Source organism: Monodelphis domestica, chromosome 8 (assembly GCF_027887165.1).
Source record: "Monodelphis domestica isolate mMonDom1 chromosome 8, mMonDom1.pri, whole genome shotgun sequence".
Classification (NCBI taxonomy): Eukaryota; Metazoa; Chordata; class Mammalia; order Didelphimorphia; family Didelphidae; genus Monodelphis; species Monodelphis domestica.
The window spans coordinates 7,099,109-7,243,287 of NC_077234.1; the positions used below are offsets into that span (position 1 = coordinate 7,099,109).

The window sequence follows — 144,179 nt, forward strand, 5'->3', positions numbered from 1 at the left end:
AAGGCTGAGTTCAAACACTCATGATTAAGCTTCTCCAAAGGACCCTTCCTCACTGCTCACATGGCTCCAGTTCAAGCTCTAACACGTCCCACTTCAACTCATGCAACAAACCACCTCATCAGATTTCTCCTCTCCAGCTGATGTTCCACAGAGCTGCCAAAGGAATTCTGTTGCTAAAACACACACTGACTTCATCATTTCGGCTAAAATTTCTTTAAAGAATGCTCTCCACCTCCAGAGAAAGGACTGCCAGAGTCGGAATGCAAAATCAAAGCAGACAATTTTTCACTTTAGTTTATTTGGGTTTTTATTCAGAGGTTTTGGTTTTATTGGAGTATTCTCTTACAACAATGAGCAGTATGGAAATATGTTTTGCATGATAATACAGATATAACCCAGATTAAATTGCATGCCAGCTCTGGAAAGAGGGAGAGATGGGATGGAGGGAGACAATTTGGATCATATAACTTGGGAAGACTAATGTGGAAATCTGTTATTACATGTAATTGGTAAAATAAAATATCTTGACAACAGCAAACATTCTTTAGAATCTCCCCTGCCACTTCTCAGATAAAATATCAATTTTTCTGTCCAACTCCAGTCACCTTTTCTGATTTGTTTTATGGCGTTTCCCTTCACACTCAATCTCCTACCCTGGCCAACTTTCCTGCTTCCTTGCCTTTACTCAGGCTCTATTGAAACCTGTCATATACTGTCCCTTCTGACCAGTGTCTCTTAGTATCTTTGGATTTCTTCAAGGTTTTACCTTCTCTTTCCTGACCCTCCCTACTCCCCTAGGTTTTAGTGTCCATTCTCTGCATTCAGTCATCTGTTTCTAGATTTTGCCTGCCAGCTCCTACCCCATTTTCTGAAGGAGTCTTTCCTTCCTTCCTTCCTTCCTTCCTTCCTTCCTTCCTTCCTTCCTTCCTTCCTTCCTTCCTTTCTTCCATCCTTCCTTCCATCCTTCCTTCCTTCCTTCCTTCCTTCCTTCCTTCCTTCCTTCCTTCCTTTCTTCCTTCCTTCCTTCCTTCCTTCCTTCCTTCCTTCCTTCCTTCCTTCCTTCCATCCTTCCTTCCATCCTTCCTTCCTTCCATCCTTCCTTCCTTCCTTCCTTCCATCCTTCCTTCCATCCTTCCTTCCTTCCTTCCATCCTTCCTTCCATCCTTCCTTCCTTCCTTCCTTCCTTCCTTCCATCCTTCCTTTCTTCCTTCCTTCCTTCCTTCCTTCCATCCTTCCTTCCTTCCTTCCTTCTTTCTTCCTTCCTTCCTTTCTTCCTTCCTTCCTTCCTTCCTTCCTTCCTTCCTTCCTTCCTTCCTTCCTTCCTTCCTTCCTTCCTTCCTTCCTTCCTTTCTCCCTCCACCAATGCTAGTACCTTCTCTGAGATGACCTTCTATCAATTCTCTGTCTGGTGTGTAGCTACTTACATGTTATCTCCTCCATTAGAATGTGAGCTCCTTAATAGCAAGGACTATTTAGTATTATGCTTTGGCTCCCCAGCACTCAATACTAGGCTTGCCATCCAGGTGGAACTTAATATGTTTTTAATCAAATTTTAGCTAATTAAAACTATCTGATATACTAATTTACACTGAGGTAGCATGAAAGTCAGCATGATACAGAAGATGAGGAGTGGTTTTCTGAGTCAGAAAGCTCTGAATTCAGATCCCTCTTCTGATCCCTCTGGTTGTAGCTGAAAAAAACTTAGATTGGCAAGACTAAATGATTTTCCTAAGGCCACATAGAAAGTAAGCCCAGCTCTATGTTTGCACATTCTGTGCTCTTCCACCTGAACTACAGCTTCACAAGTCATCAGTCTAGGATGTGGAAGACTTTGCGATAAGTAAACAATTCAACTATTCTCTCTTCGTTTGATTTAAACCCATGTCATAGGACTCTCTAGCCCCATTCCTACCACTTTACCAGAGTGGTCTTAAACCAAAGGAATGCATTTCTAAATATGTAATTCTAAAAACTGAACTGCAGCATTGTATAAAAGAGATCCTCCTTTTTCCTTCATAGGCATGGGAAAGAAGGGAGGGCAGTCTGGAGGAAGGGAGCATCTTATTTGACAATCTGTTCTGCTTGCAGGGGAGGGCAGTTTTCCCAGTATGGATGAACAAATAAATAATTTTGGGAGCAATTATTCTGTTAAGTTACATAAAGGAATTTTGAAAGACCTGGAATTCCCCAAAGATTAATTTCCAGGCACGGACAAAATGGAGCAGTACTTTCTGTTTGTCTTAGAGGCCTGTATTTAATCTCTTTATGTGTTATTACATTTCATTTTCTCCCTGTCTACCTTCTTTCACCCCATTCCCACACCCATCTAACCAGTATTCCTTGGTCTCTATACGAAACAACACTAGACTCAAGAATTTGGCCTCTTCTTCTTCCCCTCTCTCAGTTTCCCTCATCATCTCAGTCACCTCATCATCAGGTTCAGGCTCTACTGATGTAAATTAGTATAGTTCAACCCAAGTTTTAAAGGGTAATGAAGCCTTCATAAGGCATGTAACAGGTAGTCTTTACATGGAAGCTAGGTGGTCCAGTCGCTAGAGGGCCAAGTGAGCAGTCAGAAAAACTCATCTTTTTGAGTTTAAATCTGGCCTCAACCACTTAATAGCTGTATGACCCTGGGCAAATCACTTAATGCTCTTTGTCTTAGTTTTCCCATCTGTAAAATAAGCCAAAGAATGAAGTGACAAACCACTGCTGGATCTTTGCTGAGAAAATTGAAAATTGAGTCACGATGAGTTGTATTCATCTGAAACATTGAGTAACAACAAAAACATTTACATAGGTCTCTCTGTTTTGAAAATCACAATATATATGTTGTAGCAGTTGATAACATCATGTGGTACCTTTCCTTGCCTTGTAAGACAGAGAGGTAGTCTATGTGACATAATAAGCAGAAAGCTGGTCTCAGAGGCAGGAAAACCTGAGTTCAAGTCCTACCCCTGATCCATACTGATTTGTGACCCTGGGCAAGTTGCTGAACATCTCAGTGCCTCCAGGAAATGTTCCAAGAAGACACATTGTTCAGAAAGCCTCAGAGGGTTCAGAAGTTCATGCAATGGAAGGGGAAAACTCCTAGGGTTCTATACACCACTGAAATCATGACTCTGGTGAGGAAAGAAAAAAAAAGGATTTAAGATACTGTTGAGAATATCATTTGTCCAAAGTCAATAGGTAATGGTCAAACCTGACTCTGAGTCTGTAGAAACAAAGGAATCATTATAATGATGGAAATTACAGGCAACATGGCAGATCAGTAGACTGGAGACTTGATATAGTCACATCATTCCTCCCACCAACAGTGATAACCTTTGTTGTTCAATCATTGTCACATATATCCTGGTCAGCCTCCCTGAGATTGGGATGAATCTGGCATCTTAATCTAAAGATAAGTAGCAATTAACTGGACCAAAAAAATAGAGTCAAATTCTAAAGAAAAGGGGAAAGGCTTAAGTCCTGATTCTAGAGGGGAGACCAGAAAGCCCTTCGGGGGCTCAGCATAGGATCACCAGATCTCAAATTCAAGAGCAAGTTTAGAGTCAAGAGTTAATCATGAGAGTTCCAAACCTAGGAAATCAACAGAGACAGAAACAGATGGGAAAAATAACAACAAACAAAAAACACTAGAAAGAAAAGTAGAGATATGACCATCACATTGTCACCATCACTTCTTCACTTAGTAGGCATTGCTAAACCATACTGCCCAAAGTCTGGCGGTCATTTTTCTTCCTAATGAAAGCTGGGGTCTGTCCCTGGAATATTGGGCTCTGATAAGCTGGATTTGAGCTTATTTTCTTGGGGTCATGTGACTTTCTGGCTTCCCCTCCCACTTTCTACTATGGCTACCTTTCCCCAATTAAAACCTAAGCTTCTTGAAACAGGACCTAGTTTGTTTCCTGTATTTGCATCCCAGCAAATACCATCTCCTGGAGGATGTGGACATCAGGGGATGCTAGCGGGTAATGATAGGATATGGGTCTCTTTGATTTCTTGGGATCCTCTGATCTCACCTGTATCAGGATGGGTTTGGGCAACGTCATCTCCGAAGGTCTTTTGAGGCTGAAAAGGCTGTGATGCTGCTAGAGGAGTCAGGAAATGGGTCGTCCTCCTGGGCACTTACATTCTCATTTGAACTGTGGTACTTTTGTAGCTATCTACCCAACTCATTTTATTTGGAAAGGCCCTTGAGGAGAAGAGCAAGGTGTCTTTCAAGATGACAGACTTTATATGTTGGGTTGCCAGCACAACCAGAGATGAGAAGCTAAAATATGCAATATAATTCCCATACCCCAGAAGAAAAACATATGCTTTCCTGACTGGCCAGTCCAGAGTGATAACTTCCTATATGTAAATAGGATGTCTAGGCAGCATGATGCCGTGGAAAGAAAAATGGACTTGGTGTCTGTCTAACAACCTGGGTTTGTTTCCCAGCTCTTCTATGTCTGACCAGGGACTAGGGCCAGATCACTTAATATCCCCCCACGCTTCAGTTTCTCCACTGTGCAAAGAGGAAGTGGGACTAGATGACCTCTAAGATCCTTGCTACATCCAAATCTATAATCATATGATGCTTAAAGAGCCGTGAGTCAGCTCTAATGATGCCACACATTTTAAGTGAGAAAAGCTCTCCTCACTCCTGGTGAGAAACCATCCGAAATGTACAATCTGAACTGTGTCCAGCCTGGCTTAGAACTGCATGACTTAGAGTTGAGAAGGAGCTTGGAGCTTCTCTAATCCAGCCCTCTCCCATTCCAATAAAGAAAACTCATTTTGGAAATGAGCCCAAAGTGGAATGGTTGACATTCCTATTAGGAAACATGGCTCAGTGATGGATCCCAATGAAATTTAGAGGCAGCAGTGAGGTAACAGGGATAGAGAACAGCACTCAATACCAGCTAGATCAGGGTTCAAAAGTCTTGCCTCAGACTGTTACTAGCTGTGTGACCTTGGGCAAGTCAATTTCTTGGTGCCTATGAATCTTCTGTACCCCTTTCAGCTTAAGATCTTTGGTCCTATAAGATGGATAACTATTGCAAAGTAGAAGCACTTAGGTTCTAACTTAAGACCTTCTCCAATTACTAAAGTATCTTGGGCTTGACATTATTTCAGTGACAGGAAAGAATTTTATTGAAGTCCTGGTTTGTTTCAGTCTTTCACTGCTTCCTGAAAATCTTTGAACAATGTAATATCCAATGGAAAAAGAGCCCTGCGTCCTGATTGTCCTTTTGTTGTCCTTCCTCAGTTTCCCCCTTCTTTCCTATTTTTCCTCCTTTAACCTAAAAGAGACAGCTTAGGTGCCCAAATCAAGCCCATTAGTCAGACTCCACTTACTCACCACCTAACTTGTGCTTATAATGGGAGTTTCCTGCTGACCTTATTACCTTCCATCCTGAACTGCATTTGAATAAGTGCTCCATACAACACATCTTTCCAGTTTAATTCCCCTCAATTTTAACCTAATTAAGGCAGTTGAATTATTTTATGTAAATAGGCAGTGCCATTGTCAACCCAGGACTCTTGGTGAATCCTGAGACCTTCTGCTTGTTAATGCCCCAAGGAGGTCCACCTGGGCACAAGTGGAACAAGGGACAATCACCCAGAAGTAGCTGGGAACAAATATTCCAGAGCAAAGGCATGGATTCATTCTTTCCAAAGAAAATGCCCGAATGGGAAACCAGAGGACCAGGACATGTATTAACATTCTGCCAGAATGCTAACTAGCAGTTAGCATCGCCTTTGCAGTGATTCTTATTTGACCTTCTTAAATGGATGTGTTTGTTTGGGTTTGGGCTTCCTTTAAAGAAACCCCTTTCTTCTGGATGACAAGGCTTCTCTCTCTCTCTCTCTCTCTAGCCTTCTCCCGGCTCCCACTGCTCATGGAAAGATGAGCAACATTCTTTCTTGTCCAGATTTCTTCCTGTTGAGAGAATATATTAAATCGAGGAGCTTATGTAGTGGAAATTTTGTAATCCTTAAAATGCTACATAAATGTGAGCTATTTTTATAATTATCGCTCATGTCCTATATTTTGAATGGTCTCTCATTATGGCTCTACTAGGCAGCATGGAAGTCTGTCTAAAAAGGGCAAAATCTCAGGCTCCAGGATGATGCTAAAATTGTTGCTTTATTTCTCTCTCCTCTCACACCCACAGCTCCACATTGGGCTTGAAAATCTGAAAGGCCCTTGAGTATCTCATGGGAGGCTCACCACATGGTGACGTGGATCCTTCAACTATTTTTATCTCCTCTTTATGCCTGAAGAAATCGAGATGAAGTAACTTGCCAAAGGTCACTCAAGTAATAGAAGTTGGATTTGAACCCAAGTCTGTGACCCGACTCCAAGCCATCAAAGACTGCAACTCCTAAATTCTGTGACTCTATGAAATGATTCATAAAACCAGACAAGCCAGTTGTTTATTTATGGTGGGCAGACAAAATAGCTTGAATTCTGGCCAAATATCTTATGTGTAAAGATCAATCAATCCTCTACATGAAAAGGCAGGATGCCCACCATGACCACATGTTGAATTTTCCATTTTCTTTGAAAGATGGATCACGCGCATGTGCCATAGAGCCCTAATTCCCTGCCTCCCCTCTCTTGGCCTCCCCACCCAGGCTTCCACCTCCTGAAGATCCACAGCATCGATAATCAATGGATCATTGAAGCATGTGTCTTCCAAAGACTTCTGACCGACCCAAGGAGTTCTGAGCCCTCTGCAGACAGTATCAACAAGAAACTCTCCCTGAACTTTCTTGTACAAATTTTGAGATGAGACTATAGCAACAATTCACTAAGGCTAGAGGCTTATTAAGGTATGTTTACCATTGGGCCAAGATTTTCATTATTCTCTAGGGACATTTTAGAATCCTGAAAAAAGAAGCAGAGGTTCTCATTTGTAGGCCTGGACACAAACATAGATCAACATCAGCCCCAAATTCTGTTTGTTTCACCTTGGAAAAGGACCTTCCATCTGGTTCAGGTCTCTTGTAGCTGTGATTATCTTCTGGGCTGGCATCATTAAAGAACAAGAGGACAGATGCATGAATGCAACATAAGTGGTAAGTAAGATAGATCACTAGGCTTGAAATCAGGAAGATATGAGTTCAAATCCAGCCTAATCCAGTCACAGGTGAGAAAGCTAATGGGTCATTTAGTGAAGTACCTGGTCTAAGGGTCCAGTATACCAGGGAGAAGAAAGGAAATAGTCACAACTGAGCCGAGGGCTGGATCTTTTTACTCCAACATTTTTTTTAATATATTTTATTTGATCATTTCCAAGCATTATTCGTTAAAGACATAGATCATTTTCTTTTCCTCCCCCCCCCACCCCCCATAGCCGACGCATAAGTCCACTGGGCATTAGATGTTTTCTTGATTTGAACCCATTGCTTTGTTGATAGTATTTGCATTAGAGTGTTCATTTAGAGTCTATCCTCTGTCATGTCCCCTCAACCTCTGTATTCAGGCAGTTGCTTTTTCTCGGTGTTTCCACTCCCATAGTTTATCCTTTGCTTATGAATGGTGTTTATTTCTCCTGGGTCCCTGCAAGTTGTTCAGGGACATTACACCACCACTAATGGAGAAGTCCATTACGTTCGATGATACCACAGTGTGTTTGTCTCTGTGTACAATGTTCTCCTGGTTCTGCTCCTCTCGCTCTGCATCACTTCCTGGAGGTTGTTCCAGTCTCCATGGAACTTCTCCACTTTATTATTCCTTTTAGCACAATAGTATTCCATCACCAACATAGACCACAGTTTGTTCAGCCATTCCCCAATTGATGGGCATCCCCTCATTTTCCAGTTTTGGGCCACCACAAAGAGCGCAGCTATGAATATTTTTGTACAAGTCTTTGTGTCCATTATCTCTTTGTACTCCCACATTTTTTGAGATCTAAATAAAGCAGTCTGATCTCTGAAAGGGTATATTTCCCAGAAGCTCCATCTTTGGATCATGCTTTTAGATGTGGAACTATAACAGAAGAGTGCTTAGACCTGAAGTGGGAAAAAAGCAGCTACAGTGTTCCAGGCATTGCTCATTGATTCTCACATCCTACCTGGGAGGTGGGAGCTTTGATCATTAGTTTACATTTGTGAAAACTGAGGAAACAAGCTGTTAGGTAGCTTGCCCATGGAGACACTTCTAGGAAGTATCTGAATAAATCTGAAAAGATTTATTAGTGGGTCCTTCATCACTTCAGGGCCAGCACTCTAACCAGTGCACCACCTAACCACCTAGCTTCAATCACTTCATTTTACTTGGGGGCTAACCTGAAACCCAGAAAGAGGAAGTAAATTTGTTAAGGTTACATAGGTTGTAAGAAGGAGAATTAGAATCTGATACTAGCTCATTAGACTCCACATTCCATTGTCTTTCTACCATATTGCCACAGTAAAATTGGAGGAGCTTCATCATAATCTTATCAAATATATATATATATATATATATATATATATATATATATGTCAGACAACACTGAGTGAAAGATTTCTCTTTTTGAGAGAGATTACTCGGTGCAACCAAGAAAGAGTGCACTTGAACTCATCCAAGGAGAAAATTCCTTCAAGTCCCCAGTGTAGCTAGTGGAAAATGAGGACATGATGAAGGCTGCCAATTTCTCTCATTTCCTTCAGCAACTGGAAGGGGAATTGATTCCTTCAATTTTCTCTCTGGTAACTGGAAGCCAGAACTAATTCCTTGCTCAAAGAAGACTTGAAGCTTGCTGAGTACCTAAAGGGTAATCACTTTGTAGAGTCCCAAAGGGGCTGGCGAAGGTTGGAGCTCTCTTTCCTCTCTAACTTGGCCCATCCCTCCCTCAGGGTAGGTTCTTTGGATACCAACACGGAAGGAGTCCCATACTAACTGACTTTGGGACAGAATTTGCTGAAATATTTGTAATGAAACACTATTGTATTATTTTCAAAAATGATCACTATGATAGAGATATAAATAAGATGTGCATGACTGGTACAAAGAGACATAAGTTTGATGCATGACGACAAGAGTATAGATGGAAAAAATAATAAGAACAAACAATTAAAACTGAATATAATGAAATTACAAAGACTAAGTTTGGCCCCCAAGAAAAGGGAAGACACCTTCCCCTGCTCCTTTACAGAAATGGAGAGTCACACATGGCGGACACTTTTAATGTCCTGAGTGGTTTTCCTACTTTTTTTTCTTTTCTCTTCATCTTTTTAAGCAACAACAACAACAAGTTCGTTAATAAGGGATGGTTCATGTGGAGGGAGGCAAGGAAGGAAGGCAGGAAAGATAGAGGATATGAAAATAAATAACAATTAAAAATCTTCTTTTATGGAATCATGCCCCTGTGCAAAGCTTATGAACTGTTTCCCAAACTTTATATCTATTTTTTCTTTCTTTCTAATTCATCTGTAGGATTTTTTAAACAGAAAATTATCTCCCCTCCCCACCTCCATTGAGCTTTACTCAAATGTACCCCACTGTACTTCTGCAATGTTTCCTAGATTTCATTATGTGAATAAACCTTCCTAATATGTAATGCCACTGGACCCCATTTCTTTTGCCTGTCATTTTTCTTCTTAAACAAATTTCTACCCCTACTCATAAGTCCAACCATGAGTTTCATCCTAATAGGTCTCAGTGATAAAAATGGAAGGTCAAACTTTGTACCTCTAGGATATTTGATTTGATACACGCACACACACACAATCTCTCTCTCTCTCTCTCTCTCTCTCTCTCTCTCTCTCTCTCTCTCTCTCTCTCTCTCTCTCTCTCCCCCCCCCCCTTTGAGATTTTGTCCATAATCATAAAGAAACTTTTACTATTGAATCCATCTGCATAAATCTAATGAAATTCTTTCTCTTTCATTGTAATTTCTCAGATAATATCTCTAGCTTGGTGGATGCGGGTGCCTTTAGAGTTTTCTCTCCCTCTCTCCCTCACTGGTTTCAGTTTTCAAGTCCCTTTGATTAAATTTGCAAGAATCCAAGAAAATACTTTCTTATCAGTCCTTGTGAAGTAGACTCCATGACAAGCCCAAGAGATTGGCATTACATTTCAAACCGCAGCTCCTAAGCCCATAACCTTGGATCTCGGTTGTCTTATTTGTAAAATAAAAGGGTTTTGCTGGAAAATCCATAAAGGATCTTGAAATTTGATTAAATAAATATAAAGATAATATTCCCGTAACAGTGAGCTTTCAGAGAAAGAAACAAAACTGATACACTGCTAGAGAGAACAAAGCTGATGGGGAGATGGGGTGCAGCAATTCCAAACAGATTGATGGGAAACTCAGTAACAAAATTCATTGAGAAGCTATGACAAAAGGGATATAACACATTCTACCCAGTCATGAGAATCTTGAGGTCTTTAGCAATCATTTTTAGTACTTATCATGCCAGAGTCCTTCTTTTATCCCATGCCAATGTGGAATTTCTGATAGTGTGCATGAATTAACTGATAATGGGTCTTAAGGTTTCATACATTTCTGCATTCATTGCTAAATGATTTTACTGAGAAAATTCACTTGATAATGTTTTTCACGAAGTGCCCGATATTATCATCTAATTTGGCAGTCCAGTCCTTCCAGAGGATGTGCACAGCCATATCAGTAGCTCAAAAGCAGTCAAGAAAACACAACTCTGTTTTTCTTTTTCAAAGTTCCTCCCCTTTCGTCCTTCAGAGTCTTGGACAAAGTGCGACAGAAGGACTAGAATACAGAAGTAATCGTCTTTGTGCTTCTTCCTTGGCTTTTTGGTGGCTAAAAAGATATTTGGGCAAAATTCCAAGTAGACCATTCGGGGGGGGGGGGGGAAGAAACTGCTTGAAAGACTAAAGTGTCACTTGGAATTTATTTTTCAGGTACTTTAAAAGAGAGACACTTAAAAAAATTAAAAATCGCAGCTTGCCGTTAAAGTCCTCCAACCACAAATTGTGGATTTAACAACTCTGATGGCTTTGATTCTGAGATGAGGACCATGAAGAGATGTCAGGCAGTGAACTCATCCTCAACTGAATTTGCTACCCTTGTAGACTGGATAGCAATTAAAAATCATGGTAGATGAAGGACCCTGATACACAAATACTCAACTGCATCTGTGACTTTTCTCATTGATTTAGTTATTTCCTTCAAAGGGGAAGATTCTGACCCTTCAGTACTTTTTAGTCCTATGGAACCTTTTTTCTTCACCCTCACATAAATTTGCTACAGAATATCCACTAAACAGGGGTTGCTAAGTGATCCAGTGGAAAGAATGCCATGGCTGAAGTCATGAAAACTCCTCTTCCTGCGTTCAAATCTGGACTCAGATGCTTAATAGTTATGTGATCCTGGGAAAGTTACTTATCCCAACTTGCATCAGTTTCCTCATTTATAAAATGAACTAGAGAAGGAATCGGCAAACCACTCCATCATCTATGCCAAGAAAACCCCAAATGGGGTCATGAAGAATCACACAAGACTGAAAAATTACTGAACAACACACACCAAACATTTTGGGGCCCCTCTCCATTTGTTTCCGTACATCACGAGGATGTCAACGAGCTCTGGGGTCATCCACTTGCCATCCTTCATTTCTGCTAAATGTCCCGTGTCCTTTTTCTTATCACACATTTCCCTGATAAAGTCCTTTCCCTATTTTCTTCTTTGAAATTCCTCATTTGTGGTAACCTAAATGGAACATTAGGAGAGGGGAAATGGCAGGTGAGTCAGCAAAAGGGGATAGCAGAGGCAGCAGGTGCAACAGCAGGGCCATTTTGTTCAAACAGCTTTCATGTACTCGTCAAAGACTGTCTTTTAGCTTAATGTGTATAGGCAAAGCCCCATGACCTGACGCTCCCAAAAGAAAGATGGCACAAGAGGGATAAGAGATTTTCACTGCAAGCACCAAAATAATACAAAATTGTCAAAAGTAACACACATGGGAAAGATGACCCTTTTATATATATATACTTAAAGACATCTTTACACTCCCCCAAAACCATAAAGAATATAAAAAATGATTATGAAAGTGAGATTTAGAATCATGAATATAGTGACAGAAAGGACAAAATCCCCAACTTAATCAAACATATATTCAGGAGAGCTATGTACCCATATCTTGTTGAGGCTATGTCTAGAACTGGGCCCCTTCTGTGGCCCTTTCTGTGTTGTTCCCATACCTGGGCTCCTTCTGGTAACTGACAAATTTTGCTGGGCTCTTTTGTGTGGATTCCTCAATAAAATATATGTATAGCCAGAGACCACTTGCTGTTCCCTATGGCCCAACTGTCCAGGATCCCCTTCCCACAAGAAAAGAGAAAGACTCATCAAGGAAGCTAGATCACTGGTCAGCAAGAGCTGCTACTGAGTGATCTTTGAAGGAGAGGCAACTTCTGATCTCTTTATGTTCTTCTTGGTTGGAGACAGCACAAGTTTTTCCCATGAGTTCAAGGGCAACTAGATAGTACAATGGATAGAGCACTAATTCTGGAAGCAGGCAGATCTGAATTGAAATCCATCACAGCCTCGTATAGTTCCCAGCTATAGGACTCTGGGCATGTCACTTAATCTTTATTTGCCTCAGTTTCCTCAACTGGAAAATAGCCATCACCTAACAAGATTGTTGTGAGGATCAAATGAGATAAACGTTTAAAGGGAGCACTACATGAATTCTCATCTCCACCTCCTTCTATAGCAGGTTACAGGATTTACTATTTCAATCACATGGTTGATTTTCTATGTCGTTAAAAATGAAGTATTTTAAAAAGGTACCAGTTATGGGGGGTGGAACTGGCATTACCCTATTCTATCCTGGCTGTTCAGAAGAAAAGATGTTAAGGGCCTCTGGAGAGGGGTCTACGCTTTCTCCCCCCCCCCCTCAACTTCCCCTTTCTCTCTCCCTCTGTCCCTCCTCCCATGTGTCTCTGTCTGTCTCTGTCTCTCTGTCTCTGTCTGTCTCTGTGTATCAGTTTATCTGTTTGTCTTCTACCATGACCCTATAGGAACCATGAGACCTCACTGTCACTTCTGACTCTGTTCTGTCTTCTATATAGAAGAGACAATGAGGATTGAAGTCATGAACAACCTGCCTTGTCCAATCAATCCAAGAGTAATAGAGATATAGATGTGTCCATTCATCAACTATGTCACATTTTGAACTGAACTTGGAGTTAGTGCTAGGAAGAACCTGCATTAAGATTGACCCTATTCTCCTCAAGGACTAGTTGGTCAAGGGGACAAGGTGCCTCTAGTTCTGTAGGGAATAGCTTGTACTTTTATTCTCATATTATCTTTGCAGCAAATATGTTGTTTGTCAAAGCTAATGTATATAAAGTGGTCAAATGAACTGGAGCACTCATCACTGGTGGATAATACTGTGGGGAAACACAATGGAGTAGATCCCCAAACTTCTGGTAGTATACAGTGGAAGGGATAGCCTAGAACTCTGAAGTGGAAATGTAACTTGCCTAACTCTGAGAGTGTAAATGAAGTCTGTCACTATATACACAAGAACAGAAATTCCAAGAACCCTTGGTAGAGAGTATCGATGCTCGCCCAAAATTTGTAATATTTAATCAAGGTGATTATGGTCATTGTCATCAGAGAGGTACCTCTAAGGTGTATTTGGGGAAAGACAATGAAAGGACGGAGTCACTATTTGGGAAATAAAAAGTGATGTTAACAACTGACCAAAAGAAGCCATAACCAGTAACGTCTTACCTTGCTTCCAAATTCGTTGTCAATCTGAAGGAGACAGGTGAACTAGACAGATATTTGAAGTCCTAATAAATAAGCAGGTGGAAAAATGTTGCCATGTCACTTTAGCTGAACCCAACTCTCCCATCTGAAGAATGACACTTGCAGCCAAGAGAAAGATCTGACTCAGGGAATCCCAGAGATGCTAGTTATTACTTAGAATTTGTGGACAATGGAAGAGAGGGAGGAAAATGACCTCATTTTAAAAAAGAAGGCCAGAGTAGATTCCAAACACTGCTCTATAACATGATCAATCTCCAGCCACATCCAAATGTGGAATGCTCAACACACTATTTGTAGCCCAGGCTCCCATACATAGCCTTGGTAGAACACAAGTTTGAGTTTGATGAGTGGCTCTGCGGAGGAACAATTAAAAGAAAAGTGAAGTCAAAGAATTAAATCTTGAGAGAATCTCAGAGGCCATATGGTAGGAGCATCTCATTTTGTAGAAAAGGGAACTCAAGAAAAGAGAGTTTAAGTGATTTGTCCTGGGCCACACAGGTGACAAATAAAGTTTGGATTTGAATCAGGTCCTGGGACTCCAGAGAATAAACATTTCTATCGTACCATGGTGATTCCAGCGTTTGGAGATCACCAAGTATTCACTTTAGGGAAGTGTCCTTACGAATCAGATTCTCATTATTAAATGACTGTCAAGACCTCCCTCATACAGACATAAGCACACTTTTCCACTGGAGACAACTTCAGGGATATACACATAATAATTGTTATCAACAAAAATAAAGGAGAAAGGATGGCAACTCTGCAGTCCAACTAACTACCTGTATTCAAAAAATGCCAGTGAAATACTTGTGTGACCTCGCTCAACTCACAACCTCCTTTGCTCATCTGTAAAATGAAGGGTTTGGAACAGTGGAACTTTGGGGTCCCTTCCAGGTCCACATCCATATGGATCCTATGACTAATCAGGACAAATCTAAAGCTCCACACTTGGGTCCCCCAAACCACCATGGCTAGAGGACAGCTCGTATGGAAACTGTCAAGGCACTTGCATGGACCATGAATTTCATGAAAGTCAGCAGGGCAACACGTCAATCCAAACAGCGAATGTAATTCAAGGCTGCAGAGGAATTATCCCTGGACGTACTACATCTGGAATACTTTAAAGTAATATTGTAAGAATGATATCAATAAACTTTAGCGTTTCCAGAGAAGGTGACTTGCCTGGCAGGAGCCTGAAGACTTCAAGCCCTACAAGATTTCATTGAAGTAACACATGAGGATAACATAATTTTTCTGATTCCAACTTCTCTGCCCCTCAATATGCCCAACACGCAGCTAATAAAATGAATCCCCTAATGCATAGATGGAATAATGTACTTTGAAAACCTTAATGTATTCTAACATCTTTTATCTGTGATGATAGTGATGTCACTGCCAATTCTAGGCTTCAATGGCTCCCTATTGCCTCAAGAAGATGAAACTTCATTAGCATGACATGAAAGGAACTTCAGAATCTGGCTTTACTTTCCCTTCCTTCACTGAAGAAATGATCATTTTTCTGATCTTTTCATTTGCAATTTTGGCATAATACCTGATTCCTCACTCTCCTTTATCTCATAATCCAGTCCCCTGCCAGATGTTTTTTTCTTTTCCTTCACACATCTCTCACATTTGATCCTTTCTCTGTATCCACACAGTGGCCATCATGGTTTATATTCTCATCATCACCCACCTGGATTACTGCCACAACCTATCTGTTGGTGTTCCTGACTCAAGTCTAGTCTTTTGCCATTCTAGCCCATCTTCTACACTGCTCCCAAAGTGATTTGCCTTAATCACAGATCTGACCACAGAACGCTATGATTGAAACACTATTCAACTCCAGAGGTTCTGACGATGACTTATGAACACTTCTATTCATGTTTTTATCCAGTGTTAGTTACTCTTTGAAGATTTTATTGGATTATTTAATCCATTTAAAGTTATTAGATAGGTACTGTGAAGAGTGAATCAAACTTTTTTTTGTCTATCAATCAGCAACTTTTAACTTAATCAATCAAAAACTTAAGTACCCCTCCTTAATACTAAGCAAGAGAATTTAGAGTCACTCACAAGAGTAAGTTCATACCTCCAAAGGCTATTGTCACCCTCCTTGTCTTTGCTAGGCAAATTGAAAGTCTGCAGTTGGTTCCCATAAAGTAGAGGAAGGGACAGGAAGTGATGTGGAAAAAGAACTATAAAAAGTTCTGAACTTCTTGTCCAGGGAGCTTCTCCTTTGCACTACTTCTTTGAGGGACTTCACCTTTTGGACTTCTCCTTGAATCTTCTTTTCCTTGGGAGTTCATCTTCTGAGACTCTGTTGGTGAGCTGGTGAGAAGCTGGCCCACCTTTCCTGGCTTCTGAAGAGATTGGCTCCAGAGAGGCCTTCCTTTCCTGGAGGAGGCTGCATTGGTGGAACCCTTGCTGAAGACACCACTGGGTCCTCTGGCTGAAAATGACCCAGCCCTGCCTGGGCTGAGTCAGACACCAGAGCAACACTTAGGGCAGGAGGCTAGACATTTCTCTACCCCCTTGTTACATTTTTCCATTTTTACTCTTTCCACCTCTTTGTAAATAAAGCTACTAAAAAGCATTTTGACTTAAACTATAATATTTTTATATCAGATACCACAATATTACTTTAGAACTTTTATATTAGCATAAAAACCCAAATTTTATATTTATACAGTAAATATTTCCTCCATTTGTCTTGAATATTGTTTTTCAAGTTATTTTTCTGTAAACAGTATTATGTTTCTTTAGTATCTTTTTAAGTGGTTTTCTTCTCACTGTTTCTTCACCAAATATCACCTGACATTTATTACACCTTTCCCTTTGGAGTTCTGCTCATTAGTAATTTTTTTTCCATTTTCTGCTCTCATCTGCTTATTTAATTTTTCTCTATTTTTTCTTTCAATTAGGGAAATACATTCCTCCTTCTCCTCCTGCCCTTCTACTAGTACTGTTTATTATGATTTAAAATTTTTCACTTTTCTTTCTTTTCCAGAAAGGGGTTCTCTCATTCTCTTCATTATTTATTCTCTCTGTCAACTCTAGACCCTCATTGTATAGTTCATGCCCCCTATAATTATCTAGTCTCTGTCACTTCACTCTATTCCTTTTGGAATCAAAACTTCCAAGGCAGCCAATCTGCGATCGCCCCTCGAAGCAGCTTCAGCAACAATCTTGTAGAAACCACCCCGAGGATGTTCCTTTTCCAAGCCAATGCCCCAACCCCAACAAGGCCAGTTCTCAAAGGTCATGGAGGGATACTTTCCTATGTAAGGAATCCCAAACATAAACCATGACTTTGGTTCTGAAGCTCACCGTGATCCATGTCCTCCTTCTGGTTGTCTTTTCTTCCCCATTGGTCTTTGTCTTGACATCTCCTGGAGTCCATGTTCTCCCACCTCCCTCAGGTGTTAGCAGTTTAACCAGCCACCCTTTCTTCAGGTAGTTGTGTGAGCTTTTTGGTGATCAAATCTTCTCCATCACAAGCAGGAAAAGGTGTCCATCTTTCTGTCCAGATCATCTTTCTTAAGTTATAGGAGAAGTCATCACTGGAAACAAATATACATTAGTTTAGAAAAGAGGACTTCTCTCTCCTCCCCTTGTGTACTTCCCCCTTTCTTCTCACCCTCTCTCTATGCTGTCTCTTTTCTTCCTGAAACCATGAGGGTCTCCTTTCCTTGACTTGACTAAAATATATCTCATACTCCCTTTGTCCCTTGCCCCCTTTCTCCACTTCAGGCCCATTCCCATTCTGACAGCCAATTCCCAGAAAACCTTGCTTCAGCTCTAGGAACAGTGTTACCAGGTTGTGTCTATAATGTCCCAGCCATGCCTCTTCCATGTTTCCTCCATGACTGCTACCTTCACTCCAGTCTCCTTGTGTAAATTGAGAAAAAACTCTGATCTCTCTGCGGTCACTGTGTTGCTCTTTGTCTTTAGCTACTACATTCATTCGGCCCTCCTGCATTTCTGTTTCTTCAAAGATTCAAGTTGCAAGTAATTGCTTCATTTCTGATGTTATTGCCAAGAATGGTTCAAATGCCTCCTTATTCCTGAAAATGCACATGCGCGTGCACACACACACACACACACACACACACACACACACACACACACACACACACAGCTATCTTTTCCATATTGTGACTTTTCCCATCACAGTTCCAATAGTGGTGCATCAAGTATAAGAAATTAAATGGGAATTTTAGGGGAGTTTGGCTGAAGCCAGAGACAACATGCAAAGTCACTGCCTAAAAGGAAAAAAAAATAGATCTTTCCTAGTATGAAGGGAAAGCCAAAAAATAAAGGGGATTTTCCAAAATGTTGGAGTGTCATGCATCCAAATCCTCTGTGGAAGGGATACATGCATGTATATGTATACACACATATATGTAGGCAAATATGCATGCATTAATATTCTAGATATAAAATATATGCATGCACATTATAAATAAAATCATGCAATTCTGTATGTGCTTTTACATACATATATACATAAATGTTTATAGAGATTTTATACATAATATACCTGTATGTATACTTTTATATAAAGTATATAATGCAAATATATTAACATGTATGTATATTCTCATACTAATTCATGTACACACATGAAATACACATATATATCCCTTTGTGTATATGTAATGTTTAGTATGTTTATAATATAAAAGACAAAATATATTGATATAATACCATGCCTATATTTAGTGCATTTCTGAGTTTCTAAACTTTTTCTCTTTTTCATTTGTTTATCCTTGAATGTTGTCTGTTGCTTCTGCAAAATTCCCAAATGGTATTTCATTTTCTAAATTCCAAATTTCTCTGAAGTTCTCTTTATTCTCACTTACCTTACAGTGTTCATTTTTTAGCCTGTTACATTCTTCTGGTTTATCTCTGATCTTTAATTTTATCTAGGCATCATGTCTTCAAGATCAATATGTTTTCTTAAATAGTGGACATATTTTCTTTTAATGTTCTCTCCTTCTATGTTGGCCTTTACTTCCTGTATTTACATCCCAAATTTGATTTTTTTTTTGCATTTGGGTCTTAGTTAAGACCTCATCTCTCCTGTTTTTTTGTAGTCTGTACTTTATTATTTTTTAGCTGTATAGATCATAAGTTCTGCTCTCATAATTCTCATATTTCTTTTGAATCATTTAGGAATAATATGTTGCAGTTCCATGTTCTCTTAATATTCTACTCTGACTTTTTAAAATTATCGTATCATTATCCTTTCTTTAAAATATTTATGCATAGATATTTGAATTCAGATCTGGAAATTACTTTCTCTTTGAAAGGTCTTCAATTGATTGATCTGCTTATAGTCATAGTCTTTGAGGGTTTTTTTTTTTCCTCAAATCTTTAGGTATTTCAGAACTTTAATTCCTCACTCTTCCCTATTGCTCACTTTCTGATTCCCTCCCCTCTTATGGTAGCTTTCTTTGGAAATGGATCTCAAAGTGCTTCTGTCTCATTCCATAGTGGAAATTCATAGCTCACCATCCCAATTATTTGCCTCAAGTGTCTTTGGTTTGGAGAGATACAGAAGTGACCCCAATTTGATACTGAGAGATTTCCTTCAAGCTTAGTGGACTGCTACACCCCAAATACACTCATGGTATGTACTATCCCTAGATCCTGTCCCTCTCCGCCATACCTTTTCTCTTTCCTTACACTAGCAAGGCAAAGTACTGATGCTCTAGTATGATGGACTTAACTCTCTGAGACTTTGGGAAGAGGCATGTGTTTTGATATAGTATTGAGCTTTATTTTAAGATCTGGTGTTTCTTGCCCCTTTCACTCTCTTTCTCATTTCTCCTCCAGAGGTCTTTTTTTCATGCTCAGAATGTTGCTACCATAGTATTAGAGCAAGCTTTTGCTGTCTGGTACACTGCTGAAATGCTGGGCATCTGCTGTTGCCTCATCAAACTTCTATAGCCTGGCACCAGCATTTCATGGCACTGGACAGAAGGAGGGAAAGACCTTGACTTGGATTCTTTTGCAAACTCATGTGCTGGTCCTTGAGTGAGCCTCTTACCAGTAGCATAGTTGTGGGAAGGAAGTAGTGGTGGAGGTATGTTGAATGAGCTCAAGGTAGGCATTAGCCCCTAGGTTTTTCTTTTATATTTTTTAATGTTCTTTTGGATTGGAATTCCTTAACTTCTGTGATTTTTATCCTACATGTCTAGCAGTTTCTTGTACATAGGAGATACTTAATAGTTCACATTACTGTCCTCTATGAACTTTATTTCCCAATGCATATAAACTGTAAGTGGTTACCAAACTTGGTACATCATTGCCCATTGACATGCATTCCAGCAGATCGTTATCCATGATTTGAGTGTTTGATCTCCTCATTCCTTCATTTATAAATCATTCACTTCTTTAAAAGATCAGTTTAGATGCAACCTTCTCCATAGATCCTCAGGTAACCGAGGCTAGCCAAATGTGGTCCCTCTCCAACATCACAAAGACAGTACACCTTAAGGAGGCCTACTTTGAGGAAATTCATGGGATGGGAAGTTTAATTGACCATGAAGTCATTTATGACCTGACACTCAAGAAAAACACATAACAAGCACTGGAATTCAATTGATGGTAGTGGGGATAGAGAGGTGAGAACAGATAGGAAACATATTGTCAAGGTGAATGAGCCAGATTTTCTGAGTGAGAGGATGAGTCAACTGAGTGATTGATATGAAATAGGATTTAAGTTTTTAGAAACAGAAAAGTCAAACGAAGGGGAGATTTTGTTTGAGAGGATAAAATGGGGTGAATTAAAACAAATTTGGTTTGGGCCATATTGTGATTAAGGTAGAGAAAAGTAGGAATATTCAATATATCATTGTAAAAGAAGGCATGAGGCTCAGCAGAGAGTTTGGGCTAGCAAAGGCCCTCCAATAATTAGGGACTGCTTATTAAGAGTGATGAATGTCACTGGAGTTATCCAAACTGTCCTTTTTCTCCCTTTTCCTTCAATTTTGTAATCGCAAGTACATGGTCTATAGGAGAAGGTTACTTTGAAGTTTACTATTCCATACGAACACTGTCGTCAAGGACTTTTCAATGGGAGTGCAGATTATTATTATCCATTGTTTAGCTAGCTGCAAGTCAGCACGTGGATCCGTACTTACTGATGTTTTCATAATCTGGGTAGTAATGTGAGATGAAATTTAGAGGTATTTTTGCTTCTCCTCATACCTTGGAAATGGAGCCTTTAGTGAGGAATCTCAGCCCCACAATTCTCAATGCTTTTCTCAACACCACAGTTGATTCACAGCTTGAACATCTGAGCAGAAGGTGATCTTTTTTCTGTTTTCTACAACATGGTCCATGTCCTTCTTTTACCATCTTGTCAGTGAGAGGTGAAACCGCAGACAGGTTCTGATTAAATTGCTCTTATAATGAGTGATTTGGATAATCATTCATGAACTTCTTGATGATTTCAAAGGTTTCCTTTGAAAACTATTTCATCATACTCTTTGACCCTTGGGGAATGGCTCCTGGTTTTACATATTTGTATCAGCCCCATGTAGATCCTGGATTTCAGACTTTAAGATATTTGGGGCAAAGATTTTTCTTCCTCCTAAATATTTCTCTTCTTAATATAATTTCACCCATAAAGTTTTTAAATAAATGAGAGATGACTGTCCTACACCCAGACCCCTTGTGTGTCTTCTCTCACATGGAGTTGAAGATGATCCTGCAAAGGGGGAGGTGTATATGTGAGATTTCCCCACTTCTATCCTGGTACTGCATCCTGTCAGGACAAATGTTTCCATTGGTGTTCAGAAGGAAAGACCCTCAAAGGCAATGTCCCTTAGCCCCGGGGTGGACTTGACATGCTTGCAGGAACTAGAAAGTGCATGGAGAAGGGGTCTAACAAAAAAATGTTGGTACATGTCAGTGACGAGGCTTGTGAATCACTTAAGACAAGGAATTCTCAGATTTGATAAGGATAAAGTCAATAACAAAGATTGGCACCCATATCATACACCCACAGGAGTAGGGGCCCACTAGATTGCCTAAAAAAGGGTGAACTGGTTCATGGAATAAATGGAGTGTGTCAAAGCTTTCATGCTAATCATCAGTGGGATGGGATCTATGAGTGGTCACTATATTTTAAGTCTGAATGAGATAGAAACATAGTCTCCAAATGATAAGAAAGAAAAGGAAAGGAGAGGAGAAGAGAAAAGAGGAGATAACAGTAGGGGAGAGGAGAGGGGAGAAGGGGAGAAAATAGGAGAAGAGAGAAAAGAGGATGGAAGAGAATAGGAGAGGAAAGGAGAAAAGAGGAGAGGACAGGAGAAGACAGGAGAGAAGAAGAGAGGAGAGGGAAGGGGCGGGGAGGAAAGTCTTAGCTCTCATTCTGTTTCTATAACTCCATACTGTTTCCCAAACTAGAACTCTGCTGAGCCTGGAGGGAATGTTTTTCAAGGGAGAAGTCTCTATAGAGGCCATAATTCGAGAAGTTTGCCAGAGCCTCGGGTACAGTGAGCTCAGAGGAGCTATATTCTTCCAAGCTCCACAGGTTCACAAGTCCTAGAGTTTCTCAAAATAGTGCATGGTATTGGCATGAGGCCATTCCTCCCAATATAGACCAAAAAACCTGGAGCATGTACCCCCTAATTTTAAACAGAGCATTTGGGATCCAATTCCCATCTGTTAGCATTATTCGGTTTTTTATTGTAATCCTACTGAGGTAGAAAGTCAAAATTGCAAGGGGTCCACTATCTGGGGGAGATTGTCAGACCCAATAGGAGAGGGGGACTTTCAAACTACCCATCAAAGAATTACTCCCTGATGCTCTAAAAAGCATTTTTGAATATGGACAATGGTATTCCCCATTCCCAACACAGCCTAGAGTCATACACACTGCCACTGCTTGCAAATCCTTTTTTCCTGCCTTTGATTTCCAATTAATAAACCTTTTTCTGTTCAGCCACTTAGTGTCACCCTATCACAGCCCACACTCCATTCCAAATTATGTAGAAGAAAGGCTGCTGCCCAAAGCCATGTGGGCTGGAGACTCTGTAGAGGTCATGTTGCCCCTTGAGGCATGCAATTAATTGTCAATCTCCCCTCCAATCCAGCTTCCCAACTGCCTTTCAGGAGGGGAGCAGCTGGCAGAAGTCTGCATAGACTAATGAAGAACTTGTTTATTTGGTACTTGTGGAGAGTGGAAGGCTGGCAGCTTTTCGGGATCCTCTTAAGATCTGGGTTTGCTTCACCCCAGAACCTAGAGCTTTGGAACAAACATCCCATTAGGAATGTACAGAAGCTTGGAACGTTTGAGATTTGTAACAGGTGACAGCTTTGAACATGAGCATTTTCCCCAGCCAGCACTAGACCTAGGTGGAGAGTGGGAACAAATTGTACTCTCTGGGACTCTCCCCCCCCCACCCCTTTGATTTGTATACTAGTCCAATTAAATTAGGTTTGAAATGAAATGAACTGAGGTCTAAAATAATTCTATGGGTACCACGTATCCAGAGATCTTAGCCCAGAACCATAAGAACAAGAGAGTGGGTAGAGAGAAAGGTGGGTGGGAAGGGGTTAGGTCCCCAGTTCTCACTGCACTGTTGCCTTCTCTCCAGATACAGGGGAACACTTGAGATGGCACTTCCCTTGGAAGCAGGGTCCATTTTATTTTTGCCTCTATGTTTCCCAGACCTGCACAGTGCCTGCTGTATAGCAGAGAGTTAATGAATCTGGCTAGAATGAATGAAGGTTGTTAACGTCTAGGTTTGGGCCAAATACGGCTAACAGGTTCCTCTTTTCCCTTACAAATAGTAAAGGGAAAGGGCGAATCCAGTTGGGACCCCTTTTATTGCAGCCCACAGAAAATTCAGGAGTTGTCAAGGACTGTCCAGAGGCCATAAAGAGAAAACAAAAGCAAGGAAAGAGCTTCTCTTCCAAAGGAACCGAGCTTCTGGCAACCCTTTCACATCCTGGGGAGTCAACACTTTGGGACAATGAGTTATACAATCGTCCTCCACAAAACTTGGAGTGCTCCCTAAAGACTGAAACACTCTGCAAGAAGGCAAGCATACTTTGGAGCTACTAGGCAGGTAATTTCCTCTAAGTGGATATGCACTGACCACAGAGGACTGTTATAAAACAGATAGGTATCAATGTCCAGACTCTGTTTCTCTAAATCATAGGTCTCCATTTTGTTGTTATTCAGCTATTTCAGAAATGTCACACTCTACATGATGCATTTGGGGTTTTCTTGGCAAAGATCATGGAGTGGTTTCCCAATTTGTTTTCCTGTTCATTTTACAGGTGAGGAAACTAAGGCAAACAGAGTTAAATTACTTGCCCAAGGTCACACAGCCAATAAGAATCTAACACCAGATTTGGACTCAGAAAGATGAGTCTTCCTGACTCCAAGCCTGAAACTTCCATTATGCCATCTATTTGTTTCCCTCCACTGATTCTCTAGCTGTGAAGATCATGTAGGTGGTCCCCTTCTTTATTGAATAAGCAGTACGGCTCAGTAACCAAACCCTCTCCCTTCTCTAAGTACAAGGTACGATCCCTGAATTCTCCAATTTGGAAACTTGTGAATTGGGTAGCTGCCAAATTTAGTGTCACCAATAAATTAATCTCCAAGGCTAGGACTTCTCAGTCATATTCCTTATCTGGTCATAAACCTGGATTATATGATTATGTATCAGAAAAGCAAAATCTCCCCCTTTTCATGCAAGGAATTGAGGCCAAGGATATTGTCCATGGCTTCTACACTTGAACTGAATGGGCAAGTACATGTATGTTCTGTCATATGCTTCTGTTGCTCCAAATCTCCCCCAAGAGTCCGTAGGTAGAAGGGGGACATTGCTCCCAACATGGAACTCTAGGTAAAGGAAAAGACAAAAAGGCATAGAATTTACATGCCATACTCAAGAAGATTTGGTGGCAAATTAGAAATTGTTGTTCAGAATAGGAACTACTCCGGCATGCGAAATCTGTCTCCAATTGAGATTTCCAGACCAACTCACCTTCCTCTCTCTTATGTACCACACTGCATATCTGCTGTTCCCCACACGTGATATCCCATGGCTCACCTGAGCGCCGTTAGAACATACAGGCGTCCATGCTTTGAAAGCTCTCCATTCTCCCATCTCCCTCTTGGAATCTCTTGCTCAGGTCAAAAACTCTATCCTGCATGCACTCTTTCCTTACTTGTTAGAGCTTTCCAGCCAACAGAAGAGGGAAAATCCAAACTATTGTAGGTGTTCTTCTGTGTGTCATCCTCATATTTTCATTTATATGTTACTGACACGGTAAAAAATTAACTCCTTTAGCTCAAAATTGGTTTGGTTTCGTTCTTTGTATCTCCGGTGCCTTGTATGGTGCCGTATGTGTAGCAGATGCTTAACAAATGCCTGGTAAATTGATTTTATTAAAATGAAGTTTTAGGCTTAGTGAACCTCAGAGAGTCTTTCTAGCTTTAACTCTATTAACCTCGGAATTCAATTCAATTTGATCCAGCAAATGTTACATAAACACCTACTATGTCCAGGATCTAATTTTAAGAATTGAGCCCACGAAGTGAGAAGATGACAGTTTCTGATCTTGTCTATAGTCTTCTGTGGGTATCGATTGACCCTACTTGAATTGGGGGTCAGATAGCAAAGTAGTGTCTTCAGAAAATGCACATTTAGCCCAGGGAAGCTCTCAGGCTCTTTATTCCAACTGTCATTGGCAAAAAAAAGTCTAGAGCAGTGGTGGGCTACCTTTTGGGCTGGGTGTGTCAAAATTCGCCAAAAAAATAAGTCTAACTCGAGTGGGGGGGGGTCACTTTGAGAAAAAAGAAAAACATAATTTTGTGATATTTATAGTTTAAATGACAAAAATGTATAATTGTAATGTATAACTGTATTTAATAAACCAAAACCTAATTACTTAACTTACCTGCTTAGTGACTTCTTTGTTCATCTGTCAGTCAGTTTCTTTTGTTGGTCTTGATATTATTTAACTTGTGTGGGGTGCCATGAACTGATAAGTGAGGGGGAGGGGGGATTCTTCAATTAACCTGCCTATTACTGACTTTTTTATGGCTGAATTTCATTGGCTAAATCTTGAATTGAAGGTTGGTATTTTGTACACTTTAAGCCCAAGCAAGCCCTAGTAACTCCATCTGTCAATCTGTTTCTTTGGTTGGTTTTGATATTATATAACACTGAGAATAAGGTCTCATGAAAGTACTTAGAGGGGAAAATTGTGAGTAAAGCCATTGCTATATTTTTCAGGGTACTAAAAGTGTCTGGTAATGGGTTCCAGGCATTCGTCCGTTGCATTTGGCCAGAGCCACGCCCTGCCCTATTCCTCCTCAGCTGGCTGGCATCAGCTACCCCCCCCCCCAGCCTGCCTGGCTGCGCAAGCTCCTTCTGCCTGTGTTCTCCCCTTCCCCACCCCTGCAGGAGCCAGATGCATCCCAGTCTCCTGGTGCACACCAGCCCACCACTTGCCCCACCCCTCCACCCCACCCTACCCCACCCCAGCAGCCAATGGACAGCATGTAGATTAGCCCTCCCCCACCCCCCTGCTGGCCCACAGCTCCTGGGGCAGCTCCGGGGCCCAAGGTCCACTGAGCCAGCATGTGGCCGCATGTCATCAAAAATGGCTACATGTGTCAGTGCTGACACACATGTCATAGATTCACCATCATGGGTCTAGAGTCAGAGAACAAGACTACATTCCCAAACCTTCGTGCTTCTAGCAGTATCCCTGAGCAGTGGGCATAATTCTAATGTCATCAGCTTGAGCCCCCACTGGTAAGCTTAACGTTGCATTTTAGCTGGCCCTGTGTCAGTAATTTCTAGACTGAGGGATTTACTAAAATAGTGCAATAAGAACATTTGGTGCACATTTTTAAAGTCTTATACACAGAGTTCAAGGAAAAGTTGATTGAAGGCTAGACAGCACATGTGACAAAAGCCACACATATTATTTGGTAGAACTCCTTTCATTCCATTAATGAGTTGTTAAGAAATTTGCCTTAGCCATGGTTTGTGCAGTTTTTTACTTGACTTCTTTGGGAAACTCTAAATTGACATCCAGTCTGTCCTTGGCTACAAGTGCAGATATTGCCAAAATCTATGCAGAAATGGAAGATAAAAAGTCAATCTGATACTTCAAACTCTTTGAGGGTTCCAAAGAGCTCCAGCCAAAGGGATAAAGGAACATGGTATAAGGACAAAGATAGGGCGTCTCCTTTCCCTCTGAGACTTCCTTTTCAGAGGTTTACTCGATAGCTATATCCCATACTACTACTCCCAGGAGCTCCCTGAGGGGTCTATCACTACTTTCTCCAAGACTCATTGGGCAGGATGGCATCCCTCATGCAATTGGAACATATTTCTTTTTTTCAATTTAATTTGATCTCATCAAATGAATTTCAAAGGCTTTTCAATCAGTTTAAATTCTATGATTAAGATTGGCTGAGCATCATATGACTTACTTTAAATGGAATGGGATGTCTTCATTGAGTAAATATCAATTAACTGTGCCCTAACATATAGGAGAGAGAGTAGAAATCTCAACATGTTGGGATATTTTTGTTCAGAATTTAGACTTCTATTGGTAAAGAGAAATTTTCTTGGATAGTACAAACCATGAGGATTGTCTCAAGAGTGACCCTAAATCCAGGAGTTTAAAGATATAATTTTTAAAAGGGCAATGCCGAGGAACTTGTCTCTCTTAGAGGAAGGAGGTATTCATGCACTTGGTCCTATAGTAAAATGAGTAGCAAATAACATGCTAAAGATGGAGAAAGATAAAACCTTATCTGTCTTTATTTTTATTGACTGATTGATTTGACCATGAATGATTCCATGCAAGTTCAATGATATGGAGGTCAAATGGACAGCAACTCCCAAGAACATTTGCCTTCACTAGCATTTGGGAGTTTTTCCATGTTGACAATGCCTAGATCAATTCCCTTCTGAGGGCTGCTCCATTGATCATAGGTTATTATTGGTGTGATATGTATATTCTAGACCTCTTTTGAGCATTCTGTGAATCCTTTACACCATGTACATGTTTTGTGCACTGAAATCAATTTGTGTCCTCTATCAATTTTGTGATTCTTAACCGGAGTGCTTATGCCAGCCTAGGAGACCCTGTTCTTCCCATTTCTGGACATCTCTACACAAGCATTTTGATACTCCTCTCAAAACAAACTCTGAGTTTGTTCGGAAACTTGTTGTGTTGTGCTTATCCTGAAGAGAATAATTTAAGAAGAAAGTGCCCTATTTCTGTCTTTCTTTGCATCCCCAAAGTTTAGCACAGTGCTGGGCATATGATAAATACTTAATAATAGATGGTTTATTCATAGATTGTCTGGGGAGGACCCTATGATTGGACCTAGTTTCTACTCAACCAGAGTTCTTGCATCTCTGGGCCACTTCTCAAAACTTCCACTTAGTTGTGTTTTACGAATCCCAAATCTAAATCTGACCTTATCTCATCTAAACTAATGAAATAACCTCCTATTAGATCTCCCTGCTGGTCTCTCCCTTTCCTAATTCATCTCAACACACCACTTATCAAACCATCTTCTTAATGTACTATTATCTGCCTGTGCCACATGACTCAAAACCTCCATTAGCTCCCCACTGCTGACTAAATACAGCATAAATTCCTGACCCCAGCACAGAAGGCTTTGCATGATCTAGTTCAAAACTACCTAGGCAGCCTCATTCTATATTAACCCCTTCACATAGTCAACATTCCAGTTAAATGAGGAGATCTTTTCTTCTGAGTCCTTATCCTTCCCTCCCTCATCCCTTAGCCCCCTTTACTCTCCTGGACTGGGAGGGACTTCCAGGCTCCTACCTTCAGGCTGCATTTAGGGAAGAATCTCACTTCCTCCAAGGTCTAAATTTGGTACCCCCTCCCCCTTGAAAATGGTCCTGGTCTGCCCAGGTAAAAATGATCCTTTCTGACTTCAGCTTTTCATAGCTCTTTGCTTGGCTCTCCCCTTAACCCTGAGTTGGTTCCCTCTTGTATCCTTGGTATTGTCTACTGGTCCTCCCCCAGCTTTGTCTCAAGGTCCTGGAGCACAGAATCTGTTTTGCAGTGATTCCTGCTTCCTCAGTGATGACAGTACCTTGTACATAACTGCTTGATGGAATTAACTCTTTCAGAGGTAGACTAACCACACACTCCTTGCTCACCAAATCAATGGCAGCTGCTACTACCTCTTCGGTTGAGAGGTTTCAAACAAAGCTACCAACGACAAACACTTGAGTTTCAATTGGGGGCATTCATGTAAAAGTTCCCTTTGCCCATCTCAAACTAACCTGGTTCGTCAATCATTATATAAACGATGGCATTCAAGGCCAATATTTAACTCTAAGTTATGTCAGAGCACTTCTCAGTGTGCTATAATTTGTGTTAAATCTGCAAAGAGTCAAACTTAATGGCCCATTGCAGACATGAGCCCAGAGTTGCTGGTACAATCTAGTAATGAATGTCGAACAAACCAATGTCAAAGTTTGTTTCTTTTTTTTTTCAAAAGACAAAATAGGAATATCTTTCCACCTGTTGGTGTGAGGTATGTGAAACCATTGTGCCCACAAAGTCTCTGCCCTGGCATCCTTTGCAACCAGGCAAAGCAGAGTGGAAGAAAAGGAGATGCCCTCCTGTCTCTGATACCATCACAGAATGGCAATGCTAGAAATCTATGTCTTCTCCCATCCTCAAATTCATTACAGCTCTTTACCGTTTTCTTTGTTTGGAGTGATTCTCAAGGCCAAGTTCACCCAAGGTTGAGTCCCATTAGTGTGAGAGAGTATAAAGAAAGGCAGCTGAACTTGACTCAACTAGTTGCCTTATTGGACAGATTCCTACTTTGCTCTTGGCCCATTGTCCCAGGGAAATTGAATATAATCAAATATATCAAAGTATGAAAAATCTGTAAATCGAAAGTCAGATGAGGATCACAGCCTTTGAATGCAGAGGTATCCGAAGAGAGCTAAACCATGACATCCAAAGGCCCTCTAATTAGAAAGTTACAGATATGGAACAAGGCCAAGTGGCAAAGAAAACATTGAACATGAAAGATTATGGATTAAACTGGCTAAAATTTGAACCCAGTCACTGACTTGGTTCAGAAATAACTGTGGGACTTCAGTGAGAATAGATGATACCAGAAGGGGGAAAAATGCTTCCTTACAGGACAGAGAGCTATTAATTGGTTCAAACATTCCCCAAAGCAAGTTGGGATTATATAACATGACTGAAATGGCCACTGGCCTTTGAATCAAAAATTTTACACCTAGGCATATACCCCAAGTAATTTAATCAAAGATTTAGTTTTTTTTAGAATTATAAATTCAAGCATTCTGACTTTGATTTTTTTATTTAAAAATTGTATCTTTATTTTATTCCATTAACAAAATTAATCATAAGTTTTCCAAAGTTATATGATTCATATTGTCTCCTTCCCCTTTTCCCTCCTCCCTTCTGGAGTTGACAAGAAACCCCACTTGGTTATATAAAGCATTCCCACTTTAAAGAAAATCTATTTACAGAAATTTGTACTTTAAAAAATTATGGAGGAAATGTCAATCAAAGACCTTAAAAGATATATTTATCATAAAATATATTTATCAATATATTTGTCACAACACTTTTTTGGGGGGAGGGCAAAAGTTTGAAACCAAAGTAATACCCAATGATTGCAGAATAATTAGACGATTTATAATACATGAATATAAAGAAATGTTATTTTTAAAATGAAGTTAAGGTATTAAGAAAAGCACTTAAAATTCGATGGAACAATGTAAGCATAACCAGAAAACAGTATAATCAATGCTTACAATAAGAGTGAGAACAACTTTTAAAAAAGTAACAATTAAAACTGAATGCTGCAAAAACATGATAACTAAATCTAATCCCAAAGAAGAGAGCTCTTTTTCCCATTTCCTTTTCAGAAATTAGTTACCTGAATTACTCTGAAATAGTGATTATAATGTCAAATATTCTCTATATAATTCTTAGTTTTTTCAGAACTTCTTTCCTTGCCTCAATGGGCTCACTCTTAGAGATACCTCCACTTCGTGCCTACATCCTTTCATTAGTGACATCCTCCAGAGCATCCAAATATGAGTAAGTGCCCTAACTAGCGATGCTCATTACTTTACTCTACTTCTGACCTTCTCCACTTCTCTACTATGCCCCAGTTGACTTTTTATGAATTTTATTCTCCCATTAGATGGTCCTTGAAGGTTAAGGGACTTAAGATCCTTGGCATTAAGTGACTTGCCCAGAATCACACAGTTAGGATTTGTCTGAGGTCACTTTTGACCCCAGATCCTCCATTCAACCACCTAGCTATCTCTTACATAGTAGATTGTTTTCAAAATCTCTCTCTCTCTCTCTCTCTCTCTCTCTCTCTCTCTCTCTCTCTCTCTCTCTCTCTCTCTCTCTCTCTCTCTCTCTCTCTCTTTCTCTCTCTCTTTCTCTCTCTCTCTCTTTCTCACTCTCTCTTTCTCACTCTCTTTCTCTCTCTCTCTTTCTCTCTCTCTTTCTCTCTCTCTCTCTCTTTCTCTCTCTCTCTCTCTCTGTCTCTCTCTCCCCCCATCCATCTTACTTTTTCTCTTTTTTATTCATTATTATAAGGAATGAGTCTCTAGCATGGGTAGGATAAGGCATATGCTAAAAAAAATGTAGGTTAATACAAAAAGACAGGATATCAATACAGATTTTTTTATTGTTTTAACATCAACTAAAATGGAAATGAATACCTGAGGTATCTGTGTTTTATCCTATGCTACATTACATGTGGATTCATGATTGGAAGGAAGATACATATATAAGCAAATGTAATTTATAGATAGAAAAACTCAAAGAGATAGCTAATATGTTAAATGAGGAATATATACATACATATACATATCAAAATATGTGTGTCTATTATACACACACATATAACCGATACACATAGATACAAGGCCCAGTGAATTAAAATAAGATGAATTTTATCAGGAAAATATAAAATATTTCACTGGAGTCAAAGATCATTCTGACAAGTATCAGATAAGACAAGGCAGAATGTACTGGGTGAAACATTTCCAGGTTTTAGAGGACTTCAAATTCAAGACAAACAAACAATATGGCATGATGGCCCCCAAAGCCCTAATATCATTTATAGCTGAATTAAGAGAAGTTTAGGACTGAGAAGAAGGTAGGAAAGTGGGGCAGGTAATAATCTTGTTGTATATGAAAAATGGTTTCATTTCTGGGTACCTAGCAACAGCAACAGAAGTAATCATTTCACTTGTCATTCAGAAAATGTTTTAAACTATGCCAAGGCTTTTACAAACATCCCTTCATTTGACCGCCCAAATGTTCTCATTTTATAGATGGAAAAATTGAAGTTTAGGGATGCTAAATGATTTACTTGTTTACCTACAGTCAATGAGTGTTCAGATAGTATTTGAGCTTTTGTGACTCCAATGCTGGAGAGCCATAATAAGAGGACAACTGGCTGGGGAAGGGCTTTGATACCATGTACACAAAGTCATTGAATAAACCTGAAATGTTTAGCCTTGGGAAGAATACACTGGAAGTCAGGTAGGCAGTGATGCTTGGGAATTTAATGAGCTTAAATGGAGATGTGTTAAGATGTTCTTTGGGACTTAAAAGGTAGAAAAAGGAGCAAGGGATGGAAGCTGTGAAGTGTAAAATTTAAGTGTGAGGTAAGGAGAAATGTCATCCCAATTAGAGAAATCTGCACGCCAGAAAGCCTGGCTCTGGAGGCATAGGGGGCTTTGTCCCTGGAGGTCTTCCAGCCAGAGTTGGATAATTCCTTGTCAGATAGACCATAGAGGAGTTTGTTATTCAGGGTAGGGCTGAATGGGATGACTAAAGAGCTCCTTCCAAATCTGAGATTTTATGAAGAAAAATCCAGTTTCCAAATTCAGGTCTCAATGTCATATTCTTCTTCCTCTCTAGTGCTTGGCTCCAATGAATCTCAGAGCTCCAAGTCAAGATGAAGACATCTTTCATTTTACAATGTGTAAATTCTCATTAGTTCTGGCCACAGCCCTATAAGGTGGGCAGTGCAAGGATGATTATCTGCATCATCCCAGGAGAGTGAGCTGAGAGGTCAAGGTAGACCCTACAAAATTTAAAACAGATGCAGAGAGACATAACTCAAACTGGATCTTCTGCATCAAAGTTGAATGAGTGCAATTTTCCTGAGTCACCCAATTCTTTTCTGTTTTAATATCTATGTTATACCAGGAACACTTACTGTTTTCCATTTCCGCTGACCTTGTATCTTCTTGGAATTTCCCTTCATCAGAGAGGTCTAGTGAATTGGAAGCTGGCCCTAGAATCAAGAAAACATAAGTTAAAATCCAATCTCAGACAATTATGAGATGTGTGACCCAAGGCCACGTAATATAACCATTGTCTGCCTCCTTTTCTTCAACTATAAGAAGAAAATAATAATAGGACTTCCCCTTATGGGCTGCTAAGAGAATAAAATGTGCTAATATTTAGAAAGTGTTTGCTAACCTTGAGGCACAATATAAATACTTGTTTTTACTCTTATTAAAACATTATTATTGTTGTAGTTGCTATTTTCATTATTCCCTGGAAGGCCTTTTGTGATTTCTAATGTAGGTGTTCCCAGTTTCAGGCTTCAGATCATATAATGAAGAAGAGCTTACTGGACAATCTGGACTTTTAACTTCTCCTTTGTTTTTTTTATTAGATTTGTTTCTCTTCCCAAGATGGTGTGCTTTCAGTTCAGTGAAATCTTCATGATCTATTGACCTGCCCATCCTGTCCACCTTAAATGAATGAATGAATGAAAAATCTTATATGAAATGTGTATCTTGTGCTATGTTTTTGAGACACTAATAGAAAAAATGAAGAAGTCCTTCTCACACTCTGATTATGAGAAATAACATGCAAAAGATTGTTCAAGTGAAAGAAGGGATGGAAAGACCCAGTTGTTCTAGGGTTGTTATTGAAGGACAGATGGTGATTCTCATTGATTCTCCATCTAACTAGAAGGAAAAAAGTTGTTGACTTCCATCTTATATAAGTAATCTGAGTAGTTGAGATGCCCCAATGCATTCCGGGAGGTCCCTGCTAAGGAGAGTTTGAGAGAGGAAGAGCAAGAATGGAAGAGGGATGAACACTTCTCATTGAAGGCAGATATTCCCACCTCTTGTCACTCCCTGGATGAATCCAGCTGCAGTTTTGTCTCTGTCTACAAATGAAGTTGACCAATGCCAAATGCACCAGTCTTCTCACCTTACAGTATTTATTTCAGCTGTGCCTCGGTCCATTCCAAATTGGTCCCATTAATTCTTGAGAATGGCCATTTAAAGTCTAAAGGAGAAAGGTAAAGTAGCAGCTTTCCCATAACAAGCTTACTCATTATGTTATCTGATGTTTGGAAGAGATGTTTAGTCATAGGGGCCTTGAGAAGCTAGAATGGAAACCACAGGAGACATTCCCAGGGAAGGAAGGGCAGTCTCTACCCCATGTATATAGAATTGGATTAGATTGTCTATGCCATCCAGTCAACCAAGTCTTCCCTGGGTTGCATCTAGGAGAGAAACCATCTCCCTACAAAGCACAGTCAAGTTCTTGGGCTTCTTCTCCTTCTCTAGAATGGTCCTGAGGATTGTAAGAGCAAAAACTATAAATATGGGAGTTGGGTGCAGTAGGATAATGAAGCTAAATCTGAAAGGAGCCTCAGAGACCAATGCACTCATTTTACAGATGAGGAAAATAAACATCATTGGAGCTAAGAGACTTTCCCAAAGTCACACACGTAACAAATAGCAGTCTGGACTGGAACACAGGGTCGATGGGTTCAGTTGTAGGATTTAACTGCATTATAATTATTGGGTACCATCATTCTCATCTCAGAAAAAAATCTGAACAGCACACAAATGCATAATCTATACACAGATATACATATACATGAATGATATTTGAAAACTTTACCCTAACTCATGGTTTCTTGTGACTCATTAATATCCCATAGAGTTCATCTAGTACTTCATTTTAGACATGAAGTCCATGTGCCCCAGTGACTTGTCTATACCCCAGTCATTTACAGACAGATCTGATTAAAATGAAGCAGCTGTCAGTTGTTCACTGACATTAGAACCCTGAGACTAGGAGCTTGTCTGTGCCAACACACATGGACCATTCAGAGGACTGGTGAATGGTTGCATCTAGCTCTCAGTATTGCTCTCCCTTTGCTGTAGGACATGAGAGTTCAGAGTTAAGCTAAATCAAGGTTTTTTGAGACCTCCCAAGAAGTCAACAAAAGGAAGGAAATTCAAACAGAATGATGAGTATTTAGAAAATCAGAACTGATATTTCTAGAGCATTTTAAATGCATTATCTTATTTTATTCATGGGATACCATTATCCACATTTTATGAGAAAAGAAACTGAGGCTACAAGAATAAGTGACTTGCTCAAGGTCACATAGTCAATAGGGGGGACTTTGAATTTAAATCTTTCCCGATTCCAAGTCCATCACACAGGTGAAGTGAATTGGAGGGTACAGAGAAGGCATTCTGACTGAGGAGACCAAAAATCAAGCTTAGATACCAGTGTGAAAAGAGGGCATGATTCATGCCTAAAAGACACAAGAACCCATGCTGTGGTATTTGGATGCCAGGCCTACCTTTCAGGTTATCTTTCACAATCCCCACTGCAAAGGGCCACCATCGACATTGCCAAGGGCCTGACCTTTACATGAACATTCCTCAGACTCCAGTGCCTGCTGGAGTGTGTGCGGGCAGCCAGCATTCTTTCCTCAACCATATAATTTGCCAGTCACAAGCAGAGATCATTAACACATGCCATGGAGGGGAGCATGATCCAGAGGGCAACACCTGAGCTCTGAATCTGGGGAAGACACGCTCGACCACCAAGCATCAAGCCAACCCAGGACCTTCCTTGATCAGTTATGTGGCCACCCAAAAGGGCAAGTCTCACCTCACTGCTCTCAAGGTTTGGAGCCATGGGCTTGACGTTCATCCAGGTAAAACTCTAATCTCGGGAACAGAGTTTTGGGTTAGTCGTAGCTTATCTTGTTACCCTAGGAATAATTTAATAGCTCAAAATTCCTTAGGAAAAAAAATCGTGAAGCCTCTTAGGCATTCTTATACTAGACAGGTACAGGATCAAAATATGAAATATGCATCCATTAAACTCATATAACTTCCTACCCTGCCTTCTCTTTTTATTAATTCTATTCCTTTAGAAATCAAATTATATCTCTCTGATTAAATACCAGGAATATGTATTTTTAAATCAACTAGTTCATAGAATGAGACTCTTAAATTTAAGATGTAATGTGAAGAAGAATAGAGGGGAAAAAGAAGATGTAGGTTCAATTCTTTCTGCCACTTCTATGATTCTAAGAGTGTCACTTAAGATCTTTGAACCTCAGTTTCTTTTTTTGTAAATTGAGGACAGGGAGGGAGGGTGGGAAGGAAGGAAGGAAGGAAGGAAGGAAGGAAGGAAGGAAGGAAGGAAGGAAGGAAGGAAGGAAGGAAGGAAGGAAGGAAGGAAGGAAGGAAGGAAGGAAGGAAGGAAGGAAGAATCCTGATAAATGTCTGCATCTCCACACCTAAATATCTGAATGCAAAACACCTGACAAATGTGGTCCATTCTAAATTGCCTGCCAGTATCACTCTCCCTGAGGTTGAGCCCTGAGGTTCACTACCTTCTCAGTGGATGACTATGGGTCTGGCAATGTAATAGGGGCATACATTGCTCCCATCTGCAATATTTATTAGTTAGAGCAGGTTTTAAAGGTGACTTGAGTGGGAGCTGTGAGACTTGTCGGGGCTCTTAGTTCAGACTGATCCCCAGAGATGAGTTCAGCCCATAAATAAACCCCAGTATAGACAACATTTGCAGGTTCATTTTCATCTCGATTAGTATGCAAACCGACTTGCAATGGTTGAACAAAATGGAAGGTAACTCATTTTCTCTGCTTATAAATTGTTCATTACCATGCCCTCTGATGGCTCATTCAATTCTCCATCTGCACCTCCACAAATCTCTGAGCTGGGATACACTTGTGGAGTTAATCAGGGCTGCAAAGGGATTGCTTATTGGGACAAAGACAGACCCCTGAAGCTGGGTCCAGAGCAGCTCCCATACCACACAGACAATTGAAGTGGAGACTTTCAAATCCTGGTTTTAGCTCATCAGACTCTCCTTGATTCCATGAGACAACTGCCACTGTTGAAGCCTTCTCAAGGATATCAGCCAAATATTTCAGCCCAGATAAAGACCTCTGAATGAGAGTCATGGCTCAAGTAAGAGTCCTGTCTCAAAACTGGAGACACAGAGAGGGAAAGCTAAGATAACTAGCCATTCTTGCAGCTGTTCCAAAGCCAATGGAGCATTGGATGACTAGGGGGAGGTATGTTGATGGAAGGAATACAAAGGACAGTCCCATTGTCTGGGCAGTCATCAGATTGTGATGCCTCCTTTCCTTTAAACGTTGTTCATTGGCTATTCCTGAAGCTTGAAAGCAAAATCAAATCAAATCAAACCCCAGCTTGTGAATTTCAAATTCTCCTCCAGATCAGATGACTTCTGGTGTTATTGATGACTATACAACCAGGCAGGGCAACAAACCAGCTAACCTCAGAAGTCTAACTAGCAGAGCACACACTTTGTTTAACATCTAAAAAGAGGATTGGGGTTTGGGAGATGTGAAAGGAGGTGCTTCCACTTTATAGCAACTCATATCCCTGCACCACATGATCCAACCGTTGGCCCCTTCCTCCTCAATTGATGATTGGGATGATACCTATGTGACCTTGGACAAAGCAATTATTTGCCTAGTGCCTCAGTAGCCTCTTCTGTAAAATGATGGCCTTGGACTGATACTTCCTAAGGACCCTTCCATCTCCATCTCTAGGATTCTCTGAAATGGTGGATTTAAACATTGGAGATATAAAGATGGAGAGATAGGGGTAGCTGGGTAGCTCAGTAGAGTAAGAGCCAAGCCCAGAGACCAAAAGTCTCAGACACTTCCCAGCTGTGTGACCCTGGGCAAATCACTTCACCCCCACTGCTTAGTCCTTACAGCTCTTCTGCCTTGGAACCAATATATAGTATTGATTCTAAGGTGGAAGGTAAGGGTTTTAACTCAATAAAGAGTCAGAGAGAGAGGAGAGAGAGAGAGAGAGAGAGAGAGAGAGAGAGAGAGAGAGAGAGAGAGAGAGCAACTATTTGCCAGACACTGTTCCAAGGCTTTATAATTGTATTATCATTTGATCTTCACAACTCTGTTAGCTACGTGTTATTATAATATCTATTTTACAGTTAAGGACAGTGAGGCAGACAAAGGTTAAATAACAAATAATTACCATACAATCTCTGAAAAATTGAAAAATTAACTTGTAAAACTAAGGGAGTAAGTGGCTAAATAGAGAAGCAGGAGTGGAGACCAGAGGTCCCGAGTCCAAATTTCGGTTCAGACATTTCCTAGCTATATGACACTAAGCAAGTCACGTAACCCTGAATGCCTAGCCCTTATGGTTTTTGTGCCCTCGAATTGATTCATGGTATCACTTCTAAGACAGAATGTAAGGGTTAAAAAAATTAACGGAGGATTATAAGTAATATGACCACGTCCACCCCGTTGGACTTTCAACTCATGTCTAGAGGCAAAATCTACCGAGAACCAAAAAAAGACTTTCAAACCAGTCCCCAGTCCACTCTTAGTACCTGGGAGAAAGAGGAGAATGGGCATCAGGCTGGAAACAGACATCTCTTCCTAGTTCAGTATAAGAAGAAAAGGACCCCTGATATTCCTTCTTCATTTGGAATTCCACTGCCTTTCAAAGTGCTTTGCTCCTCCAGAGCTTTTAATTAAAAAACAAAGGAAGCTCAATAAGCCCACATTTGTCTCCAGATCCCATTTGGATGAAGAGGATTAGGCTGATAAGATGCTCAGTGTTTATTGTTATAAATCTCTGTTTCAGCTGGTGAGCTCAGACTCAACCTGTGAAGAAAATGAAACGTAAGTAAATAACAAGGGGCTTTAATTTGGCATTAAAAATGTCAAAGGATCAAAGCCATTGTTGGAGCCTTGAAGAAATCCTGGATTAGTCCAAATCTAATAATAGAACCAAGAGGGAACGAGCTAATTAATGATTTTAAGAAGGCAAATACGATTTCGGGGGGAGGGGGGCTTGCTGGTCAACTTACTTGAGGAAATAAGGGGCTGACTGCTTCTGCTTGTCTATCTGTATTGACTCGCTCTTGGGTCGAGTGAAATGAGGAAATCATGGCTACCCGTAGAGTGAGGCAGACAACAAAGATGCTACTTTGATAATTCACTTCCAAACGACAACAGTCTCTTGGCCTCAGTTGCCTACCTGTTTCATGTAAAGCGAGGTGGGACTTTAACCCGTTTAATCACCAGGTAGCTTTTCCATTCCTTTCTAAACCTGCAGTGGATTCAGCCTTCATAGCTCTGGTCCCAATCCAGCTAGGGAGTGGAGAGGAGAGTCTCTGAGCTAGGCTAGGCAATTAATGACTGATTTACCAATAGACCTTTATAAAGCCCTTCTGGTTCCATGGCAACTTGAAAGCCCTGCAGAGAGTATCACTTCCTCACAACAGGGAGGCATTTGGGCCAGGGCGTCACCTTAAGCAAACTAAACTCAGAGTAATTAGAAGCCAAAAACCAAAGGAGTTTGGAGGAGAAAAAAGAGGGCACCACTAACAATTGGAAAATCAAGGGATTGGTGCCTGAATCCAATTAGAGTAACTGGTGTTACCAAGATCACATCTACACACTGTCTAGACTCAAGATGTTGAACTGTTTTTTAAATTGTTTGCTTGTTTTGCGTGTGTGCGTGTTGTGTGTCCTGGACCCCTCTCACAATTGATTAAACCTATGAGCTCTTCTCTAAAGGATATTTTTAGTGCATAAAATAATGTATAGGATGACAAAGGAAACCAATTACATTGAAGTGCAATTATGCAGCTTAAAAAAAAGACCATAAAGCCATGAAGGATAATATATCAAACCTTTTGAAGCTGTTGCTATAGTAACACAAATAAGTCCAGAGAGAAATGGACCTAGGGCAGAGAAGTTTTGACTGAGGAGGGAAATAAATGAAAGGTCAGAGAATGGAGAACTGACAAAACAATGTTTGACCATTTTGTCCAGCATAGAACCTTGTGGGCAGTGGGAAGGGGAACTGGATATTTGGGGGAGTGTTTTGAGATTTAGTTCCAGCACCTTAAACTTACAGATAAGGAAACTGACTCACGGGGATCAAGTAAGTTTTCCAAGTTCACAAAGCTAAGAAGAGGCAGAGCTGGGATTTGAACTCAGACCATAAGATTCCAAATCCAGCTCACTTTTCAAATGGCCACAGTTTTGCCAAACTTGGAGATTTCTGATAAGTACTTGATGATATGTTGACTGACTCTTGATATATAGTCTAGGGTAACATGTGGAGGAGGAGTGGAAGAGACTCCACAAATCCAGAAGTCATTTTATACTTCCCAGCTGTGTGACTGTGGACAAGTCACTTAACTGCTATTGCCTAGCCCTCACCATTCTTCTGAATCGGAACCTATATGTGGTATTGATTCCAAGACAAAAAGTTAAGGTATTTTTAAAAGTAATTTTCTGAGAAGAATGCTAAAGCTGAGCAGCCTCTTCCTTAAAAAGACTGGGACCAATGAATCACTTGACATTTTTAAATGTTCTAAAGATGAAGGATGCTGAGCTTTATTTTAATAAGAGTTAAAGAACAGAAAGAAGACTTGAAAGACATTATTATATCAGGCTTCTAATAGCTCAGAAATGAAAGGAAGGAAGCTCTGGCTCTTTTGACCCCAGAATGTTTCAAGGCAACTGGGCCCTTCTGGAATATGGAAATTCTGAATAATCCGGTTCACTATTTCCCTAGTAACTATAGATCTCGGTGTTATGACCCTGGAAGACAAAACTATTAAACAGCAAATCCCTTCATCTAGGAACTGAACCTCTCGAACCCTAGAGATGTCTCCTAAGATGGATGACTGGTAAAGAGACAAAAAACAAACAAACCCAAAAAAGCTCGCAATATTTTGCCTGCCTTCATGAGCTCACTGAGGTTGATGCTGCTTTGTCTGCATAAAGGCATCCTCAGCGTTGGGGAGGGCTACCCATCTTCTGATGATCAGAGTATCTTAAGTCAAAGAGATGAGCATTAGAAAGGGAGGATCAAGGGGCAGTCCTGGGGGAAATGGTGAAGCAGTCTTTTCTTTGTCCCCTAGCCTTAATGCCCTTCTCCTCCCTTCTCATGTTTCTCTGCCCCCCAGGAACCTGTCCTGACCCTGCTAACATTTGCGTGGGGCTAATGGATAACTAGAGAGGGCTGATCACGCTTTAAAGTGTGACTTCTTTCAGCATCACTATATTTCATGGTGGACTCAAGAAGAATCACATCAGCTGAGAATCTAAGAGTTGGCAGGCTCAGAGACTACCTCTTCCAAGTTGTCCCTGATGCATGTTCCTTTAATCCCCCCTAGCCCCACCAGCTGCTCAGTGGCTTGAGGTGGAAGCCTTCCTGAGAGGAGACCCTGCCACTGTCCAGGCAGCTCCTCTGCCTCATGGACAGCTCCGATTATTAAAGCAGCTTTCCTGGAATTCAGCCTATGTCAGTCTCCGCAATTGCTGTCCATTGCTCTTAGGTCTGTCTTTTGAGACCTAAAGGAACAAGCTTAATCCCTATGCGGAAACCCTCAATTAAATGAAATGTTATTTGTAAGGCACTTAGCATCATGTCTGCCACACACGGGAGCCACTACAGAGATGTTTGCTCCCTCCTCCCTCCCTCCCTCCCTGCTCCACATCAGTCCTTCAGATTCTTGCAGAGAGCCATTAGTGTCCAGCAAGTCTTCTCTTCTCTAGACTAAACATCCCTAGTTCCTTCGATCACTGCTCAGAGAGTGCATCATATTAAGCCATTTGGCCACTAAGAGACATCACCTCAAGCCTTTCCCAGCTTACGGAAGTATGGCAAATAGAACTAGAAGAAATACCCCAGGCTCCTCTGGACCAGACCACAGCATGGGATGATTCTCCCTGGGACATTAGGTTTCTCTTCAACCCTCCTAAGAGCATGTTGTGTCCTTGATGAACACATCAGCCCCTTGACTCTTCGTGAGCTTACAACCTACTTAAAAATAAAAACCCCAAGATAAACCTCTGCCTAGGAACATTTCCTTGTTCTCAGCCTTGGACTAGGGACCTTGGGTTTTTCTAATCCAGATGTAAGATTTTACATTGGTTGCTATTAAATATCATTGCTGTTGGATCCAGAACAGTGGTCCAGCCTGACCTCAAATCTATCATCCAGCATGAGAGCTGCCCCTGTAAATCTGACAAATTCACCATCTGTGCCATTTTTATTGTCAATGGCAGAGATCCCTAGAGCCCTCCAGTATAGATTTCACTCAAGATTGACTCTGAACCCTTAGAGATTAATCTGTGGCTCTGATCACCTAAACAAACACATCAATATCCCACTATTAGCCAACACCTTCCCATCCTTGACAAAAGTAACAGGAAGCAAAATCAATCGTGAGACAAAAAGCCAGATAAATGTATCTATACCTCTGCCCCCATCACAGTCTTGTTCATATACTCTGTCAAAATGGAAAACGAGGTCGTTCTGTCGTGGCATGCTTTGGGGAGGTTAATAGCAAGGCACTGTGCCTCTCTTAGTGGATAGCGAACTTGAGGACATGGAGTCGGGGGAGCTGGATTTAAATCCACTTTAGAAGCTATTGGCTCTGACCTTGGGGAGGTCATTTGATGTCTCTGAACCTCAGTTTTCTCTTCTGTAACTTAGGATGAATAATAGTAGTGCCTATGTCCCCAGGGCTTGAGGGAGACTGAAGAGACAGTGTGCATAAAATGTTATATTAATGCTAGGTATAATTTTTGGCCAAAGAGCCTTTTCTAGATGCTCATTAAACATCCATGCCTTTAAAAATGCATTGAAATTTTTTTCCCCAAGAATCAGTCAAGCTAATTTTGCTCCAATTGGCAACCTCTAGTCACTCCCCCCCCCCCTTTTTTTTTTTGAAACTGGGACTACATTTTCCACTTCTCTCATATCTCTTATGTAAGCTGTCATTTTGTACTGACTGCAGAGTGAACAGAATGCCGGACCCAGAATTAAGATCTGAGTTCAAATCCTATTTCTGACATTTGAGGTTGTAAGACCTTGTGGAAATTGCTAATCTCTTAGCCTCAATTTCCCCACGTGTAATGGAAATCATCATTGAATCTAGAATTTCATTCTTACAAGTTTCATATCCTTTCTGGGATAACTTCACTTCTGGAATTATAGGTCATTGGATTTGGCTAAGTTATTCTCTAGCACCTTGGATATCTGCTCTTCTCATATCCAGGCTATGTGGGGAAAAGGAAAAATATATATATATATATATACACTTAATTTTCCTTCTCCTCTATGGCAGCTTTCCCTGGTAGATCCTTTCATTTATATCCCAGCACCCTCTAGGTAAGAAATGGGTCCAGAAACATGTGCCATTTATTTACTCATGTATTAATTAATTAATTAATTGATTGATTGATTTGTTTGTTTATTTACTTATTTGTTTGTTTATTTATTTACTGCTTTCTTCACTTTTTGAAAGAGAAACCTATTAAGGTAATTAAGAAATAATTTGCCCTTCTGCTTTTTGGTCCACAGAGAGTGCTCTAGGGGATTTCCCACTAATGGTAATCCCTCCTGGCCATTAGATATCCTTTAACATAACAAAGGATTAAAACTCTAATAGTAGAATAACAGATGAGGCAGCAGAATTTTAGGGCAAACCTGTCTGGTGGTCCCTCCAAGCAGAATCTACAAGCAAGGATCACTGGGATCACTCTAAAGCAGACCCCAAGTCTACAGGGCCTGACCCAGTTGTCAGATCTCGTCCTGTCTCTCTCCATTTGTCTCTTATCTATTGTCTTCTCTTTACCCACCTCTGTGCCAGCCATGCTGAGCCCTCATCATCTCCTGACTCTTCCAATGTCATGGTCTTCTGGTCAGGCTGCCTCACTTCCCAGTCTGCCCATTCCAATTCATCTTCTACCCACTTGGGATCATTTAGAAACCTCAGGCCAAAGCATGTAATTCTATTTATTTATTTTTGTTATTGTTGTCATTTTTCATCCAGTCCCCATTACCTACATACTTCAATGATCAACTTCATCATTTGACATTTATAACTTTCCAAATTGGGTCCATTCTTACTTTTTTCCCTTCTCTTACTGTGCATATATTCCATATACTTTAGGATTCATTCATCTTGGTTTACTTGCCATTTAGTTCTCCTTGATGCCTCATCTCCCATCTCCAAGCTTTTGCCCTGGCTCTTCTCTATGCCACCGATCTTTTCCTTCATCAACTGAGATTCTTAGACTCCTCGGGTACTTTTAGGACTCCATGCAAGCATTTTTTTCTGAAAGGAACGTATCCGGATCCCTCCTTCCTCTTCCCCTCCTCACCAGCAACCTTCTAGGTGTCTTGGATATCCTCAGTATATATTCCCATGTTTCTGCTCTCCTCCCAGTTAGAATACAAACTCCTGGAGTACAAGCATTTTTTTTGTCCTTGACTGTGTGAACTGTGAGCAATTGTTAATCTAGGGGAGGTGTATATGTCCAATAGCAACCCTGTGGAGAAGGCAATTGTGATGAAAAGGGAAGTGATTCCAAAGCCATTGCCCCAGGTTCAAATCCTGGTTCTATCCCATACTCTCTGTCGCCTTGGACAAATCATTTTCACTTCCCGAGCAGAGTGCCCCAGTCTCTCCATTTGTAAAATAGGGAAATTGAGCTAGATGTCTCCAGAGACCTTTCTAGCTCCTAATCGAATATCTCATGAAACCCTGGTTAAGCCAATTGTTGTCTATGTGACCTTGAGTGAGTGTCTTTCCCTCTCTGTGCCTCAGTTTCCTCATCTGTAAAATGTGAACATTAGACTATCAGGCTTCTAAGCACTCTTCCAACTCTAAAGCTGGGATTCTGTCCAGGGCGAACATCTTTGGGCTTCTAATCCTAGTTGCAGTTCCAATATCATGGCCTGACACCCCTTTCCTTGCTTTATCAGGTGTGTGAGCTCAGAAGAGAAACCCCTCAATGGCTGGTACATCTGGTAAGGACTCTCTGGTCAAAGTTTGGAAGTATTTGGTGGCAGATGGAACTTGGTGACTATCTTTGAAAACCCTCAGACCTCCCACCCCCACCCCAGGGTGCTTCTGTCTCCCTAATACTCTCCTGTACTTCCTTTGGCTTCAGGTGGCTAATGCTGCTCTCCCTGATCTCCATCATCTGCTGCATGATCCTCCTCTGTCTCCACTGTTGGCTGAAGAAGTCCCATTCCAGGTCCTCTGGGCGCACTGTGGCGGTGTTTGCTGTCAATGACATCGAGTCCATTTCCGGTAGGTCTTTTCCTTGGCTTCACCACTGTCGGGGCTCTGGGAGCAGCAAAGGGGGTGCTCACGGGCAGGTGGAACCGGAGATTTACTCCTGAAAGGTGATCTGAAGGAGAGACTCTTGGGTGATGCGAAAGGAGAGCAAAGACTGGTTGTTCTCTTCCTGAGTGCCCCGCTCCTGTCTCCTGGGAGACAGGACCCAGAATTCCCTCATCAGGAGCCACTTTTCACCACTCGGAGGACCTTCGATTGCTGACTCCCATGTGGGCGTTTCACAGATAAGAACTGTGAGGCCCTGCAAAGTAGACCAATTTGCCACAGGTAGCAAGCGCACCGCCGAGGGAGGACTCAAGCCCAGATTCGCTTACTCCCAGGCCAACACTCTGTGCTCTCTTCCCCACTGCGTCTATTTACCAAAAGCCTCACCATATATCAATTCAGGCACCATTTAAAAATGCTTAATGTTCTGGAAACCTACCACTAATGAGAGGCCTGGCACTGCATTTCAATTCATTTCAATAGAAATCATTAGCTGCCTGCTCTCAGGAAAGCACTTGAAGAGCTACTCTGGAAAGAAGGATGTACAGGGGTCGGTCCTTGCCCCCTCGGTGGACTCACGATGCCTGCAGAGGAACAGCGAACCCGAGGGAGAATGGTCACCACACAGGAAAAATACAAAGAGTGGCAGCCCAGGGTGGCGGCTAGGCGGAAGATTAGAGAATCTTGTTTAAAAGATGACACCCAAGTCGGACTTGGAAGAAAGGAAGAGAGTCCATCGGGTGAAGCTGGCAAAGGGAGATGTCCATTCTAGGCAAGAGTATCGGGAAAGCCCCAAGAGGAGAATGGAGTCGCCAATCGTTCACTTGGGCCATGATGCAGGGCACACCAATGAGCAATTACCCGAGAACACCAGAGCCAGACCAGAGAGATGGCCATATATCAGTATCAGAAGTTCAGACTTCTTCCATAGACATTCAGGAGCCACTGAACATTCTGGAGGTAAGAAGTCACGGGAATGAGGAAGATCAGGAAGTTGTGGGAAAGGCTAGGCCTGAGAGAGAGGGAGGAGGCCAGAGGCAGAAGTGACCAGAGAGGATGATGGGCAATACATCATTCGTTTCAAATTAGAAGGACATTGGCTGACCCTGGGGTCCAAAACCCTGATTTCATAGACAAGAAAAAGAGCCAAACCTTCTTAGGATGTGGAAATAGCCCCCATAAATGATGAACACCCCAGCTGGGAGATCTCGATGAGAAGCGAAATGAAAATATAAGAGAGAGCAGAGTGAGAATTGGCTGAATTACTGGTCAGCTAAATTACAGAACTTTCTAAGAAAGGAAACAAAAAAGGGGTGAGTCTCACGCTCATGCCATAGGAGAGTAGATTGAGGTAACCAAATGCTTACCTGAAGAAAAAAAGGCTCAGGGACCTGTGATAACTATCTTGAATTGGCAAAAGTGCTGAATCAGGATCCTGTGGACTGTATTCAAGGCTAATCCCCCCCCCCCATTGCCTGTGTGACCTTGGGTAGAGCCCAGCTTCTGAGGCTTCATATACTCAGCTCTAAAATGGGAGAGTTGTACTGGATGACCTTTCAATCGATCCTTCTCTAGGTTGATCCTTGAATGTTCTAGAATTCTGCCTAGGAAGTCTACCAAACAAGAGAGATTGGATTTATTCTGATGAGGAATGAGGCACAAAAGCTAAGAACAGTGGGAGAGGGGAAGGAAAAAGAAGTCAGTCTTAGGCTTGCTGTAAGGAAGACTTTACCAACAATGGAGTGAACCCCAAGTGAAAATGCTCCTTGGGGAGGTAGTGACTGACCTTGCCCATTGGAGGGTCTCAAGCAAAAGTGAAATATTTATTAAGAATGGACCAAGAGTTCTTAAGGGGCAGCTCCATTCCCAGAAGGCCCACTCCTTAGTACCTACCAAGGTGTGATTCCCCAACAACTGATTCATTTTGTGCCATTTTATGTCATCCCCAGGCACTAAGACCTGATCTACTTTTTGCTCAAATATACCAATGAGCAAATTATTTTGATAATATTTTGATAATGGATGCTACCAAAATTCACAACAAGCCACAGATCTGAATTCCATTCAAGAATATATCAAAGCAGGTGCTCTTCCAAAATATTCCCAAGTAGATGGTAGGAAACCTCAAAAATTTGATATGCAAAAAGGTGCAACTTCATTATGAAAGTGTTCCAAAGCCTTAAAAATATAAGTTAAAAATATAAGAAATGGAGAAAATGGACTAAGTATGGACAATGGAATAAGAATTAATGAAAATGACAAAGAGATTTTAAAAACAAGGGAAATTAGTTCAGGAGAAATCAATGAAGCATCAGAAAATGAGGAACAGGAACAAATGTTGAGTTTTCCTGATCCTAGTGTGTTAGCTCCTATGATACCTGTCCATTCTCCAGAAAATAGCACAGAACCACATGTAACATGCTGCCAAATGTGTGTTGCAAAAATTCCCTGAGGATTGCAAAGCAGAGGGTTCAATAGAAGTTGTGGGTGTAACAGGAAGACCTCAAAAAGTCAAAAAGCTAGAACCAAGAATACTTTCACTTGGATGTCTAAGTGTAGAACACTCTTTTCTTTTAATGCCAAATTCTGCAATGACTCTAGTGGGTAGGCATTTTTGTAAAGTGATAGTATGTACTCCAACCAGAGATATATTTTTAAAACTCCCAGAATCCCTAAACCTTTTCCCTGTATTATTCCTAGATACAGTAGAATCAGAGGGGGAAGGGAATAATATCTATCAGATACCAGATGATATTTCAAAAGGCTTATGAGCTACAGCCCCTATTAAAGTGCTGACTAAAGGAGGTCCACCACCATACCCACTTAGCAAAGAGGCCATTGATGGGATTACCCCAATAATGAATTCACATTATTGCAGCAAGGCATACTAATACCATGCATCTCTGAATATAACACCCCAATTTTACCAGTTAAAAAACCCAAGTTAGAGGCTGAAGGATGAATAGTCTATAGATTTGTTCAAGATTTAAGAGTTGTTAATGATCATATAGTACAATCTTACCCAGTTGTGCCAAGTCCTGCTACCATCATTTCATTTATCCCAAGTCATGCAAAATATTTTACTGTGGTTAATTTATGTTCTGCTTTTTTCTCAATATTTATACATGAAGACTCAAAAGATATTTGCATTCATGTGGCAGGGAAATCAGTATTCATCATCCTGTTTGCCACAGGGATTCTTGGAAAGTCCTTCATTGTTATCTCAAATCTTAAACAAAGATTTGAAAAATATTCACTTTAAGGACAGTAAACTTATTCACTTTGTAGATGATTTACTTCTAGCATCACCATTTGAAAAAGTGTGCCTATGTGATAGTAAACATCTGTTGTGTGAGCTCTACAAGAGGGGACACAAAATATCAAAAATTAAACTTCAATGGTGTCTTCCTCATGAAGAATATTTAGGCTTTGTGCTGTCTGAGGGGTTCAGATATGGTTTTATAGATTGATTTAACTCTGAGAAGACCAAAGAAAAACTTGGTCTTTGGCTTGGACTCTCAGTCTGTTTAGGCTCAGAGTCCTAACTTGATTCTTGTTGAGACTCAACCAGCAGCCTTTGCTTTTTTTACAATTTGAAGGCAAAGTTAAGAATTGTAAAGATGATAGTGGTAGTTTTTATTTAGATAGTATAAATTTGGGTTATTCAGATCAGGGAGGATGAGTGTAGCCTGTGAAACACAGGAGAAGCAGTTCCATGTGGAATAAGGTAGTTTATTTGGTTGGATTTAAAATCCCTCAGAATTAGAAATCCTTTATCATCCTTACATATTTCAATAAATATTTTATTTATATAGCTCGCCATTTCTTTTTACAGTACTCAATCCCTTCCTCCTCTGCCCTTCAAACCCTCCCTTATATCATATTTTAAGAGAAAAACCAATTCCTTCTCTGGAAGACATTTGAGACAGGTGGCCAAGAAACACCTGTGATGTTCTCTGGAGAGAGTTCCTTTAGAAGCTATAGTTCTTGATCTGTGTCCTACTTAGGTTTTTGTTTTGCTTTTTCTTCTCTTTCCTGGGTTTCCTTATAGCTTTAGATGCTGACATTAAGTTGGTATAAAGGAGAATACAGTAAGACATGTCCACAACAGAAAGCAAGGATCACAGTTTGATTTCCCCAGGATATTATCAATAGCATTGGATGGAGACATGAAGCTTCAGGCAGTTTGGACCACTGCTTCCACCCAGACAACTAATTCAGTCACTATTGACTCTTCATTGAATGTTTCTGGGGCTATTAAAAAGTCAACATAGTAACCTCAGCAGAAGTGAAAAGTGAGTTCATGCTGGCAATACAGAGCCAAGGAAGAATGCACATGGTGGCTTTCAGTATTATCCAGCAACAACACAGCAATGGCAAGACATAGGTTCAAGCATGATCTTGGGCAAGACAATTCCTTCTCTTAGCCTCAGTTTCCTCTAAACAAATGAAGGGATTCAAGCAAAGATCCAATCCTCTTTCAGATCAAATGATCCAGGGGCAGCCAGTGCTCCGTGGATAAAGTGCAAAGCTTAGCATTGTTGGGAGAACCAAGGTTTGAAATCTGGCCTCAGTCACTTCCTAGCTATATGACCCTGGAAGAGTCACTTCACCACATTTAGCCTCTGCCTTTCTGACTATACTAAGAGAATGTGAGGATTTAAAAAAGATAAAGGTAAGGATCATTGCATACATTTTCATGTTAATGAAAGCGTCCCAACTGCCAACTGGGCACCACCCGTATGTTCCCTATTTCCTTAGTTCTCCATTGCCTCTCAAGATCTCTTCTCAAGAGACTAAGGAACTAGGAGCAGGCACTGATTCTGGCTATACCCAAGGCCTCCGCCATTAGCCTTCAACTCAAAAGAAATGCTAGAATCAGTGAAACACCAGGAGACGTGGCGTAGAATTGTCAGGGAACGTGACTGGTTCTTTTTGTACAAGTCTTCCACATGCAATGAGTGTCGGTCCCTTCAAGGTGTTCACTAGAGGAGGCTGACTCAATCATGCTGTATTATGTACAGTGTTCTGGTCCTGCTCCCTTTATTTGGAATCATTTCATGCTGCTCTTTCAAGGACTTTTCTAAAACCATTCCCACTCACCATTTCTATCACAATTATATTCCACACCTTGCTTAGCCACCCAAATACATGGGCATCCTTGCCTTCCAATTCTTGCCACTACAGAAAAGAGCCACTAGAAATATTTTATACATCTTTTATTTGATGTTTAATATTTATTATGCACAATATATAATACTTTTATACAGATAGTTTTCTTTTTCTTTGATTTTTTTTGAGACACTTACCAAGGAGTAAAATTTCTAGGTCAATGGGTACACACACTTTTATAGCCTTTTGGACATCGTTCCAAAATACTCTCCAGAATGGTTAGATCAGCTCACAGCTCTACCAACAGGGCACAAATGTTCCAATTTTTCCACATCCATCCCAGCATTTGCCATTTTCTTTTTCTGTCATATTAACCAATCTAACAGGTAGGAGTTAGTCCCTCAGAGTTGTTTTACTTAGTATTTCTCTAATCAGCAGTGATTTAGAGCATTTTTCCATGAGTATGGATAGTTTTGATTTCTTTGGCAAACTTCTTGTTACCATCTATTAATGATTTGTCAGTAGGAGAATGACTCATATTCTAATAAATTTGAATCAGTTGCCTATATTGAGAAATGAGGTGTATTTCAGAGAAACTTGCTAGAAGTTTTGCAAATTTCCTGCTGGTTTAGATTCTATAAAAGCTTTTTCTTTTAAATTTAGCATCATCAAAATTATCCATTTTAATTCTCATCATTTACTCTATTCCCTTGTTTGTTCACACCTTCTTCCTTTATCCATATATCTTACGAGTAAAATATTGCATGTTCTGATTTGCTTAAGATATCACCCCTTATGTCTAAAATCACGAGCCATTTTGTTCTTAGCTTGGCATGCAGGGTGAGCCGTTGTTCTATACCTCATTTCTGCCAAACTGCTTTCCAACGTTGCCAGCAGTTTTTGTGAGGTCGGTCCCCAAACTTGGATCTTTGACTTTATCAAACACAAAATTACTATGGAAATTCACTACTGTGTATTGCCTGTCCAATCCATTCAGTTGATCTGTTATTTTATTATTTGCAAATACCAGCCTGTGTTGATAATTACCCACTTGGAATACGGTTAGATCTGATACTACTAAGTAACCTTCATATTTTTTTTCTTTTCATTAATTCCCTTGATATTCTTGATATTTTGTTCCTCCAGATGAATTTTGCTATTTTTTCTAACTCAATGAAATATTTTTTAATAATTTGATTGGTATTACACTGACTAAATTAATTAATTGGGTAAAATTGTCATTCTTATTATATTGGCTTGGCCTAGCCTTGAACAATTAATATTTCTCCAATTATTGACTATAACTTTATTTGTATGAAAAGTGTTTTATAACTCTTTTCTCATAGTTTATTGATTTCTCTTAGCAGGTGGAATCTCAAATATTTTATATCATCTAGTTATATTAATTGGGATTTCTATTTCTGTCTCTTCCTGCTGCATTTTATTGGTGACATATAGAAATGCTAATGATTTCTAAGGGTTTATTCTATATCTTTCAACTTTGCTAGAGTTGTCATTTGTTTGACCTGGTTTTTAACTTGATTCTCTAGCATTCTCTGGGTATACCAACATAGCATTTGCCAAAAGTAATAACTTTGTTTCTTCACTGCCTAATATAATTCCTTAAATTTATTTTTCTTCTTCTTCTCTGTGATCCTGGGCATCCTTGCCTCACACCTGATCTTACTGGAAAGGCTTCTAGCTTATATTCATAATGGATAGGGTTTGTTGATGATTTTATTTTTTTTAATTTCATTTAATTAGATTATTTAGAATATATTTTCATGGTCACAAGACTCATGTTCTTTCCTTCTCCTTCCCCCACCCCCTTCCCATATCTGACACACAATTCCTCTGAGTTTAACATTTGTTGATGATTTTAAATAGATATTCCATATCGTTTTGAGGAAAGCTCCATTAAACATAAGAAAAAACCTCCTCCATGAAAACAGTTTGCTTTCAAGTGTTTTATTAGGGATAAATGTTGTTTTGCCTATATCTATTGATATATTATGGTTTTGTTATTAATAGGGTCAATTATTCTGATAGTTTTCCTAATACTGAATCATCTCTCCATTCCTGGTCATAGTCACAATGTCTAATCTTTCTTCTAAATAATTTATTTAATTTTTGCATCAATATTCATTAAGGGAAGTGGGCTATTCTTTTCTTTTTCTGTTTTTGCTCTTCGTATTTTAGATACCAACTCTAAGTTTACCTTATGAAGGGAATTTGGTAGAACTCATTCCTTCCCTTTTTCCCTGAATATAGCTTTGTTAGTTTTGGAATTAATTTAAAAATATTTTATATAATTCACTTGGGAATCCATCTGATACTGGGGATTTTTTTCTTAGGGATATCATTCATGAGTTGTTTGATTTCTTTTTCTAAAGTAAGGATTTAAATAGTCTATTTCCTCTTTTGTTAATATGGGCAATTTATATTTTTATAAATATTCATTGCTTTTACTTAGATTGTTAGAAGTATTGGCATGTAACTGGACAAAACACCTCCAATTAATTGTTTTTTTTCCTCATCTTCATTGCTGATGAATTCACCATTTTAGTTTTTGATACATTTAATTTTGTTTTCTTTTTTTTTTCAACAAATCAAATGAATAAATGGCCTATTTATTTGTTAGTTTTTTCCTAAAACCAGCTTCTATTTTTATTTATTAGTACATGGTTTTCTTACTTTTTATTTTATTAATCTCACCTTTGGTTTTCAGGATTTCCAATTTAATTATTAAATGGAAATTCTTATTTCATTCAATTCTATTTTTATAATTTCATATCTAATTATTGATCTGATCACTCACTGTTTTATTGATGTATATGCTTAGAGATATTTTTCCCTAAGTACTACTTAGAATATATCCATTAAATTTTGGTATGTTGTCTCTTTGTTGTGATTCTCTTTAACAAAATTGTTGATTGCTTCTATGATTTGTTCTTTGACCCACTCATTTTTTAGGGTTAGATTATTTAATATCTCATTAATTTTTAATCTATGCCTACATAGTTCTCTTATTGAATGTAATATTTTTTGCATTATGATCTGAAAATTATGCATTTAATATTTCTGTTTTGGGTTTTTTTTGTTTTTGTTGTGATGTTTTTATGCCCTAATTCATTATCAATTTTTGTGAGGGTGAAATACACAGATGAGGAGAAACACAAAACACGTTCCTTTTTCTCAATCAATTTTTTTCCAGAAGTCTATCATGTGTAACTTTTCTAAAATTATATTAATCTCCATAACTTCATTTTGGGTTTTTTTTTGTTAGATTCTACTAAGTGTGAAAGGGGGGAAATGAGGTCCTTTAGTAGTATAGTTTTATTATCTGTTATAATATCTTTATTATCCTTTAAGAACTTTGATGGTATGACATTTGATGAATATATATTGAGAATTAATATTAATTCATTATCTCTGGTATGTTGTAGGAAAATTCCCTTTAGTATCTCCTTTAATTTCACCTCTTTTTTGCTTTTTCCTTTGTCTGAGATCATTACTGCAACATGATTGGTAGCCTTATTTTTTCTTACCTTAATTGAAGCATACTAGGTTCTGCTCCAGCCCCTTATTTTTACTCCTTGTGTCTCTTTTGTTTCAAATGTGATTCCTGTAAACAATATGTTGTTAGATTCTGGCTTTTAATCTATTTTGCTATTAGCTTCCATTTTAGGAGTGAGTTTATTTCATTCATGTTCACAGTAATAATTACTCACTGTGTATTTCTCTCCATCCTATTTTCCCCTGTTTATCTTTCATTCTCTTTTTTAATCCTATCCCTCCTCAAAAGTCTGTTTTACTTCTGATCATTACCTCCCTTACTCGATCTTCCTTCCATCAATCTTTCTTCCTTCTTTCATGTCCTTCCCTTCTTACTTCCTTATGGTGTAAATATATATTTGTATCCCCCAATAGAGTATGCAGGTTATTTCTTCTTTGAGCTATTTCCACTGAGAGTGACATTCGAGCTTCCCCACCCCCATTTTTCCTCCACTATAAAAATTCTTCTTTCCACATTTTTTGCATATGATATCATTTTCCCTATACTTCCTCTCCCTTCCCTTTCTTCCAGTGCATCTCTCTTTCTCACTGCTCTTTTCCCCCTGAAATCATCCTATTATAATTACCTTATACCCATACTGTGGGGCTATGTATATTCCTTCTAACTGTCCCAATAAGGATAAAGTTCTTAAGAGTTATAAGTATCATTTCTTCTTATTTTATATGAGTATAAACAGTTTGATCTTATTCAATACTTTATTATTATTTCTTTTTCCTGTTTACCTTTTTATGTTTCCCTTGAATCTTTATTTCATAAAGTCAAATTTTTACTCAGAAATGCTTTTAAGTCATCTACTCATTTCCCCAGGAAGTATTATATTCAATTTTACTAGGTAGGTTATTCTTGGTTGTAATCTTACCCCATCCCCCGTGACTTCTGGGATATCATAACCTGAGACCTCCACTCTTTTAATGGTAAGCTGCTAAATCTTTCATGATTTGGAATTTGGCTCCACATGATTTGAATTGTTTTATTCTAACCACTTGCAATGTTTTCTCCTTGACTAGAAAGCTCTGGAATTTGACTAAAATATTCCTGGGAGTTTTCATTTTGAGCTAGGAAATGAACAGTAGATTCTATCAATTTTTATTTTACCCTCTCTTTCAAATATATAAGGGCAGTTTTCATTCATATTTTCTCTGATTATGGCTTTCAGGTAGTCAATAATTCTTAAATTGTCTTTATTCAAACTGGTTTTCAGGTTGGTTGTTTTTCCATTGAAATATCTCATATTCCTTTTTCCCATTATTTGGACTTTTTTCTTGATGTCTAATGAAGTTATGAGCTTCCACTTGCCCAATTCTCATTTTTCAGGAATCATGTCCTTCAGTTAGCTTTTGTATGTCTTGAAAAAAAAAGGCTTATCTTCTGTCTTAGACTCAACTAAAGCCGAAGAAGAGTAAGAATTTCTCAATTGGGATTCAATGGCTCTCACAGGTAGGAATGTATCTCTCTCTTTTTTTCTAATTTGTTCGCTTCTGATTTTTAAGAAGGTTTTTTCTTCACTGAATTTTTGAACTTCCTTCTCCACCACTTTTGAGCAATTCTATATTTTTAAGTCCTATTCAGTGGGGTTTTGTGCCCATTTTTACCATTTTTCCAATTGTGTGTGTATGTTTTAGAAGTTATTTTTTGAATATTTTTTGTGATTCTTTTACTAAGCGGTTGCCTTTTTATCAATTTCTTACATTATTCTTATTTGTTTTCCATTTTTCCTCTTCCTCTCTTATTTGATTTTAAAAATCCTTTTTGAACTCTTTCAGGAATCCTTGTTCCCTTTTCCCCAGTTTACAATTTCTCCGTTATTTTGGTTTTGCTTTTAACCTTTTATACATCATTGTCTTTGTATGAATTTGTATCTTTATCTTTCCTGCTACCACAGTAACATTTTTATGAACAGGTTCTTTTGTTGTTGTTGTTGTTGTTATTTGCTCATTTTTTTCTAGCTTCTTTGTGGATTTTTAACTATATGTTAAAATTGGTCTCTGCTCCTGGAATGGAGGGGGCATTGTGCAAAGCTTCAAGTTTTTCATGATACTATTTTCAAAGCTAGTTCTTGGGATCTGTACATTTTGAAGTCTTCCCAAAAGATATGATCTAAGGAGGAGTGTGGTAACTTTTCCCTGGCATTGTTCTCTGGTCTTTACACACGAAGGAACCTTGTTCCTCTGTAGCCACACATGCTATTGCTCCTCTTGTCCCTGAAACTATGACCTGCTCCTCTTTTCTTCTGTAGCTAAAAGCAATACTGCTTATTTCTCTCTTGGAAATGAGACCAGACCACTACTTCTTTATGAGTGACCACAAGCACCAAAAAGTGTGATGAGGGCCCCTGCTCCTCTGTGCAAGCAGGTGCTAGTGCTCCTCTTTTCCATAGATCTACAGCCTGGAATTCTATATGGCAATACAAAAAATCCGAAACACAGAGCTAACGAAGGGTCCCCTTTAATCTCTTTCTTAGCATTTCTCCAACCTCCTTACATATATGTCCTAAGAACTCCTGAAACTGAGGCTAAGACTATGGCAGTTGTCCCCAATGTCTTGTAATGGTCTTGCAATAGTAGGGCCTGCCTGTTTTGTGTTCTAAGCCCACAGACCACCTTGAAGTGACACTTTTCTCCATAATCTCCATATTTGTCTTGGTTCGAAAAATCATTCCACCTCAACCTTCTTCTTTTCCCTTTTGGCTCTACTCTTCCAGAATTTGAGGCATTATTTTAAAGGTGTTTGGAGGATAATATGGAAAGAGTTCAAAGGAGTCCCTGCTTCTGCTTGGTTATCTTGGGAGTGCGCTAGATAAACAGTTATCGTCATTAACATCATCATCATCATCATCCTTTTTGGAATTACCTTCACAGACCAGACAGGTGTCAGTCTGTGATGAAAGAATTTGCTTTTCAAAATTGTCTTAAGAGCCACATCTGTTCAATGAGGACATTAAACAAGAGCAAGACTCTTTGGGGATCAAAAAGAGGCAGTGACAGAGAGTAACACAGCTTCACAGAACTCCAGACCTCACTGGTCATTATGTACACCTTGAGGGAGCTGGTGGTACACTGGATAAAGTATTGAGGCTATAAGCATGAAAACATGAGTTCAAATCTGACCCCAGCCACTTACTAGCTATATGACCCTGAGAAAGTCATTAACTTCTGTTTGTTTCACTTTCGTTACCCATGAAACAGGGATATTAATAGGATCTGTTCCCCATGCTTGTTGTGAAGATGATATATTTGTGAGGTGCTTAGCACAGACCCCGACACATAGTAAGCATGAAATAAATGCTTATTCCTGTCTTGTGCCTGTATACTAATTATCTTCAAAAGTCACCTAACATCATGCTGTACAGCCTTTTCTGGAAAGTAATCCATGATGAATAATTCACTATCTTTCACAGCTACACGTTCCATTTCTGGGAAACTCTGTAAAGATGTTTTAGATTCAGTTTTGTTTTGTTTAGATATGGAGTGATTTTACATGTATTTGTATAGGATAAAATTACATGTAAAATGTGTAGCTTTCTCCTGTACCTATCCTAGAGGAAAAGATTCAATAAATACAATAGAATGAATATTCATTCACAAGACATTTCCTGCATTTGAAAACAACTATCCCCGCTTACCTGTGTCTTCTCTTCTCCATGCTAAAGGATCTCAAGGTGCTTACTTGATCATTGTATGGTATGAGCTTGGGTCCTTCACTATCCAGGTGACTGTTTTCTGGAGATTCTTCAATATAAGTTCCCTCCTTATAAAGGGATCCATACCTGAACACAAGAGTCCAGGGGTGTTTGGACAAGGATAGAGCACAGAGTAATTATCATCTCTATTTCTGCATGTAAAAACTTCCTTCCTTCCTCCCTTTGTTTTCTTCTTCCTTTTTTCCTTCCTTCTTTCCTTCCTTCCTTCCCTTCCTTCCTTCTTTTTCTCCTTTCCTACCTTCCTTCCCACCTTCCCTTCTTTCCCTCCTTCCCTTCCTTCCTTCTTTCCTTCCTTCTTTCCCTCCTTCCCTTCCTTCCTTCCCTCCTTCCTTTCTTCCTTCCCTTCCTTGTTTCCCTCCTTCCTTCCTTCTCTCCTTCCTTCTTTCCCTCTTTCCCTTCCTTCATTCCCTCCTTACTTCCTTCCCTCTTTCCCTTCTTCCTTCCCTACTTCCTTCCCTCCTTCCTTCCTTCCTACACTCATTCCTTCCCACCTTCCTTCCCGTCTTCCTTTTCCCCTCTGAGTTTTTTTCCCTAATTACACATAAGAATTATTCTTAATATATATTTTCCAAATTTCTAAGAATCAAATCATCTGCCTTCCATTCTTCCCTTCCCCTCCCTGAGATGATAAGCCATCTGGGTTGTACATGTATGGTTAGAAAGTTTTCTGATTATCGTATAAGATAGTATTTCTCTTCATGGCTGCCATATCAGCTGAGGACTAGTGATGAGATTGCAGTCTATTCTGATTCCTAGATATTTGCCAGAGCAGTTCCTATATTGGCATACTCCTGTCCCTTTTTTGTGAATGGAAAATTGTAGAAGTCTCCATGTCTGCCAGCTCTCTTTCCTAGTATTTGCACCTAATATTCTGGATGATAGAGATCACCATGGGTCTTCAGAAGTTTTCTAGCATTTCCAAAGAAGAATGTAGATAAATAGGACAGAATCAAGAGAAATTGGGAAGCATTGTTTGAACTGATGCAAAATGAAGTGTTGAGAACCAGAAAAACAATTTATACCAAAAACTAAAAAATGGAGAAGAGAGAGGGAAGACTTAGGAACTGTGATTAAAGCAAATATGAATCCAGCTTCAGAAGACTTTTGAGGAAGCACCACCCATCTCTTGATTGGCAAGTTGGTGAACTAGAGGGGCAGAATGGGATATGTTTCCTCATATGATTAATGTGTGATTTTCTTTTATCTTGACTGCACTTATTTGTTACAAGGAAAGAATTTTTTGGGGGGATGAGGGAGTAGGAGTTGAATTTTGTGGGGAGGAAGAGGGAACGGATAACAGTGAGACCACACAAAAAAAAGAAGTAAAGGGGGAAAAGGGAGTATGGATGAAGCATTTAAAGTGCACAGTAAAGAAAAGAAAATATTTGAGAAGGAATTAGATGAGTAATAGTTTGGGAATTATCTTGTTAAATCATTATATATGGAATTAAAACAAGTTGTTCATAACAGTCAATGAAAAACCATTTTTAAAATGTTAACTCTAGGTCAGCAGTCATTCAGTGTAATAGTCACAGAATCATATGCAAACATTTTTCTTAATGTACTTAATAGCTATTGGTTGGAGAGACAGTTAGGATGTTCAATGGATTGATAGCCAGAACTTGAGATGGGAGGTCTTGTGTTCAAATTTGACCTTAGACACTTCCTAGCTATGTGATCCTGGGCAAGTCACTTACTCCTCATTACCTAGTCCTTCCCACTCTTCTGCCTTAAATCCAATAGACAGTATTGATAATAAGACCAAGATGTTTGGTTTAAAAAAATGTTGGTTGATTTTTGCCTTTCCTTATTTAACTATCTATTTATTTATTCATGGAATAAAATGCTTTTTTATTTGTAAAGTTCAGAATTAAAAAATAAAGGATTTTCAAATTAAAACAAAAATATATATTAATGTGGGTTTAAAAAAAAGTTCATGAAATGTCATTAGTAGTAGAAACAAGTATAGAACCTCCAAAAGCAATTACAGTATATTTTATGAAGCCTACTTGCTTTCTTATTATTTGGCCTGGAAGAAAGTCATTCTGAGTGGAAACAGACTCTGATGGGATCCTGATCGCAATGTACTCCCCACGTCCCAGTCTACTTGAACTTGACACTGAGACGGAATAGATTCAAAACAAAATTCAACGTAGCATTTGGGTGACATTTTAAAATCATAAAGGGCTTGAAAGTCATAAATTCTACCCATTGTAATTAATAATTGAGTAATATATTAAGAAAAGACAAAGAGAAAGATGCCAGGCCAGTCTTTTCTAGTCTAAGCCCATAATGGAAGCATTTGCAAAAGTCCCTTGGCTTCCCGTTGTGCTGGGATAGTGTAATTACCAAAGGTGGTATGATCTGTAGTTCGGGCTGCTGGGTGTCAGTGTTTCCTGATCTCCCCAGCACCCGTGATTTCATTCATCCAAATTGAGAAACTGACTCCTTCTGGGAACTTGATCATTGTAGCTGAATGTAGTGTGTGTGTGTGTGTGTGTGTGTGTGTGTGTGTGTGTGTGTTTAGATATTTCTATGGATACGTCTCCATTGCCCCATTGGTACAAAAAGGGCAGAGAGTAAATGATATAATTCTTTCCTCTGCTGATTAGAAAGATCACTCCATTCTACCTTTCTTATTGCAGGCACAGAAGCAGTGACCAATCCAACGGCAAGACTTGACCTTCATGTTCCAGACCCGGAGCTTTATTCTGGGTCCTGTATGGTCCCTTTGGGCCCCCCACCTCCATATGAAGATACCCAGAAGACAAGCAGGTTGTAATCAGGAGCATCTTTTGTAAGAACCAGAAGTCTATCCTCCCCCCACCAGACAGTCCTCTTCCACTTTCTGACTTCTTAGGCCAGACTTCACCCGGGGCTAACATGAGAGGCATACATCTCAGCCTCTAATGCCATTCTTCATGTGATGTGGCCCAAAAGAGAACAAAGGGAAAAGGGTGCCCCGTCACTGGCCATGTGCTTAAATGAAAGGAAGGCTGGTCCTGACTCTTAGTTCATTCCCTCTCAGGGGAGCCATCACTCACACACACTCACACACTCACACACTCACACACACTCACACACACACACACACACACACACACACACACACACACACACACACACTAGTAGAGACAAAAACAATGGCACCTGAGAGGGCACCAGCAGCTGAGGAGATCTTGTAGAGAAGATGGCGTTGGAGCTGAGCTTTGAAGGAAACCATAGATTCCAAGAAGTATCAAGAGAGACTGACTGCCTGTGCAAAGTCACAGACATAGATGAGGGATGGAGCATTATCTGTGAGAAACAGTAGAGACAACTGGTTTAGCTGGACCCTGAAGAGTAAATAGAGGGGTAGGGGGGGGGGGGGCTGGGTCACTCCTCCTTGAGACGTTCTTCTTGGCCAGCAGCATCTCCCTGTATATTAGTGTCTATTTATAAAGCTGGACAAACTCGTCCAATGGGGATACAGGCAAAGGATAAACAAACACCGATGAATAAATAACGCATTCTGTTCATTTAAAAATAAACAATATCCATAATAAAGTTGGTTTCATATAAGAAACTCAGAAAGGAGGATCTGTTTCTCTTCTTTCAGCTTTGATCAAATATATTCCATTGATCGAGTTGGAGAATGTACCTGAGAGCCAGGCCAGCCCCCTCTCCCCAGCTGTGCCCCCTCTTCCGGACACATCTGGGATCAGAGGGTTGTTCCACGCTGGACTTTGGCTGTCAGTGATCAGGTTGCCTGAGAGCAGGCTCAGAATGAGTGTTCCTCCCCCGCCCCCTCCCCTCGGGGGCTTTTGAGGAGCTCCTCCCTGGTCAGCCGGCTGCACTGGGGCTTTTGCCCCGAGCTATCCCTCTGGGAGAGAAATTGCAGAGCAGTGAAATGTCAGGGTTTTAGCAGTGACCGCGTTGGAGTCCCTCGAAGAGAGTTCGCAGGAGTCCAAGGTGTGTCCATCCGGGCTGTGTCATTAAGTCTTTCCAAAGCAGGAGGGCAGGGAGGGCTGGCCCTGCATGGGACGTCCTGAATCATTCTTCCTCTCCGGGGTCCGCTTGTTTCTTCCTCTTCTTCAGTAGTCGCACTTTCAGACTAAACGTCGACAATAGGTCTGTGACCTCCCAAGCCCTGGAAGGCTCCCCTGGAGAAACAGAGTCCAGTGGTAGGAGAGTTGAGACCAGGCTTGCTGGGGCGTCGCGGCATGTGCATTTGCCTCTAGGCCTGCCTTTTACTTGTTGGGCTACCTGGGGCAGATCACTCTCCTGAGCTTTGGTTTTCTCGGCGGAAAAGAGACCCTTTCTTGAGATGATTTCTCCGGCCGAGTCTTCTCACTGCTCTGTCCACCTCCCTTCTCAGGGTCTTCTGATCTTGCAAGACTGAGCAAGCCCCGTCTATTTCCATCTCTGAGGTGTTGCCGCAGACATCCAGCAGAGGGCAGGAGAGATCATCTAGCATTCAGATTCACGATTGTGGCCACATTTGTCCCATTGAAAGGACTGTGGCCAGATTCCCAACAGTCACCTGGCGTTGGCCAATCTGCATAAGGAAAACAGCAGCAGCCATCCTCATGGGCTGAGAGGTGGCAGGACCTCAGAGGACATTCAATCCAAAAAGGGAGACATCTAATATTAGAATTTTTAAAGGAGAACCCAGAATAAATGAATCAATAGCCATTCATGGAAAATTCCTCCTCCGTGCCAAACATTGGGCTAGGTCCTAGGATACAAGGGCAAGAGGATGACCAGCCTTGCTCTCAAGAGCCTACATTCTCCTACACATGATTCACACGTCAGTAAATACAGGATATTACAAAGTCAGTGCTGAGTGATGTGGTCCAAGTAGGGATGGGGTAGAGACTAACAGCTGAGTATAGTGGATAGGGTGTTGGGCTTGGAGACAAGAAGACCTGGTTTCAAATCCTACCTCAGACACTAGTTTTATAACCATTGGCAGCAAATAAATACTTTGAGCCTCAGTTTCCTTAGCTATAAAAAAGGAGATTGATTTCTCTGATCTCTTCTGTCCTTTGCACATCTAAAATCTATGATGCTAAAGAATTATCACTGGGCTTGAACCTTAAAAAGAGAGCAATGGACACTGACAGGCCAATGGAAGGAGAGAGAGAACATCAGGCATGGGGAACAGTTTGTATAAAGACATCGAGGCCAAGGTGGGATGTCATCTAAGGCAATTCATCTCTTAGACCTCCAGCATCTATCATCAGGAAAATTATGATGAGGTAGAGTACACAGGATTGTCATGAGAGAAGTACTTTCGATGGAACTCATTACCTTAATCCTCATTCTCATCAGTCACCAAGGGAATTAGCTGGCTCAGATTCAGAAGATTTGACTTGGCCTCCTACTCACTAACAAGAAAAGGCAGTGTTGAATCTGCTTCAAAAAGATGACTGTTTAGAGCTTGGAATCTCCAACAACTTGGGTTCAAATTATTAGTCCCTGCCCCCAGCATTTACTAGCTGTGCCATCTTGGGCAAGTTGCTTAACTTCACTAAACTTTGCTTATAAGGAAAGGAGAAGCCAGCCACAGTATGTTTGCAAAGGCCAATGAGATAATTTAGGTAAATTCCTTGTAAAATATTTAGTGCTATATTAGCACTCAGGTTTTCTGGGATGCTCAGTGGATAGATTACCAGGCTTGAAGTCAGAAGAATTTGAGTTCCAATTTGACCTCAGTCACTTCCCAATTGTGTGACCCTGGGGAAGTCACTTAACCCATTCTTCCTAGCCCTTACTTTTCTGACTTAGACTTGTTACTAGCAAAATAAGGGTTTAACAATAAATATTCCAATCTCTCATCTAGGGTCAACAAGTGAAACCTCTCTCTAATGCAATCCCATTTTTTCCCTTAAACATCAGATTTTTTTCAAAGCCTTCAGTCCTTTAGCCTCATGTTTTCTGTCAGGATGGAACATCTTGAAAAAAAAAACAACGTTAATATTCACTTCTTTCCATGAAATCGAAATAGCCCTGAGAAGAGTTCAGTGAATGGAATTTCCCTGAAATAAAATTTTAAAACATGGGCCAGTGGAGAAGGCAGTAGGAGAAAGGAGATGAGGACAATAGTTTGTCTCAGAGAGCTGCTCTCTGGATGGGTACAATCTTAAGTCTGGGTCTCCAAGTGAAAGATTGGCTTCAAAGGGAGAAAAACACAAAAGTCAAGCCATTTAATGGCAGCCTTTCACTCCTGACTCCCTTGGAATATGTGCATCAGTGATTGCATGGGCAGAATTCTAGGCAGCAGCCATCTTTCCTCTTCCAAAGTTGAGCCTAGTGAACTTGACTCAACAGCATGCTACAACTCAACTTGGGGTCCTTGGGGGAAGGAAGGAAACAAATCCAGCACAAATCAGTGAGATGGAAGAGTGGCATCATTACCCTGTCAGATGTAATATATGTGTGTTTGGGAAATCATCAGGTTTCTCGTGGTCATCCTTTTCCAGATACCCTGAAACACACACACACACACACACACACACACACACGCACGCACGCACACACACACACACACACACACACACACACACAGGATTTAATGAAATTCCAGTTTTTGTTCACTTCAGAGCAGATGAAGTGGGGAAGTTCCAAAAGACTGACCTTATCAATCCATTCCCCTCTCCATTTTCTTAGCAACACTGCAATTGTCTTATTTGTTTCATAGGGATGTCAGCATTTCCATTCCCTAGCCATTGAGAAAATATTGTCTCCCTTCCCTTCCTATGGCTAATCAGCCTCCATTTTCCCCCCATCACTTAAGAGGAACCAAGGTCACTGTGTCATTCATTGTCATGTCTGTTTCTTCTTTGCTTGTGTGCAAGTCAGAATGTATGTTGGGATGCTCCAAGGCAGCCATTGGTTAGCATTGCCTGCCTGCTAAGTTCTTACCCTTGATGGTCACCATGAGAAGAAACCAAGAGAAGCAAAGGCAGAGGTTGGATGACTTCTGACAGAACTAGACTGTTTGCTTGGTGCCCTACAGGGTAAGTGACTTGGAATTCACCAGGAGATTGGCCATCAAGCTCTGTGAAAGCGCAGGAGAAGTACACTTTCCTACTGTCAGATGAGACTGCCTAGGGACCAAGGAACCCTGTTTGTGAAAGTATTTGCCAAGACCAAGACTGACGTATTTCCAAATAAGTATGATCTTTCTTCTGTTTATTGATATGTTATATGTATTCACGCATGTATGTACATGTGTATGTATGCATGCATTCACTCATTTGTTATTCCATCTTCATGGATTCTACCCTTGACTTGAACAATGGATTGAACCAGTCCCGCATTTTCTGTTGGGAATCAAGTCCATTTAGTGTGTGAAGCAAAGTACCACGTTGGAGAAGAGAAGCAGCATAATTTAAGGAAAACTTCCATCATAAATTCTAATTGCTTTCGGAGGACCATATTGTGATTCACAAGAGATTGTTAGGAAACCTTTTCAAAAGAAATCGGGAGACCCAGGTGTCCATGGTCTCAGGGCTGCCACTTCCTAGCTGTGTGACCCTGGGCAAGTTAATCCGCTTTCCTGGGTTCCGTGTCTTCCCTTAATCTAATACTCTCAGGTTATACATGAATTCCAGGGTTAACTCTAGAATTTTCTGAATCAGAAAGTCATTTTCTCCCTCTGATTATGTCAAGAGGAAAAGAAAACCCTGATGTCAATGATTTGTGGACGCAAAGGCAACAGTGAATGCTGGAGGGGTCATTTTGGCCACCTGATTCTTGAGCCCACCTCCACATCCCAAAAAAGAAAAAAGGGAGGTCATTTTCTTTACTTTCTGGCCTCAACTGCTCTAATGGAAGTTTTCCTTAAATTGTTCTATATCTAGTCATCGATTCACATATATCTCTTATCCCCAGACCATGTCTTTGACCTTATGTATGGGATGGAGTGAAAGGATGAGCTCATGGACTCTACCATGAAAATAAGGTTCTTCCTGGCAGCATTTAATCGGTACTGGTGATAGGAAATAATTTGGGGATTCATCTCTTATCCATTAAGCATCTGTTATGTGCCTAGCCCTGGTGGGGAGGGGGTGGGTCTCTAGATTCAAAGATAAACAGAAAAGTCCTTGCCATTAGGCTGCTGGCATTCCACTGGAGGAGAGGTAACAAGTCATTGCCAAGTAGAGACAAAATAGTGCAGATTTCCAGAGGGAAACAACACTTAGGAAAGAGCTTCCCTCGGGAGGTAACAGATTAACTGTGTTTAGAAGGATGTTGGGCATTCCAGGAGATGAAGACAAGAAGGAAGTGTATTCCAACAGGGCTTCCTGTACAAAGCCCCTGCATTGGGACATGGCTATTGGATGACAGTTCTATGTCATGGGCACAAGGGGACTGAGAGGAAAGAAACTGGAGATGGGGCTGGCATGGGATGGAAAGCCTTAAATATTAGGCTGGAGATTGTATTTTCTTTTTCTGAAGACAATCCAGAGCTACCCATGGCTCTTCATTCTTGGGTGGGGGCAGGTGGGGGCTCACAGAACTATTGCAGGAACTTCCAAGTTCTCTCTGTAAACTAGAACTGCCATTATTTTGGTTGTGTGCATCCACCTAAGTGATGATGATGATGATATATATATATATTTTTTTTTTTTGTAAGAGAAATCAACTTGCATTTTGGGGTGTCTAAAAAGAGGTGGAAGCTGCCATTCTGGCAATGGCAGCCATCTGAAAGTACTTTGGGGAGATCCTTGGATTTCAGAGTTGAAAGAGTCCTTGGAGGAGAAATCTTGAGTACCACAAAGCAGAAGCCTGCATTTTGCACAGCTGGCTTTGCTGTGGATTTGGAAATATCATCCCTTAAATGACACCCCTGAAATGAAGCTGCATATGGTCTGAGCCTAAAATAGCTGTTCCTCATTGCAGCGGGAGTTCATCAGTGCTCCTCACGATGAGGACAGCAAAGAGGATATTAGAATAATCGCCAGTGTTTCTATAGCACCTCACATCGCCCAGAGTCCTTTACACGCCTCATCTCAGCTTAGCTACACAGCAGCACTTGGAGGCAAGGACTGCAGCAAGCCTGGTCCTCCCCACTTTCCAGATGAGACAGACGAGGCCCAGGGAATGGCCAGCTAGTAGGCACCACAGCTAATCTCTGTCTGTTATGCTTCTAATGACAGTTTACTCCCTTCGTACAGCTCTCGGCTTCCTCGGCAGAGTGATGGGGGGTTGGAGCAGATCGTCACCATGGTATCTTCCAGCTCGGACATGCTGGGATGCCTTCCTCAATTTGTAAAATAATAATTTCTAGTTAAACAAAATCCTCAGAGGAAGTAAAAGAAAATTCCTTGCTGTCATTGGGTGCCTTGTGCCGTTTGTTTCCATGGCAGCCATTAGGCACCTTGCTCAAGGGGAGCTCTTCTTTGTCTTGCTATGGGAACACAGAGGGAGGGTTAAGCATGAAAACTTTCCCAGAAGGCAAAGGCTGGTGGCCACTAGATGGCATCAAGACAGGTTCCTCTAAGCTGAGCAGGTGCAAAAGGGAAATAGGTGACAAGAAGCTTCCTCCTTCCTCTTCTTTGCTTTGCATTCAGAGATGCTCGTCCATCTCCTTCCTCAGACCCTTTGGGGTGTCTCATCTTGGCGTGGCCATGAGCCTGAGCCCTTGGAAGACAGGCCGATGGTTGCTGAGGTCTGGCAAGTCTTACCCAGTGGTAGAACCTTTGAGTATGGACCACTGGTGGAGCCGAATGCCTTTTGCCTACCTGTCTGCTCTGGATTCTCCTTGCAAGGAGAAACTGGGACGGAAGGGAAATCTGGGGGCAGGGGGAGGGGTCGGGCAATGCCAGAAGGCAAGAACTCAGTTACCTACTAATGGATTTCTTCTAAATCTGTGTCCTCTCTCCCACCTCCGTGTCTTTGCCTAGACTCTGTAGAGAGAGTCTGGGATATGACTCTCCTCAGCGTGACTTTGGAAATGCTGAGCTTCCTCTAGGCTTAACTCCCAAATGGCTTCCTTTGAGAAGTGTTTCTTCGTACAGTTAACAATGCTGTCTTCTTCCACAAATGATTACATACTTATATCTTTGCCTTTGCTCTTCCGCAGTAGAGTGGAAGTTTCTTTTTTTTTCTATTTTTCTTTTTAAAACCCTCTTTTTAAAACAATACTGTGTATTGGCTCCAAGGCAGGAGGGTGGTAAGGGCTAGGCAAAGCGGTTCAAATGACTTGCCCAGAGTCACACAGCTAGGAAATGTCTGAGGCCAGATTTGAACCCAGGACTTCCCGTCTCTTGGCCTGACTCTCAATCTGCTGAGCCACCTAGCTGCCCCCTGGAGTGGAAGTTTCTTGAGGGAGCTTTTTTCATATCTGTGTTTCTATCTGTAGTGCCTAGCACAGGGTCTCATGAGTAAATATGCACTTAATCCTTACTGTGTGAATTCAGTTAAATTAATTCACTTCACTTCCTGAAACGATTGATGGATGGAGACTTATTGTTCTTGTTGTTCAGTCATTTCAATCGCATCTGACTCTTCATGACCCCATTTCGGATTTTCTTGGGAAAGACATTGGAATGATCTGCTGTTTCCTCCTCCAGCTCATTTTATGGATGAGGAAACTGAGGCAAAACAGGGTGAAGCAACTTACCCAGCATCACACAGCTAGAAAGTGCCTGAGGTCACATTTGAACCCAGGAAGATGAGTCTTCCTGTCGCCAGACTGTGCATTCTCACTACTGTGCCACGAAGCTACCCACATGAAGACACACACTGGCTTTAAAAAGTTGCTCCTGAATGCTTGATGCCCACCGAAGGAGGGAATTTTGATTGAACTTAAGGTACAAAAATGAGGGACAGAAATCCAGAGATTGGCCAGTGGCTGGGCCTTTTTGATGCTGTTATGTTTCATCACTGGCAGCTTTTAAAATATAGAATTGGGGAGTGTGGGCAGTCCCTTTGTGCCTTTGTAAACTCTCATCAGTTCTCGATGATCAGGATCAGGAGAATGGAGAGTCTCAACTAGAGAAAAATAACCCTTTCCATCCCTTATGAGCTCTGATCTCAATCCCCACTTAGACTATCACGTCAGAGCTATGCATGTCTCTGTTGTGGGGTTTTCAGTGTGATGCCTTTGATGATGAAGGCTTATTTCTCCATTCCCCTGGGTTGTCCCCAATATTATACATCAGTGATGAGTCATACTTTTATTTAGCCAATTAACATGAATTTGCTTTTTTGAAGGGATAATTACTGAACATATTTAGTGATAAGAGAAGTGCGGCTACTAGCCTCACCCGTAGATGTGAGGACACAGTCTCCCCAAAGCCATCTCAATCACTTGGGAGAATGGGCTCAAACTTAGAGCTGTTTCTCCAAAGCATTTCCTCCTACCAATGCCATTCCCAGAGTCCTCGCTCTCATAGGACCCAAAGTCTTGAATGGAAAGTCAATTGAGTGTTGGGCTGAATCTTGTTTCTTCTTCCAGTCTATGAGGGCACTACAAACTCTGGTCTAGACTTCAGCTACTAGACCTCTAGTATTTCTCTCCTAAGACCTTCAAGGCTCAAAAAATCATAGCTTAGTCTGACATTTCTGCATCTAATTGCGAGAAAGAAAAAATGTAACTAGAACAGGGCTATCCAACACCCGTGGACCATCTTAGTGAGCTCTGGAGATGCTATCAGTTGCAGGGCTCCTGTCGATGTGATACTCAGACCAGAAAGAGAGCCTGTGCTGAGATTGCCTCTGGATAGCCTGCACCACCTGCCCAGAAGGGTTAAGCTCATTGGACAGACCTCCAATGCACATAAAAATGTGTCTTTGGACTCTATTTTCTTACACACGTGTGTTTGTGTGATAGCGTTTAGAGATGTAGTCTGAAGTCAGGAGGCAGGTTCAAGTTCTGCTGGGGTCTAGGGAACCTTAGGCAGGTTTAGATTCCTAAAGGTCCCAGGAAAGTCTCTGACTAAATTACAGAGAGGATATTGATGGAAGATTACTTCTCTGAGAGCTCTCGATCACGGTTATAATTTTTTAAGGAGTATTGCAGGGTCTAAAGGAACGGTCGCTTACATCACAAGATAGCGAAGCCTAGTGAAGAGCCGAGATGGGGTCACCCAGTGCCTCGTCCACCATGGTTATTCGGCTAATATCTGTTGACAAGAAAAATGAATGCATTGTTCCCTAGACTGTTCACTGCCCAATAGATCGTCCAATGAATGTCAAAGAACAGCACGGGTAGTGTTTAGCCTATCAAGTCATCTTTGGTATTTGTGGGAGAATTGGGTTCATTTATTATTAAATGGAGCCATGGGGGCTACAGATTCTCTCAGCAATAGGGCAGCACCCTGCAGGGTCTGTATCCTAAAGAGATCAGAGATAGGGGAAAGGGACCTCCTTGCACAAAAATGTTTCTAGCAGCTCTTTTTCGTCAGGGCCAGAAATTGAAAACGGGGGGAATCTGTCACTTGGGGAATGGCAGGATGAGCTGTGGTATCTGGTTGTAACGGCATACTAGTATGCCCCAAGAAATGAGAAGAGAAGTTCTGGATGCACATGAACAGATGCAGCGTGATGTGGGTAGAATGAGAACAGTAGACGCAGTAACAGGCACGGTGCAGTGATCGTCTGAGGTCCAAACCAGTACGGGCAGAACAAGGTTCCGAGACAACCCCAAGGGACTTGGGACAAAAGCGGCTATTCAAAGCCCGAGAAGGAGTCGTTGGAATCTGAGGCAGATCAAAGCATGCCGTCTTTTGCTTCAGTCCCTTCATGAGAATTTTAGGTGTGATCTGCGTCTCCTGTCACAACATGAGCCATACGTGTTGCATGAGGGCAGTGCCATGGCCCGTAGCTGACCAGCCAGCCCATCCTGGGGGGTGGAGGAGTCCGAAGACAAGGGTTAGAAAGTCATTTCTACGTGTGATTGGAAATAAAAAGGAATAGAGCCGGGGCGAGGGCATCTCCCCCAGATGGGGAGAGCAGCCGTCTGCTTGGTGGAGGCTCTCAGCCTCTCATTCTGACGCACCGTACCACGACAGAAGCTTCAGACGCTTTGTCAGCCCTCGGCACACGGTGACAGTCTACAGCTTACGCAGAAGACTTTGCCCGGCTCCGTCCTCCTGGGTAACTTCAGCCTTAGCCCACCCAGGATGACCCGGGACGGCCCGTCCCATTCAAGTCTCACCGGCAGAGAGCTGGGCTTTCTCTGGGACGCAAAAACAGCCATCGGGAGGCTTTCTTGCAACCGTCCTGACTGCCATTTCATTAAACATCCTTGCTCAGGGTGGCCTCTGGCTGCCTAGCCAGCTTAAGCATGCTAAAGGGGCCCCGGAGCGCTGCTGATGAAAGAACACGGATGCATCCGCATTGCTACCAAATTGATCCAAGCAAAGCTCCAACCGCGCCATGTTCCCTCCTCGGGGAGCTTCTGCTCTCGGTTTCACTATCTACTCCTCCTTTGGGACTTTAAATGGCTTCATCATCTGGTCCTGGCCTGCTGTTTTAGCCCCATCACGCATGGTTAGTCCCTCTCCAGGGTCTGGTGTTCCCCCCCCCCACCCCCCCACCCCCACCCCCACCCCCGGCATCCCTGCTGGTCTCTGGGCGGGACGGTCCATCGGTGCCTTTTTCCACGGATATTCTCGCCCTGTAATGCTGTTCTTCCCAGCATGCCTCAGTCCTTTCAAGGCGCACTTCAGAGGTGGCCTCCTGCCTGAAACCTTGTCCTCTGTGCTCAGCTGGGAATGGCTCCTCCCCAGCAGGACTTCCTATACGTCGGGCTTAAGTTGGATATTTGCTTGTCTCTGTCCAGTGCCGGCTCCTCCAGGGCAGGGGCTGCTCTGCGCTTTGTCTAGGCACATCCAGAGCTCCGCAGCGGCTAGAACCAGAGCTCGGCGTAGAAAAGGTGTGTCCTTTCAACTAGCTGAACTGAACGGAGGGCTCGAGTCCCTTTTCATAGAACTGGATGATATCGTCGCCACGTTTTGCATTCCCAGGGCCGTTTTTTGCCAATTTTTGGCTGTTGTTTTGCTTTGAGATGAAGCCGAAGACAGATGCTCCCAAGAGGAAAACCCTCTCCCTGTACACGTGGGGATCTGTTTTCCAGCTTGGAGTTCTACAGCATTACCTGATGTGCTGAGCGCTGGCGTATCCAGGGTGACGCAGATGCTATGGGTCACAGGGGAGACCCGAACCCAAATTATCTGGATCTTGGTGCTCCGCTTCCGGCCTGAACAACGACGACTAAGTTGTAGGAGCATTTTGGAAGTAAGAGAATGGAGGCGGCCTCGTCCTATCTGGCTTGAAGGAAGATTGTGCAGTGAGGAACAGCAAAATTCTCTGCTGAGGGGAAAGGAATCCTGAAATGGCTGGAAGCAGCAAAGACAGAGCCACGCAAATGCTCGGTGTGGGTACGCACCAACCCTGCGGCTACTGAGACACGAAGACCAAGCCGTGATTTCTACAATGCTTCCGGCTTTCTGGTTTTGTTGGTTTATTTGTTTTGAAAAACAGATAACAGTGTGGGGAAAGGCACAGCACAGTGTTCCCAAGAAGGGAGCTCAGTGACGAGCTCATCGGGGGCTCACCATGTTCCAGAGGCTAAAATGAGGGTTTAGAGAAAGGCAGCAGCTCAGCAATGGTCATTGCAGGTGCAACCATTCAAGCAGAGTTTCTCAGCTCAAGGCCTCAAGGTTTGGGGTTTCTTTCCTCCACTGCCTCCGGCTTCATGGTTCTGAAACTTTACCCCCAAAGCATAGACAAACTCAAATTTGAGCTGATTCAAAAAGTTGGATCTCAATAAATCACATGGAAAAGGCTCAAAGTATATACTTGGACTTATTTACGCCATTGATGGATACATTTGAATTTTCATCCTGTGAACCCATTCTCTGCCCCACTAATCCAAGTCTACTTCTTTCATCATCCTCTAAGTGTTATACAATCCAAGGATGCAGTGTTTCTGATTCTACTGGACATGCTACGGTCCAAAGAAACCTAACATACCTTTCCACCTTGACTGTTCCCGACCAATTCCTTTGGTCACAGTGACATGCTGACAGTACCAGCAATGGATTGTCACACAGGGAAAACAGGAAAACAAAGGCCAAGGCTTCACTGCCTTCCATTTTAACCCCATGGGGGATTAATTGGGCTAGATTTTTTCATCGATTAATTAATTTAGAATATGTTTCCATGGTTACACGATTCATGGTCTTTCCCTCCTCCTCCCCCCCCCATAGCCAATCAACAATTCCACTAGGATTTACATGTGTCATTGATCAAGACCTATTTCCATATTATTGATATTTGCATTAGGATGATCATTTAGAATCTACATCCCCAATCATATCCCCGTTGACCCATGTGTTCAAACAGTTGTTTTCCTTCTACCTTTCTGCTCCCACAGTTTCTGGATGTGGAGAGCATCTTTCTCACAAGTTCCTCAGGATTGTCCTGGGTCATTGCATTACTTCTGGTAGCAAAGTCAGTTACATTCAATTATGCCACAGTGTATCAGTCTTTGTGTACATTGTTCTCCTGGTTCTGCTCCTTTCACTCTGCATCAATTCCTGGAGGTCATCCCAGTTCACATAGAATCCCTCCAGTTCGTTATTCCTTTGAGCACAATAATATTCCATCACCCACATATACCACAGTTTGTTCAGTCATTCCCCAATCAAAGGGCATCCCCTCATTTTCCAATTTTTTATCACCACAAAGAGCACAGCTATGAATATTCTTGTACACATACTTTTCCCTATTATCTCTTTGGGATACAGACCCAGTAGTGAGCTGGGTTAAAGGGCAGGTAGTCATTTAAAGCCCTTTGGGCATAATAATTGGGCTATCTATGCTTTTGACCAATTCAGTAAGAGTCAAAATTTACTAGCTGTAGAATGCAAAAAAAAAAAAAAACTCAGTTCCTTTTGGACAGATTTTTGAAAGACCTTGAGAAGTAGGAGACAGACAGGAAATTAGCCCTGGAAACATTGCTGACAATCCACAGCAGCCTGTGGTTTTCCGGGGCTGACTTCCCAAAAGCCACTGTGTTTGGAGTTAGACCAAATTCCCTAAAACCTAGATTTGATTTGTGCTGTATTAAGAAAGTCATGGCTCCTATAAAGGACAAAATAAAAGGAGCAGCTAGGTGGCTCAAAGGATGGAGAGCCAGTCCTAGAGATAGGAAGTCTTGGGTTCAAATCTGACCTCAGACACATCCTTGCTATGTGATCCTGGGAAAGATACTTAATCCCTCTTGCCTAGCCCCCTGCATTCTTCTGCTTTGGAATTAACATAAAATATTGATTCTAAGACATAAAGTAAGAATTCTTTTTAAAAAGGACAAAACAAAAATCAATGGGATCTCTCTTTGGGGAGGACCATGGAAAAAGTGGTGCACTTCATTTCCCTTGACATTTTAAAGAAAGAAAAAAGTTTCTTCACTCTTTGTAGGAGATAGAAGTGGGGACTCTCTTCCTAATTATTCAAGAAAATCTTTGACTTCCTATGACCAATCTTAATGTTTATTATTTTATTGAGACATAAACACTTAATTTAAAATGAATGATAATGAGACTCGGTGTGGTTTTTCTGAACTGGCCCTAAGACTTGGTGAAGGGAAATGTGTGCATATAGTTCATAATAATTATCAGATTTTTAAAAATATTCATCAGGTTAAGGCAACTAGGAATGAATTGTTAGCATTGACACTAAAAAGAGAAGCTTAACCTCTTAATAATGTTTTGCTTATATTTTTATATCCTGTGAAATAGGCAGAAATAATTGCTTTTTTGGTTTTTTTGAACATTTGTTTTTCAAATGAGAAAAAATGAAGCATAAAAACATTTATTCTCTGAAAATCAAAAGCTAATTATTTTTACAAATCCTTCTCTTCTTTCAGAGAACCAATATGAGTAAGTATTAATTCCAAGGAAAAATAGTGATATGGACTAGGCCATGGGGGTTAAGTGACTTACTCAGGGTTACATAGCAAGGAAATATATGAGGTTAGATTTGAACCTGGCAACTTGCATCTCTAGGCTTGACTATAAATTTACTGAGCTTCCTAGATGCCCCTAACCAACTAATTATTGTTTAAACCTTTACCTTCAATATTAAAATTAATGTTAAGTATTGGTTACAAGATAGAAGAGAAGTAAGAGCTAAGCAAGGAGAGTTAAGTGACTTGCCCAGGGTCACACAGCTAAGAAGTATCTGAGGCCAGATTTGAACCCAGGAACTTAAATCTCTGGGTTTGGTTGTCAATACATTAAGTCATTGAGATCTGATTTGGCTCCTTTCCTGATGATGTGTAGCTGCTCAATTTAAAAAGCAGAGATCTTCATGGTGTATTTGGGGATATCATTCCTAGTCAATGTTCCCAATTGTTGGAGTGAAAGAGAGTAAACAAAACCTGACAGAAATACAATCTTTGATTGAATGAAGGTCTTACTAGTCTAGTGGATCAAACTTTTCAAAGGAAAACTGGCATTGAATGGCTCTAAAACAATACCAACAGCAATTATTTCTCTAATTCTTTTATGCACTTTTTGGGCTAGACTAAGTATTGCTGTTATAAACGGACCCTTCCACTATCCAGAAACATGTCCATCTCCTCCATCTTAAAAACAAACAAGTAAACAAAAACTTCAATACTTGTTCCCACCATCTCCTTAAGCTATTACCATATTACCTTATTACCACTCACTCTCTTTTATAATCAAAGTCCTGGAAAGGATGTTTTAGAGAAAGTAGACTTGCTGATCCATCTTGATCCTTAGAAAATGGAAAGGACCATCCACCAAGTCTCTTCTCAGCATTGCACTTAGGAAACAATTCCACTGACCTTTTTGGACAGTGTAGGTCCCCCAAAGCATAGACTCAGGCTTCAAGACAGATTTCCAGTAGAGGAGAATCTTGGGAAACAAGGGAGCCCTCCAAGTAAGGAATTTTGGGGGATACTCTCTATCTGTAGTAAAGAAAGAATCACCACAATGGCAGGGAATGGCATGGAAGATTTTGGGGGGAGGCTTTACTATATTGATCCATATGGAACAATATTGTAATGGAAGATTAAGTTTGAGGTCAAACCCAGCTACTCTGAGTCTTTGGAATTCTATGTTATAAGTCACATAGGATAAGCACTTTGTGAACTTTCTGGCACCAAACAAATATCAGCAACTGTTACTCATAGAACTTGAACAAGAATCTCTGAGGATGAGAACATGTGAGTGGGATGGATCTGCTTCTTTAGAGTGAGTGCCCAGATGCTCATTAAGGTACCAAACCTCCCACTACACTGTCAAGGTGTGTGAGACACCCTCTCACCAGGCAGAATTCTTCTTTTTATGGAATGTCTTGTGATTTTCTAAGTTTAAGGAGTGCTTTGACTAGAGTGTCCATTTGTGGTTCCAAGTGGAATCTTGTGCCCTCAGGGAGACTTCAGTGAAGCCAAAAGATTAGGAAAAGGAGTGAGTTATTGACATGCAAAAGGAGAACGCCTTCAGTTTCAAAATTAATATTCCACACCTTAAAAAAGGCCTGATTCTGTATTGACTTTAATGGACACAAGGATGTCTGCAAACACAATGATCTCGTCTCTAGGACATGAGCTGTATTTCTATCTTTATTCACAGACATTTAGCTCCATAAGACCAAAATGGAACTCTCTCTGGCTAATTCAGAATTGATGGCCATAATCCAAATGTAATGGGCTTTTATTTATATCAGGATATTTTATTTTCCCAGTTACAAGCAATAAACATTTTCAACATATGTTTTCCCAAATTAAATAATCCAAATTTTCTTCCTCCTTCCCTCCCTACCCCCAAGAGATGGTAAGCAATTTGATCTGGATTGTACATATATTATCATACAAAGTATATTTCTCCATTGGTCATTACTGAAACAGAATATTAATATAAAACCAAAGCCTCAAAATAAAACTATAAGTAAACTAAAGTGGAAGATAGTCTGAAGTTGGTCATTGGAAAAATATTGTTACTGGGGACAATGTTCTTCCAGTTCTGCTTATTTTGCTCTGGATCAGTTCATGTAGATCTTTCCAGCTTTTTCTGGAATCATCCTACTTCTCATTTCTTATAGTACAAGAGTATTCCATCATCAACACATACCACCATATGTTCAGCCATTTCCCAATAAATGGACATCTCTGCAATTTCCAATTCTTTGCCACTACAAAAGAGCAGTTATACATGTTTTTCTTCAGTTCTTTCCCCATTTTTATGATCCCTTTGGGACACAGATCCAGTAGTGAAATGTAATGGGCTTTTGATGCATGTCTAAACCATCTGAAATGGTGGCACACTTGAGGTCCCTCCTTCTGGGAAACAGGAAAACTAGAACAAGTGTGGACATTCTAGATTGATGAGAGAAAACTTTTGTACCATTGGCTGCATAGATAGGTGCAGCTCAGCCCAACGGTATGTGTGCCAGTGAATGAGTAACCTCTGGGGTCCAGCCTAGACACAGTTAAACTGGGTATAGAAGCAGCTCAACAAACAAGTGACCTCTTTGATTCAGCCCATCAGAAGATGGATCCATACATCTAAGATGCAGTGACCTACAAGAAGCAAATGCTCCTGAGCTGTCCAGCTGTCCATAGAGCAGATAATCTATGCTCCGCAGAGTCAGGCCAGCAAAATAGGACACTGAGACTTCCATCTCTAACATCTTAGCCTGTAGCAAACTTCAGACAAATAAAGGATAGTGAGGCCTTGAAGTTCTGGAGTTTCAAGTTGGCTTGGCAATGTGTGTTGCCTGTTCTACTATTGTATATTATAGCTGTGTCCATTCTCTTCCTCATAGTACCTCCTCCTGACCCTGCACCTATTTGATATGAGGTGATCCCATGAGTTGAGGGAAAGATTTTTTAACTACTATTCTTGCCATGACATTTCAGTGAAGCTCATTTGACTTTGACCAAAGTACTGGGTGATTGTTTATGGAAAGGACACTGGTGGGGGCTCATGACCTTTACGTCAAAATGATAGTAGTCCAAAAGGACACTATTAGAACCTTAAGAGCGAGAGAACCCTGAAAGGGTGTCACATGAAACCTAATGGAATTAAGGAACAACTTAGGGAACCAACAACTGCCCCTTTGCACTGTGAGATTTCAAAAAGTCCTCTTATTGCCTTTGGAGTTGGAAGAACTGATGACTTAGTAGATGAATAAAAGAGAGCACATTCTTCCTCCCCTCTCCAATTTTGTACATCTTATCTGTAGTATTGGTGCATCCAATATATATTTGTGTGAGTGTATTTATGCATATATGTTATACAATGACTCACTAATAGAGGATTTTTTAGAAAATAATTCCCCTGGAAAAATGAAGAAACAATCAAGCTCATCAGAAAATATATATTTTTATTGAGAAAATAGCTTTGATCATTTGTCCTTTTCCACAATCACCATTGTCCTCTGACACACTCATCCATAGAAAAAAGAGGCTTTAAAAATCACAAGGAAAGAAAGTTGTAAAAGTTCCCCTGAAAGGCTGCTCCTCCTTTCACATATAATAAAACAGGGTCAACCTCCACCTCATGACCACATCCACAAGGACAAAAGACAAAGGAAAGCCTTGTTCTCTTCTATCTTGTACTTCAAACTCTTCTTGGAACTCTGAACTAACTGAAACTCAGAATTTACTTTTTATTTCTAATTTTACAACAGCATCTATCAATTGTCTGGAGACTGTAAGGCAGAGGAGAAAGAACATGTCTGGGAAGAACCCACCTAGCATTCTGGGTTCTAGGCCAGAACCCAGAACCCAGAACTTCTGCCTCACAATGACCATGTGATTTGGGTCAAATCAGACAACTCTTTTTTTAAAACCCTTACCTTCTGTCTTGGAATTAATATTGCACATTGGCTCGAAGGCAGAAGAGTGGTGAGGGCTAGACAATGGTTAAGTGACTTGCCCAGGGTCATACAGCTGGGAAGTGTCTGAGGCTTGATTTGAACCTATGACCAGCCGTCTCTAGACCTGACTCTCCATCCACTGAGCTACCCAGCTGCCCCCCAGATCATCTTTTGAAATCAAAGCATCCTCAGCTACCTAATGTAGAATAGAACTAGACCTTGATATTTGAGAACCATCCCAACTCACAAGCTTATGACTCTTCCTAAAGGTACTGTGAGAGTGCTCATCCTATGTGTAAAAAATACATGAATGGTGAAACATAATGGAAAATGTCATGAAATGCTCATAGTTTGTTTATTTTGTAGCCACAGCTTCCACCACACTGGCTGCCATTTGCCCATGATTACTCCTGAGGAAGCTCATCAGCATTATGACATAAATAGAGACACAATTAAAGTCACAATATCCAATTATGAAGATTTTGTGCACTTACAAAAAAATATTTTAACAAAGACACATACTTTTCTCAGGAGAGTTATACATCTCTAGAGAGCAGAAGAACTATCTAAATTTATATCTGCTCAAATGAGAGATTCCCAGTTGCAAAAGCCATCCATGGAGCCTGACCTCCTGAGGACCAAGGGGCACAGTTAGTGGAACCCTCGGTGGGCTAAACTTGGTGTTTGGGGCATGCTGCTTCTGCCAAGTCCTCGGTCATGTCCGTCTCGGAGACAGCTGCAGAGTAACAAAACAGATCTCTTCTGCGGTTACTCATAAAGCCGATGGCATCCATGGGCTTCTCCTCTAGTTCAGCCTCCCATTTAGGATGCAGAAGGGAATGCGTTTCATCTTTACTCTCCCACCAATGGCAGGTTCATGCAGCTGCCCTGTTTTCCCCATTTTCTCTGCAAGTGGACAGCTGTTGACATTGACTTGGGGGACTGATTTATCTTTTTTCATAGTTTCTGTATGATTCATAGTTCCAAAAGGAACTAGGAGGAAGAGAACGAAAGAAGGCAGCTCATCGTGGCCGAGATCCTAATCGCGCTCCTTCTCTTTCATTCTTTAAAAAGGCCTCCTGTTTAATGTCACTAAATCACCATCTGTAAAGCCAACAGACAAATTACAAACACAGATCTAAGTTAAGAGCAACTTGATCTTCAAAGGGAAGTGGATTGTCTTTTGTTAATGAAAAAGGGAGCGAAGAGGAGAAAAGAAAATGGATGGAAGCAAAGATAAAAATGATGACTCGAGGCTCTTGGGTCAAGCTTTCAGAGGCTCTTACCATTCCCTTGCATTGAGCACATTAAATGGCATGATAATTTCACTAAACTGAATGGTGATTGCTTGAGCTCGCCACATTGATTTATATTTGAGTGGTGTGTGGGTGCAGCACAAAGAGGGAAAGAGAATTCACACTCTTGTGTCCACAGCATACATTTTGGCGGTCTCTGTTCGAGGGGGCACGTATGACTTAGCCATTGACATCCCAGCATGGGAGTAGGTCTTCCTTAGGGAGTAAGCATAGCTCCTCTCTGGTCCCAAATCTATTAGAAAAAAAAAGACAGACAAATAAAGAATGCATTAGAAAGAGTGGAAAAGGAGAAAATGGGATGAATTCGTTTGATTTTCTGCTTTAAAATGTGACAAATTAAAAGAGGAAAAAAGCTTTATTTTCCCCTGGCATCAGACCACCAAATCAAGGATGTATTGTGTTGTGGAATGATACTCGGATCACTTAGAGCCTAGTAAACCTTACAGAGTTGTTGGATAGGAAAGGATTTGCTTCTGGTCACAAAGCTAATAAATATTAGAAATGCAGTTGGAACCTCAGCCTTCCTTCCTTGAGGTTGAAGGCTCATTCTACATTATGTAAGTCCCAGAGATTAAATAACATTAATAATTTTGCAATTTTTTTGGAATATAAATAGGGAACATAATTTGGGGCAGCAGGGTGAGATAATGTAAAAAGCATCAGATCTTAAGTTAAGGAGACTTGAATTCAAATCTGATCTCAGTCATTTAGCTGGGTCACCTTGGACAAGTCACTAAGGATACATTTCCTCAACTGTAAAAATGTGGATTATAATAGTGTCTACATCCTGGAGTTGTTGTGAGAATAAAATGAGATAATATTCATAAAGCACTTAGCATAATACCTGACTTAGAGTATGTACTATATTAATATTAGCTTATAAGTGTTAGTTATTATTATTAAATATTGACAATAATTTAAATTGTCCAAAAATTAGCATAAAATCTCATTTTTGCCAGCATATTCACCAAAGCAGAATAATTGACCTTAAATGGAAAGCAAAATTGTTCTTAGCCATTCATCTCACTTAAATATTGACCTACTAACTAAGAGCACAGGGTCTGGAACATAATAGTAGGTGCTCAAATAAATGTTTATTTCCTAATTGAGCTTTATGTAATGGAGGATTAACTGGAGCTTCAGAGATTTAGCACTTGAGCAACTCTAGAGGCCATTGAGTCCAAGCTTTTAATTTTATAGATGAATAAATTAAGAGCCAACACGGTTGTCATTTGCCGAAGACCCCAAAGTTAAGAAGCGGGTAAGAAGAGGCTTCCCTACCTGCAGGGAGGTCTATGAACTATGATCACATTGATCTCACGATAGCTCTTCATCTCATGCTGGAGAGTCCATACCAGGCTGGCTAACCCAGGATACTGAAGTGATAGGAAAAGCAATCTGCTCCTAGCTCATTCCCATGGATCTTTCCACCTTTGCCTCCCTATCCCAACCGCCATGGCTGCCCTTAAAACACGCAGCCTTTCCCATCAGACAGGAGAATCTTCATGAGTCTAAAAACCCACTTAAAGCTGCTTTACTCTTTGGAGATGTGCACCTGCTCCCAAACAAATGAGAATACTAATGATAATAATAACTGGCATTTATATGATGCTCTCCATGTGTCAGGCACTGGGCTAAGTGCTTTACAATGGCCATCTCACTTAATCCTCATAACAGCCTGGGGAGATGGGTGCTATTATTATTCCGATTTTACCACTACAGAAACTGAGGCACATAAAGAATAAGTGAGGACAAAGCTCACACAACAAGAAAGTTGCTGATTTCTGTGGGTAGGAAGAATACCACAAGTGTGGACTATGCTGAGGAATGATCCAATCTGTCCATACCAGGAGGAGCTATAATCAGTCAGTGTTCTTGGGTCCTGGAGAATCATAACAGGCTCTTAGTGGGTGCCTAAAACTGGTCAGTATTCTGACCATAGAAGGAGTATGAGGATTCAGAGGTCTCGAGTCAAATAAAGCCTTCGAGACAGTAGGCTAGAACACCCACAGATTTTCTTTTCTACATTCCCAAAGAAATGACCAGACAAACTTTTCCTGTGAGGATTTCCTTTGATGGTTTTATAGTTTATAGTGAATATGCCTTGGACATAGGACCACACTTGCCCCAAGGTCCTAGTACAGAAATAACCATGTGGAAGCCAATCATTGATGACTCTATACTTCAGATTGACTGAAAACATGGCAGTTCCTTCTAAATTTATCCCCTTCTCCTCTTTGGGGCTAGGAAGCTGCTAGTTCCCCTCCCCCAATAATTTTATTTTATTCCTTCTTTTCTCTTCAATCCCTTGCATTCTTCTTTTGCTTTTCTTTATGACTTTAAACAATATTCTCAAAATTTCCTGCTCCCAAGACAGACTTTCATTTGCCTTGTTGTGCCTTTGAAGTTCCACCTCTCCTAAGATTCTCAAAAAATCAACAGGCTTCAACAATATGACTATTTCTTCAGTACCACCCTCCCACCTGGTGCCTCTCTCTCTAGAATATATCAAGTGATATTTTTATTCAGCACTTTCCCTCTCTCTTTCATTCTCTTAGTCTTAAAACTTTGCAACACTGTCATCTCCTGGCTATCCTCCTACCTTTCTAGCCATGCTTCCTCTGTGGCCTTCAAAATTCTTTTTTTTCCCTCCCCTAAATTCTGACTTTTCCCAGGGTCTGAGTTTTTACTTTGTTATTTTTTCTTCCTTCCTTCCTTCCTTCCTTCCTTCCTTCCTTCCTTCCTTCCTTCCTTCCTTCCTTCCTTCCTTCCTTCCCTTCTTCCTTCCTTCCCTTCTTCCTTCCTTCCCTTCTTCCTTCCTTCCTTCCTTCCTTCCTTCCTTCTTTCCTTCCTTCCCTTCTTCCTTCCTTCCTTCCTTCCTTCCTTCCTTCCTTCCTTCCTTCCTTCCTGCCTGCCTTCCTGCCTGCCTCCCTTTCTTCCTTCCTTCTTCCCCATGGCCATGACTCCAAATATAAACACCATGTGGAAATTTTAACCAAGCTTCACCTTCAACCCCTGCTTCTTTTCAGAGTTCCAGACAGACCTTCATTTTTATAGGTCTTTTGCAGAGCTTCTGTTGGATTTTCTGTTAGAAAGGCCAATTTGATACATTAAGAATTCAGGTCACCATCTTTTCTCCAAAATGTTCCATTCTTCTTGATGTCACATTCACTAATAGTATCACTCATCACTTTGTAATCCATATTCAAATGTCTTGGTGTAACTATTATTGTAGCATTCCCTCTTCCTGGCCTCCTCTCTCCTCACATTCTCCAATTTAATCAATCCCTACATTGAGCTGATTCTATCTCTGGTATACTAATTCAGCAGTTATTTTGAAGCATAAAGACTTGGTTTTGAAATCCTGCCTTAATCATCTGTGTGATCTTGGGAAAGTCCTTTAACTTTACTAGAGTTCAGTTTCCTCGTTTACCCAGTATGGGGTGATAATTTAATATGCCTTCTAGCTTTAAGTCTATAACTCTTGGATTCTCCTCTGAATTCCCTGCCAGTATCATCTTTGAGGTCTTCATTACCTTTTCTTTGGATTATTATAACAGCTTCCAAACCAGTCTCTCTGTTTTTATTTCATATCATATATGGCCACTGAAATAATTCCCATATTATATACCTTTAATGTCACATAATTGCTGAATAACCCTCAAAGTCTCCCGAATGCCTCCTGGATAAAATGCTCTTCAGCATAGCATTGAAGCTATGACTCCACATGACTCCAACCTACTTTTCCATTTTTATCTCCCACTTGTTCACACAGCCTACATTCCTATCAAACAGGGTTTCTCCCTCTAATAAAACTATAAACTTTCCCACCTCCTTGTATAACAACAGCTCTTGCTATAATTTGTGCTAATATTGACCTTCTCTTAGAACCACTTGTCTAATTCTTACCCACTGTTCAAGACCCAGCTCATTTAACTGTACCCTCTTCTAAAATCCAAGCATTGAATAGCACTTCATTCTAATTGTATTTGAGTCACTAGTATACATATCTCATCTCATACAAAAGCAACATTGGCTGGAGAGGGTTTTTTTTTAAAGAGGAACAGGAAAAGATATTCAGATTAAGAGGACCTGTGTTCAAATCCTGGCTCTGCTATTTATTGACTGTGTGATCATGAACAAGTCAGAGTCATTGAACAACTTGACGTCCCTCCTTCAATAGAGGAAGTCCAAAAAGCCATCAAACAAATGAGTGCAGGCAAGGCACCCAGTAAAGGCAGGATCCCAACCGAGGTGTACAAGGCCTTAAATGGAAAGGCACTCCAGGCATTCCACATAGTGCTGACCAGCATATGGGAAGAGGAAGACATGCCCCCAGAACTCAGAGATGCCTCCATTGTAGCCCTATACAAGAACAAAGGCTCACGAGCAGCCTGTGACAACTACAGAGGCATCTCACTACTCTCCACTGCTGGAAAGATCCTCGCCCGTGTTATACTCAACAGACTCCTGTCATCTGTCTCAGAGCAGAACCTGCCTGAATCACAATGTGGCTTCCGACCAGATCGCAGCACCATCGACATGGTCTTCACAATGAGGCAAATGCAGGAAAAATGCCTTGAGCAAAACCTGAGTCTCTACATTGTCTTCATAGACCTGACAAAGGTGTTCGACACAGTGAACAGGGACACATTGTGGGTGATCCTCAGCAAGCTCGGTTGCCCAGCAAAATTCGTCAAACTGATCCAGCTCTTTCATGTCGACATGACAGGGGAAGCCCTATCTGGTGGAGAGACTTCCGACCGCTTCAACATCTCCAATGGCGTGAAACAAGGCTGTGTCCTTGCTCCGGTACTATTCAACCTATACTTCACCCAAGTATTACGACATGCTGTGATGGATCTAGACCTGGGCGTCTACATCAAATACCGCCTGGATGGCTCACTATTCGACCTTCACCGCCTGACTGCAAAAACAAAGACAACAGAGAGACTCATCCTGGAAGCTCTCTTCGCAGATGACTGTGCTCTCATGGCCCACCAGGAAAATCATCTCCAAACCATTGTGGACAGGTTCTCCACCGCAACAAAACTGTTTGGCCTGACTATCAGCCTCAGCAAAACAGAGGTGCTGTTCCAACCTGCACCAGGGAGGCCAATGAACCAGCCATGCATTACAAGCGATGGCACGCAGCTTTCTAACGTCAACACTTTCAAGTACCTGGGCAGCACCATCGCCAACGACGGGTCCCTAGACCACGAGATTAATGCCAGGATCCAAAAGGCCAGCCAGGCACTTGGGCGGCTGCGCTCCAAAGTCCTCCAAAACAGAGGTGTAAGCACTGCGACGAAGCTCAAAGTGTACAACGCAGGGTCCTCAGCTCGCTCCTGTACGGTGTGAGACGTGAACACTGTACTGGAAGCACATGAAACAGCTGGAGCAATTCCACCAACACTCTCTCCGGTCAGTCATGAGGATCCAATGGCAGGAACGAATCACCAACCAGGAAGTCCTCGACAGAGCCAACTCTGCCAGCATCGAAGTCCTGGTCCTCAAAGCCCAGCTACGATGGTGTGGACATGTCATCCGCATGGACCCACAGAGAAAACCCAGACAGGTATTCTATGGGGAACTGCCAGCTGGACTCAGGAAACAAGGCCGATCAAAGAGAAGATTCAAGGATCAGCTAAAGTCCAACTTGAAGTGGGCTGGCATGACACCAAAGCAACTAGAACTCGCTGCCTCTGACAAAAGCAGCTGGCAAACCCACATTCACCATGCCGCCATCTTTGAAGATGAGCAACGTCGACGTCTTGCCGCTGCGCGTGAACGCCGACACCAGACCACAACCGCACCTCCCGTAACAACTGGCGTCCCAGGCCCCATGTGCCACAGACTCTGCGCCTCAGCCTTTGGACTCCAAAGCCACAGGAGGGTACACCGTAGATGATAATGCACAAAGACAATCGTCATTCTTGGTCACCGAGAGACTACCACTACTATACTATAGATCATGAACAACACATTTATCCTTTCCAGACTTCATTTTCCTCATTTGTAAGAGGAGGAACTCAATTGTTAATGAGATCTTTCTCACTCTAGATCCAGAATTTTGTCATCCATAAAGCTATGATATAAGGGTCAAGATTGCCTTATTAAATATGTGTATGACCATGGGCAAGTAACTCAAATTCCTGTACCTCATTTTCCCCTTTTGTAAAGCATGAGTAATAATGCCTGGTGAAAAAGCCCTGCAGCTTGTTGTAAGATTCAAATGAGATCATGCCTCAAAAGCCCTCTTTATAGAACTATGAATGCAGTTATCAATATTACTGAAAAAGAAATTTTGTGGGGGCAGGGAAAGGTCTTCACAACCATTCATTTAGCAGTACATGTATTAGGAATCCAATAAATATTGGGTGACAATAAACAAATACTTCCAGAACCCTGGTTATCTTCCCTGGATGCCTCATGATAAAATTTCTGCTTTCCCTCAAGTCAAACAATATTAATAAGCACATACTGTGTGTCAGGTTCTGTGCTAAGTCCTGAGGATACAAAGAAAATAAATAGATAATCACTGATCCCATGAGCTGGTAGTCTAATGGGAGAGACATAAATTTATAAATAATAATAATTGTTATTTGAAATACAAAATATAAATAAAATAAATTGGAGGTGATCTCCAAGGGATTAAGATTAAGAGAATAAGATTAAGGTGGATAGCTCTTAAGGTAATAAAAATCACAATATCCCTTCTTGGCTTTGCCCAAATGGCTTCAAACATCTTTTCCATATTATTTCTCCTAGATTGCCCTCAATCAAATCAACATATTAATCAATAAACTCTAAAGGCTGGGCCATGGGCTCAAAAACTAAATATTGGCTCACTAGTTCATGTTGAAAGCTCTTCATAGGCTTGTCTCCAACTACCTTCCCAATATTATTACACATTATTCTCCCCACTGACCTCCATAAACCATCTCAAATGGCCTCTTTGCTTCCCTCTCCTGTGGTCATTCTGGGTACTTGCTGACTCCCATGCCTGGTCCCCAATGCCTAGAATGTACTTGTGCATCATCTCCAAACCTCAGAATTTCTGGTTCCTTCAGAATCCTTCTCAGAAAGTGTCTTGTACAGAATCTTTCCTGATTCCCTCCACCCAGATACATGTGCCCTCCCTGGCATTTCCCATTACTTTAGTTGTATCTTCTCTATTTGCTTAAACACATCCATTGTGTCTCCCTGATACAATCAATGCAAGGAAGCTCTTTGAGAGTAAGATTAGAGACATTTTCCTTTCTCTATTCCCAGTTCATAACAGTGCAGAGTCCACTCACAGAGCTCATAGTCTAATGGGGGAGATGACATATAAATAAGTAAATGAACACATAATACATACAATGTAAATTCAAGATGTTCTTGAAGTCAGAGAGAGGCAAAATATTAGTAGAGAAACATGGAGGAAAGTTCATGGACTGAGAGTTTCCAAACCTATCAGCTTCCCTTGAATGTCCCCAGAACTCTCTGGCCTGTCTCCATTACTACTTCTCTTCCCTACAAAGTCACCTGAACTCAGTCCTTATTTTTGTTTGTCAAATGAGGAGGACTCTGCAATCATGACTATTTCCTCCCTGGAGAGAGACTATCACATCCCCAGCCTTCCTAAGAGGGCATAAGAGCTACATCTGAACAGTCAATCCCCCTGTAAGCAGAGTCACTTCAAAGTGCAGATGTCCTGGCCACCCCTGAACTCCAAGTGCCAGAACATGATGAATTCCACAGGTCATGAGAACCTGGAGGCAGCTGTGCACCAGGATGAGACATCACAGGAAGAGGAGAAGAAGAGGCTCTAAGCCACTCAGTGCACACACAATCAATATATGCCATATTTCCAGGAAAACTCCACAATTTAATGTGTAACTGAGTCAGATATAATTTCTTTTCCCTTATTGGCTCTGACTTAGTTTTCATATAACCAGGAATGTTACAAGGCTCCAATGAGAATGGATATATTTGCACATCTTAAACACTACAAAAATGCCAGTTATGATGATGATTATTATGATCATTATCATTTTATTATAATGAGTCAACAATCCCCAGGCCTCTATTGTGATAATGATTTAATTTCCAGAGTCTTCTACCACACCCTTGCTGTGCTGGGAGCCATCAGGCCACAACGCCTTGACAAAGTCACTCATGGTAACCAAGAGGTCACAAAGTGGCTCATCAGCAGGATGGATTTGCCCACTCAGCCCCCTCTGCATGACTTCTCTCATTAACATCCCTTAGTAATGGAATTGCCATGATTGTTATCCCCTCCATAGCCTCATAAGGAATAATATAAGAGCAAAATACGTGCTCTCTAGTTCCCCAATGTAACAGTCCACCCATGTGTATGTACAAGGTAGATGATTAATTGGTAAGGATTGGGTTAGGAGGGAACATGCTCAGTCCTGCGCATGGCAAGAAAGGCACTAATCTTTGATACCAGAATTCTTAAGATTGTGGCGCAAACACAGATTTCTTGGTGCTCACCTCGCTTAGGAAATCCACACCTCTGCCTTGTTGTAATTTTACACCTGAACCAATGGCAATCCACTGTGTCTTCATTAATATGTATAATGTACCTTTACATCACAATGTCAGTAAATACAAGCAGCTCACAGAGAGATGGCCCTTTTTTATCTCTTTCACCTGTCCCTCTCCTATCTGGAACTTGGCCTCTGGCCAGGAACAGCTTTTCTTGTGGAACTTCCTCACTCTCTGTAAAAGACCTTTCCTTCTTAATCTCCTAACCTCAAGGCTTCATGATCTGTGCTTAGAGCTCTGGCTCTAAGTGATCAGAGGTTACTCTCTCAACTGCTCTCTATTCTCATTCTGACTCCCGTGTTGTTGATTTAAGGTTATCTAACTGTCTTGTGTCCTTGCAAAGTTGGATAGCTGGGCTCACTGTGTAGCTCGCTCTTTTGTAAAAATTGCCTTGGTGTCTGGCTCTATTCTTATCCATTCCCTTGGCTCCAGCTCTTCCCTCAAGGGCTAATCAACTATCTTTCCTTTCATATAAGGGTTGCTGGACAGCACCTTATACCCAAAATATCACCAAAAGACCAGACTCCAAAATCCAAACCCAAAAAGACTATCATGAGTTAACTTTTACTCTGGTACATCATTCCCAGCAAGCTATACACAAACTTAGCCTCCCCTCCCCCCGCATAGAAAATGTTTCTCCTAAAGCTAGTATATAAATCAATCATAAAGGCCCATACAAAATGTACAGGTACTCCAAGCTTCACCATGCCTCAGTGACTCGATTTCAGTGACCAGAAACTCCCCACTAGCCCTGAGAATTGATCATCCTAATAATATGAATTGTGTTCTTAATGCCTCTCTCATGTCTCAAACTCAATGTTATGATTGTTGAACTGTCCTTAGAATTTCTGATTGATTATTTCTTCCTGTTAAAAGTAATAAGTAGATTTTCCTTGATTGCTTGTAAGCCTAGTCTCCTCACAGGTTAATAAGAAAATTAAGCCACCTGTGATGAAATCATTTAACTTGTGTGGAACATTTATTAATCCTTTCAAAAATCAATAGTTACAATACAAGAATATAGCATGATCTCAGAATGTTAATCATGTAATTTGTTAAAATGTTAATGTTAATGTTGTTAATGTATCACTTTTCCAATTATCTTTACTTGAACATGTATGTTAGCTAATGTATCTGTGTGCCAAGAAAATGGGTATAAGAATAAATACCAAGCCTGGGCATGGTAGAGCAGCCACCAGATGCAAGCCTGCCCCTGACTGAAACACATGCACAGCTGTCTTCCATTTCTTATATTTGCCTGACTGTTCCTTCACCTGCCAGGAACCCCTGAAGCCAGGAGTGGAGCTGGACCCAGCTTGTGGCATTGCTTGGCTCAAGCACTGTTTCTAAAAAGATAGAGGAGTAGAATGTTCAAGACTGACTAAGCAGGGGGCAGCTGGATAGTCCAGTGGATTGAGAACCAAGTCTAGAGACAGGAGGTCCTAGGATCAACTCTGGCCTCATATACTTCCTAGCTGTGTGACACTGGACAAGTCACTTAACCCCAATTGCCTAACCCTTACCACTCTTCTGCCTTGGAACCAATACCGGATATTGATTCTAAGATGGAAGGTAAAATTTAACATAAAATAGACCAAGAACAGCCTCTTGTAAGCTGATTACTTGGTTCCAACATCCACACAACATTCCAACAACAACACAATCCAACAACACACACATTCATTCTCTCTCTCTCTCTCTCTCTCTCTCTCTCTCTCTCTCTCTCTCTCTCTCTCTCTCTCCCTCCCTCTCTCTCTCTCTGTTTCTTTCTCTCTTTCTCATAACATATCATAGTGATTTATTTTTTATATATATACACATTATATATAACATATGTTCAATACATATAAAGCCATATACCTATGTAGACACACACAGTGATGTAGTATACACACCATTTAAGTTTTAATGGCTTAAAAGATTTTTGGAACATCCTATATACAACTTGAAGCCTATGCATCTCTCACACAAAAATATACATGCATGCAAACATTTATGTATGGCTGTATATAGATGAGTAATTATACCACATACATTTATATATGTGTGTGTAAGTTTTTATTCATATTTACCTTTAAATAGATATAAACAGCAAGTGAGGACTGCTCCAGCCAAAAAACATCCCAAGGCCCCTGCCATGCCAAGCCAACATGACCATCCAAACTTATATTGGATGCCCAGGAATATATTGTGTAAAACCAGAGAGGTGCGCTCCACATACACATCAATGGCATACCACACAGAGCCAACAATCCCAGGAACACCTGCAATAAAAGGCACACTGAGTAGAACCCTGGATAGACTTCCCAGCCTGTGAAGGCAAAGGTCCCATCCATGTTGTCTTGGTTGCGTTGACATTGGCCTAATGAAGGATGGGTAGGGCAAAGATTCCTAGAGTAAGAATCAAGAAATCTGTATGGCAAATGAGGAATGCCTTTGACTACTAGATGGGAATGTCATTTCTCCTCTCTGGGATTCTGCTTTCTCATCATCCTGAAGAATGTAAGGTCCTTGAGAGCACTATTTCTTTTTCCTTTTTTTTTTTGCGCCATCAGAATTCAGCAGAAGACCATTCATGTAGTCAATATTGAATTGAAAATTCAGTATGGACCCGTGGATGGAATACTGGATATAGAATCAGGATGAAGATCTGAGTTCTAATACAACCTTTTTAATTGACTCTCTATGAGACCTGGGCAAATCGTTTGTTCTCAATGATTTTATTTCCTCATTTATAAAATCTAGTTAATAATGATAGACCAAAGGATGTACCTTCTAGGATTTTTAGGCATCTCATAGAAGATAGTGTTTTGAAAGCATATTTGACAATGTACACCACTATATGTCAGTTATTATTACTGCTAAACAAATTATATGATAATCAAATTGCAAATTATACAAACAACAGATATGTTATTATTTTCCATCTTGGCTGCATTAAATATTTGAGTGAAGACATTGGACTTAGTAATAGCTAAGGCCTCTTTCCACTGTATATTTGCAGTTCTATATTTTCCAAAATCTTTAGAAAAGAGAGAAAACCCAGGATTTTATAAGATGCTCATTTTCTGCCCTCACATAGAATATCAAATTAAGATCAAATTGACCTGTTGGTGTTCTTAAAGAAAATGTGTCATTCACACATTCAGAAATTTAAAAATTGGCAAGCCAGTTTTACCTTTTATTCTTTTTCTCTTGGACCTGTGAGAAAGGATATGTTTTCTACCAGGGAAAGCTTGGGGTGGAAAAGCAGAAGATTTTACTGCTCTTGGTGTCTTACCTTCATGTCCTCTTCTGTAATATGGGGGGAACATTTGCTAGAATCTATTTGGAAGCAGCATTGTTGTATGGAACCATTTCTAGATTTGAAGGAAAATTTCTGGGTGCAAATTCTAGCTTTTCCACATAACTTTGTATATTACCTTGGGCAAATCATTTTAATCTCTTTGTGTTTCAGTTTCCCATTGGTAAAAATGAAAGAGTTGGTCTAGATGAGCTATCCTTTCCAAATCTAAGTCTGATCTATGATGTTTTTCTTTGCAAAATTGCTTTGACATTTCATGGGACCATAAGTCTTTTGAAGGGAGGAATTCAACCATTTCTCATTTTTTTTAAATTTCCTCCTAAGATCCTTTTTAGCACAGTATCTTACTTCAGAGCCTTGAGGTTATGTGATTTTTGTTGTGTTGCTGTTCACTCCACAGACACACTGAATCTGCAATGGGCTAGGACTAAAAGAAGTCATCCCTCCCAAGGGCAGCCCATAATGGACGTCTCTGAACTTCACAAGGTTGTTCCTCACCAAAGTAAGCCCATAGCTTACCCTGGGCCCCTAATCAGATACTTTCCACCTTGGAAGATGCACTGGAACTTGCCATCCTGCCCTTCTAGCACCTTGGTAGACCTTCTACCCCCTTCTGTGGCAGGAGGCACCCAGGTCTTTACATTTCTTGAAGGTTTGTGGGTGTTGCTTGAATTCTTTCCCTAATCAGCTATGATGGTGGACTGAGGAATCATCTGGTGGGCAATGAGGCATGCCATTTCAGAGTCACTCTTCCCCATAGATCTGTAGACGTTTGTTCCTTCAAAAAAATTCAGGTCAAAAGGAAGGCAGCTTCCTGGACTGGGAAGAATTCTGGTTCCAGAACCCAAAAGCCTGGCTTTGAAGCCTCAGACTCCCATTAATGACAGCTGTGTCTAGATCTCTTTCTATCTCACTCTACCTCATTGGGTCTCGGTTTCCTATTCTGAAAAAATGAGGGGGTGGGAACTACCTGGCCTCAAAAGGTGGTTTTAGCTCAGAATTTGTGATTCTTTACTTAAAGTCTTTCCAGCCCTTTGGGAGAAAATGCAGTCCTGGAGTAAATTGAGTGCCTGCAAGAATCCTAGTTATCCTTCGGCTAGAAGAAGCAAGAATGCCTCCTACCTGAGAGAACCTTCTGTTCTTACGCCCCTTCTCCCTTCAGCCTCCTCCACACTGATAGAGCCTGTGTGGGGCATATAAGAGGCTGTGTGTGCCCGTAGCTAGAGGACCTCGGCTCAAGGCCCCACCTGCCACTTATTATAAGGATGATGATGGGTAATTCCCTTAAAATCCTCTTGAGGGTTTGGGACTCTGAGGCCCCTCCCAACTCTAAGCCTTGGGTCCTATGGGTGGTGTCACACAAGTAACGTCCTTGGGTTCATGTCTGTAAAATGAAGGGGCTGAACGGCAAGAGCCCTGGGGGGGGGGGGTACAGGATCCCAGGGCCTCGGAGCCACTGCCTTTTCCCCACAAGTACCTGCTATCACCAGCAAGATTCCCGCCACAAAGCAGATGCGGACTTTGATGAGAGGTTCGTTAGGAAGGAATTTCACACAGTGTAAGCCGAGCAGCAGAGAGAGGAATCCAAGGGCGGCCAGGATGTTTGCTGTGATCATCAGTGCCCGCGTTACCACCAGCTTCACTAGAACACAAGGACAGGTGGTCATGGCAAGGCAGAGAGAGAGAGGGAGTAACTTAGCTGATCAGATGTGCCCCAAAGCCTTGGACTCACTGACACCCTCCAGACCCAGTAGGAGGGCTGTGACGCTCAAGCCATGCCCCAGGAATCTCAAGGTGTCCACCCTTCAGGCTGGGCTCAGACTCAATTTATTTTTTTTTTGTTCTTGTTTTTAACCCTTACCTTCTGTCTTAGAATCAATACTATGTAATGGTTCCAAGGCAGAAGAGTGGTAAGGGCTAGGCAATGGGGGTCAAGTGACTTGCCCAGGGTCACACAGCTGGGAAGTGTCTGAGGCCAGGTTGGAACCCTCTGGGCCTTGGCCTGACTCTCAATCCACTGAGCCACTTAGCTGTCCCCTCAGATTCAATGAAGCCTGGAAGTAAAAGCAGGATAAAAGCTGAGGGTCCAAAGCCTGGAGTTTCTAAGAAGAATACTATGGCTGGTCTATGGATAAAATTTTGTTGCCAAAAAAGAGGACATGTAAGGATGTAGACTGGGGACAAGTGGAAATCATAGAGGTTCTTAGAAGAGCTCATCACTGGTCTCACTGGGGAAAATCCCTACAAGAGCAAAGGAAACTCTCCTACTCAGATATCAACTGGAACTGGGAATTCTTGAGCCCTTAACAAATTCCACTACTGTTGGACACTGAGGGGATGGAGGCAGAAAGGGACATCTTCGGGGTCACAAAAGAGGGAATCTTCCCCTCAGAGCCTAATCCTGACCCAAATGGAGGTTTGTTTTGGGAAAGGTGTGAGAACAATCAGATATTAGGGATGGCCTTAGAGCATCCATAGAATGAAGATCACCATCCAAGGTAGGAAGTCCACTCCTACCCTAAATTTTGGCACCCTAGTCCAAAGCCCCATTGGTCATACTCTAGTTCTATTCCACACTTCTATCAGAGCATTAGTATGGTATGTAGTATTCATCAGGGTGATTAGCTCTAAAATTGTTTGGGGGGAGGAAATTAAAGGAGTCTTTCCATAGTTTGATAGGAACCCTTTCATTCACTGGGGACATCCAGAAATATACTCAAGTTAAAATGATTGGCTGATGGGACCATATTGATTGTCTCCTTTAGCCTAAGCAAGGGGGAAATGGTCTGGGTGGTGAGGAGCTTTTATTTGTCAGATCCTAGGTCTCAGCAGTAAGCAGCAATCTCCGACAAGGAAAGTGAGGCAAAGAAGGGATGCTGTTTCCACGGAGAGGCAACAGAGAGAAGGAAGAAGGGTCTATATTTGGGGTTAAGGCAAGCTTTAAGCCAAATTCTGATCTCATGTAGGGATCAACCTTGAAATGATCAGGAGGATAGAAGTGACTACATGGGAATGAAGTGTCTTCCTAGTCCTCTGGTTTCTGATCTATGCCCAGTCCAGCTTCAAGAAGGTACTCTAAATTTGTCCCTGCCTAGTTAGATCTTGGAATTTGATGGAAGAGGGGGAAAGAGGTGATGCATCGCAAACCAGGGAAACATAAAGCATGAAAATATGAACTATAAAACCAAGGACATGTGAAAAAAATTTAAACATGTCTCTAATTGAGTGTAGATCTCTGAGTACCAGATCTTTGACTTCATTGAAAATGGGAGACTATAGTGTGCAGCCTTTTCCAATGAAGATTAGTACCTGCTTTTCAACATAGTCTCAGAAAATTTCCTGGGGCCATAAAAAGGAAAATGACTTGCCTTGGGGTTAAAAAAAATCAATAAGTGTCAGAGTCAGGGCTTGTCTTTATCTTTTTTTTTTTTTTTGAGGTAGCTGAAATGGAGCCCTATTTAAGAGACCCTGAGTTCAAATCCTTCCTCTGACATGCTATGTAAGCTGGGATGAGCACTTAATTTCTCTGGATCTCAATTTCCTCATTTGTAAAATGAGAAAGTTGGCCTCTGGCCTCTATGGTCCCTTCCAGTTCTCAACCTCTGATCTCTAGTCTCTGAATCTGAGGTCAGCTCTCTATCCACCATGCCATGCTTCCTCTCTGTTCCTAAAATATCCAGACAAAATTATGAACCATTATTTAACCTCAACCACTTTCCACTGAGGTCAAAGTAAATCATAGCCCAAGAAAACAATATTCTATATAAAATGTGCAGAGTCAAAATATAGAAGGTTGGAGATTGCCAACCTTTTCTTTCCTTCTCCACTCAAATGAATGATGCTAAGGCATTCTGTATCAGGCACGAAACACAGATAAATTTTCATCGCCACTGAACTATGCCGCCTTATTAGCAGTCAGATGCAGGCAAGTCCTGAGGAATAACTCTAGTGCAAAGTGAGGCTTTTTAGGAAATGAATGGACTTTTTGAATTATGTTAAGCATATTTCAGGAAAGTAGCTCTGAAATGGCATCGGTGCAAGCTTGACTGTTACCTTGAAAGGTTGCTGCTCTTCTCCAAAAAGCAATTTTCAAGGAAAGAGCCAGAGCTTTGCCTTCACTTGTCATGAGACAAGGAGTTGCCTTGAGTTCCTGTGCCAGTCACTGGTGCCAACAGAGAGCAGAAGCAAAAGCTGGATCTGCCCACTCTTCTTGACATTCTCATTTTGTTTTGCTTCTGGGATAAATTGGATTCACCAGGAAAGAGAGCAGAGAAGGATTGCGAGGAGCAACAATCAGGTTTGCTCTTTTCTGGAGCCATTTTCTGATGTATAGGAAACTCTACTAACAGAGAACCAAGTTGGAAAAGGGACCAAAATATCTAGGACTTACACTCCTTTTTCCATTATTTACATTTGGTGCTCCCATGCCATATACTGGTTAGTTTAGTGAGTAATGTCCATTTTCCATCTTCTTGAGGGGAGAGCTCAAATCCTTTTTGGCAACAAGACTTCACTAGAAATATAGAAGAACCCTGGCTTTGAGAGGTATGATGGGGATTGCTTAAGCAATGGCTGTCTTGTCCCTTCTTATTATAAAATCAGAATGGGAAAATAAGTGCCTTCTTTGGTTGCTGTTAGTCATGCATTCACTCAAGGGCCAATAGAGCATCTTTCTTTGGGATTCTCCTCCTCACATCCTGCAGATTTCTCCAAGATTGTCTGCAAACCTGGAGGAATCCACAGATACAACCACTGTCAAGACAACTTGACAAAGGCCAGCCCAGATCAGACAGGCGTCAATGGCTAGGCATGCAGCTTGGTACCTGTGCCAGCAGAGAAGGAAGTCAAAAGCATACGTACAAGGGTGCTCAGCCAGTATAGAATCATACTCATCACAGGTTCGGATGCCGTCGAAAGCATTTGTGACACACTCCCACCAGAGGCCTCGGCACTTTGTACTCACCTAGATGCAAAGAAGGCACTGGGTGAGAGAAGGTCCATGGACACCCAAGCATTACTTTGGATCAAAGGCAGAACTGAGCTGCGGGGATTTGGATAACAAAATGAACTAATCCCAAACGTGATCTGAATTCTGTTAACTCCCAACAAGGAACTTACCATCGTGGCCCTAAAGCACTTTGGTCAATCAATAAATGCTTATGCTATGAGGAAGTCAACTCACTTCCGGATTCCTTGGTGTCATTAGTCAGGAAGACTGTAGCTGGAAAACTGGGCTCCGTAGAGTGAGGCACCCATGCCTAGAGGGCTCAGTCACTGAATTGCTGTTTTGCCTGTAAGAAATCCATTTCCCCTCTCTGCCTTCCCATTCCCAATATCTGGGAAATGAAGATAGCAACGTCTGATCTCCACTTGGGTTCCTGTAAGAATGGAACACGTTTGAGCCGTTGGGCTCAGAGTATGGCCTTTTAATTCAATGGAAAGCATGATTAGAGTCTTCCTATGGAGAATGCTGAGTCTGCAAGTAACATCATATAAAATATTAATATGTGTGGGAATATATGGAACTCAGACTACCTCATGTCTAGACTCTTCTGCCTCAAGTACCCCCAAGTTCCGTTCAGGGACCACCTTGGACTCAAGGTCTGCCTTGACCTCCTCCCTTCCCCAAGCTCCTGTGTGTTTTCTGCCCCAGGTCGCATAAATCACTTTCCATTTGCTTTGCATCCGTTTTGCATTATTTATGTAGCTGGGAGAGCTCCCATAGAACCAAAGTTCCCTGACGACTTTAAGGACCGCGGAACGCTTCTCTTTGCAGCTCCAACCCTGAGCACAGAGAGTCGGTGCTTAGTAAAGGCGTGTGGACTTGGTTCGTGTTGCCCAATGTTGGTCTTGCCTAGAGTCCTAACCAGAACGGATCAGCAGAGTCGCCACCCCTTCCACTCTAAGGAGCCCAGGCTCACCCCTTCCTTGGTCCTCTGCAAGATTAGGAATGCTGCAGCTGGGATGAGGGCGAGAGACAAATGGAACATTAATTTCTGCCAGGCTGACAGCTGCAAACCACTTTACCTTGGAAACGCCGTGCCGAGGATTCTAACCAAGTACTTAGCGCTAAAAGGCACCAAAGCCCTGAGACTTTTCATAATTTCTCCATAAGCTGAAAGTCACGGTAGATTTCTCAGAATTGTAAACATGCCAAGAGAAAATAGTTTCGAGTATTCTTGGGAGAGCTCATGCATATTGAGCAGGGTTAATATTTTTGTTCCTTCTGCCTCAATTAGTGGTTTGCATTACCTTGGAAATCTGAGGAGAGCTGCAGTCGAGTTTAAACAAAAATCATCTCGAGGAAGGAAAAAATTCGATAGTTTCACTTTACTGATCTAGAAGGAGAGAAGCAAAGGGGAAAAAAAAACATGGATGGGGCCTGTGGGAAGAGATGTGAACACATACAAATGGACCCTTGCAGATAAAAACGGCGTCCAAAAATATAAGCAGAGCCCTCTCCTCCTCTGCGGCATGAAGCCTACTTGACAGTGTCCTTCCTCACAGAGCACACTGAAAGGATCTGGACCTCCGCCTGATGTATCAGCTCTACGCACGGTATATATGGATATTCCAGGGATCTGTGAACCTTACTGTCCTGAGACTCATGGGAGACGCATCCCTTTTCATGAAGAGGACTGAAAGATCCCTGGTGTCAGGTGCTCAGGTTCAGGCCTTTCTTTGTCAATCTGAAAGCACTACCTGCCCTGTCGTTTCAAAGAGTTCCCACAGAACAGGAAGAGGTCTATACAATTTGTGCCGTGCAGCTGTCCGGTCACTGCAGCCTCAGGTCCTGTCTCATTTTCATCCCCCTCCCCATTGGCTGAGTCCATTTTTCTCCTCGGCTAATAAGAATAGCTCTGGTTAAGGATGGTTGGATGTGGACTAGAACTCGGTGGAGAAGGAAGCCGTGCAGATCCCGTCCCTCAGAGCGGGGGAGCGGTGTCCCACTTCACTGCCTCCCTGACTTCTGCCCCCGCCTCACCCCATGCCAGGACCTCTCCTGTCTTGCTGTGGAAGAGGCCAGAGTGGGCCAAGCGGGCATTCGAAGCTCCAGGTGGAAGAATGTGCGCCTGGCTTAAAGCAAGGACAGCTGCGGCCATCGTCAAGGCTATTGATCATTTACCTGCACTGAGCATACTGAGAGCAGCAATGAGCTCATTAGAGGACACAAGGAACCCCATTCCATTAGGTATTAATGCCAGGGGCACAGCTGTCGACTGGCTCTGGTATTTAGCTTCATTTGGTGCGTGAGAACAGGGGCTGTAATTAACCCAGCTCCTGTTAATGGGCCACTTAGGGGAGACACCCTCAAAGGTGCCTTTGTGCACGGAAGACAAGGTGAAAAGGCTCCTATCATACGGAGGTGATTTGATCCAAGGCTGCCCGCATCACAGTCAGCAGCCATCAGCTGTCACCTCTGAGCTAATGGGGTTGGAGAGGGGCCATTACGGAGGGAAAGAGTAGCAGCCTGTTCAAAGTAGGGCAATTTTTATCCTACTAGGGTCAGCATTTTCAAGAGGACTGCGGTGGAGGGGGGAAATTCCCAGGTGACCAAGCAGTATTGCAAATTGACTTTATCCTCCTCATCCCCCATTTGCTTTCTTTTGAGGATGAGCAGAGCACAGATTGCATGGACGTGAGCCAATCCATATCCCTTCTGTGGCTGTGATACTTGATTCCTCACAAGGAGGGGATGCCTTTGGCTTCAAGGATGGAGTTCTTAACTCGTGGTGCCTAAGAGCCTTTTGAAAATCTAGCGAAGCCCAGAGGCTGCTTCGGAGAATTCTGTTTCTGAATGAGCAAAAATTATACAACATACTGACAGAATGCACTGCGTGTGGAAAGAAAGTTATCAAAATATTTTCTTTTTTCTTCCAAATGAAACAAGCATCTCCATACACAAAGAAGAAGGAGATCATATAAAAATGAAGGCACAAATCCCCTGTGCGTTTAGCTTACTTTTTGTCATATCTAAATAATAACCCCTGTCCACTTCTGTCCCAGGCCTTCCTCACCCTCCCGGAATCAAAGAAGACATCACCAAGGCAGTTGACATTTAGCTATAAGTGAAATCTTTCATATTTTACACAAAGGCACCTTTGGGAGTGTCCCCACTAGGTGCCCCATTAACAGGACCTGAGTTTTTTTTTTTTTTTCCTCACTGGGAATCTATTTTTCCAGGTTTAATTCTGTGGCAATGTGGAATATTCTCCTGGTTCTACTCACTTCATTGTTCATTATCTCCTGCTGTTTTTCCCAAGTTTTTTTTTTAATCAATCTGTTCATTATTTCTTCAGGTGCAGTAATATTCCATCATAGACATATATCACGATTTGTTCAACACTCTCCAATTGATGGCCATCCCTTCAGTGTCCAATTCTTTGCCACAACAAAGAGAATTGTCATATTTTGGAACATATAGGCTGTTCTCCTCTTTCCCTGATCTCCTCAGAAATGTATTCAGCAACAGTATTGCTAAGTTGAAAAACATACACAGTTTTATAATTCATTGGATATAGTTCCAAATTCCTCTCTGAAATTATTAGATCAGTTTACAGCTCCACCAGCAATGCATTAGTATCCCTGTTTTTATACAGAGCCTCCAACATTTGTCATTCTGCTTTGTTGTCATTTTGACCAGTCGGATGGGTGTTAAGTAATAGCTAAGAATTATTTTGATTTGCATTTCTCTAATCAGTAGTGACATAGAGCAATTTTTCATACATCTATATGTGACCTTAATTTCTTCAGCTGAAAGTTATTTGTATCTTTTACCCATTTATCAGTTGAGGGATGGCTCTTACTCTTAAAAGTTTGACCAAGATCTCTGTATATTTTAGATATGACACATCTCTCTCAGAAATAGGCTGCCTACAAAATTCCCCCCAATTTTCTGCTTTCCTTCTGACCTTATTGATTTTATTTGTACAAAAACTTTTCACTTGAATGTACTCAAACTTATCCAGCTTCTATTTCACAATGCTCTCCATCTCTTGTTGACTCATAAATTCCCTTCCTAACCATAAATCCAATAGGTAGCATATTTCTTGCTCTTCTAATTTACTCGTGGCATCTCCTATGTCTAGATCTTGTATCCATTTTAATGGTATCTTAGTGAATAGTGTGAGATAAAGTGGTTTATACCCAATTTCTGATAAAATATGTTCCAGCTATCCCAGCTATTTTCACCAAACAATGATTTCTTAGCTACAAAAGCTGGATCTATGATTTTGTCAAAATACATGATAACAATAATCTTTTGCTGCTATTTGTTGTTTGTCTGTTCTGTTCCACCGATCTACCTTACTATTTTTTAAGCAGTACCAGATAGTTTTGACAATTACTGCTTTATAACACAATTGAAAATTTGGTTATTTTAAACCTCCTTCCTTTATGTCCCTCCCCCCATGCATTCCTTTGATATTCTGTATCTTTTATTCTTCCAAATCAATTTTGTTATTATTTTTCCTAATTGGTAAAATATTTTAGGTAATTTAATTAGGATGTCATTGAATAGGTAGATTAGTTTAGATAGGATTGCCATTTTAATTATATTAAATCTGTCCAGTCATGAACAATGAACAATGACTTATATTTGTGTAAAAAAATGTTTTATAATTATATTCATAATAGTAGCTGGGTTTGTTTTGGCAGATATACTCTCAGATATTATATTCTATCTGTGGTGATATTAAGTGAGGTATCTTTTTCTATCTCTTCCGTTACAGGACAGAATATATAAAAATTTTGATGATTTATGTTGGTATATTTTATATACTGCTACTTTGTTAAAATTATTGATAACTTCAACTAATTTTTTAATTTAAATTTCAAGGATTTTCCAAATTTACCATCCTGTCATCAGCAAACTGAAATAGTTTCATTGCATCTTTAACCATTCCAATGTTTTCAATTTCTTTTTTTTTTCTATTATTGCTATTGCTAGCATTTCTAATACTATGTCAAATAATATTGGTGATAATGGGCATTCTTGTTATACTCCTGATCTTATTGGGAAGGCTTCTAGTTTCTCCCTATTACAGATAATACTTCTTGATGATTTTTGGTAGATGCTTGATATAATTTAAGAAAAAAATCAATTCATCCCTATCCTTTCCAGTGATTTGAATAGGAAAGTGTGTTTTATTTTGTCAAAGGTTTTTTCTGCTTCTGTTGATATAATCCTATGTTTTTATTACTTTTATTATTGATATGAGCAATTATGTTAATTGTTTCACTTATATTAAATCATCCCTGTATTCCTATTACAAATCCTGTTTTGTCACAATATGTTATCTTTGTGAGATATTATTGTTCTCTCCTAGCTAGTGTTTTATTTAGGATTTTTGCATCCATGTTCATTAATAACATTGGTCTACTATTTTCTTTCTTTTTTTTTTTGGCTCTTCCTGGGTTAGGTATCAGCATCATATATGTTTCATAAGAGGAGTATGGTAAAACTTCCTTTATTTCCAAAAACTGTGTTTCCCAAAAAGATATTTAAAGTTGAAATTAGTTAATACTTAAATATTTGGTAGAATTTTCTTGTAAATTTGTCCATTTATGAATTCTCTAATTTCTTTTTCTAAAAGAGGTTTATTTAGGTTAAGTATTCTATATCTTGCCTTGATTATCTAGTCAATTTATTTTTTTCTAAATATTCTTCCATTTCTCTTTCTTGTTGAATTTATTTTCATATAATTGAGCAAAACTCCTAATAATCATTTTAATATCAACTTTATTAGGGGTATATTCATCCTTTTCTTCTTTAGTGGTAGTGATATTGTGTTCTTCTCTTTTTTATTAGATTAACCAATGGTTTATCAATTTTGTTGATTTTTTTAAATTTCAGTTCTTAGTTTTAATTTTAATTCAATGATTTCCTTACATTTGATTGTATTGATCTCACCTTTAATTTTCAGGATTTCTAATTTGGTGTTCAGTTGGGGATTCTTAATTTGTTCTTTTTCTAGTTTTTTTTTTTATTGCATTCCCAATTCATTGATCTTTTGCTTTGGTATTTTTTTAATGTATGCATTTAAAGATATAAATTTCCCTCTAATTATTGCTTTTGTAGTATTTCATAGGTTTTGGTGTGATGTCTCATTATTACCATCCGTTTTAATAAAATTATTGTTTAATAATTTGTTTTTAACCCATTCATTATTTAAAATTAAGTTATTTAATCTCCAATTAGTTTTTAACTTTTGTTTCCATGGTACCTAATTATATGTAATTTTGCATGCATTGTGGTATGATACAGTTGCATCTAATATTTTGCTTTTCTACATTTAATTATAATATTTTTCTGCTCTAATATATGGTCAATTTTTGTGAAGTTGTCATGTACCATTGAGAAAGTATATATTTTTTAAATTTCCATTCAGTCCTCTCCAGATATTTTTTCATATTCATATTATCTAAGATTCTATCCATTTCTTTGACTTCTTATTCATTTTTTGGTTTGATTTGTCTAGGTCTGAGAGGGGGACACTAAAGTCCCCAATTATTATTATTTCATTATCTATTTCCATTTGTAACTCATTTAATTTTTCCTTTAAAAATTGTATGCTATAATATTTGGTGCATATAGATTTAAAATTGCTGATGCTTTGTTATCTATACTTCCTTTAAATATAGTTTCCATGCTTATCTTTTTTTAAATTATATGTATTTTAGCATTAAGTTTATGAGACATCATGAATGCTACCCCTCCTTCTTTGTATCAGCTGAAGAAAGTATATTCTGCTTCAACCCATTATTTTTAAACTATATTCATACCCAATTTTTAAATGTATTTCATGTAATCAACATATTTTTATTTTTTTTATCCATTCTGCTATATATTTTCATTTTATGAGTGAATTCGTCTCACTTACATTCAATGTCATAATTACTAGTTGAATATTTTTCTCCATTCAGTTTTTCCTCACTGTCCTCTTTTTTGTTGTTGTTTCCCTCCTCAGATGTGTAATTTCTCTCTACTCTCTTTCCAATTCACATCACTTCTTAGAATTCTTCCTTTATCCTCTTCCTTGGCCCTTCTAGTTCTAAATTGATTCACTTTTCTGAGGGCCTGCCCCCTTCCTTTTAGCTCCCATTCTGTCCATCTTTTCAAAAGTCCCTTCCTTATCTCCTCACCTCATCTCACATTTCTTGATATTTAATCTTTTCTAGTATCCCTTGCTTTTCTTATCCCCTTGCCCTCCTTTTTTCTAATCTACTCTTCCTTTTCTTAGTCCCTGAGCCCCTAAAGGATATTTCCTTTCCTTGGTTCCTCCCTTGTTCTATTTCAGTCCCTCTCTTATCCTGCCCTTTCCCTTTCTAATTGTGTATATTGTTCTATTTTTATCCCATATCTGATGAGAGTGGAGTTCTAATACTACCAATCCTTCACCACTCCTCCTTTCTCCATGGAAGTTCTTACACTAATTCCTCCTCCATATAGCATAGTCATTTCACCCTACTCTTCCTGATTTACTCCACTACCATTTAGATTCATTCTATTGAAATCACCTTGACCTCAAGTTTTCCATCCTTACTTCCTCCTTTAAAATACCAAGAGAGGATACCATTCATTCCCAGAGGCTCTGGATGACATACAAATCAAATAGTTTTACCTTTTAGGTCACTTATGATTAGTCTTTCATCATTACCTTTGTATATTTCTTCATCAAATTTGCTAATCAGTTTATGATTTTTCCCTAGGAAGAGCCAAATTTTATACCTTTATAATTATGGTCAGTTTTGCTGGATATGCTATTCTTGTTTGTAAGTCAAGTTCTTTTGTCCTAGGAAATTATGTTTTCCATGTCCTGTGTTCTTTCAATGCTGTGGCTGCTAAATCTTGTGCTATTCTGCATGTAACTCCACAGTATTTAAATTTTTGTTGTTGTCCTTTTTTTCCCTTGTCAATTGTAGCATTTTTTTCTTGACATGGGATTTGTATAACTTAGGAATAATGTTCCTGTGACATTTTCCTCTTTGAATCTTTTTGAGGAGGCAATTGGTGTATTCTTTCTGTTTATTCTTTCTGTTTCTCTTATTACCCTTTGATTCTGGAATTTCTGTACTGTTTTCCTTGATTATTTCTTGGATTCTTCATTGTAACTTTCTGGACATCCAAGTATTCTTATATTGTTTCTCCTTGATCTATTTTCCAGATCTGTTATTTTTGTGATAAAATGTTTCCTAATCTCTCCTATTATTTTATTCTTTTGCTTTTGCTTTATTATTTTTTCTTGTCTTAGGAAATAATTAGTTTCCTTGTCCATTTCTAGTTCTTAATTGATTTTCTTCCATGAATTTCTCTATCTGTCTCTCTTTTTTTTTTCCTTTTGAGTGATCTTCCTGTCATAATTGATTTTCTTTTCTTCTTTTTTTTTGGTAGTTGTTACTTAAATTCTCTTGTTTGGTCTTTAAGGTCTTTTTAAATCTCTTCCAAAAGCTCTCTTTGAGTCTATGACCCTTTTCTATTATTTCCTCAGTCTTTTGTAGTAGATATTTTTACTCAATTGTTCTCTGAGATTGAACCAAGGTCTTTTCTCTTCCCATAGTAGCTATCAATACTTGGGTTCTTTCACCTTTGGTTGCTCTGTTTGTTTGTTTTTTTAATTTTGGTGGCCAGGCCAATAGACTTAATTATTGTCTTTTCCCCAAACTTCCAGCATTCCTATAGTACTGGGGTACCTTACCTTAGGATGCAGGATTTGTGTGTGTGTGTGTGTGTGTGTGTGTGTGTGTGTGTGTGTTTCCCCTGGATATTATTTAGTTACACCCGTTTTTATAGTTCAGAGGCAGGTGTGATCCTAGGTCCTTTACTCAAGCCCAAGTATGTGATTGATCATAGGTGCTCCAACCTAATTGGAAGGCAGTTCTGCAATTGCAACTGCAATGAATCTACCTCTCTATGTGTTGGCAACCATAAACCCCACTACCCTGGGACTGGTCACAACTGATGGGGTCCCAATCTCTCATATTCACCACTATAGACTCCTTCCTTACTCCTCTTCTATCACTTCCCTGGCATGGTTATGAGCAATCAACCTTTCTCAGGTCTCCAAAATCCCTTGCCTGTAAGCAAGGAGTCTTGAAGTCCTGCTCTGAGGGTCTGGCACTGGTGGACTCTGTGGTACCCAGCCCTTAATCCCAAACTATGGGCCAATGGGAGTTTCCTGATCTGAGGCTATCAACACAGTTGTTCCCAAAGCCCTCCACCTGCAGGGTCCAGCAGGGTCGTCCCATATATAAGCTGCTGGGCCAGCAAATAAGGTAAGTTCCCAATCCTATGCTCAGGGATTATATTGTGGATTCCAAGATGTTTGCTCTATTCCTGTCCCCAGGGCCTGAAGCAGAAGGATTGAGGTCACAAAAGTCAGAAGCCTTCCTCCCTATTTTTCTTTGGCTATTCAGCTGCACTCCCAACACTTGTCTATTTTTGTTGCTTTTAGTAATGATTTTGTGGAGTTCTTTTTGTTGTTTGTATAAGATATTGGGAGGGCAAGGAAGCTTCACACTGTATTCTGCCATCTTCCCACCTCAAAAATAAAATGAACTTACCGATATCCTAAAATTTATCTCTGTGGAACCCATGTAAAAAACTCATTCCTTAATGACATCTTTCATCCTTTAAGTGCCTACCATACCAAAGAGAGTCATCTTCATTCAGTGTGAGTGGGTTCCACAAGCCACAGGGAAGGCTGACTCCAGTTTGGAAGGGAACTGGGAGGTCAGTTGTTCCAACCAGTACTCAACATAAATTCCCTCTGTACCTCACCAAAAAAGTAGTCATGCATGCCTGAAGATTCCTAAACATTGATTGATTGCAACATCCTGTCTTACATTAACTTCCTGAGGATGCCCAATTTCACTTTCAAATAGTTTTTAATTCTTGGAAGTTTGGTTTTTGTCAGTGCTATTGTCCTCTTATGAAGCTAGAGTCTATCCCTTTGCAAATTCCACACTTTCCTTCAAATTCTTCCCTCTCTAGCCAAAAACCACAATCCCTCTTCCCACCTGCTACCCTTTCCAGCATTTGGAGACCACTCCAGCCACCACCACTTCTACTGCTAGACCTCTTCTCTCCAGGTTTGCTCAGCATCCCTAGCTCTTTCCATGAATCCACGTAAGGCATCATCTCCCTGCCACTCTGTGCTGGTGGCTTTCCAAGTTCTAAATATTCTCTCTAAAGTGGAGTCCTCAGAACTGAACTATGTCTGACACAGGAGACCTCACTCTTACTGGACAGTCATTTTCTTTGCTACTGGGTTCACATTGCTAACCCACATTCATCTTATTATTCCTTAAGGTCCTTGGTTGGACTTGGTTGCTTGGTTTTACTTTCACACACACACACACACACACACACAAACACACACACACACACACACACAATTTTTTATTCCTGTTTGGCCTTGTTTTTCAGATATTGATTTACTAAACCCTATTTTAGGATGATCTTTTCTTTTTAGATTTTCATTCCAATTCTAGCCTGCTGAGATCATGTTAGACCTGGGATCTGTCCCCTAACATTGGACTTTGAAAGGAGTTCACACAGGGAAGATTTCCATATGCCCAAAAGGGGCCATTATAGTTGAAAGGCAGTCCTTAAGCATTGGAGTTTGGAAGACCTGATTTTGAATTCCACATTGCTCTGGGCAAATCACTTCAAAACTCAGTTTCCTCATTTGTAAAATAGAGATGAGCATAATACATATCTCAAAGAGTCGGCAAGAGGCTAAAATCAAGGAGTGTATTTTGAAAAGCTCTTAGTCAACCTTCAGGGATCTTATCAATGTCAATTATATTTTGATCGACCCTTACATTTGCAAAGTACTTTGCAGCCATTATCTCAGGGGGTCTTTATAGGAGCCCTTTGAAGTAGACACAACTTGCTATATCATGATTATCCCCATTTTATCAATCAAGTAGCAGAGGCTCAGTGATGTTGAGGTGTTTTGTTTGGGAGGCTATTAATTGGAGGGAGCTCAGGAGTGATCTAATTTAATCCTTTCAGCATATAAATATGGGAACCAATACCCAGGATGGGAAAGAGACATACACAAGGTCACATTACTAGTGGCTGACACAGAATCCAATCTTAGCTCTTCTAACTCCAAGTCCAGCACCCTGTTGGCCACCACACTGCTGCCTCATGGAATATGACTTCCATTATCGTAAATATACAACTCATTCACCTGGTAGGTGAACTACAATTCTCTTCCTCTACTCTTCACAGTGAACAATGTGCTTTCCGACTAAAAATAAGTTATGATGTATCAAGAGAAATATTTTTCAACAGTGAAAGCTAATTTCATCCTAGAGATATGTCAAAGCTCATGAAAGAGGAATGTAAAGTAACTAGCCAGGTTCACACAAACCATATACCTATTGGACACAAGCATCATCCTAGGTTGGAGCTAGGAAGTTAAAACCAAAATATCTCCTTCTCTCAGGAAACTCACATTCTATCCAGGGAGACAACATGTATATAAATAAGTAAATATGTAACACTTCAAGACATTGGGTGAGGGAAGGGGCAAAGAAATCCATTTGTGAGTCACATCTCTATTATCTTTTTGACTTTAAGTCCCACATCTGAAACTGAACTCATAATCTTCTGTGGTAAACCTCCCTCTTCCAAACTGCTGGATTTCTGCTGGAAACCACCATTCTTCCAAGCCCTGAGATTCATAAACTTATCATGATCCTGGATTCTTCAATCTTTTTAACCCCACATGTCCAATCACTGCCAAATATTGTCATTTCCATAAAATTTCTCGTACCTGGCATCTGTTCTCTATTCACACGTGAAGATTAGCAGCATGCCATCTTAGTTCAAATTCTCATCATTTCTAGACTAGATAATTGAAGCAACTTCCTCGATGGCCTCCTTGCCTCAAGTTCGGCCCGTTCTGATCTACTCTACACAAAGCAGCCAAAAATAATTTTCCATAAGATCAGATATGAATCTGTCACTCCATTATGCTACCAAACCCAGTGGCTTCTCATTGCCTCTGGGATCAAATGTCAACTCTCCAGGTTAAAATCCTGTTACCTTCTATAAGGTAGTATCTTTCCAAACTCATCAAACATTTCCTTCTCCACCACTAACCATGCCCACATCTCCCCACCCAGACCTCCAGCAACACACACACACACACACACACAGAGTCAGCCAAACTGTCCTTCTCTCTCTTCCTCACACTCATCTGATCCCCCTCCTTTCTTCTGTGAAGATTGAATTTGGCTCTCCACTGATTGTAACAGTGAAGGTACTTAGTTCCTCCTTGACTGTGAAGATTAAATTGTAATCCCCTGTCTATTTTTAGATTTTAATCTCCCAAAATGTAAACACAGTACTTAAAGTTGAGTATGGAGATCTACCCATTTGGGATTTTAATCCTAAAAAGGTGTGAACACCCATTTCATACATTGAGTGGGATGTCTGTGAACCACTTGTGAGAAAGTGAGCAGTCCTGAAGTGGGGAATCAACTGTGATTGGTAGATGTAAAAATTTAGGGGAAGTGACACAAGAGAAAAAGGTCTTTAAAAGTGGAAATAGATACAGACACTTGGGATAAAGGACATACACTTGGAGTGAAGAGAGTAACTTGGAGTGAAGAGACACTTGGAGTGAAGACAGACACTTAGAGTGAAGAGAGTGACATTCATGGAGTGGAGCCTGCTGGAGTTGATATCTGATAAAGAATCTTGCTGATTGAACTGACACATGGTGAGGGTAAAGGCTCACTTCCTTACTTGGTCTTCTGGAGGTGTGAGCCTCCTGGAAAGTCCCATCATCTTGTGACTCCTTTCCCTGGCTGGTGCCTTAGAATTGCTACCTGGCTCAGAGGAAGTTGGAGCTCTCTCTCTCTCTGTCTCTTTCTGTCTCTCTCTGTCTCTTTCTGTCTCTCTCTGTCTCTCTCTATCTCTCTGTCTCTCTGTCTCTGTCTCTCTCTCCCTCTCTGTCTCTCTCTGTCTCTCTCTGTCTTTCTCTGTCTCTCTCTCTCACTCTCTTCCTCTCCCTCTCCCTCTCCCCCTTTCTCTCTTCATTAATATCTTCCCTCTATTGTAAAAAAAAACTACCATAAATTCCATTTTACTTTAGTAATTCATTTTGGGGATTTAGAAATTAAACCCCTGGTGACCAATTAAATATATTCAGTCCAACCATAAAAGTAGCACTACACAACTTTGCTTTGACCATCCCTCATGCCTTGAATGGATCCTTTTATTCCCTCGCCTTTATAGAGTCACTCTTTTCCATAAAGAGACAGTTTTTTGCACCATATTCCATATGAATACTTTCCTGAACCCCAACAAGTTATGTACTCTTTCCCAGACTATCAAGCACCTAATTACATTGCATATATGTGTATTTATTTATTTTGTAAATACTTTGTATATAGAAAAATAAATAGCCTTGTTCTATATATAGTATATATTCTATAGACTTGTCTCCCTCAATTCAATGTAATCTCATTGTGAGTAATGTGTTTTTTCACTGGTTATGATTATATTCTAGTTATCTGACTCAGGTATTATTTCCTTAATAAATATTGATTGATTACTTAATGTTAAGAGCTCAATAAATACTTGATTGGCCAATTGCCCAAAAAGTGGATATTTTTCTTCATTGGAATACGCTGTTTTGCCTACCAGGATGGATAATGAGAATTGTCTCAATTTGTCCTAAATAGACATATTTTCCTGATGCCCCATAATGGCATGAAAGGGACACCAGGGTGTCTAAAGCTAAACCAAGACAGTGGAATCCACAACAGGTGTCCTGTGAAATATTGTGAATGTATTACTCACATACCTTCTTGGCTATATTCTGGGAGGTTCTCTTCTATAGGCTGATCACAGAGGAATGATTTCTTTGGTCACAAAACTGGAGAAATTCTTCTACCAAGGCCAGAGGGGTCTCAATCTACCTTGTTGGAGAAAACTTCCATAGCAGCAAATTCTGTCCTCATACCCTTAATGGAAGGAAGCTCCTTGAGGGCAAGACCTATCTTCAATTTGTCCTGAGTAAGTGATTGAATCCTTCTGAGTTGTGGGTCATCCCATATCTGATGGTACTAATATTGCTTCCTCTGTTGTTCAAAGTCTTTCATAATCAACTCTCCTCTTTTTTTCCAGTCTTCTTGTATCTTATACATTTCCCTATCCCTCTGTCCTCAGCAATCCAGCAACACTGGCTTCAAATAAGGTCCTTGCTCCGTATCCAGATTCCAAGTATTTTCATTGAGTGCTCCACTCCCCCATGTGAAAAGCACCACCTCTTCTTTTCTGCCTCCTGGCTTCCATGGCTGCCTTCAATTCTCAGCTAAAATCCCATTTTATACAAGAAGGCTTTTCTGATCCCCTCCTTAATTCCTTCCTCTGAGATTGTCTCCAATTTACCGTGTGAGTGTGTGTGTGTGTGTGTGTGTGTGTGTGTGTTTGTGTTGTTGGGGTTTTTTTCCATAATTGTTTGAACACTTTCTTCCCCAATCAACAGAGCTTGTTGAGAAGCAAGAATTGTCTTTTTGCTTTTCTCTCTAATGGCACGATGTAGCACAGTGCCTAGAACAGAGTAAATAGTTAATAAATGTTTGACTGGCTGACTGACTTGTATTAGCAACCTCTGAGGGTCATTGTGAGAGTTTGTTGGGACAGAATAAATCGGATATTGAGCCTGGAGACAAAAAAAGTATTAAGTTAAAATATGATCCCAGATGCTAAGGAACTTTGTGACTCTTGGGAGCAAATCACTCAACATCTTTTTGCCTCAGTTTCCTCATCTGTGAAATGTGGATAATAACAGCACCAATTTCCCAAGGTTATTGTGAGGATCAAATAAGAAAATACTTGTAAAATGCTTGGCAAATCTCAAAAAATAAAAATAAAAATGCTGGCTATTGTTAACTAGGTATGATAAGGGGTGATGGTGATGATGGTGGTGGTAATGGCCTGATGACTGCTATATCTTTCCTACTTGTCATTTTGGATTAGACAAGTGATTTTGTGGATTTAGGTAACTCACAGGCAAGAAAAGTCCTTCTATCAAAGCAGGTCAGGACCTTCTCTGCCACCTCAAGCTTTACAGGGTTGTGAAAAGTTTAGTGACTTGTCCACAGTCCCTCCAACATCATGTGTCAGAAGTAAGAAATGAAATCACGACTTTCTTGACTCTAAAACTGACTTTCTACCCACTAGTCACAATGCCTCTTTCCTTTATTAAATGAGAATACTAAATAGTTCATGATTTATTTGGATTTCTAAAGTAGTTTATTTTTTCAAAGTATAAATACACATATATGTATGTGTACACATAGAGAGTGAGTGATTGATTACTTTGCTCACCCAGCATGTGAAGACTGCTTCGGCTGAACAGATGGAAGAAACCAATAAGAAGATTCAACGGCTGAGATGGCGACGCAGCAAGGCACTGTGGAGTGCTTAGGGTGTGTTGGAGCACAAAGGACAACACGGCCATCCAATGCAGCTGAGGAAGTCTCCAGACGTAACAATTTTTCATGCCACTAGACCCAGGCTTCCAACACCGAGAGAGGGGGGCTGTCTCTGTGCATCGACTTTTCCACTTAAATCTCCTTCACGCACAAATGTCTTTGTGCACTTGTCTATACACCATAGATGAAAACGCACAAAGACAATTGCCATCCTCGGTTACCAAGAGACAACTACCATACCATAACCAGAGAGTGAGTGACAAAGAGAAAATACTAATTTTTAGAGATGAGGAAATGAAGACATAGATGAGAGATCTAACTTTCTTCCAGGCAATCGTGATGCAAATACAGAGCTAGAAACCTCTTGGCTCAGGCCTCAGCTTGTATGTGACTGTATCCCAGGTGCCATTTTTCCTGAGTCCAAGAAAAAAAAGAGTTGGACACCACATGGCAGGCCTGTCCCCTGCAGGTGTCGGTTGAAGGTAGCTGACAAAGTGATCTTGCTGAATTTATTGCCAGATTCCTATTTCAGAGACTAAAGGTATCACTCCTCAAAGACTATCAGAACAAAGATAAATGTCTTCAGCTCATTCAGAGAAGTCTAAGGGTAGAGGTCACAATAAGTACAGAAAACAGTCATGGAACTCTGTCTAGGAGAAATACTATAAAACAGATACCACAAGCCCCAGAGAACATCTAGTCCAAACTCTTTATTTTATCAAGAAGGAGATTAAGATCCACCAAGAGAAGTCCAAGTTTTCTCATTCAAAATCCAGCATTTTTTCTATTCTATCAGCCAAGGGGCACAATAGATGGAGGACTAAGTCTGAAGTTGTGAAGATGTGAATTCAAATCTTGCCTCAGACATTTACTAGCTTTGTGACCCTGGGTCATTTCACCTTGTTTGCCTCAGTTTCCTCACTTGTAATGAGCTGGAGAAGGAAATGGCAAACTGATCTAGTATATTTGTTAGGAAAACCCCAAATCAGGTCACAAAGAGTCTGACAGGTCTGAAATAACTGAACAACAACATTTCAAATGAAATAATCATTGTAAAGTATTTGGAAAAGTGCCTGGCACATACTATTATGTTGAGGGACTGGGAAAAAGATGTTGCCTTCAACACTGATAGGGAAGGTGGGGGAAGGGGCTAAAGAAGAAATATCAGGAGTTGTGTTTTGGACATATTGAGTTCCAGGTGTCTATAGGACATCCTGTTCGAGATGTCTGATAGGCAGTTGTAAATGGGAAAATTAAGCTAGTAGAGAGATTGGGTATGCATGGGTAGATTTGAGGATCATCAGCCCAGAAAAGGAAATTAAATCCATTGGAGCTTATGTGATCACCAAGTGAAACAGGATAGAGGAAGGAAATAAGAGAGCCCAAAGCAGAGCCCTGAAAAACACCTGTGGTTAGAGGTCATGATTTGGAAGAGAGTCCAGCAAAGGAGGCAGAGAAGGAACAGTAAGACAGATAGAAGAAGACTTGGGAGAGAGCAGAGTTCCAAAAACCTAGAGAAAAGAGAATAGCAAGGAAGAGAGAATGAGCAGCAAGGTCAAAAACTGCAGAGAGAGCAAGGAGAATGAGGACTGAGAAGAAGTCTTTGGACTTAGTAACTAATGGATCATTAGTAACTTTGTGGAGAAAGCTTTGGTGGAGTATTAAGGTTGGATATTCAGGGATGAAGAAGACAATGACAGAAGAGGAAGCAGAGACACCCATTAGAGATGTTTTTTTCAAGGAATTTAGCTCAAGAGGCAGAAGAGATGTAGAATGATAGTAAGGATGGAACTGTCAGAAAAGGTTTTTTTTGTTTTCTTTAAGGATAGAGGAGAAATTTGTATGTTTGTTGATGGCAAGAAATTAGCCAGTTAGAGGGAGATTGAAAACAAGTGAAAGAGTGGGGATAATGAGAGAGAGAGGCAATCTTTGAAGAAGACAAGATGGAGTAGAATCACTTAAAGAAGAGAGATCAGTTTTGGAAAGGAGTAAGCCCTTCTCACCATGTTTGATGGGGTGAAGGAGAGACGTAGAAGGCACTTGAGTGATAGGAGATGGAAGAGAGGGGAGAAGAGGGAATTCACCAATCATGGACTGAGTTGTTGGATTTTTTCTGTAAAATATAAGGCAAGGGTCTCAACTGAGATAATGGGAGTGAAGAAGCCATGAAAGATCAAATCCCAGTCCTCAGGCTCCAAATCCAAAATTATTTCCACCTGCCCTTGTAGCCTTCTATGAGGAGATTGTGGCATCTAATCACAAACCTGACCAAAAAAAAAATAACTCAGACCTGAACAGCTGTGGAAAAGCATCTCGTCAATATTTCCACATCAATATACCACACAGTTTTGTGGCACAGACAAGTATGGAGAATTGTCTGCAAAGTGATGGCCTTTATATGCACTTAATTCTTCAGCTTCACCATAATGACATCTAGCACAGCCGCCATGGAATACTGGTGAGGACTCAGGATGGAGTGATGGAAATTTCATAGGAAACCCAGCTCTGTAGCTGTGGTACCTGTGACAAATGCCCTGGACCTCTTTTGACTTCTGTTTGATCATTTTTGAAATGAGGGGGCTGGGCTAGAGTTGGCTATCTCAACCTTTTTCTGTATATGATTCATGGTCTTATATGGCAGTCAGTCTGAGGGGGTCTAGGAACCCTTTCTCTTAACCATGTTTTTTCAATGCATAAAATAGAATACATGGCATTACAAAGAGAATCAATTGTATTGCAATGTGATTAGCAATATTGTTTTTAAAGAAGTTGCCTATGGTCAAAGGGGCAATAAAATTGTGCAGATACTTTGATCCAGCAATACCATTACTAGGTCTGTAACCCAAAAAGATTTTTTTAAAGAAACAAAACCATTTCTATGTACCAAAATATCTAAAGCAGCTCATTTTGTGATGAAGAATTGGAAACTGAGGGACTGCCTATCAATTGGTGAGTGACTATGACCTACGATTAGGATGGAATAGCACTGCGGTACAAGAAACGACAAGTAGGTTGGTTTCAGAAAAACTTGGGAAGACTCACATGAACTGATGCAAAAAGAAGAGAGCAGAAGCAGCAGAACATCATACAAAGTAACAGCCACATTGTATGATGAGTAACTTCGAATGGCTGAGCTATGCACAGCCATCATGCTCTCCACCTCCACAGAAAGAACTGATCAAGGCGGAATGCAGATCAAAGCAGATTTTTTAAACTTTCTTTTCTTGTTTGTTTGTTTGTTTTTGGGGGAAGGCAATAATCTGTGCCTTCTTTTACAATATGACTACAGGGAAAGGCTTTGCATGGGCTGAACATATATGACTCATCAAATTGCTTCTCACTGAGGAGGGAGAAAGCATAGGGAAGAAGCTGATTGAAAATTCAAAATTAAAAACATGATGCGAATTATTTGTACAGGTAATTATGAAGAAAATTCAAAAATTTCAGAAAGGTTCCTGTACCCCAGGTCAAACCATCTAGGCTCTATAGTAGGGGTTCTCAACCTTTCTAATGCTGTGACCCCGCAAGACAGCTCCTCATGTTGTGGTGACCCCAAACCAAAAAGTTATTTTGGTGGCTACTTCAAAACTAATTTTGCTACAGTTATGATTTGGAATGTAAAAACCTGATATCCATTCTGTATTCTCATTGCTACAAATGGAGAGGGTGAGAACCGCTGGTCTACAGTCTGAGACTTCTTCCAGCTCTGTGTGCACAGACTGGAAAATCTTGCTTGATCTTCCTGAATCTTGCTATATCCACAAAGCTGTTTTTGAATCCTCATTTCCTAGCAGCCTTGCTCATGTGGGCAGACACACACACACACACACACACACACAGAGTGCTCTCCATGATTTTCATAATCACACAATGTAAAAAGGTCTTTCTAATTCATTTATGCTCCTTCTGTCGGCAATTATTTACTGAATTTCCAACTATCCTTCAAGGCCCAACACAAATGCCTCCTCCACTGCCAAAGCTCGCATTCCCTCATTGGAATGGTTCTTTCCCTCCTCCCTGACTAGTTTTGCTTGCCCTGGTCTTGGGTTTATTAGTTGATGCTATACTTCTGGAGAAGCTCTCTTGTCACTGTGTCAAGATGACATGCTGCCTCCAAGGTGTTTGTTAACACCAGAAGGCTGTGGGCTCGAGTGGAGAAGGCACACACACCATCTGGCAGGTCAGATGCCAGCTACAAAGGGCAGAAAAATATAGAATGATAGTGGAGATGGGTGGAGATGGAAGTGTCAGACAAGGCGTGTGTATCTGCTTTTTCAGGAAAGAGGACAACGGGCATATCTGTAGGTGACAGCAAATGAGCCAGTCGAGAGGGAGATTGAAAATAAGTGAAAGAATGGGGATGACGTGGGGGGGGGGGTTAGTATGTTGGAGGGGGAGAGGAATGGAATAGGATCACTGTCTGTCAGCCAAGGATACCTGCTACCTTTGTGAGTGTGGAGAGCCCACAACATTGAGGTGAGAATGAACCTTCTAGCAAAGAGAGCTACCATACTAGCACCGAATAGAATGAGTAGCCAAGAGTGGGAAGCTCTCTGTCACTGAAGGTCTTCAGCAAAGGCTAGAGAGACTTTTGTTGGACATGTTGTAGACTGGCTTCTTTGGGAAAGTGAGGCCTCTCTCTGAGGGTCCCTCCAACTCTGAAGTTATCTGATTGAGAGGCTTGGCCCAACTCATCCCCCAAATCATTCCCAGCTGCCATTTTTTCTCTCTCATCTATCCAGGACATGCACACAGACGTATATCTTAAATGTCTTCTGAATGAAGACATTCAAGATGTTTGAAGTTTTGCCACTGAGTGAAGTAAATACTTGACAAGCATTTGAGTCATTCAATTTGATCAAGAAGAGCCTTGAGTGTTATAGCGGGTCCTGTTTGCCCTAAACCAAAGGCAGAACTGAAGCAGGGAAAGCTACAGGCTGGCACTGGGTGAGGAAAGTCATTGTACCCCTCTTTGCTATATGCTGTGTCTGCCACACTCACTTCGAGTAGGTGACCTCCAAATCCTGACCATCACCCCCCACCAGCCTCCACCCACGCACTGGTCAGCAAACTTCTCTTTTCTGAAGTGTAATTAGAGAAATCCCTACAGGAAGGGGACTTGGGCTCTTGTGAACCCCTTGACATATGGAAAAAAATGTTTCTCAAAACAGCTTCAGTCCCTTGCTCTTTGCTTCTACCCATGTCAGACTCATGGATGGAATCTTGGAAATTCTCCCAAATCCCTTTGGCCAAGGAGAGGGAGAACTCTTCCAAGAATGTGAATCAGACTAATGATTATTGATTCTCTCATGAGATGGGCTCCAAGCAGAGAGGGCTTCCATAAATGACATGCCATTACATTGTCAATTGTAGGGTATATAAGCAAAATGGTGTAATGGCTCCAGAGGCAGGACAGTGCTGGATTCAAATCCCACCTTCAACACTTTCCAGCTGTGTGAGCAATGCCAGAGTACCAAATTTCTCTGAACTTCAGTGTCTACATCTTTATAATGGAAATAATGACATTGGTAGTACCTCACTCAGGATTGGTGGAAGGATAAGAAATTTTCTGTTGTCTCTCCTGGTTATAAGCTTGTGGAGGGGAAGGGCTGTCTTTATTGTTATTATTATTAATTATATTCCCCAGTGCTTAACACAGTACCTGGCACAATTCGGGAGATTAATAAATGTTTACTGGACATTTTAGAGAGGTAGATAGGTAGGTAGGTAGGTAGGTAGCTGGATGGATGGATATGGATGGAAAAAGAGATAAATAGATATTAATGATTAGAGAGATTGATAAAGATAGATGGGTACATATAAAATATAAATTAAAAGAAGGGTAGATAGTTGCTACACATGAATAAATGGATAATATATGAATGAAGACAAAGGGCAGCTAAATTAAAAAAACATATTTTAGTGATTCATACAGTAATAAATTCAGTACAATAATGACGAGAGAAAGAGAGAGAGAGAGAGAAAGAGAGAGAGAGAGAGAAAGAGAGAGAGAGAGAGAGAGAGAGAGAGAGAGAGAGAGAGAGAGAGAGAGAGAGAGAGAGAGAGAGAGGAAGGGAGGGAAGGAGAGACCATTAGACCATTAGGTGGTACAGTGGATAGGGCATTTGACTTGGAGTTGGAAAGACCAGAGTTGAAATCTGGACTCAGATGCATACTAGTTGTATGACAGTGGGCAAATCACTTAACCCTGTTTGCCTCAGTTTCCTCATGTGTAACATGAGCTAGAGAAGTAAATTTCAAATAACACCAGTACTTTTGCCAAGAAAATTCTAAATTTAGTCACAAAAAGTAGGATATGACTGGAATGACTGAATAACAGTAATATACCTGGAAACAAGACAGTCTCTGATCTCAAAGAGTTTATGTAACGAGAAGAGGGACAGCACATTAAGGGGAGCTACAGTGAGATGTTGTGTTTAAAGTATTTAAACATTTGGAAGCATCCCACTAACGGCATAGTTTCTGTTCTGCTTTGTGGTCTAGTCTGAATTATCTTGAAACTAAGGAGGAGCACTGTCTTTTGGAACAAAGTCTGGTTTGAATCTCACCCTCAACATACCAGGTGTAGGACCATGAACTCAACCTCTCCATAGTTGCATTTCTTCCTCCTTGAAATGTAAATAATAATAATAACTGCCTTGCACGGTTGCTCTGAAAATCCATGGGCTCTACAGGTGGAGAGTGCTCTGTCAAATCTAAGCAGTCATTGTTATTCCATTCATCAGTTACTGCTGTCAGCCTCGTTGTCATCTAACACTCAACAAAGCCATCATCCGTCCAGCTAATACCGTGGTTTTATTCTGACAGTCTCTAGCCGGCCAACTGAAGGCAGCAGCTCAACCAGCTTAAGCTGAAGTGGATCCAAAGTTGTTGAGTGTTGAGAAGCTGATGAAAAGGGAGACCTGGTGTTCTTGACTTTGAAAGGCTCCCTTCTCTCACCCCTTCTTTTTATGCTGAGGGAATACTTTGAGGCTTGGAGCTCCATAGCCTCGCATACCCCAGAAGATGGACCAATTAAAAGGAAACAGAGTTCATTCAACAGTGCTGCCTTTTAAAGTGTTCTGTCCCTCTGAATTCAGGTTCAAGGGCATTCATGGCTAGCTCAGAATACTTGCTAAAATGGTGATTGGGCTCAGCATGGAGAACCAGCGTTGCAAGCACAACAGAGCACCCCTCCACTCTCTGATCTCAGTTTTCCTGGGGGTTGAGAACTGTTGACAACTCCCCCAGCAGTTAACTGCCTGCTAACCCCTGGGCTGCAAATCTTAAAATGGCTTTGAAATGTGGGGCAAAAGAGCAGAGGGCCATGTTGGGATGAAAGGAACTGCACCACAGTGACTTTCTGAAGCTCCCAAGGAAGGGATTTGATACCTACCTACCTACACACATACATACCTGATATATTTGATATAAACACAGAAACACATTATTTGTCCCTGGGTGTGTGTATGATTTATGTGATTTCTTTATGGATGATGAAGAAATTAAAATGATTCTTTGTCCCCATTTGTTTCTTCTCCATCAACTCTACAAATGCAGGAGAATAAAACCACTCCTTTGGGGAGACTTTCAGCCTTCCCATAAATAATAGGAGATTCTAGACAAGGGAAAAGAGTCCTCTGGAGTGTCAAGTAGACAAGGCTCAAGCTGGTGTACACTGCTCATTAGAGATGCTCAAGGAGTTGGCTGCTGTTCCCACACTACGATTACCTGTACCCCAGCCTGGCAGCCATTCCTGGCGAATAGGGGCTCTCTCTGGCTCAAGTCTTTCCATTTCTATGGCAACAGAGAGGCCTCTTAACTCCAAATCTGCTTCCCTACAGAGGTATTAACAATGAGCCTTGGATGTGACCCCATTAGTCCTGGGAAGGGATGGATTTTTTGCAAGGAGTGGCTTCTTCTTAAGAGCCGGGAAGCTGGTATTATGGACAGAGAGCAAGATTTGAAGTCAAAAGACTTATATTTTCAACCCAAATCTGATCATTTCCTGTTGGACCTTGGGAAATGATGCTGTTTTTTCTTTCTAGCCTCCGCTTTCCAATTTGTAAAATGAGGAGTTTGGACCGGATAGCCTTTGTATTTTGGTTGTATGCATTTATATTGGTACTCCTCTCCCTCATTCAAATTTAAACTCCTTGCCAATGAGGATTGCTTATTTCTCTGTAGCGCCAGCACTAGCACTGTGTGGAGCACTGGCAGATGATCATTCGCCATCATTGAGGCGTTATTTTGAAGTCTCCTCGCTCTTCCAATCTCTAAGCCCTGATTTTAGTCCCAGCTCCACTGTGTGTTGTTGATGTGACCTTGGTGATACTTCTTTCAAATCCAATTCTAGATTTCTAGGACCCTTAGCCCAAATCCATGGATGAATGGAAAGGAATCAGAGAGGTCAGACTGTTCTTCCTCATACTGTAGAAGATAGTCCCAACTTTCCTTGGAGCATTGATATAGAGATGAAAACAACCTCTCTGCAGAAATGGAGTCTAATTTGTCTTATTTGACAGAAGAAGAAACTGATTCCCAGAGCAGCAGAGCGTTTGTTCACAATCCCCAAAGCAGGCATAATTAGCTTAGCGATTCGAATCCAAGTCCTCTGATTGCAATACTTTTTCTACACTAGCATCATGCTTTTAATGAGTCTCATCCTAGTTTCCAATCTTGTTCTGTGACCTTTGTGTGACTTGGGTAGGAATGGCTCGATCGTTTCCATTTTGGGACTCCTTCTATCCCCAACTAACGCTGCCCCTGAGGTGAGGATTGATATTCCCCAGTAAAGTGGGTGCCCTTGCGGGTGTCTACAGCAGGTAGAGAAAAGGTAAAAAGTGATCAAGAGGCACAAGCCTCCATTCTCTTACCTCCAAGGAGTCATCAGCATTCACCATCCAACAATCTGTCCAGGTGGCCACAATCAAGAACCCAGCGGAGAAGAACGCCAGACAACAGGCTACGTACTGGAGAAGGTCCCTCATTCTGCCTGCTATGCTGTCAGTCCCTCAGTCCAGCAGGAGAACATGAGCCAAACCTCTCCAGACTGGGAACCAGGAGTCCTCCTCACTTTTCAAAGGAGCCTGACTCAGCTGGCACCTAGAGCCAGGAGACTCTACTGGCCGTCACAGCCTTTGGAATGAGCCGTCAAGGTGCGGCCAGAAAAACCCCATGCCCTCCTTAACCGTCAAGTGGGTCAGAAAGGTCATGATCCTAAGCAAGCAGCAGCCAATCAGGAAGAGAAAGGCCAGGTCAAGAGCCAGTTAGGTCTTGGGCAGGATAGGGGGAAGGACTTTTGGTGGCTCTCACTGTCCAGGCTGGAAGTTAAGGCATCCATGGGATGATGGTCCCTGGTCTCACAGCTCTTATGCCAGCTCCAGTAAGAAGATGGAGAGGAAGAAAGCTGTACTCAGCTTGGAAAGTGTAAGCTGATCTCTCCCAGGCCCCAGGGAAAAGGGGCTGTTTCCCTCCCCTGCTGACTGAGGGCTACACACTTGATTGGGCACCATTTTATTCTTAGGACTATTTTCAAATTCACTCAGTACTTAAGACATCCAGGTCCCTGATGAAATAACATTAAACCAGCCCCTGCCCAGAGGGCTTTGCATTCCAAGTGAGTGGGCAGCTGGGACAGCAGGTTCTGGCTCCCAGTGAGAGGAGGGCACTATACTGGAGACTTATGAAGGAACTGGGAGACTTAAAGGAGCCTCAGAGGAAGGGGAGGTGCGAATGGAATCTAAGAATAAAAAGGAATCATAGTAATTCCCAGTATTTACAGAAAAATGTATTATCTCCCAAGTGTTTTACATATGTACGTTGTCCACTTTGTTCCTCATAATGACACTTTGATATAGATGCAATATTATCCTCATGCTACAGATGAGGAAACTGAGACTGAGAAAATTTAAGTGACTTGGCCAAGATCATGTGTCTAATGCAAGATTTGAACTCAAGTCTTTCGAAGTCTAGTTCCAGCACTTTTTCTAAGATGCATCTCAGAGTGAGGAAAATAAGAGTGGGTTGTTGGAAGAAATAATGAATCATATTTTTACAAGTTTGCAAATCATTTTGTTCTCACCCCCTGGTGAAGTAGATATTGTAAGTTTCAGTATCCTCATTTTACAGATCAGAAAATTTGAGCTTGCAGAAGCTGAGTAACATGCCCAATGTGGAGCAGTGGGTGTTCAGGGGGGACTAGCACCTCCAGTGTGGGAGTTTACTGAGCCCTTTTTAGGGCTGCTTATTCACCTTTGGTGTCCAACTCCCACCAAGAAGCTGTAGCATGTGAAGTGGCCCTACTCTAATAAACTTTCTTGGCAGAGAGTTTCCCTCAGTTAAGCAAAATTGGGGGTAACTGATGAGCCACAAACCCATGGGGATATCTACCACAGGCATGGGAAGACTTCCTCCAGTGGAATAGGCAGGCGAGAATAGTTTGTTCCACTAGCCATGTAGGCAGCTGAAGCATGTGCTGTGGAGCTTAGAGCTTGGTGAGACATTGAAGATGCCAAGATCATCTGCTATATCCCAGGCACGATTTTTGTCTTGCCACTGAACTTGGATGAATCAGGAAGAGAGCATGAGCCTGACCACTTTGCGAAACTCTGCCTCCCTTACATCTAGATCATGACAGGAGTCAAAGCATCCCCGGGGTCTAGCAGTACCAGATCTCAAACCATACCATAAAGCAGTGGGCATCAGAACAATCTGGTACTGCCTAAGAGACAGAAGGGAAGATCAGTGAAATAGACTTGGGGTAAGTGACCTCATCGAGACAGTCTATGATAAACCCCCAAATCCCAGCTTTTGGGACAAGAACCCACTATTTGACAAAAACTGCTGGGAAAATTTGGAAATGGTATGGGAGAGATTAGGTTTGGATCAACATCTCACACCCTATACCAAGATAAACTCAGAATGGTGAATGACTTGAATATAAAGAAGAAAACTCTAATTAAATTAGGTGAACATAGAATAGTTTATCTGTCAGATCTGTGGGAAAGGAAAGAATTTAAGACCAAGCAAGAGATAAATAATATTATAAAATATAAATGAATAATTTTGATTGCATTAAATGAAAACGTTTTGCACAAACAAAATCAATGCAACCAAAATTAGAATGGAAGCAACAAATTGAGAAAAAAAATCATTGGAACAAAAATCGCTGACAAAGATCTAATTTCTCAAATTCTTAAGGACCTAAATTAATTATACAAAAAAAATAAGCCATTCACCAATTGATAAATTGGCAAGGGACTTGAATAAGTGGTTTTCAAATAAAGAAATAAAAACTACCAATAAGCACATGAAAAAGTGTTCTAAATGTCTTATAATTAGAGAAATGCAAATCAAAAACAACTCTGAGATACCATCTTACACCTAACAGATTGACAAATGTGACAGTAGAGAAAAGTAATGAATGTTGGAAGGGATGTGGCAAAATTGGGACACTAATACACTGCTGGTGGAGTTGTGCATTGATCATACCATTCTGGAAAGCAATTTGGAACTAAGCCCAAAGGGCGCTAAAAGACTGCTTCTCTTTTGATGCAGTCAAATCATGGCTGGGTTTATACCCCAAAGAGATAATAAGGAAAAACACAAACAAAAATATTTATAACTTCACTTTTTTGTGGTGGCAAAAAACTAGAAAATCAGGGAGTGTCCATCAATTAGAGAATTGCTAAACACATCGTGGTATCTGTTGGTGATGGAATACTATTGTGCTGAAGGAATAATGAACTGGAGGGATTCCATGTGAACTGGAAAGACCTCCAGGAAGTGATGCAGAGTGAAAGGAGCAGAACCAGGAGAATATTGTACACAGAGATGGATACACTGTGGCATAATCAAATAAAAAGACAATTCTGAGCTACTTATAAGAAAGAATGCTCTCCACATCCAGAGAAAGAACTGTTGGGAGTAGAAATGCAGAAGAAAAACATATGATTGGTCACATGGTGTGACAGGGATAGGATTTGGGATGGTGACTTTAAATGATCACTCCATTGCAAATAGTAATAATATGGAAATGTGTTTTGAGCAATGATACATGTAAAACCCAATGGAATTGGTCATAGGCTCTGGAGGGGGGGAAGGAGAAGAGGAGGGAAAGAACATGAATCATGTACACATGGAAAAATATTCTAAATTAATTAATTAAATAGAAAATGAAAAAATGAAAAAAAGACATCCCCATGATGTCATTGATCCTATTTCAAAATGGAGGTCAAACAACAACTTCTTCAAGGCTACCAAGTTAAATGGAGTCAAAAATCAAAATCCAGATCATGGGAATGACTATTTATGAAGTAGTTATTCTGTCAGACACTCTGCTGAACTTTAGAGTCACAAAGAAAAGCAAAAGATGTCCCCTGCTCTTGAGGAGCTTGGAGTTTAATGGGAGAGACAACATGAAAACAGACAAGATGGATCCAGGATGTAACAATAATAATATAATAATAATGTAATAATGCAGGAATATTAAAAATAATGAGTCAAGGGAAGACACACATGAACGAAGATGAGGAAAGCTTACCTCCCAGGGTGGAATGTTAGCTGAATCTTGAAAGAAACCACGGAAGATATATAAGGATCTGAGGTTGGAGAATATTTCGGGCCTATGGGGGGATCCAGGGAAAATGCCTGCAGTTGGGAGGTGAGAGCTGCCATTCAAGGAACAGCAAGGAGACCAGAATCACTGGACCACCAATTATGTGGGAGGAAGGGAAGGAAGGACTGGAAAAGAATTCACCTCCTCAAGTTCCCATCTTCTACCACTTCATTTCCTTGGTTTCCTTCCAGGCTCAGATCAAATCCTGTTCACAGGAAGAGACTCTTCCCAGGCCAGACATCTCCTAGCTCTTTGCCTCTGAGATTCCCTTCTAACAATTCTCCCTATATATACCTGGTTATTTACATGTAGACACCCCCACTGCACTCTGAGCTCCCTCAGGATGGAGTCTATGTGTTCCTTTCTTTGTATCACTATTGCTTTTCAGTGACAGGCATATAATAATCATCTCATCCATGTCTATAATAATGCATTCATTCTTTCTTTACATTGTGCCATGCTAATCACAATATACCCTACTGTGGGCGTTCTCTCTGGATGTCCTCCATGCTCTCCCTCTTCACCTCCACATCCTGGCTTCCCTGGCTTCCTTGTTATCTCGGCTCAAGACTCACCTTCTGTGAGAAGCCTCCTGTCCTTAATCTTAGTGCTCTTCCTCTGAAATTGTCTCTACTGTATTCCATATATATCTTTTGTGCTTGTTGTCTCCTCCATTAGACTCTGAACTCTGAGATTAGGGCTATCTTCTGCTTTTGTGTCCCTAGTGCTCAGTGCAGTGCCTGATGTATCATTAACACTTGTTAAAGGCAAGTTGACATGGGAACATGGGCTCAAATCTCAGCTCCGCTGCTCGGAGGACAATGGGCAAGGGACACTGATTCTTTGTTTCAATCCATGTAAAATAGCTTCTGAGGTTATTGAAAACTCTAAATCGATGATTCCCTTCCTCTTGCCATCACACAGGGAGGAGGGGAGAAAGCTGCCTGGACACAGAATCATGGAGAGAGATTTCAGAGGAAGTTTATTAAATGCCCACCGTAGATGAGAAAAGAGCAAGTACCTGAGCTGGTTCAAAAGCAGGCACTTGGCAGAGGGAGAGGAAGGCAACAGGGTCTGAGAATAGAGCTTCAAACATGAAGGAAAGCAGAGAGGAAGCATGTTACTCCAGTAATCAGAACATGATGGGATTCTGTAGCATGCAGAGTCCTAGTTCTTGGAACAAAGACCATCAGTGTGTGCAGTGCAAAGGTGGGCAATCCCTGTACAGGAAAAAGGCTTAAGAGCTCGATTCCAGAAAGAAAGAGCATTGAATTGGAACAAGCGTTTCTCATTTGTCCTTGGCTGCTCCCAATGGGATTGAGAGACACACTCTTATCTGGGATTCATTTAAAAGGTATTAACCAGAAAACCCAAGGCTGTGCTCTTGCCTCTGACTGCTTCTTTTCTGGTTGAATTCTGGTGATAGAAACAAGGAATATGGCCTAAAACAAGGGGCCAGCCCTCCTCATCCAAGGCAGATGTGTGGCCCCTGGACATGACCTCTATTCTTACCCTCTTTAACTTGATTCTCTCTTATTATTAAGAGATCGAATATTGGAGATACTGATGGCCTAATGAGCATAGCTAGGTGAGAATGGTGATCCACCAGAGACATAAGAGATAAGCTAGAAGGTAAGGACCAAAGCCCTAAGGGACATGCCTGGGCCAACCCAGGAAGAGAAGAGATTCAGGCTCATCCATGCATTAGTCATGACACATTTGGAGGGAATGTGGTTGGGTAAGTCCTTTATAGAAACCACATTGGGTGTGACTAGCCTCCCCACAGGCACCCATCTATTACAAGGGAGAGGGTGCCCTCAAGTGTTGGGGGAGAATGTTTGTGCTTCTGTTCTTGCAGTATCTTCAAATAAAATTGATATTAATTGGTTAAATGAACCTAAGATCCCAATTATTGGTAGCTAAACATGGAGAATGACGGCTGTACCAGAATGAGGGTTTGAATCTATGGCATTAGAGAAAGCCTTCCCAATTTCCCTATTTAGAGATGGGCAGCCTCACCCTAGGAGTAGACATAGAGTTAGGACAATGATGATATGATCAAAGAATCTACCTCAGAGCTCATCCAGCTCATTCTTCCATGGAGCGAAAGCTCTTCCTCACTGTCCCTGAGAAGCTCTACTTCAAGAGGGAAGGGGATCCCACTGTCTCCCAGGGCAGCATATTCCACCTGGAGATATCTCTAGTCATCAAATCCTTTTTGGTGATGTTTTTTCTTTGTGTCGAGCTGAAATTGGCTCCTCAAGAATTTCATCACTTTTAATTCTGTGCATCTTTTCTTCCAAATGCCAACCTGTCAAATACTTGAATACACCTGGAAAATATCACTTAAACCTTCTCTTCCACACCATAACACCTTCCTCCGGAAACAATTCCATCTACAATACATCCATTATGTTCCTTCATCCTCTGCCTAAAGACCTCCAGGTTAGGGAACTGAAGCAGCCCACTCTGCTCCACTCCTGGAGAGCTCCAATCAAGAAGCATTTCCTGGCATCAAACAAAATGCTGCATATTCTGCCCTCTAGAGATAAACCACACCTATTTCATTTCTCTTCTTTATGATCCCTTTCAAGCTTGAAGGCAATTATCATGATCTCAACCCCTGTACACACACACACACACACACACACACACACATACACACACCCTTCTCGTCTCTTCTCTTCTCTTCTCTCCTCTTCTCTTCTCCTCTCTTCTCTTCTCCTCTCTTCTCTTCTCTCCTCTCCTCTCCTCTCCTCTCCTCTTCTCCTCTTCTCTTCTCTTCTCTTCTCTTCTCTTCTCTTCTCTTCTCTTCTCTTCTCTTCTCTTCTCTTCTCTTCTCTTCTCTTCTCTTCTCTTCTCTTCTCTTCTCTTCTCTTCTCTTCTCTTCTCTTCTCTTCTCTTCTCCTTTCCTCTCTTCTCTTCTCCTCTCTTCTCTTCTCCTCTCTTCTCTTCTCTCATCTCCTCTTCTCTTCTCTTCTCCTCTCTTCTCTTCTCTTCTCTTCTCTTCTCTTCTCTTCTCTTCTCTTCTCTTCTCTTCTCTTCTCTTCTCTTCTCTTCTCTTCTCTTCTCTTCTCCTCTCTTCTCCTCTCTTCTCTTCTCTTCTCTTCTCTTCTCTTCTCTTCTCTTCTCTTCTCTTCTCTTCTCTTCTCTTATCTTCTCTTCTCTTGGATAGCCATCGGTCTGCAGTTCCTAGAGAAGCCACGTTTCATTCATTCCCTTCCTGTACAACTTTTCTCTTGGAACTTTCTGTGTCACTTTCTGTCATTTTCCTGCTGCTTACACAGAAGGGAAAAGGGATCACAGACAGCCAAGCTGTGTTCTGTTGTCATCCCAAGCCATTCCCAAGGCCAAATCTCTGAGAGGGTTGTCCCAGCCAAGTAGTCATGGCCATGTTTTTAATGGTTGGATCCATGGGAGGCAGAAAGAGTTTAACTATGCAAAGCCAAAAATGATCATGTTTTTTATTCTGTTGAACATGTAGACCATCCACTGGTCTGGAGGACCATTCATCCTTCTCAGCCCTTGCCAGCACTGGCCTCAAGTTGCCATGGCCTGTGCCCACATTTTCTCAAAGATTGCTTGATCTGTTCGCTCAATAGGATGCCAGAAAGGCTTCTGTAGTCCGTCGCCATGACTCCTGATCTGTTTCCAGGCCCATTATCATCCCTGGGGCCTGCAGGTGGCAGCAATTCTACATCTTCCATTGCTAATAGCTGTTTCAAAGCAGCATCCAGGACTGCTGAAATTACTGCTTTCTGGCAGGCGCTAAACACTAAACACCAACAGTGTGCCAGGAAATGTGCGCAGTGCTGGGAATACTAAATAAAAGACAGTCTCTACCCCTGAGGAGCCCCAAATCTGATGGGGGAAATGATATGCAAACCACTGTGTACCAACAAGCTAGACAGGAAGAATTGGGGATATCATGAGAGGGAAGGCACTGGAATCAATAGGTAATCAGGGAAGGCTTCCCGTAGAAGGTGGGATTCTAGCTGGGATTTGAAGGAAGCCAGGGAGGACAGGATTATAGATAAAGAGGGAGAGCAGGCCATTTTGGGGGAAGGGAGGCAGGAGGAAGGAAACAAGAATTCCTTTAGCTGCCACTATGTGCCAGGCACTGAGCTAAGTGCTCTACTAATACTATCTCATTTGAGCCTCAAAACAATCCTGAGAAGGGGGTGTTATAATTGTCCCCATTTTATAGTTGAGGAAACTGAGGCCAATACTGTTCAGAGACTTGCCCAGAGTCACATAGCTACTGTTTGATGTCATATTTGAATTTCGGTTTTCCGGACTCATGCTCGGTGCTCATTTGGAGGGACTCCAGAGTTCCCTTCTTGCAGCACCTTCTCCCAACTCTGAAAAGACCTTGTATGTACTGTGTTGTTCCCATGTTGCCCTCCACCTCTTAACTCTGACTCTGCCTTCCTTTGGATCCAGCCCTTATCACAGAGCCTGGAACCCAGGACCTTGATATGGGTTTCTTTACTCGATGTGTCATATGTTCTTTCTAATCTCATAAAAGATCACTTCCAGAATCTAGGTGGATACTGGTACTAGATTTCTTTCCCATAGGCAGTAGTGGTGCCACCCACTAGGATGCCACTTATCAGCCCTAAAAGGAAGAACCCACTGCCCTTTAATTAGTCCCCATCAGGTGCCTGTCTGCGTGTTCACCTGACTCACCTCATCCTGACTCAGTGATATTCAGAGCAGAGTGAGTCAGTGGAAAGGGAGAATAAAGGGGATCCAAAGGGTTCACTTACCTAATTTCTTCTATAATCTGGTATAATGGAAAGAGAATCAGACTGGGAGTCAGAAGTTCCTGGTTCTGAGTTCTGGTTCCACTGCTGTGCGACCCCAGCAAATGTCTTTTCCTGCACCTTAATTTTCTCAGTTGCACAAAGAAGGGAGGGTTTGGATCAGGGAACTTCTAAGAACCATTTGACTTGAGGCCATCAACCCCCTTAGATTTCAAGGCCATTCAGTTACAATGCTGACCACATCACCCAGATTGCCCTGCTATTTTCAGGAATGAAATATCATTGGCCACAGAATACCTTGCAGGAGGAAGTGGGGGCAGCAGGATTCCTCCTCTGTGTTCCTGACAAATGACCATCCAGCCTCTGCTTGCAGACATCAACTAAGGAAGAATCTACTTTCTCCTACTTTGGACAGCACTAATTCTTGGACCTTTTCCCCTCAAATCAAGTCTGGTTTTCTTTCTTTTTTCTTTACTTCTCAGTTCCTCATGCTGAGCTCTAGGGCCAAGTGGAATATACATGTCCAATCACGTTTTGATGACCTGGGTCTGTGATAGCAAATCAATGGCACACATGCCAAAGATGGCACACAGAGACCTCTATGTGGGCATATGTGCCATCCCTGGCAGAGCTGCTCCTTTCCCCTCTCCATTGGGCCTCCCCACCCCTCTTTCCTTACATCATCCCCTTAGTGGGGCACTCAGGACACTCCCCTCCCTTTACTCCCTCCCCTGTCTGACCTGGGGCTCCCTTTCCAGGCTGAAGCTGAGGGGGAGACTCAGTGGCCAAAGTTTTGAGGAGGAGCAGGCAGAGCCCTCACCACAGGTTGTGTGCAATTGCCCTGCGTGGTGGGAAAGAAGGAAACAGTGGAGGAGGCTCCCACCAAATGTCCCACCCCCATCCAACTACTAAGCCTGCAGAGTCTCTCCTGTCCCCTCCCTGAGGCTCCTCCTTTCCTTTCAAGATCCAAACCTCCCCAGGAAGAGCCTACACTGAGTCCCAAAGAGGGTTCCCCATCTACACCAAGAGTCCCCTCTTCTGGAGGGCCATCAAGACCTGCCTACAGTGACCCCTCCACCCCCATCAAAGAGTTTTAGTGAATGCACACATACTGACTTTCTGAAGGGAAGGAAACTCCAAGATTCTACCCACTCCAAGACTGGGGGGAGCACATGGCCCTATGACAGGACTGCTCTCACCTAGAAGATTTCAGGTCAGGGGGACTGCAGCCAGATGAGAATCATTGGTAAAACAATTCTTGCAAGCTCAGACTTGACCTAAATCCACATAGGGATTAGCTACCCCAAAGGAGGATTTTGTTTTTAAAATAAAGGGAAGCTTGTCTTATTCTAGAACCCTGTTTAAGTTATCTCTCCTCTCCCCAATCAAATGGTGGTACGACTTGCTGGCCGAAGAATCTCCCACCTGGTTTTCCCTGAAGAGAGGTGCCTAAAGTGGTCAATAATATCATTAAAAATAGATCCTACTCCATACATGATCCATTGTGTGTGTGTGTGTGGGGGCAGGTCACAGCATGAAATCTGGGCGGGGTAGGGCATGGCATGTAGTCTCTAAAAGGTTTTAAAAGGTTCACCATCACTGATCTAGGCCTTCAAATCCATGTGGATGGGGACCATGTACTGTCCAAGTCTTTTCCTCTAGAGAGCTCTATATTATGACCTCCTTCAATAAGTCTTCAAATACTATGAATCTGAGACCTTTAGACATCCTAGGTACTCTTTCCCCAAGTCTCTCTGGCTTTGACAGATCTTTCTTCAAAGGCTATGCTCAATATTATCCACAATAGTCGAGACATGATCTGAGAGGGCAGAGGACAGTAAAAATATCACCTCCTCATTCCTGGAAGCTCCACCTCTCTTCTTTCAGCTGAAAATCACATCAGCATTTTGAACCTCCATAAGATCTCTGACTCATAAGCAGACAATCAAAAATTAACAAGCATTTATTAATGACTCCCTATGGGAGAGTCATTATGATAGACACTAGGGATGCATATACACTTAATGATGCATTTCTATAATCAAAGAGTTTATATTCTAATAGGAGAGATACATACAGAATGAATATAAAGACTATATATATATATATATATATATATATATATATATGTTGTTGAATCTGAAGCAGTTTAGAAGAGAGGCCACTAGCAATTGAAGTCATCAGGAAGAGCTTTTCAAAGAAGATGAACCCGATATGGATGGGCTATGGGGAAATCAGGTACACCTCAGCCCATCTGACTGACAGAAAGTTTAGCACCATCTTCATAGTTATCAAACCCTTTGATCCAGCTATCCAGCTATAAGGCTTATAGTTAATGGAAATCAAGGAAAGAAGAAAAGGATTTGAACATGCAAAAATATGTACATGCCTTTTCTAAGTTCCCCAAATTGGAAATTAAGAGGATTTCTTCTGATGGAGGAATGGTTAAATAAGTTATGGGACATGAACATAATGGAATATTATGGATCCAGAAGAAACAATGAAATGGATAGGATCAGAAGAACCTGAGACAATATCTATGAACTAATATATAGAAAAGGAGCTGAACTAGGATCACAATTTATGTGATGACCACAATATTAAAAAAAACAACTTTTCAAAGACTTTAGAACTCTGATCAATACAATATGAAAGCACTAGTCCAAAGGAATGAAGATAAAATATTCCATTTACCTTATGTCAGAGAAGTAAGGGGAAAATCCCAACTTCTGGGTTAAGATGGCTACAGAATAGAAGCAAGGGTCTTCCTCTCCTCAACACCTACCTATATAAAGCACCTCAAAAGGACAAAAAACAAAATAAGATGTGTGAAGGGGAAATTCCACAGGGCAAAGCCCTGAAGGTAGGGAGTGGTTAAGTATTTCCACATTAAAAAGGGGTAAAATTACTCCTACCAAAGCATGATCTGATAACCCCTCCCCCACTCCTCCTATGGCCCAGAGTTGGAGTGAGCATGGGGCAACTCCTAGGTACTCAGGGGGCTAACTGAAGACACCACAGACTTACCCCAGAGAGCAATGAGACCTGGGACCCCAGGAGGCTTAGGAACATGGAAATTGGATGGATAGATAGGGCAGATAGGGGCTGCACACAGTAGAAACAGAGGAGACTTAAAAATAGCTTCAGGGCAAAAACCACTCTGTAGCTCTATACAAAGACTTGCCTACCCTCCCCACTCAGACTTCTGACTGGGAAGGAAAGAAAAAACTAACACAACAATGGCCACCAACACCCAAGAACTACTATCTACAACTCAAAAAAAAAAAAAAAACTTGACCCTGGATAATTTCAATGGAGAAAAACTACAGAATATAGAGGAGACAGCAGAGAATGACAAACAGGCAAACACATCCAAACCTTCCAAAAAAATGAAAATTGGTCACAAGCTCTTGAGGAGCTCAGACTTGAGATTATGAACCAAGTGAGAAAGATAGAAGAAACTTGGCAAGAAAAGTAGAAAATAGTTCAAAAAGAAAATAACAGTTTAAAAGAGAGAATCTCCCACTTGGGAAAAGAAGCCTAGAAATCGAATGAAATGATAAGCAAATTGGAGACCATAATTGACCTGCTAGAAGCCATGAAAAACAGAATAGACCAAAATAAAAATTAAAAAATCAAAAGATCAGAGTTGAAAACCACTTTAAAGACCAGAATTGGGTAAGTAGAAGCTAATTATCTCATAAAACAACAAGAATTAATAAAGCAAAGTCAAAAGAATGAAAAATTAGAAGGAAAATGAAATATATCATTGAGAAAATGATTGACTTGGAAAACGGGTCCACAAGAGACAATTTAAGAATCATAGGCTTACCTGAAAACCTGGAAATAAACAGAAAACTTGATGTCATACTACAAGAAATTATCCAAGAAATGTGCCTTGATATTCTTGAACAAGAGGGCAAAATAGACATTGAAAGAGTTCATAGAAAACCCTCTACACTAAATCCTCAAAAGACAACCCCCAGGAATGTAATTGCCAAATTCAAGAGCTTCCAAGACATGGAGAAAATATCACAAGAAGCCAGAAAGAGACAATTCAGACATCAAGGAGCACCAATCGAGATTACATAGGATCTGGCAGTCTCCACACTAAGGGACCGCAAAGTTTGGAATATGATATTCAGAATGGCAAGAGAAATAAGGAACTCTAAATGTATAAAGATACATATATATTTCTCGACATGGACAATGCATTACTGGTTTTTTTTTTAATTATATACTGAGAACTTAATATTTTCTTTGGTGAGGGGATTCTTTTTGATGGTGTTGATGATCTCAATTGCAGATGGGAATGTAAAGGAGGGTCAACTAAAGAATAAAAAAGAAACCTAAAAATATGGTTGCCCATAAGCTGAGTCTTTAAAAATAGATGGGTACTCTATGAGGTGGTGGTGAGAGGGAGAGCCTTGCAAGTATAGGCAATAGCTTTTGCAAAATCATGGAGATTGGCAATGGAGTTTAATGTATGAGGAAAAGAGCAAAAACTTGTTTGGCTAGACCACAGAGTGGGAGAGAATATCCAATGGGCTGGAAAAGTAGATTGTGGACAAGTTGTGAAGGAAGAGCTCTTACGATCAAAGGAGGAGTTTATCTTTTATCTTAGAGGCAATAGAAAACCACTGGAATTGATTAACCATGGGAATGATAGGTAAGATCTCAACTTAAGGATAATGATTTTGTAAGCAGGGTGTTGGACTGACTAGAGTGAGAAGAAAAGGCAGGGAGTATAAGGAAGAGGTCTTAGGAATAGCCCAGCAAGAGAGACCAGGATTCTAAAATAAGGTGATTGTTTGAATAGAGAGAAAAGATTTGAAACAAGAGATGTGAAAGACGTAAAGAGGAAAAAATGTGACAATTGATGGAATATATGGATTTAGAGAGAGTGAAGAATCAAGGATAATGCCAAGGTTATTAAAAACTAGAAGGTTAGTGATCCCTTCAATAGAAATGGAGATGGGGGAGAGGAGAATTTTTGAGGAAAATGTAGCCAGTTCTGTTCTAAATGTGTAGATTTTGAGTTGAATCTGGAACATTTCTTTGAAATGTTCACTAGGCAGTAGATATAGGATGAAAGTCCAGGGTATGGATTGGTGCTGGCTATGGAGATCTGAGTGTCATCTGCATAAAATAATTATTAAATCCATGAGAGCTGATGAGGTCATTAAGAGAGAGTACGAAGACAGAATAGGGTCTCACACAGAGCCTTGGGAAACCCCATATTTAGGTGGTCTGATGGGAATGATAAACCAACAATGGAGAAAGAGGAATGGTTTGTCAACCTCATGGAGAATCAAAACATCAGGGGGCTATAGAAGCCAAAACTGCAAAGGGACCCAAGAGGGAAAAAGTAGCAATGGAAAATGGTGAAGATACTATATCAGGTCTAATGAGGACTAAAAGGGGGGGATGGGAGGAATTGCTGTAGGTACAGTGGAAAGATGAATGGAGTTGGCAACAAAGGGCTTCCTTTCAAATGCTAGCTCTATCACATACTGCTTTGTGACCTGGGCAAATGATTTCATCTCTCTGGGCTTCTGTTTCCTCATCTGAAAAATGAAGGGATGGGATTAGATGACCTCAAAGGCTCTAAATCTATGATCCTATGAGTAAGCTGTTAGGAGGTTATGCTACTGGAGAAGAGTTTCATTTAAGAAAAAAGGAGAGGGGAGAAGAAAGGAGGAGAGAAGAAGAGAGGAGAGGAGAGGAAAGGACAGGAGAGGACAGGAGAGGAGAGGAAAGTTGAGGAAAGGACAGGAGAGGACAGGACAGGACAGGAAAGGAGAGAAGTTTCTATTTTATGAATGAAGAAATGGATATAAGGCAAAGACTTTCCCAGCTAGTGTCTGAGGAAAGATCTGAACTGTCCTAACTCTGGGAATCATTGCACCACTGCTGCCTCCCATCTGTGAGAGCTAAAATTGAAGAACAGAACTAGTTCTTAAAGCTTTCTAGTTAAATTTCCTCTCTAGCCATGTATACCCAGGAAAAAGGTGATGTGATACAGAAAAAAGATTTTTATGTATCTAGACACACACACACACATACAAAAATACCATCTCTTTTCTAACTTGGAAGATAAATGGGACTGTTCAATGGGTCTACAAGTACAAGCACAAAAAGGGGGAGGGCTTTGGAGAAGGAGTATTGCACACTCTAGCCAGCTGCACCTCAGTAGTATAATGGAAAGGGTCTTGGTCATGGAGTAAAGAAGATCTAAGTTCAAATCCTTTCCTAAAACACTAAGAAACTTTGGGCAAGTCACTTTTAATATCTGTGAGTCTATTTCCTTAGCCATGAAGTAGATCTACTACCAGTGTCTACCTCCTAGGGTTGTTGTGAGACTCTCATGATATAATCTATGCCAAGAACTTTGCAAACCTTAAGATTCTAGATGCTTTCTGGCTGCTATCACCATCATCATCACCACCACAGCTGTTCATTGAATTTACTTTTATTTTTTTTCTCTCTTTCTAAAATTCTGTGTTATATGGGATATCTCTCTGAGTAGAGGAGTAGGAAGGAAATTATTTCAAAATAAAGAGATTAAATTATTTTTAATTTTATAATCAAAATAATTTATTTTATTCATTACATTTCCCTGGGTAATATTGAAAGGTCTCTGTAATGGCACCTTTTGATTTCTTTCTCGACTCTGTTCTTTCCTCTGTCTCTTGGTATTTTCTTGGGGTCTCTCTTTGTTTTTCAGTTTACTTGCAGCACTTTTTTTCCTTACACAATGATGTGTTAGGTATTACAATTCTCAACTCTTAGAATGACTTCTTTCCCAGTCTCTCTATCTCCTATCTCCCTGTCTATGTCTCTCTGACTTTGTGCCTATTTCTCTCTCATCCACTACCATGTTTGTCTTTCTGTTTGCATCATTCTTTGGCTCTGTTACTTTCTTTTTCTTTCTCCTTGTCTCTGTCTCTCTTTCTCTACCTCCTCTCTGGTCACTCCCCCATTGACACACCCTCATTTTCCTACCATATTGAATTTAGCTCCTCTATGTATATAACCGGAATCTTAAAGAATGCTCAGGTTCCTGTCTGTCCCAAGTGGGCTCACTGGTCCCAAGAATCAATGAGGAGCAAACCTGAACTCAGTAGCCTCCGAGATCTCTTCTAGCTCCAAGTCATTTTGTAATCTCTGATTTTCAAGGTGTCCAAGCCTGTCTTTCCCCTCCTTCTGAATTCCACTTGAGATAGAGTAGACTCCTCCAGTAAGTATAGGTCCCTCTCGTGATTCATTCAGAGCCAGCCACACCCTGGGAGTGACTTTTGTTCCAGAAGGAACACTAAGTGTCATCTCCTCTGAGACAGAAGAGATGCAACAACTTAATTAAAATTCAATTTCAGTTTGCTTAGTGTGTTTTCTGTTAAACATTTTATTAACAACAATATTAAATATCAATACAAACACAGGAACTTGCTTTGTAACTATTTAAAATGGAATTAATTTTCACCCCTTAAGATTCCATAATGCTTTTTCCATCATTCCTGCTCAGACTTCATTAGAATTCTTTGGCCATTTCTTCTTCTTCATCATCCTGCAAGTGCTGGTAATTCATGAGTCAGTCATTCTTCTCATTCTCCCCGCCCCTTTCATTTGGCCTTTATCTGTTGGTAGCCTCTGCAATCTCTTGGATCAAATGAGATGATAACTGTAAAGTGCTTAGCACAGTGCCTGGCACATACTTGATGCTTCATAAGTGTTTATTCCTACCCCCCCCCCAATGGAGTATTTCTGTAATCTGTTTTTCCTTGACTTTGGACATGCCACAATGTCATAGTATAAAATGCTAGTTAGAGAAAGCATGGCTTCTTCCTGGGGACAGAAGCCAAGTTTGTCAGGTTTTCCAAGCTATTGTCATGACCGAACCAGCATTGTAGACTGGATCAAACCTGGCCTTCAAAAGATGGCCCTGTACCAGACACTCTTAATTGCCAAGTGATGCAAATGAAAAGGTTTCAAATGAAAAGAAATGAAATCATTGGAGAAAGTGGAATATATCTTTGAAATGGCCAGAATGGTCATATTCTTCCCTCTACAATTCCATTTTTAGTATCTGCCTGGGAACTATAGCAAAAAGACAAAAACTGCATTGGAAATGAAGTCTGGTGGCGCATTCTGGAAACTGGAATAGAATGAGAAAATCCTGAATTATCTTCATCATTGACATAAAGAGGAAAACTGAGCCAGAGCCTGGAAAAGTAGATGCACCCAGATGCGATGCTGGGTCGGTTAGATCCAGAGCCATCCTCATCATCATACATAGATGTGTCTCCTCAGCAGGACATGTTGACTTACACAACTGTGAGTGTGTGATGGGCCAAGTATGAAAGGCTCTGATTCTTCATTCAAGCCCTTGGAGATGGTCAACAGAAGTCACCAAAACCCCAGCCTCATGGACCAAACTAGTCTCAGGGATACTCTCTGCCTTTCAAGGGGAAAATGAGTCCAGTCTTTATGTCAAGGTCCTCTCATTCTGGTCACCTGTATTTAAAAAGTCATTCTTAAACCTGGAAAGACTTCTATGAACTGATGCAAAATGAAGTAAGCAGAACCATGAAAACACCATATACAGGAACAGAAATACTGTACAATGATCAACTGTGAAGGACCAAGCAATGATCAGCAAAGCAAGTTCCCAAGAAATCCACAATGAACTCGTGATGAAAAATGCTCTCCACAGCCAAAGAAGGAACTGTGGGAATTTGAATGCAGAGCAAATCAGGCCATTTCCCACTATACTTCCCTCAGGAGCTTTTTATTGTGTGTGTGATATATATCTTCTGTCATGGCATGAGCAATAAAGAAATGTGTATTACCTGAAAGCAATGGTATTGCCTGTATCAGATTATTTCCCACCTGTTGAGGAAAGAAGAGAGAGAATATGAATCATAAAATGTCAGAAAAATATAGAACTTTTCTACATGTCATTGACAAAAGTTAAATTAAAAAAGAAGAAATCTTTCTTCAATTTTATGAATCAACATCTGTGCGTTTGCTGTCCCTGAGCAATCGTGGCCAATAGCTCTGTCTGTATCCACAATGCTTCTCCTGCTCCAGTATAATTTATTGGCCAAGTTCCTAATCTATTAAAATCCATGATTTTAATGTAAGCATTTATAGCTGGTTTGGTGATAGGGCTTAGTAGCTTCTAAGATATCATGCTGGCCCCTTGATTGTGTTTTTCTGGGATCACATTAAATGCTACATTTTGCATCCTGACCTATCCTATGGCCAAGCTTTCATCACTGAATCGCATGATCTATGGCTATCCATAAACCAGAGCCTCTGTGGGCTAATTTTTCCTGTAATATCTAGTGGCATTGACGTGTGTTTGAATCACTACGAAAAACTCAATCTCCATTTGAAGCAACAAATGGGAATGACTCACCCATTTATTTAATGTTGGTTAAGGTAACACATCTGTCATGCATGGAGTGTCTTTTTGCTCTGCTCTTACATCTGAGCTTTTTCATGGGCTTACCAGGGAATAAATCCCTTCAATAACATTCAACAAATCATTTAGCACATACCTGTTTTCAGCTGTTACTATCTCTGAGACTGAGTGAGATTATGTGTAAAGTGGTGGGCACAATATAATAAGTACTAAAGAAATGTTTTTCTGCCTTTCTATTGTTATTCCAAGTACTTAGTAAATAAGTATTTCTGTAATATCTGTCCTATTCGGAATGAGTCCTGAGAACGTCTATTCGACCTCTTCCTTTTTTTTTATTTTTTGGATGAGAAAGTGTTCATCCTGGAGATGCCTTTGGGTAACAAACCTTGTGTTTCATTCACATTATGCAGGATTTCTTTGTTTGTTTGGACACTTGTTAGAACTTTTGCTCCTTTCACCATGCCAAAAGCAGACCTCAAAGCTTATATTGCATAGGTCAGACAATCAGTCAACAAACTTCTGTTAATGTCCTCCATTTTGCCAGGCACTGTGCCAAGTGGTGGGGCACTAAGAAAGACAAAACACTGTCCCTGCTTCAAGGAGTTCCTCATCTGATGGGAGAAGACAACTCAAAAGAGGAAGCTCTGATCCCTCTTTACAGGGTGGGGTGAGGAAGAGGAGAAGGTTCCCAGAGCAGAGACATGATGATGTCCTGCAGGCAGGTGGGACATGGTGAAGTGGCTATCACAAACCCCTTCCTTAAATAGAAGCTCTGAGAGGAACTCTCCGCTGTCTACACTGCACCTTCTATTCCATTGGTGTTAATTTCTCTCAATGAGGTTGCTGTTTTTCTGAAAAGCTTTGCGTTCAAGCTGCCAGTCATTCTCTTAATATACTCAGCTGTAGCCTTCTTCATAATGATCTCATATTGATATGGCATTCCTGGAAAAGACCACAGTGGAAAGGAATAAAGTGCCCATTAGTTGCTTCTGTCCTCTGAGTTGAAGCTCAAAGACTTCTGTCAACTCTTCTTCCTCCTTCACATTTCATGAGAAATTTATCATTATTGAGTCCATATGGAATTTAATGTCCTTTTCCCACACTCCCTGTTCCTTTTTGTTGATTTTTCAATTGGTTCATTTCATTTTTGTTCCTTTTTGTTGATTTTTCAATTGGTTCATTTCATTTGTGTTCCTTTTTGTTTTCTTTTCAATTGGTTAATTTCATTTTGTTCCCTTTTTTGTCTTTTCAATTGGTTGATTTCACTTTTATTCTTTTTTGTTGTCTTTTCAATTGGTTAATTTCATTTTTGTTCCCTTTTTTGTCTTTTCAATTGGTTGATTTCACTTTTAAATTTCCCATTTGACCTTCTGCCTAGATCTGTGAGGTTATAAAGTTCTTCCAGAGGCTATCTTTATATTCTCGGTCCTGTTCATAGGCATGGCATTTGATGCCATCCCCTAGGATTATTACCAGTCAGTTCTTATCTTTCCTCCTATGGTCCCTACCCTTACAATAACCATAGGATGTGCTTTTGTGAATAGCTCCTAAACCATTTAGAGAGTTATGGGGGAAATGTATTTAGTTAGGAGTGTGAGCACCATGAATATGCTCATAAAATGATTAACAACAGGCTCTGAGAGAGGGGAATTTTACTCATGACTCACATTTTGTCTATCACACTTAAAAGTCTAGAAAATAAACAAAGCAATAAATTAAGATTTGATTGGTACTTTGGCCAATTTCCCATTTCTTTTTTTTTAAGCCCTCACCTTCTGTCTTAGAATCAATATTGTGTATTGGTTCCAAGGCAGAAGAATGGTCAGGGCTAGAGCCAGGGGTCTCCAAACGTTTTATACAGAGGGCCAGTTCACTGTCCTTCAGAGGACTGGAGGGCTGGACTATAAAAACCTAACCCTAACCCTAACTGAGCAGCAGTATACACAGTGCGGAATCCCCTCCCCACACATTGCCACTCACCATGCTGATGTCTTCCATTGTGGGAGCCACATAATCCTTTATGCAGTGCCTCATTCTAAGGGGCCACACACAGGATTATGTCCCAGGAAGTAGTACTGTATGTGAGTGACTCCTTGATTTGCGATGCTGCCACATATAGTGCTCCTCTCACTCTGACCACCAATGAAAGAGGTGCCCCTTCTGGAAGTGTGGTAGGGGCTGGATACATGGCCTCAGGGAGTCACATGTGGCCTGCAGGCTGTAGTTTGGGGACCCCTGGGCTAGGCAATGGGGGTCAAGTGAATTGCCCAGAGTCACACAGCTGGGAATTGTCTGAGGGCAAATTTGAACCCAGGATCTTCCATCTCTAGGCTTGGCTCTCAATTCACTGAGCCACTCAGCTATCCCCAAATGAGTCACCCAGTTGCCCCCCCCCAAAATTTCCCATTTCTAAAGTATAAATCAAAACTGAAAATTTACCAATTGGCTTTTCCAAGCTTATTCCTGCTGGCTCCAGCATATCCCCAGTTGCAGATAACTTGTTTGAGTTCATTTGTTTTGGTGCAGTTGGTTGATTAATTAGATTTCGGCCATAAAACTCAGAAAGGGCTTAACAAAATTCATTAAAAGTATTTCCAACTTTTTTTAAATCTGCCATCTCTTATGTAATAAAGGAGGTAAGGGGGGTGGGGGGGTTATGACCAAGGAGAAAGGCTGAAAAGGGAAAGGAGTCTTCTTTCTCCTAGGCAGGGACAGAGTGAGAGGAGGTGGTACTTAGCCAGGGGAGAGGAGGAGGAGGAGGAGGAGGAGGAGGAGGAGGAGGAGGAGGGATCTTTGTATATCCCCCCTCAGCCCTCTCTGACTAGACCTCCTCACTAGGGCTCCTCCTGCCAGGCTCTCTGGGATCTTTGTTCAAAGAGGGTTGGAGAGTTAAGCCTCTTTGTCCTGGAGAGAGAAGCCCATTCTGTTCCCCCCTCCATTCGGACTGTCTTCTGATAAAGCTGGAGTCCATTCTGGGCCCTAATAGCGCTTTTACTCAAGGGAAGCCGGAAAGGGACAAGGCTGATGCAAGGCAAGGAATGAGATTCTGGAGGGAGAGAAGGCGAGGGGTCCCTGCCTAATGAGACAGCTCAGGCCTGATCCCCCAAACCCCTGAAGGGTTCAGAGCAGAGAAAGCCTGTCTTCTGGGCTGGCACAGCAAGTGTCCCCAAGCTCAAGGCTCCAAGGGGGGTGCAGAGGTCTTCTCTGTGGACTGCTTGTCTCTCCAGGTCCTCGTCGCCTGGCTGGGGTCTGGAAGGGTCCGGGATCAGGAATTCAGGGAACTCCGTGAGATTCAGAGAGAGTCCAGAGCCCTCATTCCCAGGCAGGAGTCGTTCCTCTGCCTGGACCAGGTTTTTTCCTCTCTCCAAGGTTCTGGGTTTCCTTTGTGCCCATCCCCTTTGCTGCTCGCAGGACTCTCGCGCCTCTTCCCGGCTGGCTCCCGAAGTGCCCAGATTTCTCTCTTGCTCTTATCTTTAGGAGCGTGTCTGGAATCTGCGGTCCTCGTAGCTCGCCAGCGGCTTCTGCTTCGTATCTCCTCTCCTCTGAGTTTAGGAACGAAGCTCCTTCTTCGACTTACCGCGTGACGATCGATCGCAGACAGTAGGCGGAGTGGCGAAGAGCGGACCGAAATCCTGGATCCAAACGCGGAGCTGCAGCTCCGAGCTTTCCTGATCTCGTGCTGCCACGGGGTCCAAGTAGGCCCCGTCTCACTCCCTTGGAGCCTTCTCGGGGTTTGCTGGCCTCGCTCAGCCCTCTCATCAGCCCGAAGAACGTTCAGAGGGAGTTTCTGTTGAGTTCCCGTCTAGAGGGCCATCTTGTGGCACCAGTCAAGGAGCTTCCCAGAACTCCCTGAACTCCACAATAGGCTGTCCAACACAGAGCTTCCAGTAGGACCAGCCTACGGCACTGTGTCCTACTGAAAATGGGTCTGCTTCCCAGGAGCCATTCTGTCCAGCCGAAAAAGGGGACATCACGAGGACAGTGGATGGAGGATGGCATTTAAGACCTGAGTTCCAATTCAGTCTCAGACACTTATTGGTTGTATGGCCCTGGATGGATCTCTTAACTTATATAGGCCTCAGTCCTCCCAAATGTAAAATGGGAATAACGATCGCAGCTACCTTCCAGTTTGTTATGAAGATCAACTGCATTATTCATAAAGAAATTAGCACAATGCTTGCCATGGTAGGCATTTATAATAATGATGTCATAATCCAAATAAATAGCCATTCTCTTCTTCCCTAAATGGCCTTTGACCCAGGATTCCTGCTTGGCCACTCCAGTTATTGTAATACAATTAGGGCACACCTAGTAACTGTTTTATCTCAGCCTGCCTCACATGTCCTTCCTTTGATATTACCTCCCTTTCCAGATACACAATCACTTGGGCTTTGAGGAGGTTCTAGCCATGGAATCAGAGATCTGAGTTCAAATCCTCAAACAATTAGTTGTGTTAATTTTCTTGAGCCTCATCTTTCTCATCTGTAAAATGGGCATACTAATAGCACCAGATCTCCCAAGTTCATGTGAGGATTACATGAGATAACATCTGGGAAGGGCTTTATAAAACACAGAACAATGATTTGCTTACAATAAGCACATTTTTTTTAAATATGCCTCAGACTTGGGAGGCAGTTCCCAGAAAGTTGTTCTGGTGGCACTCTAAGCATTGTTACAGTCAACCTTTAGAGGCTCCTCAAGCGATTTCCCCACGAGTTTTTCACTGATATACATTATGCATAGATTTGAACTGAAATCATCAAGCATTAAATATACCATCTGAAAATGCTATATCATCTAACCATCTTTCTCAAATGTTTCTGTCTTCTCTGCTTCTATAGCAGATGGGAAGAGAGAATTCTTTAAAAACAAAACAAAACAAAATTCTTCTTCTGTCTTTGAATCAATTGCTTAAGGGCTAGGCAAATGGGGTTAAGTGACTTGCCCAAGGTCACACAGATAGGAATTGTCTGAGGCCACATTTGAACCCAAGACTTTCTGTCTCCTGCACTATCAACTAAGCCACTTAGCTGCCCCTTCTGCTTTTTATGTTGAGTCTTACCATTTGGGGTAGCTAAGTTTAGGAAAGTAGAGAATCAGATCTCTCCCACTAGAGTACTTAGGATAAAATAGGCAAATGGGTGGTGGCCAACAGTGCCATCGGACTGATCTGGAACCATTTAAGTGGCTAAACCCCAAGATTTTTCATTAGTG

The 144,179-nt window shown here is 41.1% G+C and overlaps 2 protein-coding genes across 2 annotated transcripts; one reads left to right on the plus strand and one right to left on the minus strand.

Moving 5' to 3' along the window:
* The first annotated feature begins 35,544 nt into the window (after nt 1–35,544).
* On the plus strand, nt 35,545–61,229 carry TMEM207 (transmembrane protein 207). Its single transcript, XM_007502464.3, has 5 exons — nt 35,545–35,790; nt 38,759–38,796; nt 44,912–44,956; nt 45,100–45,242; nt 60,310–61,229. Exons 1-5 carry the CDS (start codon nt 35,716–35,718, stop codon nt 60,444–60,446), a joined length of 438 nt encoding a protein of 145 aa, XP_007502526.1. The 5' UTR covers nt 35,545–35,715; the 3' UTR covers nt 60,447–61,229.
* A 16,770-nt stretch (nt 61,230–77,999) lies between these two features.
* CLDN16 (claudin 16) lies at nt 78,000–121,652 on the minus strand. Its single transcript, XM_001362514.3, has 5 exons — nt 121,030–121,652; nt 96,551–96,653; nt 93,168–93,332; nt 90,459–90,650; nt 78,000–80,062 (listed from the first exon to the last, which is right to left on the minus strand). Exons 1-5 carry the CDS (start codon nt 121,141–121,143, stop codon nt 79,929–79,931), a joined length of 708 nt encoding a protein of 235 aa, XP_001362551.1. The 5' UTR covers nt 121,144–121,652; the 3' UTR covers nt 78,000–79,928.
* Between the last annotated feature and the right edge of the window lie 22,527 nt (nt 121,653–144,179).

Bases quoted from the DNA above. Each gene is read 5' to 3' on its own strand.
- TMEM207 (XM_007502464.3), top strand. From the start codon at position 35,716: ATGTGGCCACCCAAAAGGGCAAGTCTCACCTCACTGCTCTCAAGGTTT. The intron at 35,791-38,758 runs GTAAAACTCTAA...TCTCTGTTTCAG, and splicing joins TGGGCTTGACGTTCATCCAG to CTGGTGAGCTCAGACTCAAC. The intron at 45,243-60,309 runs GTAGGTCTTTTC...TTCTTATTGCAG, and splicing joins TGACATCGAGTCCATTTCCG to GCACAGAAGCAGTGACCAAT.
- CLDN16 (XM_001362514.3), bottom strand. From the start codon at position 121,143: ATGAGGGACCTTCTCCAGTACGTAGCCTGTTGTCTGGCGTTCTTCTCC. The intron at 93,333-96,550 runs GTACGTATGCTT...CTTGTGTTCTAG, and splicing joins TATACTGGCTGAGCACCCTT to TGAAGCTGGTGGTAACGCGG. The intron at 90,651-93,167 runs GTACTTGTGGGG...CTTTTATTGCAG, and splicing joins AATCTTGCTGGTGATAGCAG to GTGTTCCTGGGATTGTTGGC.